Source organism: Aythya ferina (genome assembly GCF_964211825.1).
Source record: "Aythya ferina genome assembly, chromosome: 4".
In the NCBI taxonomy this organism is placed as follows: domain Eukaryota; kingdom Metazoa; phylum Chordata; class Aves; order Anseriformes; family Anatidae; genus Aythya; species Aythya ferina.
The window spans coordinates 19,252,751-19,396,929 of NC_140300.1; the positions used below are offsets into that span (position 1 = coordinate 19,252,751).

A 144,179-nucleotide genomic window follows, 5' to 3' on the forward strand; every position below is an offset into this window, starting at 1 on the left:
TTTGTACTTTCCTTATAAAGCACGTTATATTAAGATTCTGGCAGAGCTTTTTATTTAACTACATTCCTCATGTGGTGCTTCGTTTATTGTCTACACCCATTATCTTTTTTTTTTCTTCCTCCTTCCCTTTTTTGAACTTTTAACTTTTAAACTTTTGTATTTGATGACATTTGTGTTTTGTTTGCTTGTAAAAGCTTTCTTTGATTCCCTGAGCTTCACTGTGGCTTGGTGTTATTAGGATAAAAATTACTTTCACGCATGGGCCCTCAATTCTTTTTTACATCTGAGAATAATACCTGTCTGACAGGGACAACAATACAAAGGCAATTGTTCTCTCTCTTTTGTGACCATTAGGAGAAAGATACACATTTCTAATCTTACGTTTCATTTGGTGATAAACACGGAAAACTTGATATGCTGATTGCTATTGACATTTTTGATTGTTTCTCTTTGTATGAAGGGAAACTCCGTGGGCTAAATGAGGCATGTCTTCAAGCCCTTGCCAGGTGGCTGTCCCTGCTCCGAAGCTAGCTCTGCTGACTAAGTCACTCAGGTTATCTACTCCTGATCTTTTTACATGAAAATGAGCTCAAGTAGCTCTTGTCCCCAGCAATTGCTATTCAAATGATGCTGCCCCCAGACATTTGCATGGAATAGCTGTGGTTAGAAGAGGATGTACAGTCAAGCCTTACTGGGAATTACTCATGAACGAAACCTCTGGGCTCACATCCCACAAACCTTTCCTCCTGTTTGAACAGCAGTCCAATTTCCAGTCCAAGAAATCTTTCCTTCAGAAGTTTTATCATTAAAAAATGCATGAATCACAAAGAGTTTTGACAAATCAGCATTCCCTAAGAGTTGAAATGTCTCGAACACCTCCACCTCTAACCTCCTTTCCCATCTCCTTCGGGTTTTAGGCAATGTTTCAGAAAGGCAGTTGGGTGATCCACTACAGTTTCTCTTGAAATTCACAAAAGACTGAATATACAGCCAGTGAGACACTAGAGTATTACATTGTTCCACCGAGCTTCATGGAGAACATTGTTTTTTCCAATTTCACTTCCAAATTTCTGATTATTCTTATGCATAGTAAGAATACACATGTATTATTCGTTGAACACATGTCAGTGTTTACTGTGCTGGCTTTCTACAAAATATAAATAAATTGTAGAAAGTGTTTTGAATCAAATGTAAGAGAAACAAAATTAATTGAAAGGGCTTAAAGGTGGAGGCTGGTAGAGTGGCCACCTCCTTCTTCAGGGTCCCTGAGATCCGTCACGCTGGTTCTCCTGTGCAATGGTTTCTGTGTTGGGCAAGGCTCAAATTGCACCAGTGAACATGACTGAGTTCCCAGGAAAGGAGGGAGAAATTTCCTGTGAATTTTTCTGGTTTCTGTTTTTGTACTCAAAGGCTGTGGAGTGGTTCCCTGCTTCTCAGAGGCTTTCTTTGTCCTCGTCCTACCACTTCAAGTTTAGCTCCCATCCCGAGCTGGCCCTGTTTGCCCGTGCCTTTGGCTGTGTGCAGCAGTATCGGAGACTGAGCAGGTACTTCTCAGAGGCACGAGCTATGTGACTTGGCACCAGATGAAGGCTGTGCCAGCTGCAGTGCGTGACACACTAAATAAAATTTCTCTGCTGTCAGGCAGGAAAGTATTATTTACTGTAATGACCGAAAGCGTCCCCCATTTTGTTTCTCATGCATTTTTGGCACAGTGCTTCGTATGCAACTACATTTGGAAAATAAGAGTTTCCAGCAAGTTCACATATTCCTCCTGTAATCCTAGACACAGTGTGATCTTATGTGTTATTATTTGGCTTAAGAGCAGCTGAGGTGATGCAATGCTCTGTAAGGCAGTTCTTACTTCCAAGATCTACCTAATGAAAGAGAATACAAGAAAGGAATTTTAAAAAATGAATTTATTTTCAAAAGCCTAGACCTTGAAAAGCTTCCTTCACAAGTGTAAAACAGAAGGAATACTCTGTACAACACTTTCCTGTCTGTGGGAATGACAGGTGTGTGTTTTATCTTTAAATAGCAGTTAATCTAGTCTTTGCTTACACACCTAAGCACAGGGAGGATTATTCCATAGGTAAGTTGCTCAGATGGTTTCTTATTTTCTTTGTCACTGAAAGAAACTTGGCTACGTGGGTATCTGTGTCTCCTGTTGTTCGCAAGGCTAGCTGCATATCTGAGGAGGAAAACAGGAAAGAAAGAGTACGTGTACTCTTCAGAAAGGAAAATGCAGAGTAGCTACTGGGGTTGGAGACGTGGGAATATGTTGACCATATCCAAAATGGAAGCAAGAGCTGAGATGCACTGGGAAGCCTGGCTACTTGTGAACAGTCTGAAAAAATGGGCATGGGGAACTGGGTCAAATAACTCAGTCCAAGAGGGCGGTAACATGACTGGGAATAGCAAAAGTAGCACGTTTTCCTTGTAAGAAGGAACAAAATAGCGATCATAGCTGATACAGGTATCTCGTAGTACAAGGCCTCAGAATAATTTACAGGGTAAGAATTATTAACGTATAGAATGTGATAGAAAAGGAAGTCAAATGGAGGTAGGTTGTGCTGAACCACAACTTTTTTTGGACACAAAAAACAAAAGCCGTTTATCTTCTAGGCCTGCTGAATTCCTTATCTGGCTTCTTGTGAAATTTTGAGTATATTCCCAAAAGGAAAGAAAAATCTTTCAATCTGGAGGAAAAGTGGGACACAGATGAAGAGCTATCTGATTGACGTATGTCAGTCAGTACTGACAGGGTTCAGTGTGTCATACCAAAAAAATGAGGGCTATATGTAGTGGACTATAGCACTATGAATCAGTCTAACCATGAAAATGTAAAGTGCAGAAAGGGTGGGTAGCAAGAATATCAGCAGTAAACTATTTGCATTAGCTGGAGAAGTAAGTCTAGGTGGAGTATCTTATCAGGACAATAATTGCAATGTGCCGTCTTTGTGTAGCACCGGCAGAAGCATCTTCCAACCGCTAGCAACTCCCCTGTAGCTCTAACGCCACAGGTTAAATTAAAATTTAACTATGAATACCTAGCCAAGGCTAACATTCCTTCACTGAGGCTTGTTCCCATCTGACAGAGCTAATGCTGTGGCAAAAGTGGCCTTAGCATCCAGATTGTCCTAAAACAAGAGAAAAAAAAATAAAGAAAAAATGGAGCTGTATCTTGCAAACATTTCTAGCAATCCCTGTGATGCAAAGCCCACAAAAAAAAAAAAATAAATAAAAATAAAATAAAAATATGCGTTTTCTTATCTGTGAGTGGCTCTACTATATTACCAGGATCTATGGAACAGACAAAGCAGCAGCACGTCTGTACCTCAGCATCTCCAGATCTGAGAACTGTCTTTCCTTCTGGCAAGCTGTAAACTCTTTGGGGAGGATGAGCTCTGCACGTCTCTCCCTGACTGCTAGAGCTGCTGACCATCAGCTCTGTGTGTGTGGCAACAAATTGCAGCACAGCTGGACCTGCTGCTGGCCGTGGGTGAGGAGCAGCTTACACATTAACAGCTGCAACCTTCCTGGGAACACCCGAGCCATCGTCCTCCTTCCCTCCCTTGGTGCAGGCACGACCTTGCGAATAACTACTCAACTGTCAGATGCGCATTTATGGGGCTTAATGGCCTTATTGTGCCGTTCCCCAGCCCTGCCAGCTCTTCCTCATTGCCAAGATGTGAATCCCCTGGTTGTTCTCAGAGGGTGGTCCCAACTGTGGGTGCTTGCAGGAGGCAGTGTCTGTGGAGGGGACGGGAGGCACTGGTCACAAACCCTGTGCTGGGGCTTGTGTTGGTGATTTTAGGGCATCAGTTGAGGTCTGTCTGCTCCTGGCTGTAATGGGTTCAGCTCTGCCACCAGAAGCAGAGCACTGCGGGTGACTGTGGTCAGGCTGAGCTGGGATGGCGTGTCACAGGGTTGGGAGCAGGTGTTTGGTGAGGAGATGCATTGGTGGTGGTGTTCACAGTCCAGCTCAAAGCGGAGCATCAAAGCCAGGCCTGTGGCTATGGCAGGAAGGTTTCTACCCTTTTCTTAGATCTTGGTTAACCCCAAACTTTGTTTCCAATGGCAGTAGTGCAAGCTGGGGTGCAGCGGGCAGCCTTGACCTACCCCAAAATCAGAGGGAGCTGCTCCATGTTCGATGCTACCCAATGCTGTCACCTGGCCGAGAGGTGGCACATTTTGACCAGCTCAGTAGAAACTTTTTCAGCTTTCTCACATTGGCCACTTGAATGTTCCTGTGCTTACTGGCATGGACAGAGCTGTCACTAAGCCCCTTCTTTCAAGAGAGCACTTTCAAGCACCGGCGGTTCTCAGAAGTGGTTGTTTAAAAGACGTTTCCCTGGGCTCCCCTTCAAAAAATAATTTTAAACTCAGGACCATCCAAAATCTAGGAAGTTTAAGATAAAGATTGCAAAATAGGGAAGTGTTGGTATGTCACTTATAGTGTGACGTCTGCCACAGGTAGCATTAATTTGTCCTTCATCGGGAGTTTCTCTCAGCCAGTTGTATCTCTCTTAATCTCACATCTTCAGTGCGCTGTAGCAGATTAATTCCCTTTAATGTGAAATGCGCTCTACAGACATCAGATATTATTATATTAGTATCAGACACATTTAGCCTTATGTATTTTCTTTACAGAATACATCAGAGATGCTGGAAACTGTTCTGTATGCCTCCTCGACAGATCACGCTGGCTTTGCATTAAATACCATTTATGGGCTGCTTTAATCCTCAGAGTGCCAAATGCTAGCTGAATCTGTCTACATAGTGAATACTACACCTATTAGAAAGGGGTGGGATTAATGCAACAGGAAGCAATGCCTTTACAGAGGAAACATCAGTAAGTCGATAGAAGAAACACAGTAATGTGCTTGATTCCAAATAAATGGTTTGCACGAGCTATATCTTCTGCCCCGTTCTACCCCTTGTTGTTGTCGCTGTTAATCTGCATCATTTTCTACTGTGCAGGAGTGTTTCATTTTGCAGGTAAGTGCATGAGATGCATCATAGACGTGAAAGACCATCTGCAGCTGGTAACAACATTTACATGAGCTACTTCTGTGAGTAAAAGCGGAGAAAAGGGGACTGGGTCTAGTCTTGTACATTTGGCACATGCAGTCACATTATAAACTCCACTGGAAACCTCGACAGTTCTCTCTGTTCCCATTTTCCTGCATTTGTCTGAATGCTTGTACTTCCTACTTATTTTTTTTTTTTTTAAGAGAAATACCCCTGTGTTTCCCAAGATACCACATTCCCTACAGCCTTCATCTAGAAAGGGCAGCTGAATTTTTCCCAGTTCTCTGCATAGCTGTCAGGGTGTGCACCAAACACCTCTACAGGACCAGGGACTTTCCCCTTCTCTGCAGCACCTCTGGGGCTGCCTCCTGGCACAGCAAGCTCAGAGGCAGCTCCTTCCTACCACAGCAGCAGCACTGCTGGTCCCCGAGCACCTTGGACAGGCTCTGGTCGTGGTGCCCCACTGCCCTTACTGCAGCTAGGAGTCCCGGTCATGAGTCCTGACACTGTGCTTCAGGGAAAGGAATAACTGCAAACATACTGATTACATCCGGTAGGAGCTTCAGTATGTGGAAACATCATCCAATAATCACTCCAAAACGTCTGTTTTGAAATATCTCCAAATATTATAACACCTATATTTCATCCTCTTTTATTCAAGAACGTTTTTCAAATAAAGAAGCTCTACGGATGTTTTTAAACTCATACAATGATGAAATGAAAGGCTGATGTCGTATGTGGCATGTGTGGTGACTAACTTCAAGGTTAGAAGGAGAGAAGACATAAATCATATTTCTCATAACCACTAACAGTTTATGAGGCATTTGGAGACCAAGCTGATAAATAAATAGCAGGCCAATCCGATCAGAGCGTGGGGATCAAGGACAGCACATAACATATTTGTAAATGGGCTTTACATAATTTATGGAAATTAGCATAAAGTTACAGTTTTACAACTCTGTAAGTGTTGGGTTACCCATCATCTGTAACAGAGAAGCCTGTTTAAATCTTAATATATGCAAAATGACATTTGTTACCTTCAGGTTAAAAAAAAGAAGTCCTTCCAGAACAATTAGGAAGCAATTCTTGTCTTCTCACTGCAGTAATTTATGCTTGTTTCTCAAACACAGAAACACTTATTTTTCAAGTTAGGGAAGTCTCATTTTTGAGTTATTGTCACGTTATTGATACTGCAATGATTTTAAAGGAGGTGCGTTAGCTGAGTAATGGATTATTAAGGTTATGCTCATACTGAGTGATAGAGATACTTAGCAAGACTCAAATCATCAGTTCAGTTACATCATGTTATACCAGGAAATTTATGCTCATCAATAACCAGAAGACTAGGGCTTAAGTTTGGCTTCTGAAGAGACTACAGAGAGCAGCCAAACTCTATACCCAGAGGTTTACCAATTGGTCTGTTTTAGAGATATAAAATTGTGTTTTCCTATGCAGAGGAATTGCTCAATTTAATAGTTAACAACATCCGCCCTTTGCAGCGAGAAGGTTGCCTCTGGTTTTATACTACTTCTTTTGGCTTGAGTGACAAGCCAAAGTTTGCATTAGGAAAAAATGTTAATGATGGAGTCAGATATCCTTGACGTATCTCCGTGTATTTACCAGAAATGCTCAGATTCCTGTTTCATAAATTCAGCTTAACAACAGATCAGGGAATATTTTGTTTTGATTTCGTTTTTAACTTCCTTGGTTACTTCTTCCTGCCTCACTGCTCAAAGTCTCTCTCTGCCAGCATCGAGCCCAAAGTTCAGAGATTTATTCGATACCTTGAAGTTCTCCTTTGTGTGTCCCTGTGTTAATGGAAGCCTTCCTTTGGAAAATCAAACATTGCTCTCATTACTCCTATAATACCCCTTCAAAAAGCCAAAAATATTTTGTGTGAAAGGGTGAACTAGTCTATAAGGTGTCTTACAAATATATAGGCAAATGTATGTAAGTTCCTCTAAGTCAGTAAGAACTGCAATAAGTACCGTGTTTGTGGTAGATCTTTATTTGCAAAGGTTTACAAGAAGCTATACCACTAACAGACATAGATGGGCATCTTATCCCAGTGAGGTCACTCATTGCATGCATCTTAAAGATGGGCACCTGAAGTCTATGGAAAGTCTGTGGGGGAAGGGAAGGGAAGGGAAGGGAAGGGAAGGGAAGGGAAGGGAAGGGAAGGGAAGGGAAGGGAAGGGAAGGGAAGGGAAGGGAAGGGAAGGGAAGGGAAGGGAAGGGAAGGGAAGGGAAGGGAAGGGAAGGGAAGGGAAGGGAAGGGAAGGGAAGGGAAGGGAAGGGAAGGGAAGGGAAGGGAAGGGAAGGGAAGGGAAGGGAAGGGAAGGGAAGGGAAGGGAAGGGAAGGGCTGCCATTACATATCTCTGTATATAGTTTGTTGTGAAGGCTGAGGACCGACATCCAATTTAAACAACAAGGAGACAGGTTTGGTTCCTGTGTCATGCAGAGTATTGTCTTTACTAGACTAAAATCCTCCAAAACTACCTGCAGTTTTTATAGGCGATGGCAGGATTGGATTAAAATAGTGTATGGGGAATAGGTGCAATTGGGAGAAGTTGCTATGAGAGAAGGAAAACATTTTTCTGATGTGTGGCACAGAAAAGTCTTCTAATTACAAGATCCTACAACTATGCAGCAAAACTAGTTTGTTGAATGCAGTAAGAAAATTACTGTAGCGCTTACTCCTGAGAAATCCATCCTTGCACTGAGTTCTTTGAAAAACTTGACCTGAGGTCCATTAGTGATTATTACAACAGAAATATTAGCTGATAGTCACAAACTATTCATGTTCAGGAACTATATTTTAAGGAACGTTACTCAAATAGAGTATTTATTGGATACCAGAGAGTTTAATTTTACTGTTAATTATACAGGTTTCACTTAAAAATACATACAAAATTGGATACATTGGATAGTTAAGTTGTATGAAAAGTAAGTTTAAAGAAAAGAGATTCTCTTGCCTTACGGCAACAGGTCACCTTCAGTAACTCAACCAGAGCTGAGTTGTCTAAAAACCATCTCAGGGACAAACATTTTGAAAGGAGATACTGCCAAGGACTTTGCAATAAGTAAAAAAACATTGTCACTGATAAAAAATAATAAAAAAATAAATAAATCCATTTCTAAACTGGAATTTAAGGTGCTTAATACTGTATTTGAAATGTGCAATTCCAATACAGAATTAGTACCTTTTGAAAGAGTAGCATCTTTGTGGAAGAATATTTACTTTAACAAAAATCCTCATGCTAAGGTGCTCTCAAATCAACCTTTTAGGCAGAGGTCATTTAGGTAGAAGACAAATAAGCATGGCCATGGTAAGTGGCAAGCTGCCTGTGAGTGGCACGTGGAGGCCAGCCGGCCGGCCAGCAGAAGTGGACAGGCTGGGAATGTGAGATGAGTCTCCTCGGCAGTGTAAACACGCTGGGCTGGCTGCCTGGTAATTATGCTGGCTCATCCTGCTACCCGCAACACCACGTCCAGTGTCAGCCAAGGGTTAACAAATTGTGTAGGAAGAAAACAATGGATTTCAAAAAAAAGAAAAAAGAAAAGAGTCTTTGAACTGTCTTTGAATAATAAAGGAGCTAACAATACCTACTTTCCCGAAGCACTTTGAGATCTGTAAATTAAGGTTTACATAAGAGTGTAAATATTATTATTTATTTAAGAGCTCTCACATTTCCCTTCACTTCTTCTCTTCTTCCTCCTCCCCATTACTTGTTGGCTGGGAAGATGCTATTTGCATTCATTAATATGTGTCCAAAATGGGAGGCAACAGGAGGATGTGGGATACAAGATTGGCTGAGAGAGTGAGCAGGAGGGGGAAAGAGAGGGGGACGTGGGGTGGGGGTGAGAGTATAAAAAGGGTAAGGAAAGGTTAGCAGGAGGGGAATAATATTGGGTTTCTTTTGTGATTAAAAATTTCTTACCCTAAAGAACTCAGCAGATCTTTGTTCTGGAGTTTTTCTGTTTATTTTTTTTAATGTGCATTTCTCAATTTTTTAATTAAATTTTCAAGACAAACGGTAACAGTTCAGAACTGCTATGATATTTTTTAATGTATCTGGGTTTTAGTTTTCAAAGTGGTTGATACAATTAATATTTTAACATTCTGACTGAAATCAAATTCAAGCTTGTGCTGGTGCTGTTTTGCACAAGCCGTATTTCTGTCTGTATCATTTTGTCTGTTGTTGTGCTTCTCTGGAGAGGGTAGGATGTATTTAGGGTCTCCAACAAGAATAAAAACAATTGTTATTTCTGCCCTTGGTGGAAAAACAGCTATCATGGAGGATGTGAACAACAAACCCACTAGCCTGTCTCCCAAGGATGCGTTTGTACCGACTAAAATATTTGAAGCATGTTGTAATGAGAAGAAACTGGTTCTATAGTGAAGGGTCTGCTCAATTATTACAAAACCAGGTCCCTCTTTCCTTTCAGACTCATCACTTTGTCTAAAATTGTTGGCCATATTAGTCCTTCATAAAAACTGTCCTGTATTGAAACACTTCTTTTCCTTTTTTTGTATGAAGCCTCTTCTGTAGTTTTTCTCTTTGTGACTCCTTCACTTTGCATTTTATTTCTCCCTCCCATTCCTGGCACTGACTCTGTTGACTGCTACCTCTTTATGACTTTACTCATTACTCAGCTCCTGAAGTATGTTAACTACAATAACTCCATTAGTGCTTTTGCATATCATTAATGTGAGAGACAATGAACTGCACGGTATTGTAATGAAGAACCTTGTGATAGGATTCAGCTTCTTTATACATTCAATCAGGTGGTTTCTTATTGCTGTCAAAGCAGCCTTGTAAGTTCTTTACTATTTCTTACTACGGTAGAAACTTTGAGCAAAAATGAATGTCCTCAGGTTGCATTGCACCTATGGCCACCAGATGATTTCCCGGTAGGCACTGAAGTTTTAAAGACAAATTTACACTTCCTAATGGAATATGAATGAGGTAATCAACTAAAAAAAAAAAAAAAAAAAAAAGTTTGCATTCTTTTCGTAAATCAAGACATCCTTTGTAATGCCAGGAACAGAGCCTGTTACAAATATTGATTACTAGAAAATACCCAGCTGTACTTCAATGTGGAATTTAATAATCACAGTGAATATCTGACTGGGCTTTTTCATTAATAAACTGCATTGTTAAAATGTTTACATGTTGAATACTTTTCAGACAATAAAGAAAGCCAGAGCTTAAGCTCTTGCAAGTAGCTGCGCAATGCAAGAAGGTGCTCTTCAGCTGAGTAGGGGCAAGTCCTTACCCAAACAGATGTTCTGGCTGTACTTCACATCGAAATCAGCACTGATCTCTGTCTTCATTGGTCAGTGCTTTGTGGTTTTACGTATCTGCAAGAGGAAAGGCTAATTCAAACTAGCGCAGCTTTGTTCCTTGCTTCCGAACAGATTAAAATGGACAATGTTGTTTCCTAATGCCTGTTCTCTTCAGCAGAGCCACATAATGGTTTTCTAGTTTCCCAGCATCCTGAATACCCAGTGAATGTTTAGCAATGCGTTCTTTGGATCTGTAGAATACTGAAAATCAAATTCAACTGTAAGAGAAATGCTTTTTGTCCTGATCTCAGCTGAGAGCCTCGCCCATTCCTGCTGCCCTTTGGAAGAGCCAACTGAAAGAGACAGCCCAGTTGGGTGCATGTTACTGGTAGTGGAAACACCCCAGCTGCTCTGACACCTTTGCAGGACAGATGGCCATTTCTGCTACCTACCTTAACTTACGTGGATTTGAGCTGTGACTTAGGTGCACTTGGTTTGCTGTACCAGGGCTTGGTTCTTGAATCTGAACGGGGTTGACACCTTCCAGCAAGCCTCCCGTTTGTGTGAGCAGGCCACGAGGGAACCTGTAGCACAGATGCCTGTTATGCAGACGTGTTTCTCTCCTGTGTTACAGCTTCTTGCAACATATAACAGGGCCTGGACAGAGTTCAGCTCTCACGGGATTTGCACATGCCAGGAATTTTTTCTCTTTCTATGTTTGAGACATTTTCTGTGCAACCCAGAACTGTCTCATGTGGGCTTTAGGCTGATACATAGACTGATCCCAGGTACTGCGGAGTAATCCAGCACCTTTGTGACAGGAAATTCGCTTGCTTGTTTTATTTTATTATGTGTTCCCTATTCAGGAATATTTTCTGACATTATGTCAGTTGTTTCAAAGCAAACCCTAAAGGGGGGAGAAAGGAGCGTTGGGTTAGTCTTCCTCAGTAGCATCTTCTCTTGAATCTGTTCCTGAAGCACGTAAAGTTAGTGCACTGGGCTATAGCCTGGTGTCTTGGGAAGTTTCAGCCTCTTCTCTGATCCTGAACAAGGGAAAGGCTTCTGGGATAACTAAGACCCACCTTCATCCCTTGCAGCTGCTTATGGAGGCTGTTCCACAATGACTATAGAAAATCTGCCCCAGACTGCCAAACACAGCCTCTAGATTGCCTGCCTCTCCGTAAGTGGCTGTGTTCTTCTTTCCAAAAGTATTTTTGGGGGAACACAATGGGTCTGATCCCTGCCTAAAGCATGAGCGTGGTCAGTGCATTGGACTGTGCTTAGCAAATAGACTGAAGAGCGTCGGAATAAAAATGCTGTCGGAGACGTCACCATGCACCGGCCGAGCCCCAGCTGGGCACCTCGTCACTGCTCACCGTCAGAGCCGGGTTTCACAAACAGTGACTCAGGATTTAATAAACCACAACTCACAGAAACACAAAGTTTTCCCAGTTAAAAGCTTCGTCTGACTTCCGACATGCAGGGCATCACTTAGAACCGGATATTTTTGAAGGTGATGTTAAAGTACATTTCCATTAAGGAAAATGAGCCTGAGCAAATGGACCTTAGGGCTGTTTCCTATCCCTTCTTTCCTCTTTAGGCTGTTTTCAGGTCTCCTTGTCTCCATCATCACCCCTAGTCAGGGCCATGGTGGAGGTTGGCTTTACACCAGCAGGTCCATGGCAGGAGCTCGGTGGTTCTGCAGATGGAGCTGTGGAGGCTCCACAACCAGCACTCATTAAACATCTCTGACACTGATGCAGGTGGAGACCTAGTTCTGGCTCCCAGCACCACAGGCTGCATGTCTCTACCAGGTTGAAAGGTACAAGAAGCAAGAGTTTTATTTTTCTCACTGAGCTATAAGTCACTAGGTCGCAGGGAGATATGGCTGTGAACACGCAGATGAAGCAGATCTGCTGATCAAATTGCTGTTTTACAGCTTATTTTCCTGGTCGCCTGTTGAGACAGTAAAAATTCAAAAGGTGTCAAATGCAGCCCTTCAAGCTCCCCGTTAAAATTACCAGTAAAACAGGTAGTGATGCCAGTGACTTCTGTGCCTAATCTGTAATAGCTTACCATATTTATTGGATAACATACCCCTTTATCATAGTCTTCTTCCTTGATAGCATTCTGAATGCAATTATCAAAGGTGTCCTTACATCTTTAAATCTCATTTAGAAGGAGAGCCACAGCCAAAATGCTAATGAGTTCTCCTTAATTGTAAACACGGAGCACTGATAAGAAGGAAACTCCATCCTCTCTTCTCAAAGAAGTTCTTACGTGTTTCCTACTTACACCACGTTTTATCTGATTCTCCCTCGCTGCTGTCCTTAGGCAGATTAATAGGCGCCCGGACAGACAAATAACAGTACTACTGCTTCTTCGCACCCTCTTGACGGGCTTTCGAGATCGCAAAATATTGTTTGAAAATTATTATTGGGAAAAAAAGATTGCTGAATGATCAGGCAGGCTGCGATTTCTCAGGCTGGAATAAACCGTCCCGTAGCACTCACATGAACACATTAGCAACTCCTACTTAAATGCTGATGGGACGTTTTTTAGAATGTGATAAGTGTGAAATAGCCTGTGGTTTTATCACTCTCGGGTGCTGCCCACTCCTGCTAAAAAAAGGTTGATTGTGATCATTAAGTTGCAGGTAGGCAGTGCCTCCGGACTGTAAAATAGGAATGTTAGTGCGTAGTGATGAAAGCAAACTTTGCTCAACACCTGTCTATATATATTGCAGGTTGCAGTGGCTGCCCAGTTGATCTGTTCGCTCTGTTGCCTGGGAAGAAAGAAGTGGTAAGTAAAAACAGCTAAGACTAAGGGTGTTTTTTTTTTCTTCTTGTTCTTCTTTTTTTTTTTTTTTAAAAAAAAAAAAACTTAATTAGCTCGTAAATCAAAAGCTCTGCTCTTGCAGCTCGAGAAAAGGCAGCAGAGAGGTAGTGCAGGAAACTGGAGTGGCATGTGAAATGTCAGCCAGTTGTTAGCATTTTCAGCTTGTGTGCTTTCAGCTGAGTTTGTGTTTTGAGGAAAGGATTAAAAAATCATAGTTCTAAAAATGAACTCTGCTAGTTTTTGTTTGAAAGTAACTAGTTTCTTGTTAATGGAATATGGGAAAGGTAAAAAACAAAACACTGTCAGCAGCTGTCAAAAGTACAAAACCAGAAATAAATAACTGCCTATAGCATAAGGTGTTATTGTTTTAACACTTATTTGGATTGAAAAGCAGTGAGATTTTAAGTCACGGTGGTACTGGATACTGGAAAATATCTGGGATACGATTAATGAAACATTGGAAGGAAATACTGTCAGTCGTGTTAGCATAGACAGCCCATAAGGTCTGGGTGCTGCACAAGGCAGTGCCAGGCCGTTCTCGATGGAAACATTTTCTTATGCTAATTCAGTTTGATACACCGAGGTAGAAGGAATACATTAGTCTAATGTAGTTAGCTCAACTAATGTGACAGTAGGCAGAAATCAGCTGGTTTCCCAGTAACTTTTATTAGCAGCTCTTCCATTAGATCAGTAAGTCTTTTTTATGTCATTATTCTCTCTTCTCTCCATTCTTTACTGTGTGTTTTGTGTTCGGGATGGGGTAACTTGTTGCTGGAAACATGTTTTGCTTTTTATTCTTAAGAGAAAAAAAAAAAGGAATTATTATTTTTAAGTGCCTGCCATGCATTTCAAGCAGTTCATTGAGGTTTCTTGGTTCTGACTCTTAAGTGGCTGTGTCTGGTGCTTTGCTTGATTGTGAATGCAGAAGTTAATGTTTGGGATTTGTTTTCTCTCTGCACTAGCTTAGACATCAGTTTTCTTTGTTAGTTTTATCTACTTTTCAGCTTTGCCATGTGTTAGATTCAGAATTGTGATAAATAAGCCTCAGGGATTCATAGGAATAAATAGTGAGTACAATATTGTTGTTTTTCTAGCTTTCACACACCTATTTTTTAATTTGCCGCTACTTTAGTTGAAAGCTTACATCCTAGTTGAGTCTGCTAATGTATTCGGAGAAAAAGTCCCAGGGAAGTGCCAGAGCAAACACAAGACTTGCCCCGAGAAAGGCTGGACCCTTGCTGGCGTTTATTTAACTTGTTGCCTCTTCTGTTGGGGTTTTGTGGCTGCAGCGGACCAGGATCTTGGGCAAAAATGTCACTGATGTAAAGCAACTAGATTAATTTGTGCTGGCTAAGAGTCTTTCCCTTCCTGTCCTGACAGAATTTGCCTCTCTGTCTGAAATTTTGAGGAAAAGTTCTCTTGTTTCGTCCAGCTGTGCATAAGAAGGATTGCAATGTAGCTATGTATTTACTGCTATGAAGCACGTGTGGCAAATATTTGCTTTACTAATTCATACAGCTGGATCTTGGATCTGCTGGTAAATCTCCTTTCAGCATATGTAGCATGGTGGTTCGTGACAAGAAAGTGGCATGCATTTGCGGAAAATCTGGGAGAGGAGAGAGGGGAGAGGGGAAAGTCTGGCAGAAACCCAAACTTGACTTGGAGCTGCTTAAGCAACCTGGGGAAACCTTTTTGCCCAGAAATTTTACTTCGCCGTGGTTTTGCTGGGTCTGTTCCCATCAAGGTTAGATGTATTTAAGGCTTACAGCCTTGTAGTTCTTGCTGCAGGCACAAGCTGCCCTCTCGGTGAATGGTCACGGCTGGAGGGGTAGAAACAATACCATCCGGGCACGTGCAAATGGAACTTTATATTCTCCAGGTTAAGACCAGCAAAATAAACAGATTTACTACCTCTGTTGATTTAAGAGCAAAAAGCACTGACAGCCAGCCCCACAGCAGCGGAAGCGTTGTTACAGCTGGGTGAGTCACTGGGGAAGGCAATACGGGGTGGCTGTGTGACACCTAGCGTCGCTCCTGTCCTTCCCCAGGGACTTCAGCTCTGAGATGCGGCAGTTAGAGGGGAAATATGGGTCCAGCTTCATACCCCTCATATCTTATGCTGGCATTTGGGTTCCATTCATTCACGCTGGTCTCCCCCTGAGGAGCGGGAGGTTTCTGTTTCGCCAGGAGTCAGAAGGGACGTCACAGGCAGTTAGCATTTTCCGAAGGAAAGACTATACTGGCTGCGCCACAGTGCGGGAGGGTTTGCCGCAGGGCTCGCTGGAGCAGGCTGGATTACAGCTTGCACGGGCGTTAGTTTTCAGGCCTCTGCAATATGCATAGCGTACTGTGACCTGCCACCTTTGGGGGGGAACAGGCTCCTGTTTCAGCACAGGATGCTCAGGGTGCAGGCATCTGGCCAGGCTTCCCACCAGCTAGCGCAGCAGCAGGACATGTTGCAGAGGCACCAGGGCTGGCAGAGGGACCAGCAGCACCTCTCTCTTTGGGCACCTCATCCAGAAGCTGTGGCTGCTTCGACCTGGACTGGCGGGTCCAGGGGGACGTGGCTCCTTCTGGCAGGCTGTGCAGCCACTGGCCCGTCCTCTGCCTGCTCCCTGACATGTTTCCTTGCAGCTGTCGTCAGTGCTCAGGAGGAAACCACTATTAGTGCTTTCGTAGTCGTGTATATCTTGCGTAAAATGGTGCAGGTCTTTCACGCCGTGACTGACGTCAGCCTCTCCAAGGGCGCAGCTAACCCGAGGGGCTGGGGAGGGATGCGGGCAGCTCTGTCACCCTGCTCCCCCACAGCATCTGGGTTTCTTCTGCATGCTTCACTCAATATATCAATGTCTGTATTCAGGGCAAGAAAGAGCTCTCTGAAGGGAAAACTATATCCTCGTAGCAGCGATTAATTAACAGTAAGTAGCTGTGGCCAGGACACCGACAAGTGGAGTATCAGGTGGCTGTAAATTATCTTCTCAGCTGCTTCGTCTAACAAGATCTGGGATCTGGAGAAAGCTGACAGTTTTGGTAGCACTTCAAGGACCTACGTGGTTCTGATTTCACCTGTCCCTGATAGCAATCGCACAGAATTGGCTGTTCAAGGAATACCACTGCAAACCCAACTACACGGGGCAAATACTGTTAGGACGTTTGGTATTCAAGTCTACCTTGCCAAATGAGAGGTTGGCTAGGACTCATATGAATAATTTTATAAACATACTTATAAAAAAACTTCCGCCACAGAGGTGCTCAATTCTCATTCTAGGCTATTTAATCACATAAAGCAAAAACAATAATGACGTACCTGTGGGATCCCGAGCACCTCAGGAACACGAGTGTTGCTTATTAAGATGCCTTGCTGAATTCTTGAACGGGGAGTTTATTTAGGAGAACTAGAGGCTGGTTTTCTGCTGAAGTTTTAAAGCTCCAGTTCCTGTAGTGACTGCAGCAGTTCAACTTCCATACTGTGACCATGCAGGCTGAATCCTTCATTTCCACTCTGAGCTGAGCAGAAGAGCTGTAAAAGAACCGATGGCATCTCTCGGGCTGGTGCTGTTCACTATATTCCGTGCTTCTCTGTGTCAGGAATATGTCATCAATGCAACTTTGCACCTGAATTTCCAGTGCATTTTCACGACTTCTGTTTCACTTCAGGAGCATTTGTGCTGAGCAGATATATTTTTTTCAGAGCTCTTTAAATGCTGAACATGAATAAATGAAACTTGTTTAACAAGACTGAGGTGTTCTGGCATGGGTGGGGCTTGGAGGTTGTTCTGGCATGGATGAAAATATGAGAATTTGCTTCAAGCAGATGGAAAGCCTTGTTGAAACAAGCAAGAGTGATTTTCATCCATCTCTTCTGAGATCTTTCTTTGTGTGTCTTAGGACCTGCACTGGATCTCATGCCACTGATAACAACTGTGTGAAAGCATATTTTTTGCCTTTGAGATTGTAGAATGACTTTTCTTGCTTAGGTGGAAGGGGAGGAATCCCTAATCTGGGAAGTACCAGAAAACAATGCCCTGCTGTGTTGCAGTAAGACATCAGTGATTATCTCTGTGCCATTTCCTTCCCAGCCAAAGCTGAACTTGGGAGCAGGATGTGTGGCTGTTGACATGGGCAGGGACAAAACTTCAGCTACATAAATGATTATCATTAAACAAACGATTAATTATACTCCCTGAGAGTGGCTGCTAAACATGGTTGAGCCTTGTTTACGGGTGCACGATACCCGCTCTGACTCTGACCCTCGGAGGCTGGGTGCAGGTGCCTTGTTTATGAGGAGTGTTGCAGGCAGATTTGTTCATCCTTGTTCCAGCCATGTGGGTATGAGATGTGGCGGCCACTGGGCAGGCCACAGCCTTGCCTGTGGCATGGTCTGACACGTGTGGTAGACAGGGTTGAAGAGACAGACCCCGAGGTGAGGCTTTTCTGGGGAGTGTTCACCTCTCCCATCCCTTCCACTGAGTTTTGGGTCACAGAGGCTAAGCTAATGAACCACCTTACAAGCCTGGGAGGGAAGAATTATAATCATGTATTGTTAGAGCCCCCAGTCACCTTGCCCCTCTTTTATCTCTCTCCCCCTGGCTCCCAATACTGGCGAAGTGAGTAGCTTGTGTCTTCCAGGTTTTGGTTCAAGAAGTATCTGCCTTCTCTACTTGGGCCTGGGTTTGGTCTTCCACATGTACTTATTCCAGCAGGAATTGGCCATGTAATTTCCTATTTTTTGACTTATTATTGGATAACATTAGAATACGTGCTAAATGCCTGACCTCAAAAGGGGTCAGGAAGGAAAAAGTTCATGCAGAGTTTGTGTGAGATGGGAGAGCCTGCAGCTGCTGCTACCAGCTCCACTTCACTTCCAGTGTCAGCAGCAGGAGTTCCAAATACAGACCTGCAAATGGCCTCTGTCATTTAATAACGCTCATGTCTGGTCCTTCAGCAAGGGCCATTCTGGACCTTCTGAAGCTTGTGTCTTCCTTTGACTTGTCCAGAGTCACAGTCCTCCATCCTTCCATGGGAATGAACCAGCAGAGGCAACAAGAAGGTTGTTTTTAGCATACGTGTCCCAGACTAGGCTATGCCTTGAGGAAGAATGAATTTTCAGTTTGATAAAGGTAGTCAGTTAAAGCTAGAAGGTGGAAAAAAGGAAAGCAGTTATCTGACTTTTTGCTGAAAGGAGATAAAATGAATTAAAGAAATGCTTTAGGTTAGGAAAGCTGAGAAAAAGTGAACAAAAATATAAACATGATTGACTTTTTTATTATTTTTTTAAATTGCACAAATAAATCAACTGTGTGATTTCAAAGGTAAATGAGATATCTATTTCACAAATAAAATAATAATTCAGAAAAATTAGTAAAAAGCTGTGGTCAAGGACAAATTACTTCTATTCCATTTCTTCTCTTAAAATTAATCATATTCTCAAATGCCTTGTTGTAAATTGAGTATGTTGAGTTCACATACATTTTAATCAGCATTACTTTATCAGTCACAGATCATGGCTCCTTGGCCTGAGGTGGACAAGCCTGAAACCAATAACTATATCGGGGATTCTTCCAAACAAAACCAGAACGTGCCTGGAAAAGAAGGAGAAAATCACAAAGGTAACATGCGCTCTCACCTCTGAGTTAGAGATATATAAGTTTGACACTCCTTGGAGAAGAAGGAAAGTAATTAATTTTTTTATTTTATTTTATTTTATTTTTTAATGTTCTATTTCATCAGGCAACGTGACTTCACTTGGAAATAAAGGGGAAATCCAACCTGCATTTTCCACGATAGCCTTGATAGATGAGACAACGCCAGAAGAAGACCCATGGGCTCTGCCAGAGCTGCAGGACACGGGGGTCAAGTGGTCAGGTAGACGTTTCTCAGTAAATAAGCTACCTGCATTTATTTATTTTTTCCATTACTTTTGCTGTCTTTGTATCAGTTATGTTTTCTGAAATGGTATTTGCTGCAGAACAGAATTTAGGATTTGAACTGTTTTCAGATGTAGGCTTTCCATTTTGTCTCAGCTTCCATAGTGGTGAAATTGGGATAGTGTATTTAGGCAGCTTAGAAGGAATTGGAGAGCATGCTGCTTACTCTCCTTAAAACACAAGGGAATATATGGAAAACAACCCAAAAGCATCAGGATCTTATTTTCAGGGTCCTATTGATTCTTCTTTACTCAGTAGGATGAATATGTTAAACCAAGGATCAGTCCTGGTCTTCATAAGGCATTTATCTTATACCGAAGGCTTTTTTATTTTTTTTCCCTGGTAAAACTAACTAAATGAACTATCCATTTCTGCCGTTAAAATTTGGATTAAGAACACTCTTTTGGGTTTAATTATACACTGGGGCCATAACACCATATTTAACTCTGTAGTCTCTGCTTGCACATTAAACTGTTCTGGAGAAAACACCAGATAACATAAATAAGTTTTTTTTTTTTTTTTATGTATAATGTATTTATTTTGCAGAACTGGATAGAAAAGGAAAAATCATTCGTGTACTATATGGAATAGGAAAGTTTATCATCTTGCTTGGATTACTCTACTTATTCGTGTGCTCTCTGGATGTACTGAGCTCTGCTTTTCAACTGGTAGGAGGTAGGTATGAAAATGCATCTAAAATATCAGGAATAAGCTACAAATGAGGCATTAAATGTCATCCAAGTGAACAAAATGCAAGTTTTACTCTTCAAGAGCATAATGCACAGATTTATGTGTAGAGATACAGATTCAGAAGTAAGTATTTCTGCTTGAAAACTGATTTTCCTCTGCAATAAAAAGGGCCTTTGTTTCTCAGATTCCAAAGAGCTGTTGATGTAGGGATTATTGGGTCCAGTTTCTTAGGAGGTTCCTGTTACTTTAGTGATAGTTTACACAAATGCACCTGAGCATAAATCTGTCTCATGTGAAAGTCATTTCAACAAGGAGAAATATCAAAACTACCCTCTTGATCAAAGCATTCAGCACTGAAATGTCTCCCAAATCTTTCAAAGATGAAAACTATTGGAATATATTTTTATGTTCACCTCCCTACGAGTGTTGAAACCTGCTGATGGATTCAGAAGTTATCAAAGAAATACATGATTTTCTGCAGAATTATCTGGATTTTTGGCAATACAGAAAGCTACAGGAGCAGAATTACTCAAAATTATTAAATTAGCTTTCCTTGAGGCAGTAACCAAAAGCCATTAGGGCAGAAATAGCATTTAAATCTATGTATATGTGTTGATTTTTTCTTTACAGTCTTTCTTCTGATGGTGGTTTTATATAGTTCTCTGTGGAGTTCACTGTAGCTTGTTTAGTCACTGAAATGAGAAAATATAACATATTGCCTGATAACTGATAAACTGGGAGTTCAGAACTTGAATTTGGATCCCTGGGCTACATCACCTTGTACATTTTTTGGCTGGCAAGCATGGCTACCTATGTATCATATTAAATGGTTGAATGATCTTTAATTAAATGCTCTGCTAATTCCTATTGACTTCACCTTGTACTTCCCTCACTCTGAGAATATGTTCTTGCAGGTAAAGCAGCAGGGGACATTTTTAAAGATGATTCAGTGCTGTCTAATCCTGTTGCGGGACTGGTGATAGGAGTTCTGGTGACCGTTATGGTCCAGAGCTCCAGTACTTCTTCATCCATTGTGGTCAGCATGGTGTCCTCCACACGTAAGTCTGCTTACAGTATCTTCCTAAAGATCACCCACAAATCTCAGTGTGGGGTTGAACAAATGTTCCCACCTGTGCTGAAGTTGTAGAAGCATTGGGTGGAATAGCAGGAAAAGACTTTCACAACTGTTGCCCTGATATCAAATTATGAAAAAAAAAAAAGGGGGGGGGGGGGGAGAGAAAAAGTTAATACACTGCAGAAAATACTGTCCATAATAGCAAAGAAAATCACTGGAAGCCTTGGTATTGAATGCATTAGCTTTTAAAGTATCTGCATAGTTTTCTTTTGTTAGCCTGTTACTGAATTTGATTTGTTTCTAGCACCATTTCACAATTCTGCAGACAATACCTGAGACTCTTACTCTGGCCCTCTATCATGCAGTGAAAGGAGATAACCATGGGCTGCAGTGGGGGGTCACTAGACTGTCAGAGTACCACATTCCCAAGGGGCTTGATTAAAGCAAACGTCTGGATTAGAGTGTCTAATCCCAGTGACATCAAGGGAAGTCAGGTGTTAACATAGATTAATTTTCATTGGACCAAATAGCTCGCTGATGATTTTTTCATTCAATGCTTCATTTTCTACTTTCTAGTGCTGACTGTGCAATCAGCTATTCCTATCATTATGGGGGCAAACATTGGCACCTCAGTTACAAACACAATTGTGGCACTCATGCAAGCCGGGGACAGGAATGAATTTAGAAGGTATTGTACTTAAACAGTAGAACTGAAAAGCTGCTTTTCTTCCTTCTCACTAGGTTTTCTCCTATACTGCCTATCAGCACTACAGCCATTCTACCCTTCTATTGACCAGAATTTGAATGTCTAGTTAGGAAAATCGCAAGAAACTTCTAAAGCAAGGTTAATGACCTATAAATGCAATAGATTTTAATCATAAAGGGTTTTACCATTTATTTCAATGGAGGTTAAAAAAAAAAAAGTTAATTTTTTGCTTTGTCCTATGAAATTATGATGTGAATTATGTAATTTTCAGCTTCCTAAACTGTCAGCTTTGACATGATAGCAAGTTTTAAGCTGTTGTCACTCCTCGCACAACTGCCATGGCCAAAGTACAGTCCTGTTTAGATATATGGCTTCATATACATGCAGAAAAGCATATTGGGTTCCTTTAAATTTTTGTGGTTTTGTGAGACTCCACCATTTTAAATAGGATCTTACTCAATGATAAATTTTCAGACTACTCCAATGATGCCACCCACTTTTGGTTACTTCTTAATTTTAGGAGTTAATAAATTGACATTATGCTATTTCAATCTACTCTCATTAAGAAGGACTCCAGTGCTCCAGGCTTTTGAAGTCTACAACAAGCAACAGCTGGTAGCCATAGAAAAATGAAGTGTTTTGGCTGTAAAATAAATAGAGCAGCAACTTTTTTTTACCGTCACTTGGCATTATCACTAAGAGCTCACTTTATCACATAGAGCTCTCATTAAATGGAGATGGGCAGTAAACTTGGGAGGAATATAAGACTTTAGTATCTTATATTTATGGCATACCAAACATACAAAGTACACCTAACTGAAGCATATTTCTCAAAGATTTGCTGTTCGGAATCTTTGGCTGAGCTAGTTTCTGTCACTTAACTTGCAATGACAAAGTACCCTACTAGTTTCTGGTCAGGAAAATTTAAATAAATAATAACGGGAAAGAAGTTGATTTTTAATGTAGTCATTAACAACCACTTTAGTCTCTAAATACCGTCTGCATATGCTTGTTCTGTAGGGCACTCACAGGTGTACTTTTCACAAAATGGAAAGAAAAACTCTGGTGACAACCACCGATTAAGATATTCTCTCTGTGGTAGCACTCTCCATTTTGTTGGTCTACTTTGAATGCTCCACCTAATTTCCCCTCAAGCAGTTTGGAACCTAAATTAGCGGATTAGCATTTCAAGGAATATTTCTTCCATATTTTTCTTCCTCTACAATGCTTAATTTAAGGAGCCATATTTTAAAACAAATACAGGCAGATTGCATAGAATTAAGAGGAGCACAAGCACCTGCCAGGAACTTTGGAAAGAGTGCCCTTGAGGAAATAGCTGTGGCTCTTCAGGTTGTGGAGGAAAAGCTGGAAGGGAGCTGTACACCCATGGTTTGCAAGAACATGTGAGAGGGCTGCAAAGAGACGTCTTCTGCATGAGTCAGGGAGAACAGATCCTAGAAGCAAATCCTGGTTGAGAATTAAAAGTGTACCAAAACAGGGTGAGATACAAAAACAATGTAAGCTGTTAAGTACTCTTGGCAGCCTTGTGTTGAGGATTACTTTTGTATTGTCTAGTTTTTCTTGTTCTGGTCACCTTGCCTGACTCGGTCACTTGGACAATGGTGTGGAAAAAACTTAGAGCTCTGTAATAAAGCAATCATCTTCTGGGACCTTAGAAATGAAATAATTCCTGTTTGTAAATGGGCTTCATCCCCACCCTTATGATTTCATATTTAATTGAAGTTGTGCACATATTGTTTAATTAAAAGCAGCTCTATTTTTGAATTTCTTCTTGCAGGGCCTTTGCTGGGGCAACAATCCATGATTTCTTCAACTGGCTTGCTGTTTTTGCATTGTTGCCCATTGAAGTAATTTCTGGCTATCTTTACCATCTCACTAATGTTATAGTGGAGTCCTTTCATCTCGAAAGTGGTGAGGATGCCCCTGAGCTACTAAAAGTTATCACAGACCCTTTTACAAAGCTCATCATTGAGGTAAGCTCTTTTTCTCATTAACGAAGCTACTTACTTGGTACCACCACAGTTAAACGGAATGCTCTGAATATGGGAAAGGGACTCAATCACTTCTCTGTGTCCTTGGGATAAAGCTCATTAGCAGGTGGATTCACAAAGACCCAGCTCCATAATTCCCACTTCTGTTTCCCCTACATTTCATCTTCATGAGGATAGGCCTAGCTAGAGGGCTGGGAACGCAGGTGACATATGGGGTGGATGGGATGGCAGCCCGTTGCTTCAGTGTGGCAGCCTTGTTGTGTCAGTGTAGCTGTTTAAGCAGAATGGCTGAGATGATGGGGTGAGTGATTTGGGGAGAATACTCCAGTGTGAGTATTTGTGCATACGAAGTTGTACCTTTTCTGGGAGTAAAACCCATCCTCCCTGCTGGGCAGCAGCTCCAGTATTAGAGATGGTCATGTAGGCTTCATGTGGCTGAGCTCCCAAAAGGGAAGTTATTATCTGGGTAGAGCTGAACAGAAGTGTGTGGTGGAAGTCGGAGTAACACTGTTGTTTTCCTTTGTTTATTTTTAAGCTTGATAAATCTGTAATAAATGCAATTGCTACAAATGACGAATCAGCAAAAAACAAAAGCCTTGTAAAGATTTGGTGCGTAACTGAAACCAATGTGGTAAGTATTATGTTAAATTAGTTGTCAGGCTCCTCAGGAAATATTTATTGATCCATAGCTGGCACTGCTTATCATAGGATTGTGAAATTAGATTTTTAAATGAGTATTTATTGCTGCAGAAAAGGAATGCAGACAATTTAATGTAGCTTTTGTACTGCTGAAACCAAGCATGTCATACCAGCAGCAGTCTTGACTTGGTTGCTTTTGCAGGCCCTTGCTTATCAGAACTGGTGGTTTGGAGCCAAACCTACTCCTTTCACATACAAATGCCTTTAAACTTGGCACTCCTTCAGACTCATTGAAAGTGGAAAAAATCTGCAATGTATGCCCAAGAAAATCTCTTTTTGCCCACCTATCTGATCTAAGCAGCTTTATGTGCTAGGGTGGTCTGCTGGCAGTTGGTTACTTCAGTTTTCTCAGAAAACTGCCTTCAGACAAAGCTTCTCTGGGTCTAAAATTATCTTTTCTTCTCCTGAGACCACTGCAGCTTGAGGAACTTGTTGCCCAGATTGGCACCAAGGAGTACTTTGGTGGACTGTGGAGCTCTGTTTGGTTTGTGTTGTTCAGCTAAACTAACAACTAGAGCATTGAACAGCACCTGGACCTCTAACGAGAGTTATTCTACTTGTTAGTGGGTGTGTAAAACTGATTTCTGAAGTCCTGAGGCAGCAGATGCTAAAGCACACACAGAGTGGAGATTAAAATTAAGTTTTGAGAGGAGCCCCACTCCTACTGAATGATGTTCTGGATGGCCAGTGAAATGCTAGCCATGGCAGACAGGGCCAGGAGCAGGCTGTGGTAGCATGAAACTCCCCTCAGGTTACCTGCAGCAGTGCCGGCTGCTCCACCTGAGGTGTGGGAGGAGGCTGAGGTGGGCCTGCTGCTCCCAGTGCCCTCTCAGGTCTGAGTGTCAGCATCCTGCAATCCTTCCAGGCCCAGAAGGTGAGCAATGGCACAAAAAGTGCAGGCAGAATTGTGAATCTATTTCAGTGAGTCCTGAGATCAGTAATTATGGTTCTCAGCTACTGACGATCTGGTTGCTCTGACATAGAAGGTTTCATCTTTAAAAGTCATATTGACTGACCTGAGTAACAGCACAGCTGTTTATTTTAACAAAACAAAAAATTTTGCTATGTCATTTCTCTGGTGTCACTAATTATCCTCCAGCTTACAAACCTGCCTGTAGCTGTAGTTGATGAATTCTTGGTTGCAGCAAAAACCTAGAACTGTGTATGGGCTCTTAAAGAAGGCTGTAGGTGACTGAACCATCTGCTTTCTCTGGCAATCTTTAGACACTGCAGAATGTCACACTTTCACCTTCAGAAAACTGCACGTCTCCTGACCTTTGCTGGACTGAAGGAAACGTGACATGGACTATGAAAAATGTATCTGAAACAGACTATATCAGCAAATGTGAGTAGTGGAACTATTTCTCCTTCTGCAATATTTTTACAGAGGTGCCTATCTTCCTAATGGTTCCTACAGACCACTTCAGACTTACACCAAGAGGCACTTGCCTGTATGCATACACAAGGTACTACTACAGGTGCAGTCAAAACAGCCTCAGCTCTGTTGTACAGCTACATCATCATCATCACTGCATCTGGCTGTGGGTGGATACCTTTCCATGCTCCCTGATATCAGTAATTGGGGTCCTCAGTATCATGTCACCCTTGCTATTCAGGTGACTCGGTGCTACAGTTACTCTGCTGTGGTGGCTGCTTGGATGTCTCCATCCCTATGTGTGCTGCTCAGGACGTTCAGCAGCCATTCCCAGCACACAGCCGTCCCTGGGAAGAGCTGACTCACAGCCCAGCTGGGAGCACACCACAATTTCCTCACTCTGTTGTTGTTCTCCTTCCATGCATATAGTCACCCTGCTTCTGCCTGCCCTGCAGATTTGCTCACTGTGTATTTATGAAAGTGTACATACACGAGTTCCTCTCAGGCATGGCTTTTGTGCAGCCAGGGAGGCAGCATTTTCTTTCTTTTCATCACCGCCTAAAGCTGTGTGTGCTTTGGTCCCACGTTCTTAGGGCTATGCATGAAAACCAGAGCTGGCCTTGGGATCAGAAGCAAAAATGTGACTAGGCCAATTTGTTTTCCTTTTCTTTTTTTTTTTTCAGGCCGGCATCTCTTTGCAGAATCAGACCTGCCTGATCTTGCCATCGGTCTCATCCTTCTGGCTTTGTCCCTGCTTGTTCTGTGCTCCTGTTTGGTGATGATCGTTAAGCTATTAAACTCTGTACTTAAAGGACAAGTGGCAAGTGTTATCAAGAAGACAATCAACACTGGTAATTAACCTGCTTTTCCTGAAGATTGCTCTTAGAAATAGCAAGGACATTAGGCACATTTATCAAAATCTCCTGTTCTGTTATGCAGTTATTACAGAATAGGTTCAAGAAAGCAGTATTAAACCAGAGTTGTCACCCCCCAATATTTCTTCAGCTCAGCATGCTATTTTCTTCCTTTTAAAAGCTATTAGTTAACAGCTTGCTTGTGGACTGCAGGTTAACAACAGAGACCAAAGTTCAGGCTCTGTATCTTGATGTATAATCATTAGCTGTTAGAAATGTAATCTTCATATCCTCAAAAGATAGTGCTGAGATTGTGACTGCTGGCTTGGGCACAGGGCCTCCATGTTTCTTTTAAAGTAAGCTGAATAAATGTACGTAGAGATTAATGATCTAATTTCTTTTACTTGCCCTGCTCCATTCCTTAACCGTCTCCTCAGGGTGATAAGCAGCCCTGCATATTGGTACTTTCTGTCTTTCCCCGTGTTATTCAGGTGATTTTTCAGCCTGTTTTCATTGTGTGCAAACAGCTATTTTGTCTTGTTTTGTTCTGTTTGTTTTCCACTTGGCTGCTTTTTCTTCATTTTCCATTGAATCCAGGTCAGAACCTGTACTAGGGAAAAGCAGTCCTGGCATACACCTGATTGTGTTAGAAGAGAATGCCCACAGATATGGGGAAGACAATAAAGTGGTCCCCTTTCTGTCTTCTTCTGGGCAAAGAACATTGCCCAAATCAAAATAAACGAGTAGAAAGTGATCGGCTGCCAGTTACTGTTCATTTGTGATCTGCTTGGAATCCCTCTGTCTTCCTGACTGATGGAGTCCTGGCCCCTTCTCACTTACAAATCTGCAGACCATTGTGCTTAGTTTCTCTAATCAGCGTGATTAGCTTTTCTTTGCAAGAGTAACAAGTGAATTATTAGGAGATGATCAGCTTAAAACTAGTTAAAACAAACCTCCTTATTTTCTCAGGATACTCTTCAGAACTTTCTGAAGACCTGATTCATGTAGCAGGTGCCTGCTCGCCAAAACTGACACTTTAAACACCTAGAAAGTTTTGTGTTGAGCTCAGTGGAAAAATTTCTGGTACCTACTCATATTACAACATACATGTTACTCTGGGTCAGGACAAAGGTCTACCTAGCCTAGTATCCACAGTGTGTCCAGTGGTGGAAGGCTGGAGAGAGAGTACAAAGAACAGGGTAAATTCAAGTAATAGAACTCACACTGACCCCAAATCTTCTTGTTTTAGACAATATGCAAGCAGTATATTTACATTTGAAATGCTTAGTGTTGTTTTCTATATGACTGGAACATTTTGTTATTCTAAATATTTGTTATTCTAAAGACAATGTTTTGTTTTGTTTTTTTAGATTTCCCTTTTCCTTTTACTTGGCTAGCTGGATACCTGGCTATGCTTGCAGGGGCTGGCATGACCTTTGTTGTCCAAAGTAGTTCTGTTTTCACATCTGCAATTACACCTCTTGTTGGTAAGTTGTCAATATTGTAATTTCTATCTCCACTTTTTATCTTTTTTTTTTTTTTTTTCAACATTCTGCAATCATTCAATGCTGTTTCCTTTCTCCTAGGCATTGGTGTTATAAGCATCGAGCGTTCTTATCCCCTCACCTTAGGAGCTAACATTGGCACAACCACAACAGCTATACTTGCAGCTTTAGCAAGCCCAGGGAGTACATTAAAATATTCATTACAGGTCAGTATAAACCAATGCTTCCTTGGAATTCATTTAGAATTGCAAATTTTCTGAATAAAAATCTGACAAAATTAGTTCTGATGCAAATATATCATGGAAATTGGACTTGATTCTTTGAGTGCTACTAGTGACTGCTCATTAATTTCAACTATCAGAGCAAAAGGCTTCTATTAAGCATTCCTAGAATGTCTATATATAGTCAGATCTTGCTTTCATAAATTTAGCTTGGTCTGATTAATTCATTCAGAAAGCAGACAAGATTGGCCACCTGACTGCAGAGTATGGGATCTTAGCATCTTGGAATTCAGTGCTCACTTTGACAACTCTCTTGTCTATCCCCTATGAGGGTTACTAATTTCTGTTGAGTTCCCTGCTCAGGACCCAAACTCTGTTTATGCAGTGTACAGGGATTTCTGTCATCTAAGTAGAGGCTTTAAAACTCGTAAGATGTCAAGTTGTCAACCTGTGTGACATTGCAGTGAGCATCATGACAACTACATTCTCATTGCAAATCTAATATGGGCGGCTTTTATTGAATTTCTTTTTGCCTCAGACTACTTGAGATGTAGGCAGCCTGGCTTTGGGCTCCCACTTACCGCCCAGTAAAGAACATTCCAGTCAGAAGATAACATTTCAATGAACCCTCTACATCAAAGAGTGAAAAGATAATGAAGTTTCCTTTGTGAATAGGATGAATGCTTTTTACTAGCCACAATAAATTAAGAAAATTACAGAAGTTATTTTATTGTCCTCAGGCATGACAGAACAGATATAATCATGTGAAGATACTATCTCAACCAACCTCAGCTCTCGTGTTAACCTGCTATTTTTATAATGTACTCTAAAAATCAGAATCCAGTACTTTCATGTTTGCTTTAGTCTGATAACAGTTACAGAAGAAAAATAAGATAGTGGGAGCAGGGAATGTACTGTTTTGTTCCAGGTATGCTTACTCTGTCCAAGTGACTTCTGAAAGATTTAGCAAGTATATGTCTCTTCATGCTTTTTTTTTTTTTTTTTTTTTAAAGGATTTTGAAATATGTAAACCAAATGATCATAAAAGATTTAGAAAAAGTCACATTTCAGTGCCGTGTAAACTTTTTGCTAATTGTTTGGAAAATCCAGGCTCATCCAATTAGCAATTTCTCAATAACCTGTATGCAATATTTAATCTACTTTTCCCATCTCTTAGTTGAAAACTTAGGGATGCAGAACTCAGTAATGAATAGTTCTCACATGGTTCTCCTGCCTTACTAACAACAAAACTGTTTCCTGATTGTTGCTTGGTTTGCCAGCTTTATTTCTGGTAGACTCAACTTCTTGCAGTGGAAAGCTGTGTTTTAAAACTTCTCCATCTGCAGGGAGATAAGGAGGAGTCCCCTCTATGCTTGCCTTGTTTCCAAATGCCACGGCCTGTTTGTAGGGTTTGACCTTTACAATGCATGAGGTATTACCCAGTCCTTGCTTCATGCAGGAAAGGCCTGGCAGTGAAATAGCGTGAAAGACAAGACAAAAAACAAAGTGAGGAGCAGGAAAAGGGACACTATGGAGTCAGCACCACTGGAAGTTATTATTATGTAGGCAGGAGCATTTAGAGGCATTTATAGGAGCAAACTTCTCAAACTTTTTTTTTTTTTTTCTTTCAGATTGCCTTGTGCCACTTTTTCTTCAATGTCTCTGGGATAATTCTGTTTTACCCGCTGCCTTTCACCCGGCTCCCAATACGGATGTGCAAGAGTTTGGGGAACATAACAGCCAAGTACAGATGGTTTGCTATATTTTATCTTCTCGTCTGCTTCTTTCTTTTGCCTTTGTTTGTATTTGGTCTGTCACTGGCAGGCTGGCCAGTCCTTTTGGGTGTTTGCCTTCCCTTGTTTGCTCTGTGTATTGCTGTGATTGTAATTAACGTTATGCAGACAAAACGACCACATTCACTGCCTGAGAAGCTCCAAAACTGGGATTTCCTACCCATCTGGATGCACTCTCTAGAGCCCTGGGACAATATGATTATGTCTACACTTGCCTTCTGTGGGAAACACTGCTGCGGTTTCTGCAAGTGCTGCAAAGTCAATGCAGAACAGGAGGGTGCCAAAGACAATCAGCTAAAAACTATGGAGGTTTATGAAAACACCATTGCAATGGCTGATGAAGAAAGAGGTGTAAGAAGGGCACCAGCTGCAGCTTGTGTTGAAAAAACAGGCACAAACAACACAGCCTTATAGTAGTGGATCAACAGAGATACAGCATAGGATGGTTAGGCTCTTGAAAACCATCTTGGACAATGCACTGAGGACAGAGTGAACATTTTGTTAGGTTTCTGCAGCCAGTGATATATCACTCGTCAAGGAATGGAGTCAAACAAGCTTGACAGAGTCCCTAGAAAATCTATGATCATTTGAAAAGCTAAAGACAGATTTGCTTACAGAGGATCTACTGTGTTGTACATTCATCCAACGCTATCAGTAGCAAACAAAATAAATCCTGATGTACACCCATAAACAGAGGGATGAAAGGAATACGATCAATTCAAACTTAATTAAAAAACAACCAACCAACCAAGGCACCTGTAGAACAGCCTTTCTGGCCCACTGGCTTATTCAGCAGAAGTTACTTTGATACCCCAAATGCTATGGAAATTAAAAAAAAAAAAAAAAAAAAAAAAGAACCAACCAAAAAAAAGTATCCAAGCATTTTCATTGGCCTGATTGCAGTGGCTGCAGTGGTCAAAATGGAAAACAGTATTCCCAATATAGACTAAATCTATTGTCCATGTGTGGAGGAAAGTAAAATGCTGGGACATCCCTCAGAAGCTCTGGAAGTCCTGGTCTGGCATAAGGGTATGCATAGGCCCATTGTGAGCCCTCTGTCTCCTTTAACACTGGGGACGGGAGCTGTTGTCTTTTGTCATTTCAAGCTAAAGGCCAAAAAGTAATTGCTGATCCCTTTGCCTGCTGAAGGTTAAGCACTGGGTTTGGAGACACGGTGGCTATGAAAGAGCTTGATGGACTCAGGATGTGGTTGCGTGGCCATTCCTCTGTCTAGATAGTCCTCCCCAGTCCTGTTCACCATGTAACCCCACAAGCTCTTGTCCTGACAATTAGAGGAATGGTTCAGGAGGGAGGACAAGTGGCTGGTGTAGGGGTGGAGAGAGCCACTCAAGTCTGGGCTGATGCCAAGAGACCTGTGTGCAACTATGGCTCTGTCTGGCTGAGCCACAAAATGACCTTTAAGGGTAGCGGTGGAGCGACAAGAGTAGCTTTAGGGCTACAAAAGAGGGAACCCAGAGAGAAGATTATGGCTAGTGCGGGACATCTAGTAGCATTTAATGGTGAGAAAGGAGTGTTCACTCTGCACCATCCCTGTGTGCTCCCTGGAAACAATGTGAATTTTACTGGCAATTGAATGCAGCATATCCCAAACACAATCCATAGGTAGTGTAGTCATTGCCACGTGTAGTCAACCCATAGGTAGTGTAGCACTTGGTGTGAAGCTGCTTGTGCACAGATCTTACCATTACTGATGTTCTACTAAATGCTTATGAGACTGCTCTGAATCATGGACTGACAAAAGGCATCATTTCAGTGTCAGAAAAAGAACATTTCAAAGACGCATTGAGTACTTCTGCTGGCCTTCAATAGCTTAGATATGAGTGAGCACAGGATAATATCTGAGGTCCAACCACCAAAAGAAAAAAAATCATGTGGTTGGGTGTAGGCCAAGCAGTATAATTTAAAGCCACTTTATATGGCTGAGTTGAGATTACATTTGTAATGGAAATGCTGACAAGACCTTTAGTTTAGCGTAGCCATTCCGTGCTGCTAGAACACACTTACCTCTGAACAGTTTGTTTTATGCAAAGCTCTAAGATTAGTAGGCTGCATTCAGCTATCAGGTAAACACACATTTTAGAAGGGGATTTTTTTTAATTTCCTTTTTAAGCTGACATTTGAAATGGCAAATTAAGTTGCCTAAAACATGTTTGAAAATTACATTCATACTGAGATTCCAACTGTTGCTACAATTGTGAGTCAGTGACAAAATGCTTAGAATCAGAGTGAATTTCCAAAAGCATTTAATTTTGGTGTATTTCTGCTCTTTGTAGGCTTAGTAACAGAGAGCAGAGTTATACCTAACTATTTTTTGGAAAAGTATTTACCTTCTCCCTCATATAGTTCAAACAGATTTTTTTCAGCATCTCATTTTCAAAGTGGAATTGTGGTATCTTCGATAATTATTTTTCATTTTCTTCTCAGTTCATGATGCTTTCATGATCTGCGTTTCTTTAGATTCTAGTGTGCATTTCCCATGCTCTGTTTCTACAGAAAAAATATGAGAAAATTATCCATAATTCTTTCAAAGTTATCTTAAACATCCATTGAACACCCATTGAAACAGGGAACATTTTCATCTACTCTTACTCATTTCTTAACGTGCACCTTATTTTGCATCTTGAAGTAAAGCCATCAAGCACAGTGATAACTTTCAGCAAAGCATTAGAGGAAAAGCAGTTCTTGTAAAAGAATCAGTGTAAAAATTATGGTTGGACATATCAGTACTTTATGTTCCTCATTGTAACGTTTCCCATATGATATACCTAGTTCTCACTCTCTCCTTGCTGGTGAATTTCAGGCCATATTGTGCCTTTGTTTTAGGCAGATTCCAAACAAGGACTTTTGATTAACACTTGGCAGCACAACATGCCCTGGTATATTTGCCCCCCGCTCTTAACAAAAGATATTTACACTTTATTTATAATTATTTGAGTGTACAGAACTTTTCATAAGTTATACAGAAAGAGGCTCATGTGATTGTGTTATATATTACATATTTGATAACTATGCAATGTTTATCTATAAAAATGTAAAAAGGAACTACTGTATATTTTGTAATATAACTTTTAAAATTGTTTGTAACTGTGTATACTGCGTATTATGGAGGCTGTTGGCTCCTTCAATAGGTTACGTAAAGATGGTTTGTAATGCAGAGACAGATTTCTTAAAATAAGGATGGAAGACACCTACATACTTTCATCATATGGCTTAATGCACAAGGATATTGAACTCCACTTTTCTAAAAGATTTGAATTTTCTGTAATGAGGAATTTTGGAAATACATTGTTTCTAAAATACTTTTCTAAACTCTCAAACTTTATCACTTTTATTGTTTTTAGGACAGTATATGGATTTATACTTTGTCCTGAATACTCATCTTGTCTGTCCTCGTGCATCAAATGTAAAAATAAAGAGAAGTTTTAAAAAATGAAGATTTTTTTCATACTATCTGTTTACATATGTATTGCAGAACAACATAGTACAACATAAAGGAACTGAGGTTAGCCCCAGGCATTAAAGAAACCCATCAGAGGGCTGTGTTTCCAATAAAGGTTTTCATATGAAGAAAAAAAAATAATTGCTCAGTGCAATTGTGCAGGCCAAAATATCTTACAGCAGGGTTCTGCAGTCTGTCCTCAGTGAAGGTAAGCACAGGAGGCCAGAGCCTTGGCTTCTGTAACAACCAGATGCAAACAGCCTGTCTCACTGTGATAGGCTCAGACTCTCTCTTCCTTCTACAAGAAAGATGGCACACAGAGTGTTTCCAAAGTGCTTCCCATGCCATGAGTGATGTCTGGCTTATGACTAGGCAAAAATAGCCATCTTGCTCTTTTTTTTTTTTTTTTTTTTGATTGCATATGATCTTAAAATGAAAGGGATGGAGAGAAAGAAAAAGTAGCCCTTAAATGCCTGAAAGACTATTTTAAGAGGTCATTAGGTTTCCTAACTCTAAGCTCAGCAGAAGTGGAGGAAGCAGCCCCCAAAACAACTGCCATGTCAAACTGTACCATATTTTAGTGAAATGAAGATAACAGAAGTATTTCTTATAACATAAATATTTATGCAGTACAGTATAAACAGTCTTCTTCTAAAATGTAAGCAGTAATCACCCTAGGCCCGTGATTTAAAACTTAAGTCTTCTGACACTCATGCAGAAATACTGCAATTCCGTGTGCCATCAGCCTCCGTGACTCACTGTCCATCAGGAATCAAAGCACGTCCAGGAAACATGCACAGGTTGTGCCATCCATCTCCCAGTTTCCAAACAGACTGCAGAGCTACCTAGGGCAAAGTTCAGCGACGCCTATCCTTATTTAACAACAGATTTGTGCTGAAGTACTGCACTGGCCAGAAGACTTTAAAACATTCAAAATAATGCTTCAGCTAATTGCCAGGTTGCTCCTGATCCTGTGACTGGGATCAGTCGTCTTCCTCTCTGCTTATGACTTAGGCATGATGGTCACGGCTCCTTCTGGTGCTTCTGGTTTTGCTAACCCTCTGCCAAAGCTTCTCGTCCAGTTCCCCCAGATTCAAACTCTCTTGATACCACTGCACTTAACTACCACTATGATGGATTCCCATTAATCAGAAATGCAGGTTGAATTCGTCATTTCTTTCTTCAGCTTACCTTGAAGTGGTGGGCATCCCATCAGATCCCCAAAACAGCCCTGGCCATGCTGTTGGGAAAGGTTACTCACTAATTTACAGCAGACTGTTTGTGCATGCAACCTGGTGTGATACCACTGACAGTAGCTTGACAATAGCAAAGGATCTGATCCTGTCAGCCAAAGATTAAAAATGAATACTACCAAGCAAAAAGCCACTATTTCACAAGCTATTTCATGGAGGATATACTTGATACACATACATGGAAATGCCAGGCCATACTGCAACTGCACAATTTCCACAGGCTGTGCTTCCATGCCATGATTTATTTGCAGTCAGATTTTTCTTCCTCTAGCTAATGGCCATTCCTGGTGTTGGTACATGTCAAAGCATGACACTCTAAGTGTAAACCTGCTTGTGATATTTTTATAGTGAATATTCTGTAGATCTTAGTCCATTACAATTTTACTACAAAGGAAACCCATAGTTGGTATGAAAGAACAGTATTGGCATACTGAACATATACTGATTTTCACCGAACTGCCCCCAAACAGATCTCCCCCAACAACTGACATCTCCGTATTTCAACAAGAGAGGAACAGAGTGAAGGCTAGCATTAAAATGTCACAAACATTCCATCTTACTCAGCACCTGTTGAAATTTCCTAATTGCCATTTACACTTTTGGGGTGTATCAATCTTTTTACACTGTTCAACGTCTAAGGACACATTACCGTGACATAAACAATCAGGGTAATTACAGGAGAAGATGTTTTGCAACCAACAGCTCAGCTGATTGTTGTATTATTATTTTTTTTTTCACAGTACAAAAAGTATAAATTACAGGGCATGCAAACAACTTACAGACCAAGTGCTGCCCTTGGTTATGCAACGTGCAACCGTAATTGACATTAGGAAAGTTTGTGCACGTGTAAACTAGGGTAGCATTAAGCCCTATTTTAACTGACTAATGCAATGGCCTCAGGCACTGGATCTCAAATGATTACCAGCAGGGAGCCAGCTCTGCTGTTGCTGTATAATATAAACATACAATATCTGCTCTTGCTTGTTGCTCCCAGCTGTTACATCGCCTGAGAAGATGTTTTTAGATGTGCCTATCAATAAATGTCTGCTGATGGTCACAGTGCTCTTCACTGAGTGTGAACCTAGCAAGGCCAGCTCTCGCCAGATGTTCTCCTGCTGTGGTCTTTCTGAAGTGATTTCAGTGTCTCCGTCTCCAGCTGAGCCATCTGAGGTGCAGGACAGAGCTACGCAGCTCAGTCCATGGCACGGCAGTGTGGTGGTTGTCCTGCTCTCAGACATTTCCAAACTGCGTGGCCTGGCAAGGCAGCCTGGCCCCAGCTCAGGCTCAGGTCAGAGGTTCTCATGGAGGAAGATGAAAGAAAGTTATGAGGTCTGCGTTTGTCCTGCTTAGCCTGGTTGCCTTCTTGGGCCAGGCTGTGCGAATCCTTACCTCCCTCATTGGTGACATCTCTCTAAGAAATGGAAAAGGGGAAGGAAACAGGAAAAAAATAAGCATCTCACTGTGGCTCAGGTGGGATCCCATCTCTGCCTGCAGTCCTCTGTGCTCTTCTCCCCTCCCTTCAGGCATGACAATGGCGCTGAAACAAGGAAATCCCTAGGTGATGTTCACCCAGCTTGGGAAATATAGGGACAGGGAGTGGTATTTCAATTTTTTTCTACCTTTCTCCCCCATTGCAAGCCTGGGATGCTGGGGGCTGAGGAACCACAGAGCAGCAGTGGGGCTTGGGGTAACACAGCTCTGAAACACAGCTGACTTCTGGGGGCAGATGAGGTGAAATTAACGCTGGGGCTGGGTGACAGGTTGGACCAGGTGGTTGAATGACTGCGTGTGCATCACAGCAGGCAGAGATCACTTTGGATTCATCGTCAGCAATTTCAACATTAGTTTGAGGTGCAGGGAAAGGAACCCATTCTGCTTCTCTGGATTAAAACAAAACACGTAGTGAGCGCTTAGTGAGGCATCCTACGCCCAGGTTCATGGAGCTGGCAGTCCCCAGACACCTCATGGTCATGGATGTGATGGAGCCCATACCTCCTAATCAGGTAGGAGACTGACACCCATGCATTCACAATCTCAACAAAGCCCTCAATAAAGTGGGCCCATTGCATTCACTGAGGCCCACGAGGAGGGAAAACAACTGTAAGCATTCAGGGGTACCTCATCAACAGGGCTTCACCTTGAAGAAGATGAAGGAGACCTTTCTCCTTGTGTAGGGTGATAGCCTAGCCATTTCTCCTAGGGTACATACACACACACAGAGGGGTGTGGGTGTGCTGGCTGCCAGCACTGCATGTTGGTATAGCTGCACCCATTTTGTTGGGGTTGGCCTGGGAAGTAAAACTCAGTGCTGTGGGATTGAGTGGTGGCTAGGTAGCTACCCCGGGTGCCTGCAGGGTTTGTTTTCTGGATGGCAAACCTGATCGACAGCTTAGGGTCATGATGTGCTTCCCCACAGGAAGAAAGGGTACTGGTTATAGAAGTAGAAGAAAATATAAAGAGGGGGGAGTGGGTATCAGTAGCAATTGTTAAGCCTCAGGCTTCAGGTGGCTATTAGGCCAGACAGAGCACTTTGGGAAATAAATAACTGCTGAAATATGGTGAGAGGTGTGAGAGGAAGGCTGGCTATTGTACAACACCCAGGTCAGGTATAGTGAGGAACAAGGAGATGCAGTAGGAGCAAGCAGCCAGGGTTCACCTTGTACGGTGCGGGTGTCAGGCACTGAGTATACCCTGGTTCCTGGGCCTGGCCTGGCTGGATTCTCCTCTCTCTTGACATTTTTCTAAAAGCTGGTGTTATACCCAAATGCTTCATCAGTCATCATAAAAAGTAATTACTGGCAAAAGTGCTGCCTGCAAGACAGATTCCCACTTACCTCAGTTATACTGGAACAGATCCTGCTCCCATCTGTAGCAGTGCCATGGAGAAGAGTTAAGTGCACACAGCCTGAGGAAGGGATCTCTGTCAGTGACATGAAAATCACGCAGTACACAAGGAAGCTACTGTATTTTACAGTGGTGGTATTTGCTTTGCAGGAAAGAATTTCCTCTCCAGAGTCATCAATCAGCACAAGAGGAGAAGGTCAAAGCAGATTAAAGCTGAGGGTAGATTAATTTCAGTTCGGTTTGATTTGGTCCCAAAGAAATGTTAGACCAGTTTTGTGGAATGCCTTTTTCCTCACTAGAGAGTGAACACTTAGTGCTTTCACATCAAATTTAGCATTATTGCAAAACTTTAAGAAGATTACAAGTGAGACTGGGCAGTAAAATCCCTTTGGTGTATGTACAACAAGGCAGCCTACAGTTAATGGAAAGTGTCCCAGTGCTGCTGATGGGCCTCTCTTCTGAGCAGAAGGAAGGGATGTTTCAACACCATCTGTTAGTGTCCTGGCAATCCTCCCAGATGCAAATGCCAGAAGAATTTAAAATTGCTTCACCTTGACTGGGGGCATTGCCTCAGGAATGAGCACTGACGATGGTCTCTATGGGACAGAGTTTTCTAAGTGCACATATGCCTGAATGTATGTTCTCCAGGACAGGCATTTCTTGGGTCCGTGAATGACTGGTAGGATAACTGGTGCTGTGTAGGATATCATAAGTGCAATTGTTTTCTAAATATCCACTTATATTTCCAGACATGCAAAATAAACAAATGAAATTGGGGCTCTACAAGAAAGTTGGAGAGGGACTTTTTACAAGCACATGTGGTGATAGATAAGGGGCTTTTACCTTTAAGCTAAAAGAAGGTAGGTTTAGATGAGATATAAGGAAGAAATTCTTCACTGTTAAGGTGGTGAGACACTGGCACAGGTTGCCCAGAGAATCTGTGGATGTTAGGATGTTACACCCCTGGAGGTGCTCAAGGCCAAGCTGAATGGCTTTGGACAATCTGGTCTGGTTGGAGGTGTCCCTGCCCACGGCAGGGGTAGGAACTGGATGGTCTGTAAGATCCCTTCCCAACCAAACCATTCAATGTGGAAATGAAAAATAATAAATGAATGCTTAAAATGTTGTCTAACACATAAAGTGTTACAAATAAACATCACTCAAGATGGGCTGTTGTTTTTTTTTTTCTCCTTTTTTTTTTTTTCTCCTTTTCCTTTTTTTTTTTTTTTTTTTTTCCCCTTAAAAGCTTCAAGTAGCCTTTCAGCTTTATATTTTTAAACTCTATAGAGACGGATTATCTGAGCTAGCTCTATCAGCTCCTGGTGCACACCTGGCAATACTTTAAAGCAAAAGGGAGTGATTGAAAACAGCTGAAAAGTGACTGAATAAGAAGAAAAATCTCTGAATTAGAAGTCAGCTTCTGGCTTAAGGGTATGAATCAGAAACTGCTATCTATTTAAGCTTCAGAAGGCTGGCTTGTGGTAGGTAAGTTGGCTTTGGAGATATATAATCTGAGTCTGTGGCTGCTTAGTAATTTAATGAAGAAGTAAGAGTTTAGGGGTGGGGGTGGAGGTTTAAGCAACAGTCAATTTGTCTGAATCTATTTTACTAGCTCAGGAGTGAGCTGTGTCCTTGAACTAGAGGAGATTGTGTAGAAGGTGAGAATAATTCTGCTTGGGTGCATCAGTGGTGTTCTGAAAAAATTAACTGGTGAAGGTCTTTTTCTCAATATTTATTGCATGAACACTATGTATTTATTTCCCTTCCATGTTTGTGAGTTAATTCCTGTGAAGGTGTCCTGTACAATCCAAGTCTGAAATCCTTGATAGTTGAGTACTGGATGTGAGGATAAATTTTAGTTAAGACTTTGTTCTCTCCTGGAGTGGGGTAGTGAGGAAGTAAAGCAGTAGATATCTGCATGTACTTGTTGCTCATTGCTACTATAATGACGTAGGAGCTGTGGGTTGGATTTCTGTACTTTAAATGAAGAGGAAAAAGATTGTGAAGGAAGCTCATATGTTTTGTTGTGCAGATAAAGAGATGTTAATTGTGGCTAAACATTGCTAGCTATCACTACACAATGTGGACAACTTGTCTAAAAGAATGTTGCAGTAAATGAGGTGCTGGGAGTTTTGTCCGGAGACGGACAAGAAAACCCCTTTAGAAATCTGGCATGTGAAAGCACAGAGATGTGAACTGTGTGCAATGGCTGGGTGATGAGCAAGATGGGATGCAGTGGTCAGGAGAGGCAGTGGTAAGGGCATGGTGCTTAGGGGTATAGTTTAGTGGGTGATATTGGTGGTAGGGGGTGGTTGGACCAGATGATCTTGGAGGGCTTTTCCAACCTGAACAGTTCTATGATTCTAAGTGTCTGGGAGTAAAGATCTTGTCTCCAGATTATGCCACCTCTGTGTGGAGGTGACCTGTGGAGATATCATTGGGTAGGAGACAGGTTTAGTGCTGAGTTAGAGCTGTGGCTCAGAGAGTGTAACTGAGCTTCTGTTTGCTGTGTAGATCTTTGATTTTATTTTTTTCCAAGATCAGGTGGAGGACAGTGGAAAGGAGCAAGCTACTAGAAGAACAGCCCCTTGTAGCACCAGTCATAACAGAGCTGGAAGCCCTATAGCCCATATACTGCTGTGTGCATGGATTGTCTCCTCCAGGATGGTGTGAGATGGTTGTGCTGCTTCAGGGGCTTGCTCCTAGGCTGGGCTAGTATGGGGCTGGCTCAAAACCTCTAAGAAGAAAAACAAAAAATTGAATCTAGACTGCTGACACAGGAGCTATTGGTGTAATGGGTGGGTGGTGGATGCTTTTTTCCTATCCTTCTGGAAGGAGCATTAGGTGCCTACATCCCAGGTTGGGCACCACCAGTAAAAGGGATGGGGAGGCATCCTGTTGGGGCCATGCAGGAGTTGAGTGCTCTCAGTACAGTAGGTGATGTTGTCAGGACTGTCACCTGTCTGGCATCTCATAATTTGTAGAGGCAGGGCATATCTCTGTGAAGTGACAGATGTAGGCATGAACCTCCTTGGAATAAGAGGCTGTGGAATGATACTTCATCTGTAGTGTGTTCTCCACTCAAAAAGCTGTTTTTATAATAAAAAATGCTGTATACATTTTTCTATTTCTTTTTACAAAGACAGTAGCATAACCACACAGCTGTATCATTATATTAAGTATCCCCCTCCCTTTTTTATTTTTTTAAATAAAATAAGTGGTGTCAGTAGAATAGCAAGTTCACATGCATCCTAGGCACTGGAGCAGCTACACAAAATGTTGAGTTTTTACAGTACACAGAAGCTGTAATCAAAGTTAGTCAAAAAGATGTACCACAAATATCTTTGAGTTCCTCTGTTTCTTAGATGAGTCTTAAAGAATGCTGCAGAAAATTGGGGAGGAAAAAAAAGGTATTTCAAATACGTTCATGGGCTTATAATTGCAGACCAACAAAAATTAGGTGTCTAAATTCCAACTTATAAGGCAGGAAAAGGCTTAGACTGAGGATTTAATTATTCTTAACTGTTGAAACTGACTACCTATTATCTTCATTGAACTGTTAAAAATATATATGTTTTCTTTAAATAAAGTTGGGCATCCAAATTGCATATTTGGGATCTAACTCCTGACTACTCACACTTGCCAAGGACTCTGGGCTTTTCTCCCATAATGCCTGGATAGCAAAAAGATTCCCCTAAGGACTCATGTTTAGTCAAATCTAATGGATTATGTTTTCTGTTTCAAAACACATGTACAGTTATGTGATGTTTCTTTCTGTGGTGAGGGGAACTGCTTTGGACCATTCTACTTTATTTACAAAGTGACATAAAGTCCAGTCCTACAGCAGTAACCCTTTTGCTGGCTGAAACTGTCCTGCTGACTGTGCAAGATGTTAGACCTGGAAGTCAAAAGTCCAAAGGAACAATTTAATTTATTAGAATTAGGCACAAAACCCAAATCCTGAGGACATGTTCTTTAAAGTCTTACAGGATGCTGCAAGGATGATGTAATGTCCTTATTCTGATGGAGATAAAAATAAAGCTATATTGCAAGACAGATAATGTACCTCATTAATTTCATTTACCTGTACCAGCAAATGCTTATAAGCATGAACTAGCCCAAGTGATTGAGATATAGGCTGGTGCTGGTGACACAAGAGCTGTGGCAAGGCCACTTGTATGGAACATTCCCAGGGTAAGAGCTCCAGATCACAGTCCAGTCGTACCCTGGTCTGACTACAGACAAATGTGTGCTCAAACCCTGCGCTGCTCCCTGCAGCATTACCAGCCAACATCAGAGACCTGGCACGGCTTATTAGGTCCAGCAGGTCTAAGTACTACTGCTGGCTGAACCTTTGTCCAGAGCAGTGGGCTGAGAAGAGACAGTAAACCTCTACTTGATCTTTGCTGCTGAGATAACTTGCTGATAGTGCCTGGGATAGCCCATGCAAGCAACTACCCTGATGAATCATCTCTAAACTGCTTTGTCTTGACTGGTGCTATACGTGGACTTCTGCCATTGCAATGAAGTCACAGCATTTATCAGTGAACAGCAGTAAAAACCCAGAGAACTACTCTTCTCTTTCTGGATGGAGCAGTAATGGAGACTGTGGAAGACATTGAGGACTCTCAGGACTTCCCCCCTCCCTGCTTCAGTGAGCCTCAACTCAAATTACCAAATTCTGGCGGGATGGCTTTGTGTGTGGAGGGGATCAAGACTGAGATAAATGCTGAAGCTTTAGATTAATCATCAGTGAAGAAGCATTGATACTGTATATCATCTTCAAAAGACGTCTTACTCCTAGGACAGAGAAGTTCAGTTTGTAGTATTGTTAACAGTCACACAATCTTTTAAATGCTTCAAGAAAAGCCTTTTACTGGTTTCAGTGGAAGAACTGATTTTTGTCTTTACATATATGCAGTAGGGACCTTTGTTAAATTTGGCATCCCATCTTCAGCCCTCCAAACACTTCTGGAGTTATGTACAGCAGCCACACAAAGCAGCACGAGGCCTCCAAAGCTCTGCTTCCAGCCGTGTGTGTGTGTGTTGGGGTGGTGGTGGTGTAATCGAGTGCCTGGCAAATCTGTGACTTTTATTTTTATTATTTATAGGCAGAGTTATGAATATAAAAACTACTTTCCTTCAATGAGGGATTTTATTTTATGAATATACCACTGTTAAGCACTTAATGCATTGCAAGAGAATCTAGGTGATCATGGGGTAATGATACTGGGGTACAAGGTACAAATAGGCATGATGTAGGGGAGAGTTGTGATAATCATAAACTGAGCTTGAGATATATATATGTATGTGTGTATATATATATATTATTTCTTCCCCTAGCTAACTGGATTAGCACACAGGATAATAAAACTTACCTAGAAAGCTGTGTAGATAGCTTATTACTCAAAATGCTGTACAAGTTGTTTTCTGTCTCTGATATCAGCATCAATATCAGAGAGCCGCCGAGTCTGTCACAATGCTCTTCCTCGGTATCTGAGCACCAGGGGCCTCCTGCATACTTCTGGATATGTCAGGTATGAAAATGATGTTTTTATTTCCTTTGCTGATGGAAAAGCACAGAGGTTGTATTTGCTGTGCCTGGCAAAAGAGCTTGCCTTAGGAGAGCTGAGAAATGGGCTGCACAGCAGTGCTGCTGCCAGACCACCTCTGGGCCCTCTGAGGTGGTGTCTGCACTTGCCATGGGTATCTGCCTGGCTGCCACTTCTGCTGTGGGTTTCAGTCTCTCGAAGGACATGTACGTGCTTGTAATGTGTATCAGTGAGCAGTCCTGAATCTGTTAGTCTGAGATGGGTATCTGAAGAACTTGGCCAGAGTTCATTTAGGCCATGGAATATTTGGATTCATGTCTCTGTATTATTGAAGCTTTTCAGGTCCGTACATAAACTTCTAAATACTGACCTACTGGTGCTTATGGAGGTTGGTTGTGGTTTTAACATTCAATTTATTATTGTTTGGGACCAGACACAGTAAATATTAAAATAAATAAATAAATCTAGGGGAAAGACTTCTGATTAAATAAATATGACAAATTGTGGAGTATGTAGAAGCTTTAGGTTATTTTCACTAGAGCAGATGTCTCTGGGTATCCCATACTGGTATTGTTACCAACAAGGTTGATATGGTTAACTCTCTCTTCTAAGAGTAGTGTGCTGTGGTTGACTTGAAAATGAAACGGGAAGAGCTGCTCATGTTCAGCTGGAGCTGGCTTGGAGGAGCAATGCAAGTTAAGGAGCAGATGTGAGCCCCCAAACCTTGGCATGGACAGCATGTGGAGTTGGTGTGGGACAGGGATGGCAGGGACGGTATTCTTGCTACCAACCAACTCTGCAGAGCAGAAGGGGAAAACAGGGCTGTGAACTTCCTGGAACGAGGCAGAGTGTGAGTGGAAGCTCTGACTTATCATTATCAGCAAGCCAGCTGCAGTGCATTTTGGAAAGGCTGACTTGTTGTCTACAAACACCTCTCACATGAAAACAAGTCTTCAAGACAGCTCTGAACATGCTGGGACTGCTGGGAGGCACGAATTGATAAATGGGTTTGTGAATCACAGAAATCAGTTCTAACCTTACAGTAATAGGTACTTGGAGGGTGGGGGAGGAACAGGGCCTGGCAGCACACAGCAGAGGCCAGCAGGCAACCAGCAGTTCATCTGCCCAGTTAATCTGAGCAAGGCCTAAGGATGTGTGTGGTGAGGACTCTCACAGACATCTGTGCTGTCCAGCTCTGTGCTCCCCAGCTTAGCCTGTTCGAGTCTTGACAGTGTCGGGACACAGCTCGGGGGTTCCACGTACCAGGGCTGCCCCCAACACGCAGCTCATGACGCACCCATATTCTGAGAAGGAGTTTGACTATGGCCATGCTTTACCGCTTCCTCTCATGGACAGGCAGTGAGTGGAGCCTGGCCTTCACTAGCTTGGCAGTAGGAATTTAGCTGGAGATTGTGCAAGTTTAGAAGCAAATTAGAGACACTTGCTGTGTAAATCCGTGGCTCAAGGCCATGCCATAATGAACAGAAGGAAAAAGCCACATAGGTTTCTCAGTTTCTGCTCTGTCAAACTGCCTATAAAACAGTGCTAGGCCCTGCTAACCGGGTTGTGCTTTTTGCCGTTCACCAGGCAGAACTGATAGGAACAAACAGCAATGTTAGGAGCTATCTGGAAGGTTGGTGAGTGATCAAAGAGACGTCAACAGGGACAAACACAGGAGAAAACCAAGAATCAGGTGATGCGAACAGGGGACAGAGTCAAGGTCAGTGGGTATGTTAGAGGAGAGGAATGATCACTGACGACCAAGTTACAAAACAACCTGCCGCAACCAGCTTTCTTCTGAAGGGTTATTAAGACCTGAAAGGTAGGTGAGTATCTGATGGCATTTACCAAGCAACCCAAGTCCTGTAAGCCAAGGGGCACATAAGCACTGTGGCAATTTGTTTGGAATCTCACTGCTTGAGAATATCTAATCTGTAGCAAGCTCTTTGCAAACAGATGTTGTCTAATGCTTGGTTATGTATGCATAAACTGCATGGACTGCAGTTATGTAACTTATCTGTTCCTTCCCATTTGGGTTACTCATTACTCTTTTTTCTTTTTCTTTTTTTTTTTTTTTTCTTCTTCTGATTCTCACCTCCACGAACCCATATGCAACTGTTTATAAGAGAGATGTATTTAGGCATGGACTTGGACATTTTTTACTGTAAATAACAATTTGGCCTTCTGGCACAGGATTTAGTTCCTAGATAGCTTAGGAAAATTACTAGGAAAATTAGTTTCCTAAAAAATGGAAGCTGTGATGTGTTTCTAGCATGTCTATATGCCAGTGTCCGCTTTTTCTTTGTTTACTGTGTTATTTCAGTTATTCAGACATTGCTTCTATCACCTATGTCTTAGGAGAGATCAAGGGAAATTGCTCTGTGCCTGGAGTTGCCTCATCATTCCTTAGCTTCCTTGCACTTGGGTTTGTTCTTCAAAAATACCATCTTGTCTCTTTCACTTCTATTCTCTATGGCCCAGTCTTTTAATTCAGTTCATATGTTTATGGCAGGGAGAAAAGGATGTGGGGAGGAAATTCCTCAGCCAAAGCTTATTGAACCTGTTTCATATCTCTGTACTGCACTTCATCCAAGATAGGGGCCAACAGTCACCCGGTGCTAAAAGCCATAGTCCATTAGTCAAAAGGGACACATTATACAGAAAAGAATTGGGTATGAAAACAAATCTCATAACGGGTATTTCCCAAAGCTTTGAGCCTTCCTCATAGCTCAGATGGAAAAGCTATAGTTCCAGCAGGAGATGTACTTGCAATGCACACTCCAAGTACCAGGACTAATATATACGTGTGTGTGTGTGTGTGTATGCAGCTGTAAGCACATGCTTATTATGCCTGTATATTAGGGTGTAATGTTCATCGCTGTACAGACTGGGAAACAGCATCATGCAATGGTCACAGAATCACCCACGTAAGGATGCCTGCAGTCACTTCTGTCCTGCTACTACCTTGGTATGTAATTCAAACTTCAGTTTCTGCAAGTTTTGCATAACCAATTTGAAACACCTACTACATGATCCTTAGGCTGTTCCCCACTTAGAACTACTCAATGCTGACTTTATTTTTGAAGTTTACCTTCACGTACTCATGTTCCCTGTCTGTAACTGGTATTTAATTCTCAGTGGTATTTTTTTATTGTAGCATTTTGATACATTGTGCATAGGAACTTCTGGCCTTTGTCACTTGCAGTAACACATAAGTTTACTTAGTTGGTACAAACTGTACATTAACTTTATATAATTCAGCACTTACTCTGTAAATAAGGACTCTAGAATTATTTGATGTCTGTAACTTACTTGTTAAAGATAATTCTAAGCTTGAACCAAGACAAAAAAGGGAAAACATACATCACTTACACTACCTTAAGCACCACCTGTTTTGCAAACCGTTTATTTCTAGGCTGTGCTGTTGAGCTGGCTGGGCTTCTATAAAACATGTGAGCACGCAGAATTCCAGTTCTAGAGTCCTATCCTTCTGACTTTTTCTTTAAATATTTCTCTCTCCCATCCTGACCAACTCAGTACGTGCTCAAGAACTGTAAACTGCAGTGGTCTTGTTCTATCAAAATTTTGGTTTAAGTTGAAACAACTTCTTTTTGTGTTTTCTTGCAGATGTCATAGAATTATGTCACTGCTTTAACTAACCATCCTTTCCTTCTCCCTGGGAATTATATAATTCTCTAGGTTGTCAAAAAATAGCCTTCTGTGAAGGGTAATTTATTATTACTTAAGGCTTAAGTGGTACCACTTTATCGTAACGTATTTTCGTGTTAAATGTTCTTTGATAGGAATTGGCTGTAATGGTTACAATAAACAAAGACATGATTAATAACTGCTGGCGTCAAGAAATATAGGGTAGTTTTATCAATTGCCTTCTGAAATATAGATGTGAAATAACGCTTCTGGCAAGCCTCCTCAAGTCAGTTCACTAATAAAGCTGAAAGCATGAACAGACTTTGGAAAGGACAATGCGGTCAGGCCAATTGCTAATGCTTATTTATATATCGACACAACCTGGAATACAGGAACTCAACGACCTCTGTGATTTCAGCGGAGGGGTTCCAATCATACCACCGTTAATGAGCTTCCATGGGATTAATATTTTACTATGGCACTAAAAAAAAAATTTTTGTCCCTTAGGGACAGCTGCTTTTGTGACTATAGCGTATGTAATAAAATATTTTACGCACAGCTTACTACATGGTGTGGCTTGCCACGTGCGTGTTCAAACACTATTTTTGTGTGTGTGACCACTTTAACTAGATGTGACATTTGGTACGTAACTGCATGCCTATTTTGTGACAATTACTTGTTTTCAGAGGCTATACTTTTTGCAAGAGCTTTGGGATCACGATTTCACCCTATCCCAGTTTTATTACAAATGCACAATGTTTTCTTTTATTAGGTGACTAACGTGAAGTTGGGAGAATTCTTAAAATATCTGTATGCCTGTGTTAAAAAATTGGTATAATTGCAATGCTTGGCTTGAAGCTGGAACTCAGAATACTTTGGAATTTTTAGTTCTCTAGAGAAGAAATATATGCTGACGTGTAACTCTTTTATATAACTCAATCTCTTTTTGCATTTTTTTCCCATTTAACTCATTTCCTTCCTACTGAAAACTGCTACTTTTTGAATGCCGAAATAACCTCCAGGTCTGTTCTGTGAGAATGCTGTGTTCTTCGAAGAAAGTAGTGGTTGATTGCTCCATTTGAAGCAAAGAAAGCAGACACCTAGATCATGTTCCTCAAAATCTGCAATGGTAAGATACTATAAGAGACTCTCACCTGAAAGGTGCTTTAAAAAAAATCCTTCACATTTAGGCTGAATTAGAAAAATATTTTTATTTACAAGAGTAAATAATGTAGTGCAAGGAGAGTGGATTTAACCCTCAATAATAATGCATAGATTGATGCAGTTGATAAGACTGTGATCTAAATAATTTTGCATAACCTGCTTTAAAGGTCAGACCTCTCCTACAGCCACTTACCTCACAGCCTTAAATCACACAGACATTTGTACTCTATATTTATTATCCCATCTAATGTTTATCAAATAAATTGTCATTTAAACACATGTGTTGAAAAGGTATGGTCGAATATGAAAGAAATCCTTTTGAGTGCTACCTATGTAAGAAATTAAAACAAATTGTTCACTCCATGTCACCTGGTCACATTTAATTATTTTATTTATCTAATAAGGGCTCTTTCTCTAAGCAGTGGCTCTTGGATGGGGTGGGAGAAACTTTATTTGTATCCTCAGGAAAATGCTGACATTGAAACTGACATTTCAAGAGTCAGCCAATAGGACTACTATGTTATGATCATATTGCAAATCTTCCCATATTTTTGTTTCAAAAAAAAATGCTTTCTGCAAAAAAGAACTAGGATGGAATGCAAGATGTCAAGAAAGTAATTGCTATCACTGTATGTACCAAAGTCCTGGCTGGTGTTCCACGGAATTTGGAAATTGGAACTAGGCGGCTGAGTTTCACTTTTATACCATTTCCATGCTCCCAACTCAGAAAACTCTGGTAATTGCACCAGTAAGGTAAGCTCAAATGCATTAAAGGCCACCTAATAAGTTATTAGACATGTGAGTAAGGTATTTTCTTCATCAAAACCAGTGGGAATTTTGCTCATTTTTCAAGTAGGTAAAGAGTGTGCCTGTGTTCTTGTAATTCTTCAATATAATACACTATAATCATGTGTTGGGTATAGTGAGATAAGCTGTATTCTCTGTTTGGACTGGAGTGTTTAAGTTATTATGGGGTGTTTTGTTTTTTTTAAGTTACAGTAGAGAAGTTAGTCCAGTGGATTTTGGCTGCTGGGCTGCATTATTAATGCCATTAATAGGGTTGGTTGCCAGTTCTTACAGTTGTAGTTCATATCCCATCATCCTGGTAGGACACCAACCTTCAGAAAACTACACCTCAGCTGGTAACAAGAGGATTCTGAAGGTTTAACTCCTGCTCTGCTGAGTCATTTGATAAAGCAGATTCATCTTGCTGCGCTGGCTGTGTAGCATCTTCATTGCTGTTCCCTGAGGGCGAAGGCTCATCTGATGATGGTTCTGATCTTGTTCCAAGAGAATTACTAGCTACAGAAAAATGCCAAAATAAAATATTTAAAATCCTCAATGCACCTGAGACATCAATTTCCATATTTTTAAATATTATATGGATATAAAATTGCAATATAAATAAAATACTCATAGTTTAGGAAATATCAAAAGAAGAGTATCTGTAACTTTAACTTTGCCCTTCATACATACACATTAATTGATGTAACTTGAGAATGACATAGCTAGTAAGAAAAGAAAACAAGGTTTCAAAGTTATTTCCATAGTAAGCCTATGTCCTAAATGGTGTCTATTAACTAGGAAATTCGAATCTTTTTATATTTAATGTTTACAGATAGGATTATTTTTTAAATCCTTTTCCCTTTCAGTGTAGGAGACAACTTGGAAACTGACTTTTTTCTACGTTTTACAGAAGTATGTCAGAAAACAGTTTTTTCTTCTTCTAAAGAAAATAAACTTAGTGGAAGAAAATCTTTTCATAACAGGTAATGTTTATTTCACAACTTAATGATCAAGATCCTGTCTTGTGATTTAAAGGAAAATACTTGCCTGAAGCTGGCAATGCTTTTTAAATGATTCATTGTTTTTGCATGTGACTTTTTTTTCCCCCTTTCCTTAGCAATGCTGTTTTGTCTTTGACATCTTCAATGTGGTGTGAAAGAAAACGGAGTTTTAACAGACTGAAGCCTGACATTTAGTTTTCTGTCTCTTAATCACTAGTGTCTCATCAGAAAAGAGAACATACAGCTAACTCTTTAGTTCTGGACAGGAGGAATCTGCAGTTGCTGATTTTAAGTATTTACTGATTCTTTCACTGGTCTGAAGAGGCAGTGCCTGTTCCTAAGTTACTCCAGCATACTAGCTCTCTGAACCTCACTTTTACTTCCACCTTGTATCTGAATGAATTCAGTCATACATAACATGGCATGCAGTCTCATCACATATTAAAGTGACAATGTATGAAATCATACAGTCATATAATTAGTTTCCATATGGTCTCCTACAGTCAGTGCTTTTATAAAGAAGCAAGGGATTTATCAAGGGAAATTCTCCAGAAACTGACAGGCTTAAACCAGCCATCTGTGCCTCACTCACTTCATGCACTTCTTTTCATCAAAGAATGACTTGCATGACAAAGACCTTGCTCTCCATAGGGACTTCTACCAAATCTAGAATGGTTTTTTTTTTTTTTTTTTAAAGTTCTTACTGGAAAGAGTACAACATTGCTTCAATACCATTCAATACCATTTCTTCAGTTTTACTACGACAAATACTTACCAGATAGAGTCTGAAAATAGTGTACTGCAAACGCAATCAGAATTGATAAAAGAAAGGTTCCCATGAAGTATATCTGGCAGGAAGTTTAAAAATATGTTAGATCCGTGCAAAGGTGCAGTAGTGCTACAAATGAACTAGCACATGTACCAAAGGAACAATACATACCAGCGTAGACTGTAAAATAGCATTCCAGAAAACTCTCATGTAAAAATAAAGCAATGCTATTGAGCACGGACTAATTGATTCTTGGTTACTATGATTCCAGCACCTACAACCAAAAAAGATTAGAACAACTAATTAGTCGTACTTTGCAATTTTGTGGCACCTGTCATCTTGGAATCTCCAGTGTGTTTGCATTAGCACAGGAAAAACAAGCAGATACTATTATCACTATCACAGTAAAAACTCATAGAAATATCAGATTAACCTCATTAAGCACAGAATACTTTACCCTAGGAGCATATTTTTGTTTTCTGATGAGTCAACAACTAGCTACCCTACGAGCCCCTGGCTAGAATCCAGGCTACCCTTGTCAAGCAATCACAATACAACCTCATATCCAAGATACTTTGCTCTGACTCGTATGAGTCAACTGAAATCAACAGCAGTAGCACTTGTATCAAGATTAAGCCTACAAAATTCAGTTGTCTATGCAGCAGATTGGTGCCAAAAACCCCGTCAGAGACAATTAAGTACTATATAATGCACTCAGCACCCAAAGAGTGCTTTAGCTGACTAGCTGCTAGGTGTGTGTTGCGGGGTGAGCTGAGTTGCTTTCCATGAGGTAGGACTTCACCAACTAGGGGAGTTCAAAGAGTTAAATCACAAATACCATAAGCTTGAATTGATTTTTTTTTTGTAACCAAGCTGAGCAGGGGTGCATGATGTAGGATGATGGGAAGTTGCTGTGCCGCTGTCTACTCTGGATTTATTCTTACTGCAAAGCAGCTGGGTTCAGTGAAGGCAAAATTCAGGTTCAAGCTTACAATCCCAGGAAGCCCTATTTAGCTAAATGGTAATTTTATGTGGATTGGAGGTAATTTAGGGAGCAAGTTCAGACTAGCTGCAGTGAATAACAATTTTGGTGGATTGCTGATGAATCAACAAGTCGTCTCCACTCTTTTGTTGTGTTAACAACTCTCAGTGGCAAAACAGAAAAAACACCACTTATTCCTTGTTCACAGATATGTATTAACTATTAGGTTCTCCTTCCTTAAAAATCTGAAAGGCAGTTCCACGAATCCACCGAATATTCTGTAAACTTTCCATTCCCACTGTGCTTTTCTAACACGTTACTTCATCTAGGCAAGGAACCCTAAGTTCTCTTAGGTAAAGAGAGCTCTTAGGTAAACAAAACCAGAGTTCTGCAGCTGATTTCTGCACCCACAGTATTTGCGCTGCAGTTCAGACAGCAGATCCGTAACATTCTCACATGTAATATTCTGTGCCAGGACGCTCTGTGGCACAGATACACTGGAACATCTTTGCAGAAACAATAGGAAGGACTGCTATTATCCCAGTTACACACTTTTACATTCCATATTAAATTATGCTATAATTATCCTTAAAAATTGGTTTGGACAGCATACAAATTGTCAGTGCCTACCTAATGAATTACACAGAATAGGAAAAGGCCTCCTGGATCATTAAATCCAGTCCCTGCTGTTTCAGGTAACCACACACAATCAAGTCTCTCATAACAGTATATTTAGGCAGTTAAAGCATTTCAAGCATGTTGACCTTAACCTGCCTTAAATCATACCAGAGAACAAAGTTAATCATTACAGAAGATGCTGTTCTCAAAAGTAAATGCTACTCAGGGAAAAACAGAAGATGCTGATTAAGGTAAAAAAAAAAAAAAAAAAAAAAAAAAAAAAAGACTCACCTGTAATAAAGTTCCTGAAGAAGTGAAGCGTTACCAGAATGCAATGCCTGATCAATTTCCAAGTGATCCAGAATGTAGGAAGGTATGGAGTTGCCCTCTTCTATCAGAAGGGCCAAATTAAAGAAACCCTATTAATAAAAAAGCATATACATGTTTTAGTCATTTTTTCATAGGTGTATTTAAGGTATAATATAAGCATCAAGTATCTAAATTATTATAACTGTCTTCTATACATTAACTTAGCATACCATGATCTTCACTGAATAATGAGAGCCTTCCCTCCTAATCATGTACCCAGCTAAGCCCAGAAAGATGTGAAAGAATAACATTCATTTGTTGCGACAGTTTTCTGAGAAATTATTTAAAAGATCTGAGCTTTCTCACTTTTACTTGCTCACAAAAATCAAACCGTAATGTTTTATCTACCACAGAAATATAGACGGAAAGCAGGAATAAATACCTGTTCTGTTGCCATTTAACTCCCCTCTAACTCTACCTAGATCAACAGAAATCAGAACAGCGAAACTGAGAGCAGAAATTTGCTCCAAGAAATTTAAATCCTTAGTCTTAGACTTTTGCCTACTTGGGATAGCCTTAGGCATCAATATGTCTCTTCAGAGCCATGAAGATGAACACAGAGGAGATGTATTGCAGGATTCCCCATCAGTCTGGCTTGCATACTTTAAAATAACTGTTCATGTGTATCATCTTTCCTTTGCTAGTTCATCAGCCATGCTTTGTCCTAATATCCTCAAAACATATCAGAACTACACTACCTCTGATAAATTCACATACAAGATATTATCTGGACACGTTGTCAGAGGTACAGGGCAACCAGAAGATTGCATCTCAGATATTTCAGAAGGATGTGAAGGTAGAACAGGGCACTGAAATGCTGCATGTCTTTGGTAATGTAATGTGGTATATCTTTTCACTATAAAGCATTTTAAGTTGGGAGCTTCTGTTGGTGGAGTGACCAAAATTCAACCTAGTATACACTCAATATGTTCATTAAAATGGACTACTCTTCTGGTTTATTTCCTAAAAATAGCAATGGATAGAATTGGAAGAAAACTCAGGCAGTCTATTAACACTTCCCCTTGCAGTAACAAAAAATATGAAGGTCACAACAGAATCAAATCCGTCAAGGTATGGCAGCACTGAGTTAATCTCTTCACCTTAAGCTTTCAAGACACCTTAGCCGTAGGACTGTCCTTCTGTTCTAGGTCTACCTTCTGACTCCCTAGGTATCTTGAAATAATTTTAACTTATTCAGGCAAGTCTCTTCAGTGCACAGATGTAGCCAAACAGAATAACTGCTCTCAGGTGAATCTTCAGATTGTTCTAAACTCTGGTGTTTTATTAACACATTACAAGTGCAGACCTACCTGCGAATCTCCCTCTAACGCAGCTTGTGCGTACATCCGCACTGACAGCTCAAGGTCTTTAGACTGGTTCTGGTACCCGTAGTAGTAGAAATCTCCCATCTTCAAATAAGCTGTGGAAGAAACCAGTGGCACATCATTTAAAGCATTTGCAGAGAAAGAATCAAATAACCAGAAATATGGTGGAGAATTTAATAATATTTCTATTTAAAGCAGTGTATCTTTCTCTCTGATTGTCTCTATGACTGCTTCACATTTGAATGACTACTGAAAATATTTATTCTAGCTGAAATTTCTCATGATTGCTCTTTAATAAATTAATACAGTGAATGATTTTGCTACTTTTACAAAAACAGACTTAGAGACTTCACACTGTATTCCCTCTTCACTTGCTGATTCTGTCTTCAGGCAACCTGTAGCCTTATTATTCAGGTTAGCCTTACTAACTTGATAAGTCTTACAACATGCTGCTTAAGAGCTTGTCATGTGCCTATCTCTTTGGTAGTTGAACACACCCCAAAAGTTACAGAGGTCTGCTGCTGATAATGTCATTAGTTTCAGATCAAATCCGACCCAGGACAACTGTAAGGGTAGAGTTTTCCCGGTCTAGAAGGAAGCAATGCCCAGCAAATACTTTACAAATATCTTTCTCTCATCCTGCATAGTACTGAAATGCTGCAAAGGACTAGAGCATTGGCTCACTGCACTAACCTATACTAAAGAATTTATAAATTTCCATGCTAAGCTGTGCCAAAATGGTTTAGAAATACTTCTAAACCTTGCTTTGTGTGTCTTGCAGTTATCTGGAAGTCCACTGTAAAACTGGTGGCATTATAGCAGAGGTTTTCCAGGAAGCAAGTCAGTCCCAACAGCAAAGGCAGAAAGACTACATGGAGTGACTGCCACAGACGCAGAGTGGTAGGTCACGAACACTGCAGTGAATCATAATGAGGAGAGCTCTTGACTGTATCAGCCACGTCATTCCAGCCTCGTTTTAAGAACACTCCAGGAATAAGCACTGGCCTTGAAGTTATCCTGCACTGCACTGACCCTGTAAGCCCTGGGAATCTCTGCTGCTTGGGTTAGACTTTCTCAGCCCCAAGACCTAGAGTGGGGATTCAATCCTCTGCTACTGCAGAAAGAGGCCTCAGATAAAATTCCCTCCTTATGTTACCCATGTGAAAAAAGTAATAAAGTTCTTCCTTTGATAAAGTCAACAAGTCTTCTCTCTTTTCCTTCAATGGAATTACAGTCTCACTCCAGGAGTCTGAACTTCAGAAGCTTCTCTAATATAAGATTTCACCTGTCTATAAAGTCAAAACTGCACCTTGCTAAAGCATCAACAAACTCCTCACAAAAGCTAACAGGGTCTGTCAGCTCCTGTGGCTTTAGACTCTGTCAACGTGGTGTTTAGTTCCAATGCTGCTACATATTTAAATAGCTTGTATTATTTTTAGACTGCACTTTTTCATGTGCTTATTACAAAGCACTTAAACTTTCTTGTGAGACAATCAGATGAATGTATGGAAGTACTTAAAAAACTCTTTACAAGACACCAGAATGACTTACTCAACAAAGTCTCTGATGTACTAAAATTTAAGACCAGAGGAATTTATCTTATACATGAATAAACCTTCTCTTCCAGAAAGGGATACCTTTTGTTTTACAGAGACAGAGAATCCTTCAGTTCCCCCACGGTTATCTGTGCCTATGTTGATAAACTCTGTACCCTAATAGAAAACTCATAATAAATTAGATAAAGAATCCTTTAGCCTCCATTCGTTTCTCATGACTCAATTATGATATGGAAGTGTATTAGCTTTTGGATTTTCTCTTTGATAAACTGAACAGCATGAGCTCTTAAAGTCTACTGCTACTTTTTTTTTTTCTTAAATGTTGAGTCAATTGCTCAGGCTCTTAAAGGTCTGGCCTGCTCTAAGCTTAGCTTTTTTTTCTTCTTTTCACATTTTATCCCACAAAAGGAAAATTCTCTGAAAAATTGTGCTGAAATACAACACTTAAAACACTTACTTTCTAATATTCCTATCAAAACACTGAAAAAGAAGTCTGTAAGCATGGATTACTCTTCCCTTAACTCGCTTACTCACACAAAAGTTGCAACAGATGTAGTTTTTGAAATAAAATTAAAAAAAAATCAGAAAGAATTCCTTATACATACCAAATGAGGGTGCATTGATTTGAGACGCAGAGAAATTGTAGTATCTCCAAACACAATCAGTTGCTAGGTATTTCCTTGCTAGTTCCTGGAAAGAAAATGAATTCATCCATTTATAACACACAGGAGATATTAGGATAATGTTATTACTAATAGGTGTTCCTTTTAGGGTACTGAGATGTGAATACATTTACTTACTGGTCTTTCTTCACAGAGGTGTGCTAAATTTGACTGTGACACTTCAATCCCAGTTTCAGCTGCTAGAACATAATGTAGCAGAGCTTCATGCCTAATGTTTGATAAAACAGATTAGTGAAAAACCTAACAAAATCACAAGTGTTTCAGTTATAGTTAAAATTAATACCTAAACTGATAAAATCACCTAGGAGCAAAATTGGGTATGAGGCTTAAAAACAAGAGGCTGGTGAACTCATGCAACAGCTACATCTACTGTCAGCACTTGGTGTAACAAGCATTGCTGGATCTCAAGAATTGCTTTATCTCTTGCATTGAAACTAGACTGGCTCCAGTGTGCATTTACTCTTTTGAGATGAAAGATTGGTGATAAAGCTGTACTGACATTAAACCAAATTAACTTTTTGAATGTTTTGGAAAAAAACACATTCTTAAAAGATTCTTTTGCTGTGTGATTAAAAAAAATAAATCTAATATTAACATACTTGTATTCATATCTGTCAAAAATTCATCTGAGTATATCTTTGGTACACTTTATCTTTTGCCAATTTATTTATGTGACTTTGTTGTTCTGTCTTTTTAGACAGACTTTTAGACTTTTTGGAACAGAAATTTTCTCCCATACTTGAACACGTAAGAGAACAGTCTCAGTCCCTCTATGAACATTAGGCATTTCATTTACTGTAAAGCTAGTAATAAAAGATAATTTTGCATTTTCAATGCAGCATTTCAGTGTAGCAGTACAGCACGACAGCACTGCCCATGATTCCAGAGGACATCATCTCTTTCATATCTCTTTCATGTTCTCTGTCCCTCATCTACTCAATAGTGTGAAGACCACACTTTCAGAAAAAAAGAAGTTTCAAAATAAAAAGCCTTTTTCCTGCTACTTTATGTACTACTTTGTGCATCTTTTTCCTATTAGACTTCCTACTGAAATCTCTGAATTAGTCTCTGAAGATCAAACAACCTCGATTCTCATAGGTGTGTTTGACATGCAGCAGCTAACAGCAGTAACTGAGGAACAGGTATTATTTGGTCTGCTTGGCAGTGTAACAATGCACAACTGCGCAAGATACATGAACAAATATTCAGAGGCAAAGATTTATTTAAGAGTGTGTTCATGTTGAAAAGAGAGATGACCACCAGACCAGTGTTTTTAAGTGACTGCCCCATACACTTCCATTCTCTGGCACCTAAAGCGGGTGTCTAGCAGATTCTTCCTCCTACCTGCTGATACCAGACTTTTTGGTAACTTAATGCCCTACCTTTTGGGATCTGAGTGCCCTGTGAAGTGCATATGACTTTCTTGGGACCGTACTCAGGGTGAACTGGGTAAAGCCACAGGTTGTACATCAGAACCTGTACAGAAATGGTAACTTGAGATTTTTTCAGTGCTGGAAAGTGAGGTCAGTTCTCAGGAGAGCCTGTGATGGACCAAATATAAAAATAACTTCTGCCAGGAACAGGTTACTTCGAAACAGTCCACTGTTTCTTGAAGATCTTCTAGGTCCAAAGCATTAAGTGCTAGCAGGGGCAGCCTGCATGGCTAAAAAGGCTGTTGTCTTAATTGTGTGACAGTTTCTACAGTCTCATGCCTGCACGTACAGTATCTGGTGCTTATGCCTACAGGTCACTAGGACAGCTGAGTGCATGGTGAATTCACTTGTAAAGTGCCTTGCCTACTACTAGAGACTATGGCTAACTTGATGAACACTGACAAGGCATGTCTTATCTCAGCATTACGCATCACTACTCCTTGCACTGCATTGTTACTTCTCACTGCCTTGAGGCTTATGTTCCTGTTTGCTAGCTAAAAAGTCACATGAAAATTAAAATGTGAAGTAAAACATTATGGTTTCATTGTTTGGGTTTTCCCTCAGACTGTTTCTTATCAAGCCCAGAAAGGCCCCGGTGCAAAAGCAACTATTGCCTGCATCGTCCTGAGGCAGCATGCACTTACTCAATAATGTACTTTCAGAAACTCTCCTGAATTTCAAAATGGTGCGGGCCTTGCCAGAAGTACCTGGGAAAGGTACTTCCCACGCACATGGGAAAGGAAATTTTCTAATAAACCACAGAGTCTACTGTGCAAAACAAAAAATTATATAGAAGAGAGAAAATGTGTGTTTTTTTAGGGACAGAGTGGAAAAAAAAGAAGTGAAAGGCATTACTCTGGCTAATCCAGTGCCCATTACATACAGGAGTACTACCAGATGAAAAGCACAGATAGCAGAAGACAAAAAAAAAAATGACCGGCCCTGCTGTTTCCTGCACACAGTCTAGTGCAGAAACTCTGCCATACTACAATCCAAAGCGTATGCCGATTTCTAGATATCCCTTGAGGAGACTGTTACCTTTGAAAACAAGACTGGAAAAATCTCCAAGAACATAGTGAGCTTAACTAATAGGAGCATTTTATTTACACACGGGTTTAGTTTGTCTTAACATTTTATCTATACTCCTTGGGATGATCAATACCTTCCTTCACAACCTGCATACAGGGGCCCTCCCATTGTTTGCTCCACTAATTTATATACAACCACTTGTAATGTGAGTTTGTGGGCTCTAGATGCAACACTATTTCACTCCACAAACTCTCTCTCTTTTTCTCTTTTGATCCTGTCAAAATGGTTGAATTACACTTCAGGTCAACTCCTGCTTCCCTGTATGTCAATAAGTGTTTTGACACAGATTTCAGTGGTGCTACTAGTATTTTTTTTGATGCGATGGCCCAATGTTAATTGTTTTATCATGCTATCAAGTAATAAAAAAATGGAACATGAACTTGAAGAGAACAGAACAAACATACCATGAGAGTTCCAGATAAGCATTGAGTGCTTTTCTGATGACGTGACCTAAGTAACCGTTCTTCTCTGCAATATGTTTTGCCCAGCTGTAGAGAAAAGGACAAACAAAGAAATAAGAACAGCTGTGCTGCAGTAATGTTATCCCAACTCACATTGACGTGAAGGACACGAAGGATATGGGATCACCTTCTGACTTATTTCATAAAATAAACTGCGGGATTTCACAGTAATTGCTGCATCAATCATGCAGGTGTTGACTGAATGAGAACATAATTATCCGTTCATTTCCATGAACGTACCAGAGACGTCCTGTGCTTTTTCTTGGCCAAATTATTTGATTTTTTGAAAAACAAAATCAAAAAACCTTAGTGATATAAGTGCTATAATTTCTTATCAGTCTTTTTATACCACGTTGAAAGCTGGTCATCTCTCACTAAGGAAATATGTGCTGTTTTGTTACACACAGTGTTTTTTTTATTTTTTATTTCCCTTGGAACAACTCGGAGAGCCTACATACTTGTGCATCTAGAAGTTCACCAGAAATACTCAGCATCACTCAAAATCTACTGGGCATTTAAATAATACACATACTCATGGGGATCAAACTTTACTGCAAAAGAATTCTTTTTTCAGGGAGGTCAGTAAGATGAAGTAAAGGATATTTTGACTTAAAAGATATTTTTGACTTAATTGTGGACTTAAAAATCATCAATAATCAAAATAATCCCACCAGAAATATATTCTCCTTTAACAAATGATTTCATTTCTTACATTACAGCTTTTTCTGGATCTCTGGGGAAGTCTTCCATATTTCCTGTGATGTAGTACAGAGAACATCGTAAAGTCCCTTCTATATGTCCTCCTTGAGCAGCTTTATAGAAATAGTGCGCAGCTACTGTCTGCAAAGAAACAAGACAAAACTAGCAACTCCATATTATTAATGCTTATTGAGTTTTGCTTCCCAAGTCTTGTTTTATTAAATAAATTCAAAGCAGAAGTTGGCTAGTGCAGGCCAACCACTTTTAATTGCTTTTAGTGTACTTAAGTGAAATGAATTCCTTTCTTCAACTTTTAAGCGTTTAGGCCAGAAAAGATTTTAAAAACCTGAACTTTTGAACAATAAACAGAAAAGTGTCTAAACATACAACTGACACCTGGTAGTATACAAACTTTACGGAACTAAAATTAGGTACTAGTAGAGAAATTAATAAGGAACCCTGGAGAACAGACACAGGCTGGGACTTTTACAATGGCGAGACCTAAGTGAAGGCTGGGGAGCAATAGTAATGCTCAGGATGCCTTGCTGTGCACAACTGTGCTTCTCAAGTCTCTGAAACTTTTATAAAAGGTAACTCAGACTGAGCCGGCAGGGACAGAGCCATAAAAGCAGGAAGGCTGTGTGACTCTGTGTCTTACCCTTAGAAAGAGCAACCTGTAATGTAAACCAAAGCAACATACAGCCTGAAATAACTTATTTCAGGAATTTTTAAACTATCTGTATCTGTTTTCTGTGAGCGATCAATGACTTCAGAGTATCCTTCACTGCCATAACAAAGTACTTCCTTCCCATAGCTTTGATCAGTAATGAAACCTGGGCACTTTTAAGGGTACTCTTACAGCCAGACTGCTCTGAACAGTGTATTTCAGTCCCCAGGGAAGGAAAACATGTTTGTCAAAAGCACATGTTGGTGAGCACTGCTGCTGGCAGCAGAAATGCTCGCTGTCTGGAGTACATCCAGATCTCAGAACCCACAGGCCACGCTGAAGGCTTCGTTTAGCTCTGAGCACAAGGTCTGCTTGCATTTCTTACAGCCTGCCTCGCTATGTTTGTGCTGTTGGTTGAGAACTACCTACACACAGCATTTTTTGCAAAGATAATTAATGGAAATATAATCAAAGTAAACCTTTCTTGGTAGGGAAAATACATGGTACTTACTGACACACACAAAATTAAACGGGCTATATCACAGGAAGACACAGTGGCAAAACACTGCCATCTACCATGGTTATGCTAAATAGCTACATTTGTGAGTCTGGCTTAGAAGTCTTTTAATGCAGTGCCGAAGTTTGCAGAAGCAATGTGAATACAGCATAGGTGCTTACAAGTTCAGGGACAAGATTCTGTTGCTTTTTTCTATTGGGGAAAACATCCTTCCCCGTAAAGTACCAGGGAAGTCATCAGTGCTGAGAAACTAGTCTGCTTGACCCAGGAGTGGCAAAATTAGGAGCTAATTTTACCTGCAACTGCTTTGCTTCTAAACTTAAGGAGCACAAACACACACGAAGAAGCACAGCTGAGAAATTTGAGTAACATCACTTTCTCTCTCTCTGAGCAATCTGACTGAATTGCCCACTACCACTCTTCTCTGTGACAAAAAGCACCAAAAACTGTCTCAGAATAAACATAGCCATCTCAAGAATGAAGTCAAAATTTGTAAATTGGGCCCCAATGTAAAGAAAATAACACTACAGAATATTTACTCACTTGATTTCTACTGGGTACTCCAGGGTAAATCCCATCTAAATAAAGGACACCAAGGTTGTAAGATGCATCTGGATTCCCCAGTTCTTCAGCAAGTAACCAGTGTTTGGCTGCTTTTCTGTAGTCTCTTTTAAAGTTGTGGTAATACCATCCCAGTCCATTCACTGCTTGTGGCAAGCCCTTAGGGAAGAAGGAGAGCAGTCTCAGATCATGCATCAACTCTGCCTTGGGTCACATTGCAATTTCAACCTGCTGCCCAATTTTGGGTCTTGTCACGAGCTTGCCTGTCTGGACATCTGGCACATACATCCAGTCAAAATTCCCATTGGGATGGAGATATAAAAGATTTGCCTTTTTTCCCCTCCCACTTCTTTTCCTTATGGCCTCATGTTGACCACAAGAGATTATAAAGTCACTCCCTCAGAGCCTCCCACTGCTCATTAAGGAATGATTCCACCCTGAAACCCAGCTACTTTGTCTTCTTATTTTACAGAGCCTCAGCTATGTCTGCATTCAGACCCGTACTTGGTGACAGGAACAAACTGTGAAAGTTTTTCACTGATTTCCTCTACAAAGCCTAAACGAGAGAGGTATCCTTGTGTGCATCTGCAGTGGAGCTAAGGGAAGGCGATAAGAAAAAACAGGGAGATAACTGCACTTCCAGACAGGATTAGCAATCAAAAAAACCCGCTTCTTTTAAACTCGAACATTTCTGTAAGAATAAATAGGAAGCAATTAACACAGAATTTTCCAGTGCTCTCAAAACATGGCTACGTGGTTTATTTGACTAACCCCACATAGATCTTTTTAATACCGTGCAACACAATGAGTTGCATCGTTAACTCAGTAAGCACAGATTGTAAGGAGAAAATCTTCCTGGGACACAGTTTTTATTTTGGCTGCAGTGAGTCACTGTCTCCTTGTACAAACTCATGTCGTGGATCATACGGTGGCTGTAAGTTTGCCAGCAGTTCAAATTACTCAGCACCAACAGATAGGGTTGGACATGCTATTTTCTCTTATTTGAGAATGGATGTTTAATAGGAATCCTGCCAGAAACAGTGACATAAGGTAAAAGCTACCTAAAAAAAAGTCTCAGTGCACAAATCCAAGCTATTTGCTTGCTACTGTCTGCCAAAAGCTTCTACACTGCACAGTCTCTTTCTGTGACCTCTGTAGTAAGTACTGTATACTACTGGCACTTAGGAAGGCCCTCTGGAAAAGGATTTATTTTCCTTTCAAATTGGAACAGTGTTGCTTGCTTAGTCATTAAAATCCAAAAGCAGTTCAACTTTTCAATAATTATGGTGTTCTTTTTCTACAGAAAATGTACTTGGGAGAATAAAAACTTAAGTATCTGAGCCTAGCAAAGGTAAGCAAATTGTTGTCTCTAGGCTGTTCCCAGAAATTTGCTCTTCAGATCCCGAGTTAAGGGATATTTGTCATATTGTGAAAGCTATTCTGTTTATTCAAGTCTTTCCCAAACTGTCAGAAGAACAGGTAGTCTCTCGTGTTTCAAAGAGATGACAGACACAGTAGTTTCTTGGTGGTGGTCCATAATGAAGTCCCATGGACATTACCAGAAATTTAACTAGTTCTGGTTTTCTGGAACAAGGAAGGTAACCAAGATCTAGGTACTTCTTTTTACAAAGCAAGGTAAGAAACAGATCATAGCCTGCGTAACCTGACAGCACTAGATCAACAAAAGGAGCAAGGCTCCTCTTCTCCGTGGTGCCTGTCAATGTTTTCCCCAGCCATTAAAAAGTTAGAAGACTTTGGGACATCCTTATCTTCTCCTTGACATAGGAGAGATGTCCAGAGAGAGCAAGTATGGCCTTTTTTACATTCACCAGCATCCACCTACAGAGACTGGCATGTCAAAAACTCAAGCTTGGTGGGCGCTTTCATGAAAAAATATTTTTAGTATGGTCTAAAACAAAATGCTTCGGAACGCGAGACAAAAACATACTCCTGGATAAACTACTCACTCCCTAAGTCACTTAACCATCAGCAAGTTCAAAAAGACGTAAGGAAAGAAAACTCTTTTTCTTATGTAAGTTTGGCTGATTTTTGAGTGTTCTACTCCCTCAGTTAGGGAAAATAAGTCTTTCGACATTCATGGTGAAAGCAACTGGAAAACCAACTATTTTTTACACAGAATTATTATACGTATTTCATATAAAGCAGAGATCATTAGTATTAGCACCTCTCATAGTAGTTTTGTGACAAAATATAGTATTTTACCTTGGCTGCTGCTTTCTTCATCAATTCTAATGCAAGCTTTGTGTTCTTCTTCACACCTTGGCCCTAGGAAATGGATATATGAAATAATCATTGTTTACAAATGCAGAATACAGGCTAATGAAAATTCACATCATTTAAAATGCATTTTAACATTGATACTGTTATTTACTAGATGCCATTCAGCTTCAAAAAGCTACAATTTAAAATGCAGCTTTGTGCCCATCCTTCATTCACAGCTTTACAAAACCTTAATGATCCAGTCTAGGAAAAATTATTTCACCATATGATCCACATGATTTTTATGGGTAAATAATATCACACACATTTAATTTTAAGCGGCCAAGGAAAAATTAATAGTATCATGGATTGTTCACAATTTGGTAATGTATAAGAGCTCTCAGCTTGCCTGAAAAAGGATGTCAGAGTGCCTCCAGAGGAAATACACAGATGTTATGCTGATGATGTCCATATAAATAAATTCCAGACACAGGTCAAATAGACTACGGATGCTCAAAATTAACACAAACAAAACTTAAGCAAACATTTTGCAGAGAACAGCCTTCCAATGTCAAAGGAATGAGATGAACATCTAGCAGATCTGTACTAGTATCTCTAGTTTTTCATATTGTAGACTGTCTTATGGACAACACAGTTTAGCTGATACCGCTTATTTGACTCAGCTGGGGTTGGACCTGAGTTTAGCACCTATTGTCTATTGCTTCTAGTAGGGAAAAAATAACTTCATCGGGGACAATTAACACCTGCTCAAACAAAATCCCGACTTAGAGATCTAATAAAGGGCATTCTAAGACATTATAAGAAAGGATCAAACTTTCACCTACAACTCTACATCCAGGCCTTTCCCTGCTACTTGTTCAGATATTTTGAGCTAACAAGCTGCTAGGAATAATTAGGGTCTAGAATTTAGGTGGTGTTTTGATCCTAAATCTGGTCTAGGAACAAACTGACTAAACTCATTTTCACTTGTTCTTTTTAATAGTTTTTTGACATAGCTGGTAAAAATCAACACCAGCTCTATTGAATGGTTTTCAGAGTAAATCCAAAATCACCCACGTACACTCTCACAACGCATCACTGTGGATAATTCAGAAACATGGATGTTTCTAAGGAATGATTTTTGAAGTGAACACATGAAACATGACTTACCTTAAACAACACAATGGCATAATCGTATATTAACACTGGATCTTCTGTTTCTGTTGCACCCTTTGCATACCATTCTATTGCTGCTTCAGGATTTTTTGCCACTCCTTGCTGGCCCCAAAACAGCATCTGAGCCAGTCGTTGCTAAAAGAAAACAAGGTAAACACCAACATCATAAATATTAGTACTGAGATTGGAATTTCCAGTGGAACCAACTTTTTCAGGCTTAGATGGACTTTAAACATGTGAAGAAACTAGTTATGTGTCCTTAATAGTTTGGAAGCAACTAGAATCAGGAATATTCATGGGATTTCCCAACGACGGAATGTACTGATAACAAACCTCCTTTTATAGCTTTAAAACCTCCTTTTAATGGCTTTTATAGACCATGAAAGTCTGGCTTGATGTAAGTGCCAAGGTATGTGATAAAGGCAGTGGTAAATGCATGCAAATGATCCAGTACTACAACACTGCTGCTGATCTGACTGCATCACGTCAAATACAAATCCAGGGAAAATGATCAGACAAGGAGTTTGCTAAGTCTCAGTAACTCTTGCCTTTTACCTTCCTTTGTTGTTATAGCTGTTTACATGGTCACTAGACATTACCTGACAAAAACAAGGGATATAGTTCAAGCTTATAAATAACAAGTAATTCCAGGTTTATAGAGAAAAAGTCTGCTTCACTCTTCTCTGCATCTTTCACAGGTAGTCTACAAATGCACATACATACGTGTGTATAAAATCAAGAAGGAAGAAAAGTATTACTTTATACCTGTGCAGCTGCATTTCCTCTCGTTGCTTCATGCTTTAACCACATAAAGACATCACCATTTTCTTTTGTTTGAGCTTTTAGCAGTTCATCATCCATCAGCCTTATAGTCTCAACAAATGCCTGAAGAGTAGGTGAACAGAATAAAAAATATTACAAAGGATTTCATACACCTGCCCTCCAATGAAAAAGGTGCCTGTTTCCTATTTCTCCTTAAAAATTCAGTGGTCAATTCTGAGTTTTAAAATTCTCACCACCTCTTTGCTGGCCAGAATGTTAAGGGACACCCTTACATCAGTTACAGTACAAAATCGTAAGTTCACTCTACTTTGGAAGAGTCTGGAGAAATATCAACAGCAGAAGAAAGTCTCAGTTTTAAAAGCACAAAGTGATTTTGTTGACTGAATTTAAAACAAAAGGAATATAATTTTCTTTTTCTTTTTTGTTTTCTTTTTTATTTTTTTAAGGCTTTTTAGTTTGTACAGAAATCTCTCCCAAAACAAAACAAAACAAAAAAATGGCTGGCAGACAGCTTAATGAAGACATGCCCTACAATGCAGTGTTTGTACCTAGGTGATTCTCTGCTTGTTCTTCAGCAAAGTCTATTGTTTATATAATAACCAGTAATCATTCTTTCAGAATTCTAGTACTGGCCTACCTTGAATAGTCTTTACAGATAAAGCTGTGCTATCTGCTGCTCAGCACCTAGTTCTGAGGTCATTTTGCCATAACTTTATCTCTTCCCATAGGTATTTAACAGCCAAATCTTTTACATTTGATTATAGAAAAGGTAGAAGTACTGAGAGGATAATTCATATTTCGCTTGAACTTCCTGATGGTTGGCTGCTGAAACAGCAGACCAGATGTTTAATAATGATGGCCAGTAATATTAATGATTAAAGATCTGAGTGAGGTATTAATGCCCAGAAGCAAGACTTACACTTTACTGAAAGATATACATGTGGACAATTCTGGGGATTTTTGATTAATTTTGATGTGTTTTCCCCCTTCCCATGAAATGAAGTAATGATACATGTAATTTGGGGGATTTTATAACAATCAGATGTGTTAATAATTGTAAATGAAGACTAGAATATTCTGTTCACATAATTAATATTAACATATGAAAAGTAATTTGCAATGAAAATAAATCCAGATACACTTAGAATTCTTTTACCTGTTCCCCTTTTATAGTGTGCTGATCCAAGGATGTCTTTATTGCAATATTACTGTAATAAGCATACGACAGCTCCAAATCAATTGGATAGTTATTAATGCCTTGGTAATGTTTATAGCCAAGATTCATCACAGCAAGTCTTTCGTTCCCCTGAGCACCAACCAAACTATACAGCAGTCCCTGGCAAAAATCAACAAAAAAACCACGCATGAATTCACTGCATATCTCATACATTTAGCATCTTTGCGATTTACAGGGAACAGAGAGTTCATAATGGTAGCTGATATACTAGCTATATAATGTAAACACAGTAACAGAATCAAGCATGATTCCAAAGTAGCTGAAATTTCCCTTATATGCAAAGAAAGCTTTGAAAGAGAAGTTAGATTCTCTAATTCCTTTTAAAATATCGCCTTTACACTGCAACTGCTAAGTGTGTGGTGATTTTTAATGCCACTTTAATATAGCGTTAATTATATGCTGATACTTTTTATACTTGTCAGTGACTTATTTCTATTGTTACTGACATCAACTAGAGTTTTAGCACTGAATTCAGTGAAAACAGATGAAGGCTAACAAACAGCATGTAAAAACTTTACCCTAAGAATCTGACAGGACGAGGAGGTTGGGACTTGCAGCTTACAAGATTTTAGCACAAAGCTCCCTCGAGCTACACATTATTTGGTGCTAGAAGTGGTCTAGGTACTGCACATTTGCCAACGTTATTTTCAACAGCACTACAATTTTTCTCCTGCGCTGCAATAAAAACAGCAGTGCCCCATCTGCACTGGGTATTAAATTATTTCCTACGCTATATGAAGCAGATCCAATAAAGCAACTTGTTAGCCTCCATAATTAGTAATAGGTACACTTTATAATTAGGGTATTAAAAAACGGTTCCTGTCTCAGGTTTCTTGGGTTTGTGAAACACAAGTCAACTTGGTCTCTTAGGATTTCTTTTGATTAGGGTCCAGTAACTACATTAGGCAGATCTGTTATTCTTTACAAGCATTTTACCTTACACTATTATATCATCGTTAAATATCTTTTGGCATTTTCAGTACAGCCCTCTTCCAGTGACAGATACACTTTTCATTTGACCTTGCAATGGACTCCAGAAACATTTCAGTTACTTGTAACCTGCCCAAGAAGTATGGAGTTCACAGTGCGGTTGCTCAGCTGAAGCACAGTCATTTTTTTTCCCCCAAAATATTAAGGTATTTCCCTACTCTACCCAATTTTAGACACCTACAAGTAACCTAGATGGTTTCAGAAGCTGCCACTTTTTTTTTTTTTTTTTTTAACTACTGAACGTAAATTCTTAAAACCAAAGATTTAACTACTAAGACTTTGGATTGCAGTTACCAGGTCTCCACCACAGAAACATTAACTATCTAAACCTTTCTACTGTGGTTACCTTTAATAATTTGATCATATACTCAGTGCCACATTTTTGTACAGAGTACCATGGGACTTCTTTTCTGACTCTGCTATGCAACCTTTTCACTTCAGGAGATTTGCCTGAAGATAGATTTTTTTCATACCCATCTACAAAGGATGACTTGAGTGTTACTCCCTCATCCTATGTCCTCAGCAACTGGGAAAAGAAGCATGTTCTATGCCATTCACCTTACCACCACTTTCAGGTCTTATTAAATCATTCATTTCCCTGCTATAAGGACTTCATTAAGACTTCACTTCCATTGGGTTATTTAGGAGTAACTGTATTAGAGAATGATTTCAGCTGCAGCCTGAAAAGGGATCTGGAGGCCATCTCACTTTTTTTTTTTTTTTTTTTTTTTTTTTAAATTTCTACTGATCCTAAATCTATCCCAGTTTTAACTTGCCCTTAAAGGTAATCAATTGCACAGACATAATGAAAAGTATTAAATATACTACCTTTGTACGATCCACAGGCACGCCAAGCCCTGTTTCAAATATAACTGCAAGGAAATAGGAAGCCTTATGGCATCCACAGCAACTGGAATCCACCAACAAAGGGACAGAGGAGCCCATCTTGCTTAGGCCATCAGCACTGGATAAATCTTTTGCAACCTTCTCAAATATCCTCTGGCCAACTTCTAGAACTGCATCACTTTCATCTTCTAACACAAAAACACAACATAGGACAAAGTTAAAATCAGGAGTTAAAATCAGGAATGGATTTCCCTTCTTTGATTTAATACAACAGAGTCAGATTCTGCTGTTTCTCATGCTGAAAGGTATTTTCAATACAGACAACAAGAATTCCTAGGTATTGTTGAATAGGAAAGGTGAATAAAAATCCCATATCAAAGTAACTAACCACTGAAAACATCTCTCTACTTCCATCTACATAATAAGCCATCCTTTGCAGTACAATACAGAAACCTTTACAAAGTTAGACGATGCGAAAACAAAAATCCATGAAACATGAACTGAAGTCAAAGCATACCGACTTAAATGACATATATTGTGGAGTTATTTCAGAGCAATAACATATGATTACCATCTGGAGCACTGAAATCCATCTCTTGCAACATTTTGAACAAGGTGTGGTACTTTTCCCTGAGTTCTTTTCCCCACATGAAGGCATCACATCTGGACTTTTCTCCGTATTTGCGAAGCTGCTCTAAGTAATAGTTTTCAGAGTAACCTTGAGAAAACAACATATTTAAGTAAGACATGAAAGCTGACTTGGCTGTTCTGTAAACAAGCCTCCAGTAGAACAAAGATGTTTCAAGGGTACATTAAAAATTCATGGGCAAGATGGACACTTCTATAGCACAAAGCAGTATTGAAAACTGATACAGCTAGCATAAGCTGCTTAAAAATACATAAGATTTATTCTATTCTCTTCCATAATATTGCCACAATGCACGCAATCAAATTCTAATTGGAAACACAAGTTCCTGTTCATCACACATTTAGACTATGATACTCTTCTTTGATTAAAGTGCTTTGGTATAAGCCTGTCAATTGCTTTATATTAGCTGACTGTGGAAGAGACACTGTCACAAAAAAGCACACATTTTGGGGAAAGGGCTTAAAATACCAAGATGACTTTAGAGTAATTTGGTAATGAAACCAAAGACAGGTAATTGAACAGCTTCCATTTAAACTTGGAAACATTTCTTTGTCCCTTTGTGTACCTGTCTTATTCAAGAAGAAAAATGACAAACATGATTTAAGTTTGGACTCTACTGCACAAAAGCTTCTGCAGGAACAAAACCAGTTTTAGCTACCAGTAACAAGGCTAAACTCTTAAAATTGCCCTTTTCTTTTTATTCGTATGACCAAATTTAAATTTACTTTTGATGATTGTTAGCCACAATGTGGTAAAAGGAAAGAAAACAGGTTTCCAAAGATGACATCTTTAAATTAATTTCTCATGGATACTTACAATTTCTTTGTGCTAGCTGGCCTTGCCTTACAATATGTTTGTACTCATAAACTACTTCTTGAATGTCCATACATCTCTCATAGTAATGTTCAATTTGTTCCACTGTTTCTTTGTCATAAAGACAGTTAGAAATCTAGAAAAAGGCAAATGATGAATAAATGTCATCTACAGCATCTGTTGTTTGTTGCCTATACCTTAGAAGTGTTCTAGGAAATAATAACAAAAGGAAAGATTGTTTACTACTATCAGCTTATCTGGCACATCATGTTAATGTGCCAAGAAACCTGATGCTGGTCACAAAAGACTACGGCTTCAAACAGTCAGCATAACCCAACAGATGAACTTTAAAAAAAAAAAATAATAAAATCGATGAAGACTGTGTGCTTACCACCAGCTTTAACAAAATCATAAATTAATCAAATGCGTTCAATATTGTATCGCTGAAAACTCTGGAAAACTGAGCAATACTTCAAGTAAGTCTTTATTTAAATACAGATTTGGTAACATTGCTTTATATACTTGGTTCTAAAAGTCTTATCTTTTAATATTTGAAGAGGTAACTAACATTCCTAGACTAGAACACGAACAGATTGTTGTATATTGGTTATACATTTCCAAGTTCTCTTATGCGTCATAGCAAGTTAATCATTTAGTAAGAGCTTCAGTTCAAAAAAAAAAAAAAAAAAAAAAAGTCCTGTGTTTGTGTGCCTAGAATGCTCTTACGATCCCAAATAAATTTCCCTTTGTAAAGTACTGCTGGCTGGCTGCTAATATTTAAACATTCCCAGGTAATGCTGCTGTTTACCTGTTCTGTGTCCAAGACATTGAGCCGATAGTATTTCACGGGTCCAAAGAATGCTTCGATACCATTGACGTATCCACTGCCTCCAACAACAAAATATCCAGCAGTGTCGTCATAGTAGAAGTCTTCCCTGAAACTTGAAAACATGAAAGAGAAATAAGCTGGCTATCAAGAGGTATTATGAAAGAAAGAAAGAAAGAAAAAAATAAACTTAGAATTTCAGTAACCAACAGCCTTAAATTTATTGCCAGTATCTTTTTCTTTTTCCATCTAAAGAAATTTACTCTAAAAATCCACGCTGTTATTTACTGTGAGGATTTCTGGAATAGATTTAACAAACAACTTGTCTATAAAAACCGTAAAGCAGCAGAATGTTTTATTTTGCTGATCTGTAGGACTCTTCTGGAGTTTTATGCGTCATTAAATAACCTCAAAGATTTCAATTCCATCCCTCCCCTGCACTTCTCTAAAACTGGCCTATCAAAATTTAAGTTATTTGTCTCCAAGAGTTACTGTCTTTGAATTTACAGTCTTTGGTTTGTAAACCACAACAGAGGAAGTTCAACTACGAAGCCTTCAATGCAATTTATTTTTATGCAGTTTCCATACTAAAAATCCTGCTATCTGCCTAAGCAAAGCGGATACACTGGTGAAATCCTAGCTGCTTCATGCAATAGCAAAACTTCCTTTGACTTCACTAAGGCCAAGACTTCATTTGAAAGCTGATCCCAATACCACTGATCTTCCCAATCAGTTTTTAGTGGGAGGCTCTGTGATTCTGGGATCAGACTCCAGGACCAGACCATGCAGCACGAGTTCATGGCATTAACCAAATTATACAGATCAGATCATTCTCAGTGTCAGCACAGTAACACATGCTAATTTTGAGAGTACAGACAGTAAAAAACACAAATTTTCAAAATCTGGAATCTCAGTTACAGACTTGTGTTGTCATCCTACCATTTTCCATACCTGAACGTACACACACACACTCTCAGCAAAACAGAAAATGTTGCTTACATAAAAGACTGATGATGTTGTCTTCTCAAATTCTTCCCAACACTGCTTACTTCTATCTAAAAGAACACAAAGTATTAGTTGTAGTAGACTAAATATTACACAATATTAAGCCACTTTAACTCGTAGTTCACAAGATTACAGCTGCAGCATGTTGGATCTCCTCTGTGCTACAGAGGATGGTGTCACGTAGCTGATTTATGTCAGGGAAGCGTAGTGGAAACATGGACAGTTGTCTGTGCTGGCCGATCATGAGAAACAAAAATAGCAGAGATGTTGCCTATGACAGCTATTTCATTCCTGTGTTCAGTTATAAGACATTTATACTTTGCTGAAGCTTTTACTCTTCCAAACTGTTAAAGTTTGTTTGCCTTTTATGTAACGAAGAGAAATCTGATCATCTCAAGTAGCTGTAGCCTACAGGTAAAGAATGGTCAAAAAGTTAACATAACAGGCCATGATTTAAAAAAAAGTCTGGGTTCAACTCCCACAGGAGACTTTCAGTGCCAGAATTTCTAGGATGACTGAAAAAAGGATGACAAGATGAGGTTTTCGTAGACATTGCTATTTTAAAATAAGTTGTCTAAGGACTCACAAAACAACCTTGCAAAATTTTATCAAGTGCCTAGCTATCCTTATGGATTCATCCACATCTTTCAATGCTCTTAAAATCCCACCTAATTTCTCAATGCTTCAATCTCCCAGCATTCCCTAATTTTTATTTTTATATATATTTTTATATTTATTTATTTATAAGATCACATTGGTCTAAGCATATCTCATCAATGGAAGTGAAATAAGTAATTGAATAAGGAGATTCTTGTGCACGTTTGCAGGGTCGTAGCACTTAAAAAATTGCTACAGGAATACCTGTCAATAAGATGTAACTGAACCACGGTTTTATCTGTCCCAAGACTGGCTCTAAGTACTGAAATGTTTTTAAGTTTGGTTCTACTTCCTCTGCCTGCCACAAGAGTGCTCATTAAACTCTTTGCAGCTCTCTTATTTTGTCCAGAAGCGGAAATTAATTAACCACAGGTTTTATCTCATGCCTGAATATACTCACTCTGCTCTCTCATGCAAGAATGCTTTTCCTTAATCTAATTGTACAGGCAATCCTCAAGTTCCCAACAAGGCAAGACTAATATAACCTTTTATCAATATTGACAGTAACTTCTGCATTTGTGCCTCCAAAATTCATACGCTCTTCCACTTCCCATGAGTTTAAATTAGTAACTACAAATTAAACAAGCAGAAGACAGTTCGGAGCACACAAACCCCTTCCTTCACTTCTCCTCTTAACAATATATTTAAAAGCATGTTAATACACATCTCTACCTCATTTTCTTGCAAGCCCATCAGTCACCTCACCATTTACATACTTAAAAAGGTGGGGTACAAAAGGAATAGCAGTAGTTTAGACTGGACATAGCTCTCCCTGCACAGCATTGTTTCAGCTTTATCAGTCACTTACCTCATAACTTAAATCTGCCTCAGCTTTTCTGGCAATTTATTAGTAATTATTTTTACAATTGAGAATTTAATCTATTCAACCATTTTCAAGGAGAAAGAAGCTGAGAAAAACAGACTGATAAGGTTTTTGATTATTTTCACACCCTAATATCTTAATAGCGGGAAGTACAGACAAGGACTTGGGAGTGGAGACTGAATGGTTTTCAGAGCTGCTTTTGGAAGGTTCTTATGAAAAACAATTGTGATTTGTCAAAATGTAAATTATGTATTTTATCTACTACAGAGGGATACTGCAATATTTTTTGTGTTTTTTAATGGCAGTCAATCCTATGCTGCTCTGTTAAATATACAAAATTTGGAAACTACACATGCTTTCTTTTAGCTATGCTGACAATAACATCTAGACAAGAGGCATGCTACTGTACAAAGAAGCCAGACACTTAAATTTTCATATCAGAATAATAAAAATGCATAAGTCTCCGAGTCCAAAGGCCCTGGGGGCTATTCACACCATGTAACTTATCTAGATAAAGTATCTAACCCAGGAGTTCTGGTTCCCCATACAGTCAATAAAGTTGCCAGACAGCAACTGTGCACCAGGATACCCACTGAATACACAGTAATTCTAGGCACTTATCTTAAGCATCTAAGATGATTTCCTGAAGTCAGATAGTCTGTACATCTGTGGCCAATTTCTAGGGTAAGATTTTTCATTCTTTTGCTATGTGAGCATGTGCAGATTACAATATTCCTCCCAGACTTACCTGAGAGGTTTGTTAAGGGATCTGTCAGAGGCATAAACAAATTAGACAAATCTCAGTCTTGATCTGGTAATTCAGTAGCACACGTACCTGTCCACCCTTAAAAGAGAGATCCAGTCGAAACCACTGCTTCAGAGGCAGGCTGAAGCTAGTTTTCACTGCAAGGTCATCTCCTCTAATGAGGTGCATCTGTATATGCACGCAACCTGACAACGCAACAAAGGAGGAAAAAGACAATAAACACCATAGAAATATTAATAATGGATTTTCTCATGTATTATTCACAGTGATTCTGTCCACCAGCAGACATCTGTCATTAACAGACATCTGGGGACTCACCATGCAGCACATCAACTCTAACAGAATCACAGGGAAATGTGTTCTATATCTCAGTTATGCATCTCGGTTGCTAATTCACAGGCTGTCACGTGAAACTGTTGAATCAAAACCAGCTTATCGAAGGGATAAAGACATTAAACCTATCTGTTGATCTCAAAAAACTAGACGTGATCACAGCAAGCAGGGTAACAGGGCACATGAGCATCTTACTCAGTGCTCATATGTTAGCACACGAAAGCATGATGACAAAGTACAGCAAGACACTAAGCCCTATTAGTTGGACCTGCAGAAGCTGGGCTCACAGCCTGAACCTGTAAAAACAGAACAGGCTATTCTGATATCCTAGTCTAACACTGAAAAAAGCAGGCCCCAGAACCTCTCCAAGCAAGTCTCAGACCAAGTTAGTCACTCCCAGGGGAGCTGTTGTTTTTGTTTGTTCTTCTAAGAAACACATCCAGTTTATAAGGGAAATACAATGGATAATGGAGAACACACCACGGTGTTATGCCAACTGTTCTAATGGTTAATTATCTAGATTGGTAACAAGATACAGAAAATAGAAACTGCAAAAATAGTAGAGAGGAAGAGATTAGCAGTGAAACTTGCAAAGAAGGGAAAAAATACATCTTATGAGAAAGCCAGGTGTGTACTTCTAGAACTCTGCAATCTTTTTCCCCTCTGAGCTTGCCAGCCAGTCCCCATCTGCTGAATTTTGTTCGGTTTCAGAGACTGAAGAGCCTTCTTCTGGCAGGAATGTTCTTCGACTGAAAGTATTGCTAGACTAAGTGTTACCTCAACCTTTATTTTCGGATTGGGGAAATAGACTATGCTCTTGAACATCACAACATATGCATGAAATTGAATTATTTGAACTTCTGAGGCTATTCAAAATTTTTAAGAAATCTCATGTAGTAGGCATATAAGAATTGGGAGCAATATTACAATAACACTTCAATTTCAACACTTCAGTTTTCAAACATGACTCTTCAGACATTATAGTCAAAGAGTATTTCATGAGATCAGTTTCACAAAATAGGTCTTATAATATATTTATAACTGTTGTTCCTAGGCACAAATCTATAAAGGTTTTATTAGACCCCTTCTGAAGGCCATTAATAAAATCCCTTACCTTCCTCACTTAGAAATACAGCAGGAGTACCATACATTTCTTTTGGATCAATAAAATACAGGATACCACACAAGTCCTTTTCACAGTGATGCAGTAAATACAGCCAGATTGAAACGGTGAACCTGCATGAGCAAAAATAAACAAAAAAATCCACTCCTGATGAGAAATCTCCCTGCGTAATTTGAAAAATATGCATTTCACTTCAGTTTAGCCAACTGTATTCACACATGTAATCTTCAGAATAGAACCCATCCTGTGCACTAAAAACCCTCAGAGCATCTCTACGTAAGATTGTTGCATCTATGATCTCCTTATAACCGAGCACTTCTGTGGTACTGACATGAGAGGAGAGTTAAGGGAGTGTTATCTGAATCAATTCCAGAACGGTGAATCAGAGCTACTGCCAGATCCCACATCAACAGGGAACTGAAAAAGCAGCTGAGACAACTTGGAGCCACCCTCCTGCTTGCAGACTACAGTACAAAATCCCCAAATGCTCATTCTTGTGATCTCGATTGTAGAAGCCAGTAAAAACTAAGCTCTGTCTACTAAGCTATACTAACCAACAGCTGTGAAAATATGCTTGGGAGGAGCAGGTGAAAATGAAGTGAACGTCTGGGTAGTACAAATAGGCATGAATACTTGTCACAGAGCTGAATCAAAGGACAAATAAAGGTGGAGCATGATCAAACTATGGAGCAGTGCAAAATAAAATAAATAAAAAAAGGAAGACCCAACAATGTTATCTACTGAGCAATTTCTGAACAGAGCTGGAATGGTTTCACTGGCTCTGATGGCATTACAAAGCAGATTTGCTAAGGCACTAAAAGCAGAATTTGTACCACTGGATCTGATTTTAAGGAGTCTGTGCCAGACTAAAACTGCCTCTGTGCTACTGACAGGAACTTGGCCACTTATTTCCGTAACAGCAAAGTCAGCTCAATGCAGAGTGCCTTTGGCAATAATAGCTTCAATGTACAGCCCAGCAAAGCATTACAATGCTTTCTGACAAAGTTCTCAATGACTTCTGGAAGGAGGTATTGTAATTGAGACACAATGCAAATATTTGTTGGGTCAGCTTGCCTTGCATCCCTTGAGCAAAGTTTCTAGGCACACAGTACCTTCTACCTTAACCAAGGTAGGTCTGAAAGTGTAACAGCTGCTCTCATGTTAAAACAAAACAAAACAAAACACAGATAAAATTGACCCTAACATAGACTACACCTTAAATAGCTAGTAACATAATATCCTCCACAGCTGGCACACGGGTGAGGTAGAAGGGTTTGCCAGCCATGCCTGCCCATAAATATCTCATTATGTGCTCTACAGGCAGATGCTGTACTCCCAGCAATACCGCCTGGGCTTGAACATTGCTCTTTCCCTCTTTCATCTCTGGCAATACAGCAAACTTAAATGCTGGACCCTCCATTTACTCCTGGACTGCCAGTCTGAGTACATAACCTATCTGGCCAGATTTCCTGGGATGCAGGTGGGGGCAATGCTGACTCATTTCACCTCCGCCATTGCCGCAGTGCCACGCAGGACGAGCAGTCCCCCACGGTCCCAGCCTGTCCCTGCTGCAGGCTGTGCACTGGAAGCTGCCTCAAAGGACTGTTGCCTACCTCCAGTCCTCTTTCTTTACACTGAAGCTCAACAACCCTGTTAAACAATAAAGGCAAATCTATTCTGGAAAGCTGCTTTAATTAACTAAATCCTTGACTGAAATCAAATGAGTAACTTCAGTTTGATCCATCTGCTCCTGTTTGCCTCTTGGAGCAGGGGGAACCACCACTCACATACAAGCAGCTGAAGGAAAAATCTCTTCCACTTCTTAACAGAGCTACCCAAGGCTGTCACACAACCACAGCACACAGGCAATGCTTTCTGTTAACACTGGAGAGATAATCTCCAGTCAATAAATATTTGGAACTGTGTGGAGCCACTAAGAAGCTGCATGAATTCACGCTGTTTTCTCAACCAGAGCTTCAGTACCAGAAGCAGAGTGCAGCTGCACTGTTGAGCAAAGGGCAGCAGGCTATGTAAACCAGGCTGTCACCCATCCTAAAGAGGCCAGGAGCTAAAAACTGCTCTGTCCTAATGACTTCAGACTTACAGGATGATGGCTAATAATTGCGTGGAACCTGGACTTGTCGACAAGTCTTCAGCACTCCCTGATTACAGGCCTAACACAAAGCTGCAGGCAAATTCAAGTTCCTGCAACCATTTCCCATTTCTGTGATATGGGAAATGTTACCCCAGTTGCTGGGGTAACAGCATCTGGTGGAAGGGAGATTATGGATGTACACGCGTGCACGTGCATGCCAGCGCAAACACTTTTTTGCCTGAAGTTGCAAAATATGACTGAAGAGTTGTGACAGTTTGGGGAAGAGGAAGAAGAGCAGAGAAGGATGATCCTACCAGTGCGATTTCTCTGTAACTGCATGGTGTGCAGAGCTAAGTGGTTTTACCCCATCCGACTAGGACAGTTTAGGCAGGGATGGTGGAAATAAACAGTGTTAAGCTCAAACTTGATGATTCATCAAGGCAGGGGACTCTAATCACTAAGGGCTTGTCTTCTGCAAAATAACTAGTGTGAATTTATATGGAAAAAAGCTGTTTTCACTGCCTGCCCTTGCAAGAAACCACTGCAATTAGTCTGCAAATGGTGTTTGAAATGCAGATCTTTTTGTAATGCAGAAAACCTCAGGCTAGGTAGTCATGAGGCAGCTGTCTGATCATGACAGCAGTATCAGCTAACCTACCCTCCCCTTACTGTACATAACCAGCTCAGTTTCACCTACCACTGGTATCTCTTACAGTACGTCTCAGCACAGGGCTGTGTTAGTATGTCTCTAAGGTTCAGGTTAATTCCCTCCAAAAATAAAAGAACAGAAGGAATCACTAACTAGTTTCCTTTTGAGCTTTTTCTCAAAATAGCAGGCATCATTCCTTTACTTTGTGAATACAGCCCAAGAATTTCAGTACATCCTACAGCCTTCGATGACGAATTGTGGCCCGCTCCAGTTACTTGCCTATACTTACATCGGATAGTCGATCTGATGTTGCCTGACTGTTTCAAGTTCTCTGTTTTCAAATTGTTCAAATCTCTTCACAATCCCCGTCTTCTCCCCACTGGAAGCATATATGAAGTTGAGAATCTGAACGCCATCTGCAAAATACAGTCTTTCTTAATCTGCCAGAAAACAACCATTGATAACTGAGCAATTATTTAGCTCGCACTTGTATAGTCAAATATTTGAGTTATACAACAGATTAAAAATTAACACAGACCTTCAAGAAGTCTTTAAGCACAAGTTAATTCACCGTTCTTAAATGCATTACAGTCTTGAAATGACTAATCCACAGAAAAGTGAAACAGAGTCTATTCCCAGCAGCTGTTAGAAGCAGGGAAGACAGGTATTTACATCTAAATACTTAACTTTGAAGCATAAGTTGCAAGGAGAAAATTTATGTCACTCATCTAAATCTCATTCTATCTTTGGTTATGTCTATGTGAGATTACTCCACAGCTCCTGGGCTTGCTCTCCATTTTCAGGTCTCCACATTTTACTGTTCTTAACTGATATACGTAATCCTACAATAAATCTAACTGATAATGCTGCCCCGATAAGAAACTGGGAAAAGATGTTCAAAGCTTATTCAAGGCATATCAAGAGGTTTCCTAAAAATCAAGTAATTTGTTACAAGCTTCTTTAAAAAAATTAATGAAATGTTATTTCCTCCTTTTTCTTGTTATTCTAAGTGTTCTTACCTATAAAGCAATTAGATAAACCGTAAAAGGTTTCACGCTGTTGTCAGAGTTCACATGCTTGGTCTCTAACAAGTATTTTAGAAAGCCCCTGAAGGCACCAACTCCCTTGCTTCCCTGTTCTTTTCAGTGTATTTACATGCCAACGTGGCAAAACCAAACGATACAAATACTTTTACAAGATTTTCTAGAATAGAACCCTTTAGAAGTGAGTAACCTTTCTGGTTAACAAAATAACAACAAAAACTTAAAATTGTAAAGCTAGAGACAAGTGGACAGGAAAAAAATAATCAAGAAAACTCCAAGAAAATTCAGAAAGCAGAGTTGTGGGTTTCAGAATTTATAAAATAGGCAGGACAAAATAAAGACTTTGTATTTAGATCCATAAATACTAAAACTACAAACATAGCCCCAAATAAAGTACTTCTCTTGCTAGCTAGCCAGCAGGATGTACCTGATATAAATTTTTTTTGTAACTCCTAAAGGTTAGTATTTTGTTATGTTAGCAAATTGTAAATGATACAATTCTTCTTTAGCAGATGGTTATTTTTCCTTGTGATTTGTGTGAATCTATACCTGAATAGAAATCAGAATTCAACCAAAATGGTCAAATACAACATATTTAGTTTTTTAACACTAGCATAAATGTAGAAAAAATAGCATTGCTGAAGAATAAATTTATTAAAAACATATTTTAAATTTTAAAACTATTAATTTTAATAAAAAACAGTTCATGATGGCTTCGGCAAAAAAAAAAAAAAAAAGGAAAAAAATACTGTAATGTTTATTTCACTGCAAAGTCTTAAAAAAATCTGTTTCCAAGCATATGGCACTCATCTTAAGCAGAAAACATGAGATGACCCACATGAGTGTTATGTATGTAAGAACTGCAGGACTGACGCTGAAATAATGCAATATGGGACTGAACAACTCTCTTTGAAGGAATGGTGTCCACTGACCTCAGTGCATTTTAAGTAAGTATTTTGTGAATATATTTAGAAAATAAAAGGCAGTGCTGCAAGAGATCTCCAGGCTGGCTGTGGTTAAACAAGCTGACTGTGAGAGACAAGATGACTTTGGTCATTTGAAGCTCCAACCCTGTAGTTACTAAGCTTACATAGTCAATGTGGGCCAAGTAAATCTGTCCACATAAAGAGTGCATACCTGTAATAAATGTTAACAGCTTACAAAGATGTTATCTGGGTCCTGTTAGTCCCCTCAGAAGAGATTTAAAAAAAAAAAAAAAAAAAAGTGACATTACACGTACCGCTTTCGTGAGGGCACTGGGGTATCTTGTTTGCCTGGAGCATCCACAGATAGTCAGCACCCCACTGAAGACAGACTTTGTGGTCTTTGTATGGGCGTTCAAAAGGCGGAACTGCTTCTAAGAAAGTGTAATTTTTGGCTACTGCCTCCTGGTAGCTTTCATTCTGCTCAACATCATAGCTGCTAACTGGTTTGTGACTAATCCATGCATATAATATCACACTGTGCACCATTATTGAGTTTCTGATGATAAAATCATCCCTGTAAACCATGATGCTTGGGAACTTCAAATGCACTTGTCGAGTTTGACTAATGTAAAGGTTCTTCTCATCCTTCCACCTCCTTCTGTATACTGGTACACCAGTCCTGAACTCTGAAGAAGCTACCGCTTCCAAGCTGACGATGCAAGGCTTAGAACATAAATACTGAACTAAAACCTCAGAATTGTTAAGAACTTTCTTTTCCAAAATGTTTAAATGAATGAAGTCCGCATAATCCACGTTTCGTTCAAATTGTGGCGTAACAGCTGTTGTCCGTAACGTCTCCTTTCCAAAGGATGGCATAAAATTCTGGAAGGAAAAACAAACAGTGAAACCACCCTGTTAACCAGAGAACCTACGTGTACAAGATTACCAATACACTGTCAACATTAATAGGACACTGAAGAAGCAGGAGGTTTATACAGAGTACTCAGACTCCAAAATACCAGGATTCCTTCACACAGCATGTAGGTATGAATTACTAAGGAGATACCATCAAGGTTTTAACAGTAATAACTCACCTAGGTTGACTTCTCAAAGCCACATATGCTTCCCAACAAAATGTACTTATAGGGTGTATCCTTCTGCAAGTGCAATCCGGTCTACTAAGATACTGACTTTCACGTCATGCTATTTACACAAGTTCCCATGATCAAGACTAAAGAATATATACAGAAGTGTGCTGGCATTTATTCATCCTATCGCTGCTGGCTGGCACTGCTGCAGCCTGGTATTCCCCTCTTTCTATAAAGTTAACTAGTTGCGTTACCTCCCGTGCGGGTATCCAAAGAGCAGGAATAACAACTAGAGCAGCTCTCCGTGGTTTCCTGAGAATGAATCCATGTTCTTAAAGCATTTAAGAACATCCATCAGAAACATTCCTATCCACAAAATGGGTTTACAAATCTGGGCAGCGAGACCAGCAGACAGTTTTTGCTCCCTCTAGCTATGCCCATTATATACTTTGTGAGTTCTTGGACACCCACCAGGATTATCCTCCCAGCTGAAGTTCTCGTCTCCAAAGCTTCAATCTGCTTTTTTTCTTTCTGCTCAGCAGTCAGTGACTGGATTGATGTGCTGCCAGGATACCAAGGACTACTCTCTCGGAGGGCCAGCCACTGTCACTGCACTGCTGCCAGATTCCCTGATCTGTCTAAAACATTCCCAATCGCTACTTTGGACTGCCAGGCAAGTGGGTAGTTAGGATTACTCAAAATAAGAGGCTCTTTTTTTTAGAGACTTTTAACTTTGCTAAGCTTAAATAGATTGAATTGAAATGCATCTTGGATATCTACCTCGGACTGATGGCTTTTTTACTGCAATTCTCAAAATATTTAAAAGCTTCAACCATGTGGCATGTACATTTCTAGTTATTAGAAGCATGTGCTGTGAACCTGGAGGACAAGACCTTGCCCATGCTCCAAGCTGGGGATCAGTAAAAATCCCTTATGATAAATCATTTTGCTTTTTACTTCTTACAAATGCATTGACGCTCCTTTAAAGCTACTCTGAAAAAAAAAATCATTTGCAAAACGTGTGAAGCCGTAAACACTAGGAAAAGCTACAACTAAGTTTACCTGTACTGCCTCCTTCTTCCTACAGATAATTTTAGATTTCATTGTATGACCAAATGTTCTCTTTTTCCCCTTTGTTCAAAGCAGAAGTTGGAAGACATAGCTGAGTGAAGGAACTTGTGGATGAGAAAGGTGGCTATCACTGCTAGCAACTGGATAACTCTAGATAACAAGATTTATTTACTTTTATAGGTCTTTTTGAACTTGTCGCTCAAATTACTTCCCACAAGAACAACTGACTGTTCCTTATCTTCTCGTGTCTGACAAGAGACACAGGAAGCCAAATGTGCAGTAATGCTGAGCATTCATAAATACATGTAAGCCCCCAAATGTATATTTTGACCAAATAAAATGCCATAAAAACGAAAAACTCTCCATGATGTCAGGATCTAGGCTTTTTACAGTAGGTAGTCTCTTCAGAGTAACAGCCTCTCCCTCTGTCTTATCTCCCATCCTATAAAATCCTATAAAACCAAGTTAGCATTTCAGTCACTAGTGGCAAAGCGCACTGAAATATTCATTTGACCCTAACAAATCTATCTGCAGGCCCATGTTTAGATGATGTGTTTTATGATGGACCTACTGAAAGGAATAAAAAAGGAGTAGCAGAAAGGGGCTGGTGTCCGTTGGAAGTTACTACCACATCCTGCAATAAAACACCTGCACAAATACACATTAAAAAGCTGATTAGAGAACCTTGATTTTGACTCCAATACCTTTCAGGCAAAGCTACTATTATGATATGCTTCTTATATAAGCCTTTTATGGCTATAGATATCGCTAAAGAACGGACACAACGGCAAACACAAATCATGCCAAACCTCTTCTACTTGATGGATGCCATCAATATCTATCAAATATTTTTTGATCTTGCAATAAACAGTATGTGAAAACAGTTTAATCTGTATGATTTATTATGATCTTCCTTATGGCACGGTCCCCTGATTATAAATGTCATGCCGTTTAGTTATCAGAAAACATTGAAATCTACCAGGTAGACACTACAAATCATCGTGTTACCACTGCATACACTTATTTAAAGCTAAAAATCATCCAGGCAGCTCTCAGTTTTCCCAGGGGTTCCTCCAACACAGAGATACGGGAGTTGGCTCCCAGCAAAGACAGCTTGGGTCTGGCAGGGTTCATTAGCAAAGACGCAGCAGGATGTGAAATGTGGCCATCCGGCTTCCAACGAAAGGCTGACTCTGGCAGAAATTACGCTGGTGTTTTGTTCCCCCCCCCCCCCCCGTGGTGAGGATATCCCAAGGCAGTAAGCACTGCAACTCAAAGCCAGCTCCTTGTAGTACAGACTGCTCCTGGAGCACCTAAGCATGACGAAGCGTGACCACTGATGCATAAGGTCAGCTTCAGCTGCGCTGCCCTCAGTGCCCGCTCTGCAAAATGGCTTGCACAGGCTTACTAAAGAACCTTTCCTTTGTATTCTGTGGTGCCTCACGTATTGAGACACAAGCTGCAAAAAAGCACGAAGCACAGTCGGGTGTGCTGTTGCACCACACCTAATAAATCCTCCAGGATGCCCATCCAGCAAGGAGCACAGTGCAAAGACCTCCGGAGTGATCCCACAACGATGCAGCTGTGCCAGACCACGGACAGCAAACTTTTCTGGACAGTGGCTGAGTGTGTTCCCACCTGGTTACCCCTGTACACTGCTCTCCAATGTGCTGGCAGCACGCCTATTAAATAAGTCTGTCTGTGAGGAACCCTAAACATCACTTCCCTCAGCATTACCTCAGACAACACAGGGTTAATTGCACGTAATCTCTGGCTACAGAGAGCTAGGATGAAAGGATTACACAATGAGTGCGATTATGAGATTTAAAAGTAAAATTTTCCCAGTGTAGTAAACAGGCCAGCTATGGTGGATTAAAAATGGTATCATGAGACAGGCAGGGCTCAGTAAGACAGGCACAGAGGCTTCATTGTGTGGGGCAACTTGATCGTAAAAGCTGTCCAAGTTTTCTTCTTGGATCTTTTTCTTAAACCTGCTGAACCTGAGGGAGTGATCTAGCCCACGCCACCACACCAGTGCTGGAGTAAAATCACTGTGGGAGAAAATCACTACAATTAGTAGGGAAGTGAGCATTTTCAGTGGTGAAATACTACAGAAACGGTGCCTTCACTGGCTGGAGTACGATCTCAGCGGGCAAGAGCTCACCCCTGCAGAAATTCCACAGTCCTTTGGGATCACACCGGGTCGCACCACGCCTGAAGGTAACCCCAGTCCCTCACCTGCGCACACCCGCCACGTCGCGCTGCTTTGGGATGTCTGAAGAGCAGCCCCGCCACAACAGGGTGCCGACCTGCTCCTATGGACCCCCAACCTGTACGCACACGAAGGCTTGGGACAGGAGTTTGCATTTCGCAGCGGCAAAGAGGGGAAAGGAGCTCAGCTCAGCTCAGCAGACACCTTTACAACCCGATTTGCTTCCAGCAGCTGATGCGCCCCGAGGCAGACCGCAGAGGCACCCCCTCTCCCAACCCTCAGGGGTCCAGTTTAACGCGGTTCAAGCTAAAAAGGTCCAGTTTAAAGGGCTTCACCACACACAGCCCCGAGCCCCCCGAGCCCCCCAAGCCCCCCGGGGCCGGTCCCTCAGCCCCGCCACCATTTCACGGCCGCCCGGGGCAGGCGCTCCGCCACTCACCGTGAGGAGGAGGAGGAGGAGGAGGAGCGGGGGGACGCGGCGGGGCAGCCCGGCGGGCTCCATGCTGCCGCGGCGCCTCAGCAGCAGCTGCAGGAGGAGGACGAGGAGGCGCCCATCGGCGTGGCGGCGCTGCCCGCTGCCCGGCCGGCAGGGCTGCGGCGGATCCGGCTTCCCGGAGGAGGAGGAGCCGCCGGCCGGGCTGGGCAGCGGCTCGCCCCGAGCAGCAGCAGCAGCCGCCGCCCTCGCGTCCCCTCCGGCCAGCGGGGAGCCCGCCGTGCCCCGTCCCCCCGTGCCGCACCGGGAGGCGAGGAGCACGGCGGCGGGCGGCCGCCATCAGCCCCGGAACCGGCAGCGGCGGAGCCTCGGTGCAGGAGGAGGAGGAGGAGGAGGAGGAGGAAGAGGAGGGGGCCGCCGCCATCATGGCGGGGCTGAGCCGCACGCTGGGCATCTTCGGCGGCTTCGTGGCCGTGGTGGGGGCTGCCCTGTACCCCATCTACTTCAGGCCGCTGCTGCTGCCGGATGAGTACAGTGAGTGCCGGGGGGCCGCAGGGAGCCGGGGGGAGCTGTGTCCCCATGTCCCCGTGTCCCCACAGGTCGCACGGCGCTGCCACGCGGGGCTCCTGCCGTCTGCCCGGCGAGGCAGCTGGAGGGGGGTTCTAGGAAAAACGACAAAAAATAGGGCGGCAAACTCATTGATCTTCTCCGAGGGACTTTGGCCTCGCGTTGGGAGTGAAGTGAAATGTAGCTGGAAAGCAGCGGGGATTATTTAGGGAGGCGATGTCGGTGAAGGCGGACACTGACCCCAAGGACAGGTGTTCTCCCCTGTGTTCCCATTTAAAAACCCTACTGTTTTTCGCTTACCTTACTCCTTTTTACACGTGGTGTGGTCTCCAAAATTATGATGTGTGATCCTTCCTTGAGGAAGGGAGAGAGCCAGTGGATAATTTCCTCACCTGTGCTTGTGAGTTACATGAGCAAATGTTCCCTGTCAGGAATTTTTTAAACTCTCCATTTAGCACATAAAATGGGCAGTGTACAGTTAGTAAGTACTTACACTTGCTATTTAGAGCCTGATTTTATACTTTATTTATCACATTCTGCTCAAGCTCTCCTTTGGCTGCACCCGTAGTAACTTCCCTTCCACCTCAGGATATTCCCTGTGCTTTTCTTGATGCTCACCAGTTGCATGAGAGCAGCACAAACATTCACCAAACACTTAGAGGAGATCATGGGATTTCATGGTTGTGGTACTGGTGGGAAAATACCTGTGTTAGTGTTTGGGCTGCAGAGGATTTAATTTTCTGAGTACAATCTAGTAAGCTGTATAGCAACAAAACTTCTAGAAGCCTAACACAGCCCCCAATTAACTTGAGCTGTGGGTGAATACTCGTTATCTCTGTGTATTGAGAAGCTGGGTCTGCAGTTGGTCATCTGGGTTTGCATCCCATAGTAATCCTGCAAGAGGCAAGAATGGATTGTAGTTCTCGAGTGCCATTCAACTTTGTAAACATAAAATGCCATAATTTCCTTCTTCCATCTTGTTTTTTTTTTTTTTTTGTGTGTCACCTGAATTCTGCACAAGTGAGGCACAGTATGCTCAGGAGCAAGTCTTTTCCGCGTGATACTCACACATCTTCAGAGGCAATTCCTAGCGGTTTAACAAATAAAGTGGAAGATATTTGGGAAAACAGCAGGCAATCAAATTGCTAATTTGTACCATAAATTGTTCACACAGGGGTTTCTGACTTAATTTCATATAGAAGTGCTATCATTTTATAGCTTTTTAGTACCTCAGCTTGTAGCTTCGATGCTCCTGATATTTTCATGTCTGGGACTAGTTTTAAAATAGACTGTTTCCTCATAATAAACACATAATTTAGTGGCAGCATTGAAACCTTGAGATCTTTCCACCTCTTCCATTTAGATTAATTAACGCAGCTGGTTGACAGAATCTATTTGGGTTGATGCCAGATGGGAATAAGGCATTTTCACAGTAGAATCCATGGTTTTGCTGAATTGTGAGAGTCTGCTCCTGTACCATCCTGTGAGGTGGTTGTCCTACCACTGAGACTGGCTTTTTCTCATTTTTCTTTCTTTGTTTTACCCATTTTCCAAGTTGCTCTCAGGCCCCATCCTAGTCTTCCAATTGGCCATTCTGTGTCTGGTTTCCGTGTTTCTCATCTGTTACAGGCTGTGTCAGTTTCTTTGCCTTACCAGCCATCAGCTCTTTCCGTTCACCCCAAGTGTGTTTCAGACAGACGTCTCAAATTGATTCCAATTTTGATCTCTGCCTCTCCTCTCATTTTAGCATCCATCTCATACTCTTTGGCTGTCCTTCTCCATGTCTAGGAGTAAGTCTGATTCCTTGCCCTAACCGGTTCTGTTTTCTCTGAGTTTTACACCCTATTGTTTGAAAATGGATTGTATGCTAAAGAGTATGGAACAGCAATTCTTATTCTCAGTGGAAAGAACTGAGTGCCTGTGCCCTTGCAACTAGGATCAGTGATACTCCTGCTAGTGTTTCGTAGCCTTAGTCATGTATCTAGACAGCCTGATCACATGCAGTGCTTGTGCATTCTCAGTGTGATAGGATGTGGAAAAATTCTAGTTTTAAGGTAGGCATAGTTCAGAGTTTCCCCTGAGACAGTGCACACAACAATTTTTTTAGAGGCTTAAAAAGTTCAGTGGGATTGACAAAAGGCTAATAATCCAGACAAGCTTTGACTTCCTGCTTCAAAGCACTGCAGTGGCAAAACCCTTGACTGGAGAGGGGGAAAAAAGGGAGGGAAATAGGGAAAATGATACAGTTTTACCTGTTTCTCTTTCTGGAAGTGTTTAGATTTAAAAAAGAAACAAACAAAAACCCTGAGACAGGCCCACTTTGGAAAATATCCCTCTAATGCTCAGTTTCATGAAGTTTGCCAGCAGTAATTTTATAGATGCTGCTGTGAAAACTGTTTGTGATGAAACAAAAGATTTTCCAGGACCTGAAGATGGGGATCACTGATTCTGGAAGTAATAAATCTTTTGAGGAGTTTCACGTTGAGCATGTGAGGGGTAGCTCCTAAAAGTACCAGTCATTGCTTAAGTTATGGCATGACAACAGGTATTGCAGCATTTTTTTAAAAAGTAGTCATTACTTCAAGATGACTATCTTACAGTTTGTTTGCAGTCTCTCAGAACAGACTAGCTGTTAGTTTCTCTGCTACATGTGAAGGCTCCATTTGTGTTGCATGCACAGATAATTCACCAGAATTTTACTGTGTAGGATTCAGAATGAAAGTAATTTTCAGTGTTGTTTTATTAGGAACAGGCAAGGTGTGTGGTATTTTCTTTTTATAAGTAGTGTTCTTTCTGTTTTGTCTTCCAGAGAAAGAACAGTCAATAAACCGAGCTGGTATTGTTCAAGAGGATATTCAGCCTCCAGGTATGCTCGATTCACGTGTCTCCATTGATTGCTTTAAAGGTCTTCCTGAAGTAAGACCCGAATATTTCTATAGATTTAAACAATACAGTGAAGATTACATTGAAAGAACACACATATAACAAACTTACCATTGAAGTGTTTTCTCAGGCTTACAAATTATGGATTTATTAGACCCGTTTTCAGTTGATCTAACTGGCCAAGTAAAGTTTTAGTTACTCAGTAATCTTCAGTCTTTCTTAAACAGTTTCCACACCAGAAAACCAGCTCAGAGTAAAGGAACTGTGAATGATGTGGGCTCTCACTGTAGAAAATACCCTATTGTACCCTTGTTTTGTTGAGTACTGCCTTACAACTCAGCTTAACCACAATCTATGAGGAATTTATCAGTACCTTCCAGCCTCATGGGAGGAGGGTTAAGGTAGAAATCCACAACACAAATGGAGGTTTTGAATGCAACGGTAATAGCTTTTTGATACCTGCTATTCCCCCGTGCTTTTCTACCTCTTGTTGGTAGAAAAGCATGGGGGAACAAACCTGTAGTATGTCAGACCATCCCTGATAGTTTGTTGTCTCTTAGGTAACAGAGTTGGCAATTCACTGTGCAAGGTTGGCATTTCTTGTTTAAAGATACCAGAATGCTTGTCTTGATGAAACAGTTTGTATTTGAATATGTTAAAGGGTAACTTATTCCTATTTTTAGAAAAGCCTGACAGCAGCAGCAGGGGAAAATCCAATAGGATTAATGCCATGTCCTAACTACGCACATCAGTTAATTCGTCAGTGCAGGACTTGCTTTCCAAGAAGGTGGTGAAATGTTGAAGAAGAGCAGGAATTCATTATGAAATAGGAGTCTGTTAAATCTGCCTTTTTATTAAATAGTAAAGAAGATTGGACTGTCTCATTTATCCACGATGCAGGTACTTGATGACTAATCATCCTCAGTATAACTTTTTAATTCAAATTTAGCTGCCAATAAGAATTTATGAAACCCACTAGTTGAAAGCAAAATCCAGCCAAGGTACCGTTCTAGTGTTTTTTTTTTCCAACAATATTGGAACACCTTACACGTGGGTGTAATAGATTTTCCATTATCTGAAGCTTAGGGTCAAGATGAAGTTGACTTTCTAAATATTTTTGCAGTCTTAAGCAGGGTTGAGAGCTCAGTGCAGAAAACGTTAGATTCTTTCAATTTTTGTCCACAAGGCTGGAATAGAAGACAAGTTTGTTTTTTTCTGCAACACTACTTATGAACTGCTGGTCATTTTTGTATTTGGTTCATAGGGTTAAAAGTGTGGTCTGATCCCTTTGGAAGAAAGTAATGTGGCTGGCTGGGTGCATTGCAAGGCAGAACTGAAGATGGACTCTTCAGCTGTTTCTTCTTACACTGAAGTGTGCCTGTGGGTGTCGCTGGAGAAGAATTCTGAATATGCTGTGTGGGCGCATGAGGAGCAACAAATGCTACTGGCTGGAATGCCAAGAGGAAAAAAAAAATGCTGGTTTTGACAAAAGGTGCTTTGGTAACAATGCACAGATTGTTAGAGCACTGAAGGATTAAGTTTAGAAGTGAAATATTTATTTCCTTGAGAAAAGGGAAGAAGAATTATTTTTGTGGTTAATCTGTAAACACTTCTAGAAAAAATTATGAATAGGCTAAATCATGCAGACCACTGCAGTTTCCTCCCTAGTTTGAGAATTACTTTTTGTGGTTTTATGAAAACATGACAGAAATTTATACCGAGAGAGACCACTGCAGATTTGTGCTCTCTTATGCAAAATATAACATGGTGAGTGTGAATTTGTACATTAAAATTTCTTCTTTTCAAACCAACGTGTATTTTTATTTCATTTATTTTGCGAGTAGTGCCAGCCATTCTCTCATTTCTCCTCCTGAATAGGAGGGGGGGAAAAATAGGATCGGGAAACTCATGGGTCTAGATAAAACCAGAGAAAATTAATGTAATTTATTGCCATCGTATTTGGATATGGTGATCATCTGATTTGGATAGTGAGAAGTGAACAACAACAACAAAAATCACATTCCAACATTCCCCTCTCCCCTCCTTTTTCCAGGGTTAATTTCATTCTTTACTCATCTGCCCCAGCCCCCTAGCAGCACATGGGGAGTGCGGTTATAGTGAGTTTGTAGCAGTTCCTATGGTGCTTCCTGCTCCTCACACTTCTCTACTCCAACGTGGTCTCTCCACAGGCTGCAGCTCCTCTCAGGAGAACCTGTTCCAGTGTGGGTTCTTCAGGAGCTGCAGTTCCTTAAGGAAATAATCCAGGTGCTGTGATGTGGGATCTTCCATGGGTTGCAGTGTGGATATCTGCTCTGCAGTGGTCCTCTCCACAGACTACTCCAGTGCCTGAAGTGCCTCATTGCCCTCATTCTTTTCTGATGTTGGTATTCATGTTAGTATTTCTCACTTCTTTTTTCTTACTCTGCTAGTCTGTCTTTTTACCTTAAATACATTTTCATAAAGGTGCCAACCACTTGGCTGCTGGGCTGCGCTTTTAGAAAGCACTTTTATGGTAGGCATACTGATCATCAGAACAGCCTAGTAAAGAATTGCCCCTGCTAAAGATCTTTACCCTAACTGGATGCTTCTCTTAACAATAGGTTCTGAATAAATGATGTTTCCAGATTTCAGAAGAAAGAAGCACTCTATAACCTACAGTTTTTATGGTTTGTATCCTAACAAATATTGTTGTTAAGTATAGGTGTAGCACATAGGTTTATCTTGAATATGCTGTCTTCTTTCCTTGGATTATTCTTAGTATCTGATTGTGGGACAAACATTTTGACCACTGCAAAATCATGTACATTATGTAGAATGTATTTGCAATGAGTGTTATTTATAAAGTTGAGGTGTTAATTTGCTGTTTTTACAGATATCATTTGGCTTTATTAACGACAGAAAAAATACTTGACTTTTATGATGTTCTCTTCCAAAACACCATTCTGTTACTTGCTATTCCTTTTCTACCTTTTGTTGTAATTCCCTTCCCATTCAAACGTGTACTTCCTCTCCTGACATATTTTTTTAAGAATCTCCTATTATCCCAGTAAGCGTTAGATTTTTTTATTTAATTCTACTTTTTATTTTTTAGCTTGCTTGCTGGGAAAATGTGAGCACACTTGATTCTTGTGAGTTCTCAGGTGCTCTCACAGGGTAGATCATGGCTGAAGCCAGAGTTCATCCAACCGCAGGGTTGTTGACACAAGTTTCCCCACGTGGCATAGCACAACTCTGTCACAAAGCTAATTCAGTCTTTGCTAGGAAAAGAAGAATCAAACTGAAGAGCAAAGAGGTTTCTATCACTTAAACATTTCTCCAATGAGAGCATGAAAATGAGGGAGCCTTGCTTTCTTGAGCAAAACTAAATGGTGATGAACCATTTTAGAAGAAACATACAGTTGTTTCATCTAAAATACCTTTCCAATGGAAATGAAGCATTGCTTAAATACAAACAATCTGTAACTGCCTAGTTAGAAAACAAGGAGTTCTAGCAGAAACTGGAAATTGTTCAATATTGTTCAATAATGCTGCTTAGTGACACACAGCATGCATCATGGTAATGCGGAACAGTTATTAAACTGCTCCTTCAGGATAAATGATGTGATAGAGGGTATTAAATTATTTAATTTGGAGTTAGGAGATAAGACAATCTCTGCTACTCTTCTGTGTTGTGAATTTGAATAATTTGCTGAGTCTGGATCTTTCCTAGACAGATATTAGATAGTTTCAGAACAGTGGCTGTGTGCTACCAGGTTCTGAGCCTTTTGCCTTCATTTCACGTAAATGTTGCAAAACACTTGAGTACGTGAACTCAATTATTTAGAATTTTTAAAATCCAACATGTCTGTTGGTCATGATCTCTAGTTCGTTCTGGGGCCAAAATGAGATGACAACACATGCAAATAAGCTTGGTAAGATTTGTATTTTTTTTATATTGGGTTTGCATATTTGTTGCATACTACCAAAGTGCATTGAAACTCTCAAAATGTTATATGTTTTAATGATTGTAACTCTTCATTTGCTGTATTCAACCTGATAAAATGGGTGATTTGCCATGTCTTTAAAGTGTTAGAATACCGAATGCCTTTTTCAAAATATTTTTTATTTTATCTGGATAAAACTAATTACTCTTCTTGCAAACCAATACAAAACAAAACTGTTAAGCCAACAAGGAACATACGGCAATAATTCTCAGTTTACACTGAAATTTTATACTATTGCTCTGGCAGTTGCCAGTTGCCTGGAGACTTACTTGCCCGAGACTCCTGTGGGAAGTCCTGATCCTGCAGTTGGCTTTCTGGGCGTGGTGACAATGCTTTGCCCTGCTCCTGGCCACTGTACACAACCCTTCCCATCTCCTAACTGCTCAGCTGCAGGTGAAGTTGGATAGATAGCAAGTTGTGCTCCCTAAAAGTGTTTCCTTATCTTGCTCTGAAGTTAGGAGATTTTACTACTTTTGTAGCCTGCAGCAACTACTGGTTTTCAGCACAAGCACGCAAAGCTGTTAGATGTTTATAATAATTCATTATTTTATAAAATCGCTAGCACTTGGGAAATCTGTGTCTAATCTGCCCTTCAGAGAGGAATCCATTTTATGGTTTTAGTCTACCTATTCTGATTGTTGGGATAGAAGGTTTGAGACAAAACATTTGATAAAAAAAAAAAAAAAAAAGTTTTCTAGGAATGTCTTTTTTAAAGTTATTTATTCTGTAATATGAATACTTATTTATTCTAGTTGAAATATGAACATCAAATATAACTGCAGTCTTTGGTGGACTTGGATTAAATTTTGAAACACCACTTTGACTTCCTAACAAAAGCAACTGGTTATACTAAATTTGGACCTGCTGCAGTAAGCTGATAAATTTTGAAATTGTTAAAACTTGTGCTATGAAGAATAAGTTTGGCATTTTGGTCTAAATGCAACATGGCTCTGAAACACTGTAGATGCAAAAAAACCTTCAAATGCAAACACGACAGGAGGAGGAAATATGGCAAAGGATACTGGCAAGAAAGAGAAATAGGAATTTTAAATATTTGCTGAAGACTACACTTGATTTATTGAAGTAGTTCTCACTGGTAAGGTGAGAAGGGATTTTTTTTTCTTTTATACTTAAACACATTTAATAGCATCAACTGATCTGCAGAGTTTACTGTATATGTGCTCGCCCACTAGGAAAAATAAGAAACCTGTCCAGAAAAAAAAAGCATTTTTATGATTTGCAGTTTTCCACACCAAAATAAATCTACTTTACTTTCTTGCAGTCTAGCAATAATTAACTACTCATTTTCTCAGAAATGTGTACACTCCTACTGACCTTCTTCATGTTAACATGCAGACACAGCAGTAAATGAAAAGCTGCATTGACTTTTTCTGTGGTGCCACACGGCCCAGATAGAATATTTGCTAGTGGAAGGAAATTATTTTCCAGCTTCTGAGAAAGTGCTGCGAAACATCGTTTTTATGTGGACAATGCATGGCTAGAGGGCAAAAAACAAAGTGCAGGGTACAGCATATTAAAGCTTTCTTTTTCGCATATTAGCTTGGCCAGAAAAAATGGTACAGTGTTTAAGACAGTGTCTTGGAAATTAGGAGTGTGGTGGTCAATTCCCTGTTCCACCACATTTTTTTTTTTTTCTGCCAGCAGGTAAGTAACACAGCCTGTCAGCTTCAGTTCTGTCTGTAAAATAAGAGGAATAGTATTCCTCTTCCTTGCAAGGCAGGATGAAGATAAATACAGGGGTTGTTTGTTTTGATATTATGGAAGCTCACCTGTTTTTCACAATATTGACAGTTTGTTACAAGATCTCCAAATCTGAGTATAAACTTCTATGTGCAAGTTGAAGTGCTACCCATTATGTATGTTACTGCAGTTACACAAAAAGCACAACACTGGTCAGGTTTTGCTAGTGGCCCAGGTGTCTGCTTAAGCAATTTTCAAGTTTTTTGACTTGTTACTTCCCTTGTCTTCTGAACCAGTGGGTCCTACCTTCTCATCTCACTAAAAGTCTTTCAGAGGGTTGCAAATACTGAGCAGGGAAAGTCAAGTGGCAATTAAGGGAGGTGAGGAAGAACTGGAAATGCTGCAGGAGAACAATGGTCTGTAGCCCTGGAGGAACACCTTGGAGGTAGGGTGGTGGGCATGAAGAGGAGCCAGGGTTTACTGGTCAGCTGAATGGACAGGAGCATGAGGGATATAGGACATAAATTCATGGGAAGGCAGCCTTCATCAGCTCTCCTGCTCACAAAGTGGGATACCCCTTTCTCTCCTCTATGTTTATACCCCACCAGATCAGAGGCAAACATTTCTAAAGAAAGTTCCTAGGTAGACAGTGAAGTTATCATTAGAGGAGAGCACCTAAGGAGATTTAATATAACTATCCTTCACTGTAGCCTACCTTGAGAAGTCAGAAATCATAGAATAATTCAGGTTGGAAGGGGCCTCATGTTGAAAAATGTATTTTAGGCCCCAGTTCACAGGGAAAGGTGCCTCATCACTGTCAACTTTATCCTGTAATTCACTACAGTGAATATCAGCAATACCAATCAGGGTAGAGGAGAAAGATACTCCCATTGCTTCAGCAGAAATTCCTGTAGGAGGAGTCCTTCTTCTCAGCCACCCATTCACTCCCAGAACTGGGTGGCTCAGGCACAGTTTAGGAATGTATTTATTCCTTCACCCTGGAAGAAGAGAAACCACTGTGGATAATCAACCAGTTCCTTGGTTGATTATCTGTGACTTTTGGTGTGCCAGTGATTATAGCAGGCCAGCTCTAGATCCAGATCTCCTCCCCACCTACAGATAAGAGGAAGGTTCATACAAGAGCTCTAACTTGTGCCATTACTGACTGAGCAGCACCACTAGGAGTCTTCTGAAACCTGGAAAGGAGGTAATCTCAGTAACAGAATCTTCATTATCTGCTTGTAGCTTCCTCTGAAATAAGCTCTCCATTCCCTTGGTCCTTCCTATAGTCATCCTGTGAGTGGCTAGCACAGAGTTTCTCATGGTTCTGTCAAAAATCCCATTATAAAATCCTCACATTAAGAACTTGGTTCTTGTTACTTTCCCCTGCATTTTCTGTGTGTTTTTAATATGGGTTATGTGATTATGTGGTCTCTGCTACCTACTGCCTGCCTACCAATCTGCCTATGGATCAAAGCAATGATGCCAGCAGTACCAGTAGCTGAAAGAGCCTCTTGGGAGCTGGAGAGGCATTCCCATACATTTAGTCTGGCAATCCTACTAACCTGCCACAGACTTCCTCCTAGTTTTCAGCTGACAAGCTTTTGGTTTGTAGCAAAAACTCTTGTTATTGTTCCCCATTGCACTAGTGCAGTTAATTTTGGTCCCATAGCTATCATTCCAGCTATTTTCAAGTCTTTTGTACTGACATTGCCTCCCAAGTCATTTAATCAGAACATTTCATTAGTGTACTGCTACTTTTTTGTGCCAAACAATTAAATTTGTCCCAGGATAGTTCTTTGAGGAATGCAACTATTAAAATCCCTCCAGGCCAATGACTTCCCTTTTGTCATTTCCGCTTTAGTTCCATACCTGGCTTGCGAGTCTTTTAACTACTAATTGCTTCCCACGTGACATTATTTAAATGCTTTACTAAAGTCCAGATGGAATAAATCCCCTGAATTTCAGACATGTTAACAAGCTGGTTACCTGATTAAGTAGCAAGATTGATATTCTGACATGCTCTGCTATTGACATTTTTATTGTATCCCCATTTTTCAGTATGAGTTTGCCATGATCCTTGCCATGAGAGTTTGCCATGATCCTTCTGTGTTTTTTTTCTGGCAATAATGACAGCTAGGCAGAAGTTTTCCAAAAGAAGTCACAGAAGTACCCAGACACCATCATACTCTTTTTGTCTGCATGCACCATAATGCATATGAAATGAAAGACTGGCACTGTCAGAACTAAACACTGTGGGAGAGTTCTGCCTTTCCAGCCTAAGGAGAGATATTTGCTGGTATTGGTTATTTTCAAAAGCTCAAAATTTTACATCTTTCCTGTCTCTCTGCCATTGATTATTGGTTCCTAAGAACTAGGCCTGACTAATAGAAAGTTGCTGTAAATTTTGTTCAAGAACACAAGGCTAGTTTTATTTAGTCACAAAAACTTTCTCTCATCAAACTCTCAGAAGAGGAAGGGCAGTTAGCAAATCTTATTGACAAAGTGTGATTATTTCAGTTGTCATCTCTGCATTCATTAGCAAGATTATTCAGGGTGATGCAAATTAATTTACATCTGGTTCTGTTTTCCACAGGTCAATGGGTGCGTATTGCTTAGTAAGGCTCTTGACAAGGCAGGCATGACATCCAGATAATGACTGCCTTGAAGAAAATAGGAACTTTCTCTTGGCTTCAATCCTTTGGATTCACAGGAAAGGTACAGATTAAGGCAAAAATGTAATATTTCAGTTGTGCCAATGGTTTTAATGGAAAGACACTGATATGACACTATGATGCATTTGTGAACTGTCACATCCTTTGGGACCTACCTGGAATATGATGTGTGTGGTATACTCTATTGGATCCTAGAAATTCTGAAGATGCCTCACTCCATCCAATTTTATGCAATATTTACAGCAAGTCACTACACCCCACCCTTTTCCAGGAGTCTTCTCACGGTAATGTATTCTATCTAAAGTTCTGTTCAGCTCTAAGTCTTAGAAGAGCAGAAAGTATTTCATTCCTTTTATTTTCTGCCTTCCAAGGAAAAATAAGTTTGCATACTACTCTCTGTTGAGACAAACACAAAATCTTCAAGACCAGGTTCAATTTCCAGACTCTAATCATGATATAGGGTGATTTCTAATCTTCTAGACCATTTTTCCTAAGTTGACAGGCAGACAACTCCAATTCTAGAGTGGCCTTGCTGTGTGTTCTGCCAGTAGTGCACAACTGTTTAGTCACAAACACAGTTTCATTCTGAAGAAGCATTCCATAGGATTTAGGATTAACTTGCTTAGGCAGCTGTCTCTTGTGGGATATAAAGCAGGTATATATATATGTACAGAAGGTATAAGGCTCTTTCCCACTTAATTCTTTCAGGATTAGGCAATTTTGTCCCCTCTGCAAGTTTTGAGATAACTCAAGAGAAACTAATGTATAATTATTGTAGAGGGACTATTCTTTACTCATGGTCTATATCTGTCTATATCCTGGAATAGACCCTGAACTGGATTTTCATGTCTCAACTACCTGAAAATATCTTCTGACAGTTTCAATAAAATGTTCTGAGTGCATAGTCTTCTTTGTGTATTAAACACCTTATGAAATGTTACCTTTATTGCATACAAGCACTATGGTAATATTTATGTCTTCTTTGCTGATACTACCTGAATGGAAATAGAAATTGTACCCTTCAGTCTCATGCGTTACTTAATGTGTTGACTTTTATTGACTATTATTCATGTTATCATTAACTCTAAAATATGGCAGGGGAAACCCCTTAAAACTACCTGCATGTTTTAAGTATAGATGCTTTATGGTCAGCTTATATTTATAAGTATTTCTGAGGTAAATGCTTGCTCTTAGGTTAAAAGTCTTCCTTGTAATTCTAATGGATATACCATTTTGGATATACCATTTTGTATCACCACCGAAAACAACACACTCTTTATAAAGTAATGAAGGAGGAGACATAACCAATTAAATCTGAAGAGTCTGGCTATTAGTAAATATATTTAGTTGCTCCACAGATGTGCTGGGTGGAATTTTTTTGCAGAAGAGTTACGTGTAGGAAAGGACAGAAGACATTCCTTTGGCAGGAACATCCCTGCACCAAGCGAGATGAATGAGCAATGCCACAAGTCTGCTGTGAGTGCTGTTCAGTGTCTTTCTACTTTTTCTCATGCCATTGATCACAAGAATCATCAAGAATTTTTATCAGGATGATGTTATCTCTAGCTGAATGCCTCAATCCAAGATCTGAGGTAAAAGCAGTCTTTCAGTTCACTCAGTTTTAATTGTTCCTTCATAAATGCGCCATCTCAAAAACAGTGATATCACAAAATCAAAGAATCATAGAATATGATTCTGATCCCGAGTTAGAAGGGACCCACAAAGATAACTGAGTCCAACTACTGGACTCCACAGAGCACCACCCAAAAATCAGACCACGTGTCTGAGAGCGTTGTCCAAATGCTTCTTGAACTTTGGCAGGCTCCACCCTCTGGGTGAAGAACCTTTTCCTGACACCCAGCCTGACCCTCCCCTGTCCCAGCTCCATGCCACTGCCTCGGGTCCTGTCACTGTCCCCAGAGAGCAGAGCTCAGCGTCTGCCCCTCCGCTCCCCTCATGAGGGAGCTGCAGGCCGCCATGAGGCCTTCCCTTGGCCTGCTCTGCTCTGGGCTGGACAAACCAAGGGACCTCAGCTGTTCCTCATACACCTTGCCCTCTAGGCCCTTCACCATCTTTGTAGCCCTACTTTGGACACTCTCCAATGGTTTTATGTCCTTCTTATACTGTGGTGACCCAAACTGCATGCAGTGCTCGAGTTGAGGCTGCACCAGCACAGAGCAGAGTGGGACAATCCCTTCCCTCTACCAGCTAGCAATGCTATGCCTGATGCACCCCAGGGTACTGCTGGCCCTTCTGGCTGCCAGGGCACGCTGCTGGCTCATAGTCAACTTGACATTGACCAGAACCCCCAGATTCCATTCTGTGGGGCTGCTCTCCAGTCTCTCATACCCAAGTCAGTACATATATCCAGGACTGCCCTGTCCCAGCTGCAGAATCCAGCACTTGCTCTTGTTGAACTTCATTTGATTGGTGATTGCCCAGCCCTCTAGACTGTCAAGATCTCTCTGCAAGGCCTCACTACCGTTAGGAGAGTCAACAGCTCCTCCAAATTTAGTATCATCTGCAAACTTGCTTAGTATATATTTGAGTCCTGCATCCAGATCATTTATAAAAACATTGAACAGAACTGGCCCCAGAATGGAGCCCAGGGATACCCCACTAGTGACTGATTGCCAGCCTGATGTAACCCCATTTACTATAACCCTTTGAGCCTGACATAATCCAGTTGTTCACCTGTTATATTGTGTGTTTCTCTAGCTGCATGCTGGTCATTTTGACCAGAAGGATACTGTGACAAGAAGTATTGGTGATTTTGCTGAAATCCAGAAAGACTATATCTACTGGCTTCCCTTGGTCAACTAGATGGGAACCTTATCACAAAAAGAAATTAAGTCAGTTAAACAGGACTTTCCCTTCATGAACCCATGTTGGCTGTGACCAACACAGACTAAACACAGACTAAATGCTGCAGTGGGTGAGTGGAGGTGATGGAGGACAATCCCTTGCAGTGCTAACTTCAGAGTCAGATCAAGTTGCAATGGATGTTTGTGGCAGGGTTAAGTGCCGTCCTACAGCTACTTGCTCAAGCTTTGGTAAGTCAGTACAAAACATCATCACCTCTGGGAGCGTGGTAAATCAGTACCTGTTTGTCTGAAATGTATGCAGAAGTATCATTGTGGGTTTTGAGCAAAGCTTATTAGGGACTATAGTATTGATTGTCTCCAGACCTAGCACTCATGCCCTGTACAGAAAATACATATATCCTTGCAGTGCTTAAAGAGTTCAGCAATAACACTTTTCTGTGTATTAGGTGGCATAATCCATGAATGCCAGATTAAATTTCTGTACTCTCTTGAGGGCATCAACACTGGTCAATGACTGGGTAAATCAATATCTTTCCAGGAGGCTCCGTGCAGCCTGCCGAATATTTACAGGTCATTGTGAAGCAGAGGGTCATCGTGATGTCTTTATCTGAATGTGGGTGGGTGTGATGAACACATACCTTTATGTGTCCACCATGTGAAGAAAAGCTAGAGAACTGTGTTTGCCATTCCCACCAAAGATGGGGAAAGCAGAATAACCAGCAGTTACTGCCCAGTGACACTGTGGATAGAATGAGCTTTTGAAGAGGTTTTTGCACTGCCAGAAGAGGTGAGGAGCTGCTTCTGGGTGCGCTGGCCAGCCATGATCCCTTTTGAAGTATCTTTGGTAGAAGTGCTTTGGCAGCTGCAAGCAGCCATGTAGTGGGGCATGCATGATAATCACACCTCTCTCCACCCAGCAAAGGAAGAGCCACAGTCATATTTGTGCAAATTCCAGCAAACAGCAACAAAATATCCAGGACTGCTCACCCTGTTCAGGACAAGAACAGAGCCATCCCTCCGACACACCTCATACAACCATCTATTGATCTGCAGCCTAGGCAGTATTCGCGTTTCTCTAAAGGAGAGATACTAACATTTGGAAGCCCTCTGTGCAAACTCTTTCCAAACACTCATCTCGTTTCCCTTGGGCTGGAAGTCATTTTAGATCTGCCAGCTGGGACTCAGCCCCTGGGCTGATTCCAGCACCTGATCCTAGGTTTATGTCAGAGTGAGCTGGCTGCTCCCGTGGGATATTACGGCATGCCCTGACGCAGGGGTGCTTGGAAAGGTGCTGCCGGACCTCTGGAAGGAGACGGACAGTGGCAGTGTCAAAGCTAAGTGGTGGCAGAGCAGTGATATCCAGCTCCTTCAGATGTTTAGTTCCTGGTGAGTGGTATGTTTAAGAATATTCTTAAGGTTGTGGTGGTAGCAAGAGGTGCTGGGCTAGTTGCTTTTCCTGTTTCTTCTGTTGTGAAATTTAGAATATCTGTGACTAAATATATTATCGTCCCTGCACCCAGAAGAAGCTCCCCAAGCAGAGACGGATCAACTGGATAACTGTCCAGTCCTAAGTGTCTGAATGTAGAATGAAAATTTTGTTTAGTGTTTTCTTTGCTGTTTATTTCCCAGTAAAAATCTGTCAGGAGGGACTAGAGAGTTAAGGAAGTTCGACTCTTGTCTATGGAAGCTGCTTTCAACACGATGCTAATCCATGGCTAGTAAAACTGAACTGGTGTCCTTTTAGCATCTTTCTTCAGCTGGGTAGCTTCTTTCACAACTATCTTCTGTGTCTCCTTTTGAGCAGCTCCCCCAGCACAGCAGCACTGAAGTTTTTTGCTCTGGGGGTAGCTGCTTGGGGAACACAGCGCAGCACATCCTTATAGGAGTGAGGAAGCTTGAGCTTGAGGAAGCTTGAGTGAATGGATTTACTACTGACACAAGTCCAGGCACTGCCGGCTTGTTCTGGCCCCTCTTCTGTCACTCAGGATTTTATAGACTGAAGAATTGAAATACTGGAAGTCATTTCTAATCTCACTGTGGGGAAAGTTGTGCTACTGGTTCCACCCAGCTGAGGAATTCCTGAAGAAGCCAGGTGTGCTTAGATAGAGGACTCACAAGGTGCCTGTCCTTGAAGATGGCAGCTTATACCACAAGTGGTCCTGGGCACTGCCTGTAGTTCAAATCTTTCACTGTGTACCTGGCAGATAGTGCTCAGCACCTCTCTTCAGTGGACTTTCCTTGTAGACACGTCAGGACTCAGACAGTTCTGATCCAGTTACTTGGTAAGTGAGGTGCTAGCTATTATATGCTTAATCTGAGAAATGTCTTGTCTCTTTTTGTGACCTTTCTAGGGTTATCATCTAGAAATGCTGGATTCAAGTGTACACTGCAGTTGTGAGGCTCTGCAAACATTTGCTCTAAGACCCAGACCCCATAGTCCATTGATTTTCATGTGATAGAGTCTTGGACTCTAGAGATTTCAGAGACATTTGACTGTACATTTAAAACAAATAATTCAGACCAAAATATACTCCTGAGAGGCAGCTAAGCAAATCTTTCCGTGATGGTCTTCAGAATAGAGCATGTGCTTGATGAGCTCTTATGTACAACGCAACACTAGGTATACCAGGAAGGATAGATTTACAGTCCATACATCCTTTCCCTGCCTGCTATATTTGGAATTAGTCATAATTATTTCTCAGGTTTATCACCCAAGATGAATAAACCTCAGTGGAGATGTTCCTTCTCCTTTGCGCTCCCTCTCCTGCTGTGGTCAGTTTATTTTCATCAGTTTGCTGGGTAACTGGAGTCATAGCTCCTTAAGATAGGTGGTCACACTTGTGCTTTGCCACCTGTGTTTCCTGAAGATGATACTGGGCTCTGCTTATTGAGAGTGATGGTTCATTATCTTCTGTTGTGGACGTGACAATAACCCCCCTGTGAACTTTCATGCCTGGGCCTAGACAGGCATGCTGATAGTTTAGCCCTGTCTCTGCTTAGACTTTTCAAAATGCAGCAGTCCTTTGGGCAGGAGAGATGTGTACATGTGGGAAGCGTAAATACTTGCACGTTGACTAACTTGAGCAAGCTGTCATAGGTTTGCTCGTGTCATGTCGAGAAAGCATGTCTGTGTGTAGGATCTCGTGGTGATTCGGCTTGCAGGTATATTGGATTACCTTAAAGACTCTTTTTGGTAGGCTTGCAGTTGGCTGCAGCTTCTCTCTAGGCACATCTGATTGGATCTGCAACCAGCATGGGAGGTCATTGAGCAGAGGGATGTTAAAATACGAGTGCAGGTGCTGACCTGAAAGAAGATCAAAGAGAACGAGGCATGTGCTCAGAGTCATCTGACAGGTCTTCCTACCTCAGGAAGGACAGCAGGCCTCTCCAAGTCAACCCAAACCTGATATTTTTGCTCTAGAATCCAGCCTGTCCCCTACAGGAACAGACCTGCTTCAATGGGATGGATGCACTGAATGCAGCGATGGAAAATATAAGGTCAGCAGGCCTCTGGGGAATATTACTTGCTATTTAGTAAATACTTTTTAAAAATTCCCTAAAAAACAGTGTTAACTTTGTGGTGACATTACTGAGATGTAATACATATGGCTGCGTGTGATGGGTGTTCTGCAGGCTGCTGTTTTACAGTATTATGTGATCTTAGCCTAGTTAAGAACAAAGCAAGACATAATTAATTAATTTCTCATGGCAAACAAGTCGGTGTTACCGAGTAGGTTGTCCTATTATTTTCTTTGAAAATAATGCATTTTACTCTTTGGGCTTAAAGAAGTCATTACCCTGTTCCTGCCATGATAAGCAGTCAGCCTGAGACTACAGGTGGGTAAAGCACTTAGGTGTTTTTTCAGATCCTACTGTCAGTGGCATTTAAGCATCTCTTTAAAATTAGAAATGAGAACTTGAGAATTAGGCTGAATTGGGGCCTTGGTAGTGATGCACGTAATTGTAGCATGAAGCCAGCCTTCCCAGTGACCAGTAGATGGGGCAAGCGAGCCTCTTTACAATTGTGACCAAGATTTTTCTGAATGCAAAGTTAAAATGTAGCCCTCGTTGGCTCTTAGTTCAAAAGTCTAGTTTGAACTCTCTTCACCTTTGTACTGTAAGGGTAAATTACGTACTTTGACGCAACTGGATTATTTTCTTTACAAACATGTGTCGTAAACAATTGTTCTCTTCCTTGAAATTCTGAGATTTAAAATGATGTTCCTTTTCGCACAGGGATGGAAACAAATCTTTTGAAGGTTTTGTTGTGAGAAGATATGGGAATGAGCGTTCCCTCCCCAAAACTAGCCAATAGTTAGATGTTTACAACGCTCACGGGGATGCAAAGGATCCAAGTTTTAGTCCCTGGTAGTCTTCCACGTGCCCATAGAGTGTATCCATAACAAGATCACCTTACCTGCCTACTTAGGTCACCTGCTCCAGTTGTCTCCCCCAAAAGCTGTTGTCACTTTTATAAATTTATCCATGCACCAGATTTGTGCAGCCTACCCAGGTGACCACAGCTGCTGGTCGCAGACTATCTTTCTGCCCATGCTTCTGGATCCCACTCATTCTCCATGTGATGTACTTATCCAAAGAGAAGCTGACCCCCAAAATAAGTCAGTCCCCAAATACTGCCTGTCGTAATGATTGAAAGATTTGTCTTAAACATGAGGGAACGTAGAGTCCTTATTTTTTATCTATAGTTTGTGCATGTTCTTCTACACATTAGCTCCCTAACTGCGCTCTGCTCTGTCCTTCATGCTCAGCTTGGCGGTGTGAGTTCAGGAGATGTATTCTTGCAGTCAGTGTGATGCAGCTGCAAGAGCCATTTGCTGCCTTGCACTGAGCCAAAAACTCCAGTGACATTGGCCTTGTGAGAGGTAGGAGGCTCGCCAGGTGCAGAGCCCAGTGACGACAGGGAGCTCCTGCTTGTCTCATAGGCAAGATATTGTTCAATTAGTTGGGCATATCTTGCCCTTGTGGAAGCAGCTCCCACTGTTCAGCCTTGAAAAAAAATAATAGTTATACTGTATTTATCTTGTTTTATTTTAGAGTAGGGCAAGCTTTCTGAGGTATTTGGGTGGAGGGGCAAAGAAACCTGTATCTATATTAAACTGGATAAGCCAGGCAAATACAACATGTTAATATAAAACAGAACATCTTGGCTATCTTTAAAACAAAATAATAATAATAAAAGAAAATCTCTTACTCCTCATATTTTCAAACTCTGAAGCAGGGGTAATAGATGTAAGCCTGCCTTCATCTGCCTATATGTAGGGAAAACTTCAGCTGCTGGGCTTTTACCGACTAGTTTAGCACAGGGGTCTACATGCCACCATCTGTCATTATCCATTTGTGATACCTAAAACTTTTCTCTGGGTGGGAGAGAGCGCTGAGGAATCCCTGGCTGGATCAGTGTGACTTTGTGCTCTTGCCTGAAGCTGCTATCGAGATGGTAATAGTGGGTATGGAGGGGGACAAGGCTGGAGCTGACACAGGCTGAGAGCAGCTCCTTTGCAGGCAGGAGTGAAACCAGGCTCTACAGAGATCTAAGCTGGTAAGACTTTGGCTCATCTTCTCCTACAGTGTACAGAATCTGGGCATTTTTCCAACCTAATCTATGTTTTTGAAGAACCATCTATATTACCTTTTCCTCATATGACTTAAAGGGTGCTCCAGCTTCTTCTTTCTCGGCCGCGTGATGCCCTCAGACTTCAGCCCTAGCACTGCCTCCTTCATGGTGAGCAGCCTGACTCAGACCAGGATCCTCACAATCACGTTCCTACAGCCTGCCACAGTCCTCCTTTCTTTACTTTCCAGTCAGTGGTGGTGATCATACAGGAAAATTTCCTCAGACTTCTGCCATATCTACCTTTGCCTTTGAATGTTTTATTGGATCGCTAAGTTTTGGATGAAATTGCTCTGCGTGTTTTTGGCTAGCACATGCATTGTGTTCATTGTGTGCATCTTGACCACCCGCTTTCCTCTGATTTCACCACTGTCTGCATGGTCTTCTAATTATTTTTCTTTTTGTCCTTCCCTGTTCCTGGAGAAGTGCTCTCCAGTAAGCTGAGCAGTGTTACTATCACTGAACCCCTCCTTTCACATTCCACTCTTCATCTTCCCTCAAGAGCCCCTACTTTTGCTCTCCATTTTCTTCTTTGCTGATGTAAAGAACTGTTTTATAAGAAACACGCTGCTCCCATGGTAGGTATAAAAGCTTGTCTCGGACTGCATGAGCTCCTCAGGAACTCGGGCTGTGACACAAACGCAGCACGAGGCAGCTGGGAACACCTACAGCATGCGATGGTTTACAGTAAGCCAACTGTTCAGTGACATGCTGGCCTCTGAGGAAAGCTATGCGTGCTGTTAGCCAGAGGTATCTCAGGAGGATTGAGAGTCTGTCTGCGATTTGGCTCCTCACAGACAGCAGATGTTCCATCAGAAGGTGAAGCATGCAGTAAATGACCGTATTTACTTGAGGCAAATCAAGACAAGGCAGCAGGCCAGCCAAGCATGTTTACTGCTGCAGGAATGCTTTTGTGCTGATGCAGCATCTTTCACCACAGATCTCAGAACGTTTTGAAAAGCGTTAACAAATGCAAGCTAACTCCAGTGTTTGCAGGCCTGTCTGAGCCAGATGATTGCTACCTGCTTTGGTTACTGCCAGCCAGAGAGCCCACACCGATTTTGGGACTGCTGTGGTTACGTGACCGAGTACTTCCTTAGCTGTGTAGATGGTGTCTGCAGCTGGAGCTGAGCTCATGCTGATGCAGCTATGTTGTTAAGGGGACCTGAGCAAGCTACTGTGCAGCCAGCTCAGGTGAGAGGGTATGAAATGCTGTCACTTCAGCACAGAGGCGCAGTTGTCCAGTTTTTAAGAGGAAAAATAACCTAAGACCTGGACTGAAGGCAAAAGACAAGTCACAAAGATGCATCTCTCTTTTCTTCTGCTTCTTCAGAGGGGGAGGAAATCAGAAAAAGTGAAATACTGAGTTGATTATTGCAATTAAAAGTTGGTTTGTGCCAGGTTGTGCCATATCTATGTCCTGACTGAATATTCAGCAAATGTCTAATGCATAGAAATGTCCAGTGATCCAAAAGGGAGAGAAGTAGTGTCTTCATATGTTTGCAGCTTTAGGCTTAATCCCATATTTTCCTCATGGACCAACAAATATCACTTTGGATGCTTATTCGGAGAACCAGAGGTCACCTGTGAGTCTTCAGTGTCACACAGAAGAGGACCGTCTCTTTAGCCAGCAGCAGAGTGTTAATTCAGGGATTTCAGGTTGTTTTTCTAGTGAAGAATGTGCTGCCAAATAAATGTCACCTGGCTCTGGGTAGGTGCCAGGGGGTGGCAGTGAGGTAGGAGCCAGCAGGACTGCACTTCCTTGAACAGTTTCCAGCAGAGCCCTGCGGACTAACGGCCCTGGGGTGACTCGGGGATGGCTCTTCCTCTCCATGTACTGCCAGATATTTCTGGTAGACGGCTCCTCTGCGGTGATCCAGTGCTCCTCGAGTAAATCCTTCCCACCACATGCAAAAGGTGCAATCTCTGAAAAAAATCATGGGGTAGACAAACAGCTCATGTCTTTCCAACTTGCCTACTTTTTACTGATGACCTCACATTGTTCCCTTCTCCTTCTTTGCCCAGTTCACTATTGGTGGTTTTCTGTGGCCCAAATGACCTTGCTAGAACCAAAGCTAAACAAAAGGGCCTCCCTGCTTTCTGCTCGGAGTTCCTTAACTACGAAATCCTTTCAGTCGTGTATTTTTTCCCTCTGTTCCACACTCTCTGCTCTCTGGCTGCCCACTGTGACAGCCGTATCTGTTTGATTTGAGGGAAGCCTTGCATGTGCTGTGACTGGCTCCTTCTGCTAATAATTTGTTCTCTGGAGCCTGTTGCCACAAAGTATAAATAAATTTCACTGTTTAGTACTTTCCTGTTTTGTTGCTCAGCTGCTGGCAGTGAGTTGACACACCCTGGTTTGTTTTTCAAATTTGTCTTCTTTTTTTTCCCCCTCTGTATAAGAGACAAAATCACAAGATTACATTAACAAAGATGCATTATTGGTGCGTACATTTTTTGGTTGTCTTGTGTTGCACTCAAAGTTCTGCATAAAATGGGAATTAAAATGCAGCTGCCATCCTGGAACAAGATGCAGCCTGGTCCCGAGATAGGGAATAGCCTTTATCCTGCTTCAGAAAGTCTAATGGTACATGCGGGATAGATACTCTCCCTGTATGAAAATTGCTTCTCAGCCACCCTGCCATGTAAACTCAATCTTATCATAAACAGTCTTAATTTAGCCCATTCTGTGTGCATGCTAGATTTACCAGGCTACGTAACACACCAGACCTGGCTGTGCAGGGGTGCGTGTAGGCACTGGAAGTTCTCTCTTCGTGGCAGCGTGCATGCCACTGCAACCTCGAGCTCAGAGAAGGGTAAATATTTAGAGTGGCTGAGCCTAAACTGGGCTCTGTGCTGTTTTAACTAGATTGCTCCTGCCTAATTTAAAGCTGGCTTAGGCATTTCTCCGCCACACCAGAATCACTGCTGAGTGCACGTCCCCCTAATTGGGTATGATGAAAGCCACAGTCATGTTTTTCATGGTTCCAAGCCTGGTGCTTAGAGAACTTGAGGTTGTTTTTACTGTGTGGATGTGACTGCATGTGCGTTTTAATGTAGGGAAAAACAGACCACGATCGACTAATGAAGTCAGTAGGGTGGTTACACTTAACTACTTTCTTGGAAATCTCCATCATCCCCATCTTCCTTGGGATGAATAAAAGGGATCTATCACTCTAGGCAAAAGTCCTTCCCGTGTGTTTTTGATTCTTTTTCTAGAGTAAATAAGCTTTAAATAATGTAATGCATCAAATGTTTTTTGCTTTCTCTTCCACTGATTCCTTCTAAGCAAAGAAGGGCATCTCCGTGCACCTTGTTAAAAAAGATAAAGAGAAACTAGCCCTGTGCCATTTGCATTTTACAAACCAGGTCTTGAAAATAAAAAAAAATGGCTTGGAGGAGGGGAAATTTTTCACCTCAACATTGCAAATGATGTGAAACCAGAATGTCCTCCCACCACAGCATATGTTTGTGGTGGGTGGGCGGGGGAGATGCAGGGAAGAGGTGATGGTATAAAAATACCTTGTAAAAACAAGTGTTTGGCTGAGCGAGAGAGTTTGTCACTTCAGCCAGACTAGAGGGGGGAAACCAGACAGACAGGGGGCGGATGGGGAGCGGGGGGAAGAATTTATGTCACTTCGGCAAGGTAAATAACTTGACAAAGTGTCTCAGAAATAGCAGTCAAATAATTAGCACAAGAAGATCAGATATTGAACAACTAGGTGGCCTAGAAAGTTAAGAGGAGAAAGTAAGAGCTGTTTAAATAGAGCAATGAAGATCGCAAGAAGGAGTTAAATGTGTGGCAAACCCCAAGCAGAAGCACGCAGGTAGAAACCCCTAGGTAAAGCACACGGACTTGTCAGTAGACTTTCTTCCTGAATTTTCATGAACGGAGCAATACGGTGTTCTCAGTTATCCTTAAAATAATTCAGAAGTTCCAGTCCGAGTACAGCCCAGGGGCTCTGCGTGGTAGCACTGCTGCTAAATGCAGCTCTGTCACACTTTGCTAGTAGCATGGGCTTCCCTGCACGGGACACCTTCCTGGCATGCCAGATCCAACATTTAGCACACAGTGCCACATGAATGAGAGCAAACACCAGTGTGGCCACCCATGTTGCCAGCAAGGGTGGAAAATGGCAATTTGCCCTATAATGCTTGGGGGGGAGCTTACGTGCTGCTGTGGGGGACTGGCACCTCCCCATCTGCAAGCCAGGCTCTGTGCTGGGGACCGTGGGAGGGAAGTGCAGCACTGTCCTTTTGCATTTCGGGTTGGCAGTGCCAGCTGTTGACGTTGGGAGGGCAGTCTCCTTCCTCTGTGTGGTATTTATAGTTTTTATTAGATCTTAATTGACTTGCTTCAGCACCCACCCAGCCACCCAGCCCAAGAGTACGTGAGTGTGTGTGGGAGAGACAGAAGAGGTGGGGAGGGAGCAGGCTGGTGAGGTGCCCTTTGTCCAGCAATCTGTTATCCAACATGTATTTTATGGATGGCTTCAGGTGCCGTTTTCCTTTCTACTTTTCCTCATCCCCGTTGCTTTAATCTGAATTTAAATTTGAAAGAGGTTTTAATGGATCTCGCCACGAAGAGAAGCTGCTTTGCTACACCAGAAGGAAGTCAACCTCCCGCTTTCCCACTTCTTTCGCTAGGAATTATGTCATTCTCCCACACTGGTGATGACTTTTGTTGGTTGTCATTGTCCCTCCCCCACAAGGTGGGACCTGCAGAGTAATTCAGCTGGGAGGGGGCAGGCAAGGGGCTGCACCTCCCGAGAGGCCTTACAGCCACCCATCCCCTGTGCTGGCGGGTTGTGAGGGTGGCAAATGCTATGGAAGTTGGTTCATCCCCAGTTTGCAATCTAGGACGGAAGAAGATTTGGCTCTGCACTCCACCTCTGACCTGAAGCATGTTGCTGAGGTCTGTTGCACAGGGTGGGACTTTCCACTGGTAGGTGTTCATACAAATTGGGCTATATCTGGCTATCTTCGTATGTTGCTGCGCAGTCATTTCATACTTGCATTCCACAGAACAGCGATGGGTGTTTTCCCCCTTCACAAATTTTCAAAGAAAATACACTAACAAAACATTGTTAGAGAAATTTTGCACGCTCCAGTCGGCAAACTGAAACCTAGAATACCTTCTGAGACCCTCTCCGAGCAGCTGCGCTGCTGCTTTGTCCGCCAGGGCTGGCTCAGGGTAGCTGTGGGGATTAGCGGTCTGAGTTCCCTGACTTCCATGCATGTAATATTAGTGAAATATTTTGGTGGAAATCTAGCTTTTACATTTCAGATTTGTTTCATTGCACCAGTTGGTGGATCGAAACTGCCATCACAGCAGCTGTCTGAATATCACGTAACGCAACACGCCTTGATGCCTTGTCATATTTCAGCGTTTGCTCACAGCATGAACAGTCCCAAGCATTGTGTTGGTATTTTTGTATTTTTTTTTTATGAAGGTCCAGAGTTAGTGAAATAGAGAGGACCCTTTTTTCCTCCACTTTCTCACAAACCCACAAGTTCTCATGCCTTTTCACTATGCCTTCCACCGATTTTATGATTTACCCTTTACTGTGCAAGAGCTTAGGGGCACTTGCACCACATTAAGAAACGCAATACAGGAGGCCTAGGTAGATGCTTCTGTGTTAATGTCTTACTGAATGCAATGAGTAGGTAATGCCATAACGCTTGAAGAGTGGATGTTTTAGTAGTGAAAGATAAGATATATACAGTTAGCCAAGAACTTCCTTTGCTGGAAGATGTTTTAACTAAAACCTAAAACTTCTCATGGAAATTCCGTACTTGTGATGAAACCTTGGGAGTTTCTTATACATACATGTAACTGCTGATAAAAAAGAGAGAGAGGCTTTCGTTGCAGAGTATTTAAAAACCTGGTAGTTAGGGTGATATCTGAAATGTATGAGGCCAAGGTCTAAGTGTCTTACCTGTTGGGCTTTTGAGTACTTTTTCTCTGGTTTCTTTGTGTGATGACTCTCAAGGTCTTCCTTTAATTCTTATATTCTTCTTTTTTTTTTTTTTTTTTTTTTTTTTGACCTGAGATTGAAAGTTCATGCCTTTGCAACTTTGCAAAATGGAAGTCTTGTTATCTGTTCAGCTAGAGTATTGAAAGTTGTAGGTATGTTGTGAACGTGAGGCAAAGAAGAAAACGTGTTGTTTCACTCGCTCCATGTGAGAGGAAAGGCCGGGCTTGATTTAAAAGTCAAATATAAAGATACTTTTGCTAACTTTGGCTTACAACAGATCAAGATTTAACACATTCTCATTTCTCCTTGGGGGCTTTAAAGGATTCAGCCCAACTTGATCAAAACCTACTATCCTCTTCGACAGACGACCCCAGGCCTTTGTGAGCGTGATGTCTGCCTCACGGCGACTGCCTGTTCTCCACGGCCAGCAAGTGGCAATCGCATTTTAAAGGAAGGATGTCAGAATGTCAGAGAGCAGCTTGGTTTTCTCACTAGTCATCATTATTTGTTTCTGTCCTGGCCAAACCACCAGCAGCAGGTTAGGGATGACACAAATGAGCAACAAATCACGGGGTGGAGGACAGAGCATGTGACAATGCCCTGGCCGTGGTGCAAACATTTGAGCTACGTTTCGAAAGCCTGGGCTTGTGTTCCGCAGGGTTCACGAGTGAAGAATACAAGTCTTTGAGGATAACAAACAACAAGCTCTGTCTCATTAGTGTCTACCCTTCAGAGAAGAGGCTGGAGCGGATCCCATCAAGCTGCGATTTGGTTCAGTGCACCAGGGAAGGTTCCTAGAAGCATTCCCCCAGCTTCTTCACACTGTGCACTGAGGGGAAAAAAACAACATTTGGCAATTTGTTGTCAATATTTGTATAACTCCTGATGCCACTAAAACTGCATATGCAGGCTTTAAACTAACAAAAACAAAGCCATGGCCAAGCTGGAAAGCTGGATTTGTTTCCATGCACAATTAGGTTTATTTGTTTAGGTCTCATTTTATTTGCTTTCAGATGACTCAGATAGGAGTATTGCAATCCTTTCAAAGTGAAGTAGTGTTCTGTGTATTTTGGGCATTGGGCTTAGCCAAATGTGGAAAGAATTGGCTGCTCAATAGTATTTTCCTATCCAGAGGTTTTTCAAACTTTTGAGAGGAACTGAAGGAATGTCCCTTCCATGCCAGGCTTTTTTTTTCTCCCCCTTCGCAGCGTCTCTCCACATCATTGTTAAAGAGCACAGGAATTTTAAAACACTCCTCCGTTGTGCAACTGTTAGCAACTGCCCTTATTAATTGCTTTACCATTGTGCTGCATGCTTAAATTCTCACTGGTGTCATCCATAACGTGCTGCTGTGAGTGCCTTTTAACCCGTTCCAATACGAACAGACGCACGGTGCACGGCTCAGAATCTCCCAGCCTGCTAGACCAGCTCTGGGCTTGCTGAAAATGATTTCCTGCATACACGAAGGGATATTTACATTTTGGCAGGTGGCCGAGTTTTCTGCTGGGAGTCAGTCACTCAGGGCAGATTATTTTCCAGTGGACATACTTGCACGCTATTGGTGTTAGGAGAATTGTGTCAAGTCTCGGTACCGTGGTGTGGTGTGTAATTTTTATTTAATTTACGCCCCCCACCCATCCCTGTAACAAACGAAGGTAAAAATGCAGGGCTTTTTTGCCTCTTCACCACTGTGTTTTGGGGGGAGGATTTTTGCCTTTTTTTAATTATTATTATTTTGCTTCTGGAAATGCCTCCTCTGGTGATGTTTCAGAAAATGTAGACAATACAAATAAATCTGCATTTATTCCTATTTATATGAAACAAAAAGGTTAAAGGATTTCCTGCACTCACCAGAAGTATGCATCTGATTTATGGCTTTCCTTAATGCTCTTCCCACTCACACTCGTAAAAGAAATATACTAACACCAGCTGATAGACAATCTATTTTAAAGTTTGCCCTGATAAAACCAAACTGGAACTTTATTCAGCGTTAAATGTCAATTCTAAAAATCGGAATGTTTTTCTAATCAAGAACAATAAACGTGGAAAGTGTCTCAGTGGAACAGAGCCGCAGCACAGCACGCTGCTGGCCCGGTGCTGCACACTTCAGGGGCAGATGGAGCCGGCACGTCGTGTAGTCCTCCCTCTGCAGCGGCCTGCTCCGTGAGGCTGTTCTGACCCCAGGAGGGATGGGACAACGCTGAGGAAATGTGACTTGCTCTTTTGCTTTGCTTTTAAGAGGATAGGAACCCCAAAACTTCACTATGACAGATTACCAAATTGAGGAGGGTTGTAAATTTTCAAATATGGTAAAGAAGAGAGAAATAACATAAATTTCCAAGCCTGTCTTAAATACTAGAAGAGATAATAAGGTGGGCAAATAGATTGGAAGGTGCCTAGACATCCACTCCAGGCCTATGATCCTTTGCTTTCCTTCCCCTAGATGTGGAGAACTGAGACTGTCAAAATGGATGAAACCCACGTAGTGACCTTACTTAACACGGTGTCACTTTATAACACCTTCAGGGCGTTTCGACTCTGTGCCTGCAAAGTCCTCAGCTTTCACTCTCACAAGTAGGCTGCAGCTCTCCTGCCCTCTCTCTGCATGCACTGTTTTACAGCAAGTAAAGACAAGCCTAATCCAAAACTGAATGAGACTACGGGCTCCACTGGGGGCTGAGAGAGGAGTCTGGGTCAGGACCTGTCAGAGCTCATACTCTATGAGTATGAATATATATATACAGCATAAAATATATAAATATGTAGTATTAAATACCTAATTTGGTTATCAAGCTGTGTTGTTGATCCAGGACACTGGCTTCTGTTGACTAGCAAACAAAATTAGATTTTATACATTGAAAACGTGGAACCATTCTAGATGCATATACTTCAAGTATGTAGGAAATTATAAAGACAGTGCACTTACATTCTAGCTCCCCGTTCACATAAGAGACCTCTTACATTAAGCTGATTTTATTATGGATGGGCTCCCTTAGTTGCCATGTACAGCTAAGTAGTAAGACAGAGGGGTATTTTTTTGTGTCTTATGTGCTCCTTTTGCTTTTTTATTCATACCACAGTGTGAGCTACAACTGGGCAGGTGATGATTTCAGTCTAAGATGGTTATACCCCTTCCTTCCTGCAGATGTGTAGCTTTGTGTAGGCAGATACTCATCGATGCCTGGCAAGTAATTCAGGTATTGAGACTTGTGGGCTTACCGCCACTTCCTGATGTGCATTACAGGTGAGTCTACAAGGTGAAGGAGGCCTAGCAGGAGGTCTGCTAGGCAAAAGAAGAAAACTAGGAGAAAAGGGCTTTAAGGTTGAAAAGCATCATAACCCTGAAGTTACAAGGCATAACATGGAAGGAAGGCAGACTGCACCCTTTTCCCCGTTGCTGAGTGACCTGCAAAAGTTTAGCATGAGCTAAATCTTTCATCAATGCCAAGTTCAGATAAGATGGTGCACACATTAGTCTTCTGTTATCCTGTCCCTCTGTTCATCTTTTCCCTAAGACAGACTAAGATAACTTTATCCAATTGCACGCTCCTGTTCTACTTTAGGGCAAAGTGAAATAACTCACCTTGAGACACGTCTAAAGATGGGTGGTGTGGGTTGGAGGGGTTTAAGTAAATCTCATAGTCCAGATGACAAACACACACTTTTTATCTGTTGTGAAGTATTGTATCTTAGCTGAGGGTGGGGAAAAGGTGGCTACCAGCCACGGAGGAGTAATTTAGGTCACTTGAACAGTGAATGTATCCTAATCAGTAATGACAGTGTCAAATGCTGGGAAACGAAAGGGGAAGAGAGGTGGGGGAAGATGAACTGCCAGTGATGTTCTGAAGACTTCTGAGCTTGGTAGCCAGGATGTCTCTGAGGGTTCAGAGGATACCTTGCCCTGGTATCCTTTTACACTGGATTTTTTTCCATAATCTGAGGCTTGTTGCACATGATATGATTCAGTCTCATAAAGCAGAGAGTAAACTTCAGCCTGTTTTGACCTACAGGTGCTACTGTCAGAAAAAAAAAACAACAACAAAACACGTTTTTCCCCGACCAATACAGATCAAACTGTCATCCAAAAATCACTTATTTTGATAACTCATTTGATTGCTTCTTTGTGATGTTTCATTTCCCACAGATAGTCTTTATTACCTTAATCTGTTCATTTTAAACAGGACCTTTGATCCAGCTATGATTAACAACCGTATTATGGTGATATGTTTACTTCCTCATTGCTGGATTTCATTATGCTAGAGTTGCCATCTTTGAACTTTATACTCTTCAACAAAGTAAAATGTGTCAGACATCTTCATTCCAGCAAATTTTTGTATGTGGGTTTTCTTATTATTATTCACTTCCTTATACCTACGTGTATAGCTATGTGGTTGCTCACCAGCAGATACGAGATCCCTCTGCTTGTGTGCTTGTGCTCTGAGCTGTGACCGTAGTTAGCAGGGTGCAGAGCCCAACTAATAAACCTGCAGCTGTGGCTTAACACTTCTCTAACGTGGGCACACAGCTTCCAGTCAGCCCTCAGTGCCGAAACATCTGTCTGCAACATAGCTTGTAAATAAACCCCGCATGAGTCAATGTAGTGGCTTCCTAGAGGACTCTTGGTGTGCAATTAAGTAGCACATGGAAGAAGCCTGTTTAAGAAGCCTGGAAGAAGCCTGGTTATGCCATGGATGGTGCAAGTTTCGGTTAGAAGTCCAGTAGAGATGGTCATAAATGATGTATGACCTCAGTAAGTCATATATGCAGGTAAAGTGGAAAAGGTTGTGTTAGAAATATTGAAAAACAAAGCACAGATGAAGGTAAACTTGCAGATTGTGAGACCATTGGATTACAACTTGAGACAGACCTTCAGATATAGATGAGGATGAAATGGCACAGTGCTGGAGAGGAAATCCTGTCCTGACCCTTCCTAGCTGATGTGCACAGCAGAACTGCTGGGGAATGCTCTGACTCATGTATTTGCCCTTTCTTCTGTCCATGACTCTGTATCAGAAATGCAGAGGTGGAGGCTGAAACAATGTGAAAGTGAGTGGCACCCATTGTTTTGTGTTATCTGCCACCCATGCAGAGAAAAGCCAATGCACTGAAGAGCAGCATAGGTTTGTGGTACAAAACATGCTGCTCTGAGGGGGCGAATCTGCAGAATATAAAGCTCTATGCCAAGCCACACTTGGCTGAGCTCTCGCTTCCAGGTGAAAGGGGGAAATCCCTGTGCTCATATGTCAAGACAAAAATCCATCCTTTTTGCCCTGCTTTTATTTACCCCTTTCTAACTCTATGACTAAGTTTTTTTCTCTCTATTCTGTCTCCTGCTTCCTCACACTTAGTTTTTTGCTCCCAAACATCCCACTGAGAAGCCATGCAGTGTCTCCAACCTCTGCCAGAACTTGCAATACTCACTGGGAGTGGATGCTGTGGGTGGAGATGGGATAGTGGAGAAAACAGCAGTCCTAAGCTAGCCCAAATTTCTGTCTCTCAGGCCCGCCTGCTCTACAAGCAGCCATCTGTAAACACCATCTAACCCCGTTCCTGACTTAAATGCCTGTGCATTTGCAAAGGGCCCCATTTTCCAGGGGAGCACATCTGACTTCTGTGTTGCTCTTGGGAGTCAGATGTGTGCTTACAGTCACACAGCATGGCAAGGAGACAGCCATACTGAGAGGTGTTATTCCCGAATTAGCCTTTTACTCTTGGATCTCCAGTGGGGTGATGCCTGCTGATCTTGTGCTGGTTCGTGTGCAGCAGCCCATGGCCTCTGGGATGGCCATTTCTGACAAACCAGCTGCTCTGAAATCACTCTTGCCATCCAACCCATTTCTAGCTGAAAGCAAAAGCTCAGCTGGCTGCAATGAAATGTGCCGCTTGCATAGTAATTGCTGCACATAAGGTCATTCACATAAATAAATGAAAGCCACGCTGGTAGCTGTCGACGCTTTAGAGCAGCTCCAAGAGCTGTTCTGCTCAGCTAAAGTGGTGCCAGGATGCTTTTGTTGTCTGACAGCCTGCTGGCAAGGGCCGCCCTTTTGGGGACTTTCGATTGTGGTACTGCTTAATACTGAGGGGATGCGGCGGGGGCTGGCAGGCCCCTGGGGCTGGGATGTGGGGGATCCTCATGGGGCAGCAGGGCATCCCACTGCCCCAGCCAGGAGCAGGGAAGGCCGGGGGGCAATGGGGACAGCCCCCTGGGGATGGGGACAGGCCAAGGCCAAGCTGGGGCATCAGCCCATGGGTAGGCCCAACTCAGCAGGGCCCATGGCCAGGCAACGTTGTGGGGAGAAAAAACCCAGCCCTGCTGAGGTGCTACTGGGGCAGGAGCTGATGTCCCCACAGGTTCTGGGCCATGGACAGGGTGGGGACATCCAGGGAGGGTGTCAGGGACAGTTGGGGCTGGCAGGACCCTGAGGGCTCCACCAGCAGTAGCACACGTGGGCTGCAGACATCCAGATGAACACACCTGCTTGCTCCATGCTGGTCCTGTTCCAAGCAGAGAACTTCCCTGAGTGCCTTCTCCAGTTCATAAACCTGAAACCTAATCAAATACCAAATTTTAATGCTTCTGCCAGAAGAAGGTGACTGCTACAGTCTGGCTTTTTTTTTTTTTTTTTTCTTTCCTGGATAGCTGGAGATGCTTTACAAATGCTGATGTCTCCTGAGTGTAGCCAGACAAAATCATCATCTGGCCAGACAGTAAACAAAACCATTTGTTAAAGGTGAGCACACAACCTAAGCATCAGCTTGGTCTTTTGACCATAAACAAAGTATACGTGCCTATTTGAATGAAATTCTCTCTGCAAACTGGAGTAAGTTTAAAAATCAGCAGAGTACTTTTAAATGGAAAAATCTGTTTCTCAGGAGCATGTAAGGCAGAACCACTGGAAGTGGCTCTTAAAAAGATTGCACGTGATGGTGGCCAGACTAGCTGCAGGACTCGGTGATGGTCACCCCCTGTTCCTGCAGCTGGGTGGTGGCTGTAACACTGCTAGGTGAAATCAAGGAGAATTGCAAGCACTCAGTATCTGATAAGTCAGTCCCTGACTGGCATAACTCACTCCACAGAGAGGTTGACTTCTGTAAATGGGTAAAAGGATCCCAAAGTGAAGGTTAGTTTCTGACAGATAAGTAGGAATTGAAGGTTACCTGTTCCTTAACAGCCATTAATGCAATGATGATGTGATGGGGAAAACTTTGGTCTGACTTTTTTGCCATGCCCATAGCAATATTCTTTCTTTGTGCAGCGTTTTCCACCCAAGCAAGAATGCTGCTGTACAAAAAATTATACAGTTGATGAATTATTTTGTTTTAGCTTTCCAGTCAGAAAAGTGAAAGGATATGCATTTGTCATACTTAAATGATGTCACTTTGGGAAAGGAATAATGTTTTTGGACTACAAGATAATTAACGTCTGCTGACCCTGAGGGTTTGATTAAACTATCAAATACCAAGTGACATCCTTGCCACGTGACACTTCTTTGGAAACCATAAGCACCAGAACAGCATTTCAGTGTATACTTTGGCTAACGTGGAGCCACCGCTCCTCCCCAGGGTTGAATTTGTCATGAGTCCTTGGCGGTGAGGAATCTTTGGTCTCTTGAAAAAGGTTCCTTCCTTTTTTTGGAGAGAAATAAGAAGACACAAGCAAGGGATTAATAAATTTTAGGTAGAATTCCTGAAGCAAGGAACTTAAATGGATATGAAAAAATGGTAGTGCTGAAACCTTTCACAATCATCACAAAGAGAGAAACTATTATTTTTTCTGTAGGTGTTTAAAATGCATAAACTAATGCTGCCACCAATGAAGTTCATTACGTTGAAGGAAAGGCACTGGTAAAGAACAAGGAATACCCATCAGAGACCAAAGGCTTAGGAGATAAGAAAGAAAGACAAAAAGAAGGGAAAAAAAGGGGAAAGGAGATACAGGTGATGAAAGAGGTGACACAAATGTGGGAGAAAAGCAGACAAGGTAATTATTAGAAAATTAATTGGGAGATTATTCCAACACACTGGAAATCTGTCAGTCCCACATGTGAGTGTGACCTACTCTGTCAGATAACACTACTTCAGCTTCCACTACTTCACTTCAAAAAGGTCAAATCTGTCCTCATCCTCATTTGTCTTCTGCCACTGTGTCCAAGTTCTTGCAAGTGCTGTGGTTATCAATAAAAACTCGGGCACGCCAGCTTTGACAGGCCAGTGAATACAGCAGGTGAAAATATAGAAAGCTGTTTAAGTATCAGAATGTTGTTGCTGCAATTTCATCATGGGGCTTAAATTGGAATGAATTTTCATTTAAAAATAAAGGGGGAATGCTTATTTTTATATTCAAACTTTTCCCCTCCTGTAAGAGAGAGTACCACAAAATTGTATAATGTCCAGCTTTCTCTAGATACAAAGATGAGCTTTTTTTCCTGCTCTGTAACTGCATGGCTATTAAAGACACCACAGTCATGATGCTTTGTTGCTCCCTAAGTGTCCCAATTGGAAGGAAGTTTGTGGAGTAAATGAAACAATAGCCATGAAAATAGTAAAGGAAGGAACATCCCCTAAACTCTACTGAACTTGTTACATTCCACAGAAGGGCGAAGAGAGGGAGAAAAACATAAAAAAAAAAAAAAAAAAAAAAATCAAATTGAAATATTTTGCTGGATTTTGTTTTAAAACTTTCTGTGAAAAGATTCAATCTTTTTTTTTTTTTTTCAATCCTCAAACTTGTTTTAGATGAAGTTCAGTTTTTTGGATCCAGGACTTGTTCTGGCAGTAATGTTTGGTTGGTGATAGAAAACTTCTGGCTTGGATTCCTCAGACTGCTCCATTCACCTGTGTTAGCTGAAATGCCAGAGAAATAATTCGGGCATGCAGGGCAGTTTCCCTAGAAGAAGTGTTTAAAATGTTGCCCCATCATTCAGAAACCAAAGATCATAATTTATTTCCTTCTTTTTCACATACCGCACCATAATTTGTCTCCAATTTCAGTGGCCTTGAATGAAAATCATTTTGCTGGCATGATGTGGAAAACAGAAAATATGAAATAAAAGGTGTTCAGTCAAAAGCCAGTTAACTGACTGAGTTTATTACAGGATTGTCCCTAATAAGCTCAACCTTCATTTAAATGTTTTATTAAATAATTATATAATTTGACATCTCTTGGTTTGTTTGTTCTAAAGATTTGTGTGTTTCTTAGTTTGCTAGCCTAGAGCAGGGGATTGGAAAGTACCAAGCAACCTATCATGCTTTGAGGAAGGAAGTGATTTTTTTTTTTCTGGAGTAAATTTCTATGCTTGATAGAAGATCTCTATATATTATTTCCCCAAGTGAACTTACTTGTGTTGAAAAAGAAACATATAAACTCTTATGGCTTGGGCTAGAGAAATGAACTCACACTGTTAGCACAAAGAACAGCAGTGAACAAGAGCCATCTTTCTTCAGCTCTCCCTGTATTTTATGCCCCTGCGCCAGTCACTTTGCCACCATACTGCATATTTCTCTAGAAACCTTTCATAGTTCTTGGAACAGCTCCCCGATGCAGCAATTTACGGCAGCTCCTGGATGACTTCAGGAAAGAGAATAAAGTTCAAAGTTCCACCATTTTCTGGAGGTAAGAGGAGTATAATAATACTTCCTGAGATTTTATTTTTTTTTCACTAAACAAAAGCTAAAACACAAGACCAGTGTTGACAGAAGAAGTTCCTCTTAAAGCTCCTGCAAGAAGGCTGTGATTGACAGAAGTTTGTTTTTGCCTGGAGTGGAGACTCAGCAGCATTAGGAGGAAGTGATGACACTGCTTTGGTGGCAGTGATGCGCTGTGACATTCAAAGAACAAGGAGACACTTGTGGCACTTGTGGGAAGAGAAAACAAAAGCTCTTATGAAGAAGCATGGCTTTTTACTTTCTCTTATGACTGATGCCAGATAGGGCTGAATTGTTATGGGGATTTGAAGGAGGAACTTGGATGTAAGACATCAAAGAGAGCAGGGAGGTGTTTATGTACTGGCATGGTAAGCTAGCCCTATTATTGCTGAGCCAGAACGAGTTATCAGGGCACTTCATAAGGAAAAGAGAGCGATCATTTGTTTTTTGGAGACTGATTGCTGTTCACCACTAAGGAGCAAAGGGGATGGCTATTTCCACCTTTGGGTATCTCGTCACAAGGAGAAACGTGTTGACACACAAAGCTTTGCAGAAGTCTCTGTGATCATCTCCAGGCAGCATGTCTGAGATCAATGAATCATTTAAAACTATTATAATTCTTCAAGTGTGAAGGGATTTTATGGAGTACTGATATTTCACTTTTGTACTTTCCCTATAAAATGTCTGCTTACCTTAGTAAAACTAAGTGTAAGATGTTGTCAATATATTTAAGAGCTCTGAACTTCACCGAGTCAACCAGTTACTTGTTCTACACATACGGCAGATCCGAGGTGTATATATGTGTTTGCTTTTGCACTGTTGAAAACATTCCCAGACTTCACAAACAGAAAGAATCACCTGGTCAATAATAGTCTCAGTGGAGAGCAGACAGTGGGACCTGATGCTGCACAGCCTAGTTGCTATTAACTGTTACTGCTGGCAACGGTGTTTGTGGGATTTATAGGTGAATGGCCTACCCATAACTTTGGGAATTCATTCTTCTCATGCTTTATTAATAAACTGTCTTGCTTTTGCTGAAAGAATTTATAGCAGCATGGATTGTTATTGTTGGTACACTGAAGAGCATGCAGACATTTGAAAAGGACCTGCATCTTTTGCATCTTTTATTAAGTGCCAGAGAAGAGCTGGGGTAGAAGTAAGGCTACAGAGCATACCACATGTGGCTTTTTTTTATTTATTATTATTTTTTGAGGCTTCTTGTGCCCTTTGCCGGAACATTTCCTGCTCAACACTTGAAAGGAAATATTCAGGTCTAAATGGATCTTGTCTCTGAGCAGACTTGGCAATTCCTTTGCTAAATGTTAAGCCATTTTTAGAATATAAAAATAAAGGGGTAGATAGCAGAGTGCTATTAAAACACTATTTGTTTCTTTCCATATACCTTTAAATGTGTGAACCCGAGGATAGAGATATTCACAAAATTCATAGCTTATTTCATTCTGATTGGAAAGGCAAATTACTGAGTCAGTGTTCTCCTGATTTTTTCCTTAGCTGTTGATTATTACTTGATCGTGTTGCTTTTGGAAGCTTTTATTCTTTATTTTACTCTCACAATCTGGAAGTAGCTCTTAGTTTCCAATCTGGTTTCAGACTGCCTTGTTTCTGCTAACTGGTACCTTGCTTTGATTTGTTCCTCAGACTGATGTGTTATGTCGAAGTTCCCCTTGCGTGGCATCTCACCACTGCCCTGGTGTGCCCATATTGTTGGATCAACCACCACACTGGAATATAAGAAATGGTAGAATTGTATTAAGGAAGGACTGAAGGACCTATTCTTTGCTTGTTGAAATACTAAATAATATGCTCCAGAAAGCATTTCAGCTGCTTTTTTAAAGATCTGGGGTTCTAGTCAGCCTTGTTCTTCCAGGACTAGGATCATAAGATATCATAAGACCAGATTTTCTGGGTGATTCGAAGTGGTTCATGTCGGTACTTCATTTCTAATCAGTTCGGTTTAGTCTGTCTTACTTTATTGGTGTGTTGCAACAAAGTATGCTGAGTGTTCATCACAGAGCAACCAGAGACCTGGGACGGGGGGTCAGGAAGAACAGATGTGGCTTTATAGATGCAGGTTAGAAGTTCATTCAAGTGGGAGGGGAAGTAGCTATGTCTGTCTCAATGGGACGCAGCAAAATAGGAACAGGGAAGCGAGTTATACATGTCTGCAGAATGCCTTGCAACTATAGGATGCCGCTTTATCTGAAGAGTGGCTTTTCTGCTCTTCTGAATTTCCAGAAGGCAAAGAAAGCATTAATCTGAAACATGAAACCAGGCCCAAGGTCCTAAGCCACACTAAAATAGCAGCGTTGTTTCATTTTCCAGCTGAGTAATTACTCCTCGGAGCCAGCGAGAAGGAGGGGCTTGGAATGCCACTTGGAAATGACTTCCCCCACACACCTCCACAATTTTTTAAAGAGTTTCCACGCAATGAAGTCAGTGTTTAATTCCAAGGAGCACACAAATGGGGATTAGCGTACAGGATGCAAGAGGAGCATCTCTCCAGAATTGCTGGGGGACTGTTTTGAAGAAAATAGAAGGGAAAGGGGAGATGCCAGTTTAGATTTCACATTGTCAGAAATATGGGCACACATACAAGGTCCACTCCAGCTGTTCTGTATTACCAGAATGGCACAAAAATGTCCCATTCAGTCTGGCCCAGATACACAATCTGATAGTCTTGCATTTTTATTCTTAAAATGGTCCATCTTAAAGAGGACAGGGTACTATCCAATACTAGGAGACTTTAAATTTCATGCTATCCACCACAAAACAGAGCAGTATTTAGGACTCTCAGGTTAGTAACCTACATTCATAAACTTGTGCTTCAAATTCTGTTCTGAACCATCTTCTTCCCACAAGAGTTAAAAAAAATAGCCTTCCCTTTCCTTCAACTTTTCCATTTTTTATCTTCCTCTTTTGGTTCCTGTCATTCTGGCTGCCTAGATTTGTGTTTTTCTTCCTTCCTCCTCAATATTGAGCTTACCTACTATTTATTGTTACAGAGTTTATTACTATTACCTCTTTATGGGATTGGTACCACTGTCCATCACTACGCTGTGCAAACGCTTTCTCAAAAACTGCCCTAAATGCCTATTATATTTCATGTTGTTTCTGGTACATTGCCCATACTCATTCACACAGTGTGGGTAGAGTTCTTTGCAGGGCAGGAAGATATTTGGGGTTTATTGGAGACAAGGGCCGTGATGTGGTGGAAGGCTTTGCTGCATTGGGATTGTGTTGTCCCAGAGGATAAAGCAGCTGCAGAGGCTTGTTGATCAGAATTCATTTTCATTTCTACAGTTTAGTCCATTGAATGCTTGAGAAATTAGGAGCAGATTTTCAAACCAGCTTCCAAAGCTTCTGGAAGGCCATATTCATACAGAAGTCTGAGTCAATGGGAAGAGGACAGAGGAAGTCTGTTATAACCTAAAGGTTGTTTAGCTGTAGAAAATGGGGCTGCCTAAGATGGGATCTGACCAAGGGGTGGGTTGATTGTCACTAAGGAGTGAAGAACAAGCTTTCCAGCAGAGCAGAGGAGGGAAGTGATACTCTCTGGCCATCCACACCTAGCAGGCCATCAGTCAATGCCCTGATGTGCAACATGACAGTGATAGCTCAACTCTGAAGGTTTCTGCTATATTTTCAGGCAGGTAAAACCTTTTCCCAATTCTGATGAACACTGACTCAGTCTTGCCGAAGTTCAGTTTGAACCTTGCTTTATCTAAGCAAGACTTCCTGTAAGTGTTCTGCCTTTTCAATAATAGTAATAGCGCTGTAGCTGTTCACACCAAGCGTCTCTTGCAGTGTTATCAGCAACACCTCTGCCACCCTGGAGTATCCACCAGTGAACCTGAGTAGATATTAGAGAAGATGAAGGATTTATGTGACCCTCCAGGTGAAGGCTTGGACAGAAGATGCAGCCATATATCATCCTGCGTTCTGCTTCAAAGATGATATTGCAGGTACCACAGTGCAGGGTCACCTCTTTCTGTATGCAGCATTTCATGGCTTATTACATCCCTGCATATGGCTGTATGTGGAAGGATCAGGGTTTTCTGTGTGTTAGTGGTAGGCTGAGTGGTGATAAGACAGTCTCTATTACATGTCCTGATGCGAACCCTGACTGCGAGGCCTCCAGAAAGCTGGCAGCTGTATGCTGTTGGCACTTTCTGGTTACTGCTTTTTTTTAATAGTTTTGCCCAGGAATGAAATGGTGATTGCAGAGATCTTCAGGGGATAGTGTTTCCTTCCTTAGGAGTGGAAAAGCTGCTTATTTTCCAAGGAGCTTGGTAGGTGAATCTCTCTAACTGAAGTATTGGTTATTTCCACCTTTGGCAGGCAAACTTGTTCTTCACCATTACCAATACTGAAAGCCATAAAACTGTTTTGTAATTTATGGCTCTATTTTTTCCCCACTTTTTGTGAGCTTTGCCATACATATATGGGATGGAATCATCCAGAAGTGACAAAACAGGTAGTAATATCTGTTGAAAGGTGGAACCTCTTTTCTTGTGCACTTGATGTCACCAGTACCATATAGTGATGATTCTTCACAGATTCTGGGGTAATTTCTGTCTGCTTGATTTATTGGTCTAGAGCCATCTCTGACCCATGATGGACTTCCTATCAGAGTGGGCAGTTTGGCATTCACATGTTGCTGACAACTTCCATCAGGTAGTCGGGCTGCTGGTTAAGGCACTAATGAATGAGTATTTCTGTTCTTATAAGGTGAGCAAACATTCCAGAGAGGACTCTCTTTTTAGAAGTAGACCTGTTTGGTGAGAAAGCTTCGAAGCACTGAGACAGCAGTGGTGAAAGGAGGAACTTGGGCTTGATAATGTCCTGATCAAACCAGAAAAGTGGTATGTTGATTTCAATCCATCGGCCACCCCTAAGCATTCTACCCTCTGCATAAGATCTGTAGGGCACGTACCTTGGTCAGTGCCTTCTCTGTTTGACCACTTTCAGTGCAAATCTTACAGGTATTTTTTTTTCCTATGGGACTCCTGTTGTTAGAAGGTTCTGGTGCCAAGTGGCTATGTACATGCAATCCTGCCATCCTCTGTTTTCTAGTTGTTCATTCTGTGATTTGTTCTCACAGAGAGAGTTCTGTTGACTCAAGAAACACAAGAAATTGTGTCCTAGACAAGGCTGGCTAGTCCTTACTCAACACTCAACCTGCCAACATATCTAAGACAACTGTTAGTGTAATAATAATGAATTCATCCTTGCGCTTCATATGCTACAACTTAGCTTTAGGGTGAGGCGGGGCAGGGTGTGTGTGTGCTTTTTGTGTGTTTGTATATGTTTTTTTTTTTGTTGTTTTTGTTTTTTGGTGTGTGTGTGTTTTGCTTTTTTTATGAGAGCTGTGACTCTAGCTCCAGAATGTCTGAAACTCACTTCTGTTTCTTGTCATTCATAATCAATTCCAGTTTTATCAAATATTTTACAGACTTGTAGCTACACATTTTCTCTTGCATCAGCCAATGGGACTAAAAGATAAATATGCATAATAGGGCCAGAACATCAAGACACATGTGACACTTTGTTATGCCTGAGAATATTGCAATTTACAGCATCTGAAAGTCCTTGTTCTTTTCTCTTATTGTATCCTCAGCTACTGTTCTATTCAAGTTTAGCCAAAACCATGTTGTTCTTGTTATAGTTCCCACTAACAAAGTACATAGCTTTTCATTTTCTTTCTTGTCCTCATTAATGATAATACAAAATTACAAAGCAAATACAATGAAGAACCTTTAGCCGACTGTCAAGTTCCACAGAAGAATATATGCTTCACGAGCCCCACGTAGACAGCTTATCTAACACTCAACCAGTTCTTTTATGACCCGTTTTAATCTGCTTGATAAGGTAGTAATGAGAGGCATTTCCCAAATGATGTGAGAAAAATAATGTTTCATGCACCAAGAATCTCCAAGCACTTGTTACTCAATACCCACAGGTAGATGAGTGTGGCCATGCATCTGCCCCTAAAATATGTGTATCTCAGAAAGGAGTCAAATGGTATTCTGGGTCAGCGAAGGGTTGTGAAGACTCCATAGGTGGTCTTTTTTGAATCTTCCAAAAGAAATTCAAGACAAAGTAATTCTTAAGTGTACATCCTCTCTTCCTTTTCCTTCTTCCACCATCTCCTTGTGTGTGTAAGCACGGAATGCTGATAGCACAGCTGCCAGAGACGTTACTGAAGGAATGCCCAGTCCAAACTAGTTTGCTTACCTCCAATGTAGGCTTGTAGGTGTGGGAAAAAAATATGAAAGGAAAATGCCTTCCTGGCTATTCCACTTGACTTTCATTGTGTTTTGGAATGTTTACGTATGGGCATTTTAAATACATAATTATTGTGAGCAATGGAGTCAGAGAGTTGTTCCTGCTTACAGCATAAATCTCTTTGTCACTACTGTGCATATTATCTTCTAAAACTTGACTTAATCTGTGGCTTGGATTTGTGGGAGCTGCTTTTTTTGGCTTTGTTATGTAACTATGCTTACAACTGTGCCAAATCGCCTGCTTGCTTCAATAGGATGATAATTTGTGAGAGCAGGAGGGAGGAGAGAGAAAGGCTGAAGTGCCACGTCTGCTTGGCTTTGCAAATATGGCACCTTATACCCACAAAGCATTTGCAAATGTAAAGGTATCGGTGTAGGTGGAGGTTTTATAGAACACTTCAGAAATTATTTCGTTTCAAAGACTCAGAAATCTTGTGGGATTAAAATCTTCATCAGCATACTGATGTTTAATAAGTTACCAGCTGTCAGCTGAGATGTGGTAAATCCAGTGTGAATGCTTTTAGCCCACGGAAAATGTCAGGCAATTTGACATAGTTTTGCCTGCAGGGAAAGATGGTTAAACTAAGCCATACTACCACGTGCTTGGCCAAATTAAAAGTGTACAGCCAGGTATTTCCTGGGCCTCGGATTATTTATGACAGTTTGACCTATGACTGTGAGTCCTTCTGCACCTTCATGTGCATCCAAATGATCCTCAGAAACTGAAATCTTGAGGGATGTCTAAATATAGCCAATTTTTAATTTAATTCAACTGCTTTGGCACCAGAAAACCTTTTAGAATTTGCTCTGGCCAGGATGCATGGAAAGATTGTTTCTCTATGTAACATTGATTATTTTATGGATTTCCAGGCTGTGCTCACTTTGATATAGCAAACACACAGGAGGTACTCCCTTCCTCACCCCCCCAGTCTTTCCAGTGATCTTCTGGAGAAAGGTTTTAGAGAATAACTCAAGAAAGAGGATCCATGTGCTTGCTTTTTGCTACCTACCATTGACTTCTCTCAAAAACTTGCAGGGGGGATTCCTGAGTTACAAGTGTACAACTCATCCTACACAGTGCATTACTAAGTACAGTAGTGTCTTGCAGAAAGTAAGGTTTGAATATCACTCCTGTGGCTTGAATATATTATAGTGTGAGTTGAACAGGAATTACCATTTAATCACGTATCAACTAACACTTCCCTTTGAAAATTCAACTTCTACTTGATTGCTGTATTTTTAAGGCTAGAAGGGACATTGTGATCACCTATGCTTGTCCTTCCACATGACAGTTTGCAAAATTTTGCACTTCTCAGTTGAAACAAACCTAGGACCCAAGCAAACTCAACACTAAAAGTTTCTAAAAGACTATTTTTAAGAGGAGTCAGTAGGAAACCTCAGGCTGCAACACACTCTAACTTTAGAGGAAAGTAAATTTGATTTAGATCTGAACTTTGTGCCCTGGCCTTGACTCAATTGTTTCCAAGTAAAATTAGTATCTGGCAAAAATGCCCCAAACCCCTTGCTTATTGGGTAATATAGTTCATTAGTCATTTAAAGAAGTGTAAAAAGATATACTTGGGAGGCTGCGTTGCTTTGGAAGGATGCAGAGCACCTCAAAGACACAACAGCCCCTGCCACGGTAAGAAGCGGAGCAGTATTATTTTGAAAAAGCAACTGATTACAAAAAGTTCTGATGAAAACCAAGATACAAATAATCCTGACCTAGTCGATCTTTGCTCAGGCAATGACCCACTTGGAAAAAAAAAAAAAAAGTTTGGATTTAACTTCTATTTTTTATTTAATGACTAAGTGTAGACACTAAAGAAGGGAATTGCCTGTTTTTACTAGCTGATTCCCTTTCCTTCCTCCTTGGCTCATGTGTCTCTCTGGTGAGTAATGGGGAGGTTGCTTCTCTGGAACACAAGGGGAAAGTTTCAGTAAATTGCAAAAGCATGTTTGTTACTTGGAAGTCTTTTGGCACATTTTTGAGTAAAGTTCATGGAAACCTTAAAACTATTCTGTAGAGAGACTTAGAGGCTACATTATCAAAAAATAAGCACCTACGCACAGGGACCTGCTTAGGGAGAGTTCATTGCAAGACCAAGACTCTAAGCTGTTGTGCAGTCAAACAGGTGTGCATAAAATACACGGCTGCATCTGCAGATGAGGCAGTTCCCTAACATGGAAACACACAGCTCTTGAATTTGCATGGATGTCTCTATAATTTATAAGGGCGAATTAAGTACCCAGTTTTATCTGGGAATTAAATTCTTTCCTTTCTTCTTTCCCTGACCCTTATGCTTCCCTTGTGCATGAGCTGTAAGTTCTCCCTGCAGAGCAATTTAACACTTCCAAAAGGCTTTGCTCTCAGAGACAGCACAATGTGAAGCAAGATTAGGAACACAGTCATGTTGGAGACTGGTATGTTCATACAGAACTCTGATCTCAATAGGACTTCTAGATCCTGCCACCAACAACTTGTATTTTATTTTCTTATTTCATTATAAACATTAGAACTTAGGGATTTGTAGGGAAAACAAACAAATCTGCAAGATGGCAAAGGGGATTTTGAAAGGGAGCACAGGAGAAGATGGATGTTCTCTGGCAGGGTTTGAGATCTAGAAGAATATGCTCACACTAGTCTTTTGGCTGCCTGGATGACATCTGCAGCTGCTCATGTGCTGTTTTATATGTCTGCTTGCTGACTTTAGTAGTCATATTAAAAAAAAAAAAAGAAGGATTTTTCATTCCTTAAAATAATCTTTAAAAATGCCCTTCTGAAAGGTGCTAAATAGGCATGCTGAGACACCTGAGATATACATAGTTAAGAAAGCTTTTTTGTGTTTCACTACTGTCTTTCCAACTCAGTCTGAAGAAAATAAATCTAATAGGAAAAGGAAGCTTCGTTTTCCATAGTCCTTTCGGTCTTGGCTTCCCCAACAAGGAAGTCATATTAACATCTTCTCTGATGATGGTGTATGTGATGCAAATGGACCTGTGCTGAGAATGGAACTGGAACAGCACCTTAATTTCATACAACTCATAAAAATAGACATGGGTTATCACTGGCAAAGTTTTAACTGGAAAAGTAGTTCATATGTCAGTACCATTTTCCCAAACTCCTCATAGTTCTTTGAACTTGCTCATTTTTACCTGTCCTGTACACATCTTAGAGAAGTTTGCAGTGTATCCAACCAGCATGTGTCTGCAAATTTACAGTTGACTTAGAAATATCTTGCAAGTATGGCTGTTGTCAGCAGTTTGCTCTACCTGCCTTTGTCCTTTCCTTGCACACTCACATAACCTGCAACATTCTGGGAAGATTTGGAGGTGTGATTTAAATGTCCTTGTTGGGAGTGAATAGGAACAAAAACCACAATCCAGCAAAACAATAAATTACATTAGCAAATGAGAGCCAGAGTGAGAGCTGACATAAGCAATCTATCTGCCTAACATGTGAAACATCAATTTGCTAGAAGTGCCCCATACGTGCTGACTATAACTGCCTAACCCTAAAAACATTCATACACATGATTTTAAACAACGATTCATAAGAGTAACAACTCTGACACTGGGTGTTGCCTGAGAATTAATGACCGTCCACGATTAATGGCCCTCAACTGCGTTTGAGCCATCAGCTCCTCCCAGCTAGTCATTAATCCCTACAAGCAGTTCACAAACTCCTGTTATCCATTTGGTATCGGACAAGCTGAAAATACATTGTCTTCAAACAGTGAAAAGCTTGCAGTAATATAAACATTCAGTAACTCTACTTGCTGCAGGCTTGTGCTGGGGAAATCTTGACGCTGAGTTTGGTCCTACATTATGTCTTTTACATACCTTTTGATTCCCACAATTAATCACTGCACAGCACCATAGGGAAGGAGGCCTTCCATATGCTGCAGTAATGAGAAGCCTCTAAGAAATGTGACTAATAGAGGAAATGTGCAGCTTAAGCTGTGAATTAATAATTTATGTGAATTGCAAGCAGGACTTTGCATATGGTGCATGTATGATTACAGCTGAAGCTGTACATGCAAATAAAAGGCTCTGCAAAGAGTTGCACAGCTTGGGATCCAAATCCATTCAAGACCAGGTAATAACTCTTATGACATGGAAAATGAAGGGCTTGCTCTTGCACAATATATAGTTAATCTGGGGCTGTGACTTTGGTTTTAGAGTGTTATTCTGATCTGAAGAGAGACACCTGCAAAAAATTGCATTCTGATTTCATGAAATCTTCTTCCCAGCTCTGTACTCAGAATCGTACTTGATAAGACAACCTAATCATACCTTGGAGACACAGATCCTGAGCTGAAAGACAGTAATAATGTAGGGTGTGGCAAGACTGGCAATGAAGGTGGGAGTGGGATGGAAGGAGTCAGACAAACACTTCCTTGCTTTAGGACAAGAATGAGTTAAAAGACAGGATTTCCATGTAATGGAAAATATTGTCACTTCACAAATTGCTCTCCTTCAGAATGAAAACAGTCTGAAACTTCCCATGGAATGGAAATTCTGTTGAAATATTCTGTAAAAAATGTGTCACGGTACAAACAGAAGAGCTTCCAATCCATAAAATAAGAGTTTCTGCCTTCACTAGCACACAGCTGTCTATATATAAAATAAAATATGAGAATCAGATAATATAATATAGGAGGCATTGTAAGTCATTACACATCCTGTGAGACAGTACTGCAACACAACTGCATGAGATGTCAGTACTTTTAAAATGAGATGTCAATATTTTTTTAAATTCCCCCAAATAAATGTCTTTTCACAACAGATTTCATTTTAAGATGCTCGTAGGCTGTCTGTTTTTGGTTTCAGGACAAGTTGAAATCTTGTCAAAATCAAGTTATTTTGGCTTTATTTATTTATCTTGTTTAAAGTAAAAAAAAGAAAAACAACAACAATAAAAACTTTAAAAATCTCTTTAAGACCAGTGCTTTGAAAAGATAAATCCATGTCAGTCTAGCTTGGAGTTGCAGTGCTAGTACCTCATCTGCAGCAGGGCACCCATGCTACTGAGCAGAGTGCTGTGTGTCTGTTTTGAATTGGCTCCCGTCGTGGTGTCCATCATGGTGGTGTCTGCAAGTCTGAGAATGTAAAGCTACTTGCTCTGCGGCCAACCTCTAACTACTAATAAGGGTTAGAGAGAAAGTTTCCTTGGAGGCAGTTCATCCCCTAATTGCTTGCACAGATTTTCTAAGGCTTTTCTCAGATGAAGCTGGCATTAAGTTCTCTCAAAAACAAAGGTTTAGACTACAAGGACAGCAGCAGCTCCTCTGCTTCCACAGCAGTGTCTGTCGATGCCCTGGGGGCACACATTCACGAGCTGGGGGGCACTGGCCAGGGACAGAGCTGTCTGTGGAGGTGTGCTTTAGGAGGGGCTGGCTGCTGGCGAAGGCAAAGCAGAGCATTAGCAGCAGCAGCAGCAAATGTGTGGAGGCAGCAGAAAGGCTCTGCAGCCTGCCCAGGCTGTCGGAGGTCCTGCACCTGGGCTTGCCACCATGCTCCTGGGCCTCGGTGGGCCTGAGGGCAGGACAGGTGGGCTTGGGGCCTCTCCCAAGGGCAGGGTGGGGAGCGAGGGCTCTTCCCTCACTCTCCGTCCTTCCTCTGCCCTTTGCCCTCCCTTCCTATGGCAGAAATAGCCTGACCTCTCCTCCCCAGGGAGGAAAATGCAGTTTTGCCTGCTCTGCTGAGAATCCGTGTCCCTTCCTACGCAGTAATCCGTAATGCCCCTTCCTAAATAATGAGGCTCTGGGAACATGAGTTTCTGAACAGAGGTAGATACGGGCCTAGTACCTGTGAGAGGGAAAATTATTTCAGTGTGAGATTTAACAGCAACCACACCTGTCTGGATTTGGGGAATGGACTGGATATGGCCCAGTATATTGGTTGGCCTGGAGAATGGGCAATGGGCTCTTGTGTTCCAGAGGCCAACTACACCAACAAGGCACAAGCAGAGCAGATCTTTGGGACAGCTAAACAAAAGCCCTGGGCGTGCTAGGTGGCAAGCCTGCTTTAGACTTGTTTCTAATCTTTTACCACACCTATGGTCTGGGGATTTTTTCTTTCTGTGTCACCGGGCTGTTTAGAGTTGGACCTTCTGATCTCGTAGATTCTAGATAAGAAACAATCAAACAAACGAGGCTCCTAACTTTACTCTGGGTTTTGCTACTGTCTTTCATCCCAGAGGGTCAAGGCTTTTCACAAACATTACAAAGAAGTCCTGCAAAGTTGTCATTGCCTGTTTCACAAATGAAGAAACTGAAGGACATGAACATTTGAAGACAAGCCCAAGATAGCAGAGTGGGCATAAGTGTGAGAATACAGAAATTTAGCTCTGGGGTTAGAGTCCTAACCAATGGGCCATAGCGAAATGCTGTAACCACTTCAAGCTGTGATATTAATTAATTGATGTTTGCATATCAGAAATGTTACCATCGTGATACACACTGGAACTAGTATTAGTATTGTAATAGTAACAGTAGCATTATACTTAATTAATAAAAAGGCAGAGCTGTTGAAGTCTGAATGGCAGCCTTTGTACACATTTTGGTAATAGGGTGGTGGCAGTGGTTCAGAGTTGGCAATGTCAGGCCAAGAAAGTGACAAGGAGCTTTCACAAAGATGAGCGCCTGAACTGGCAATGAGAGTACATAAGATAAACAAGAAGAAATCCCTTCGCAGTGAGGGAATGTAATGATTCCCATAAGATCTTTTTAAATACTCACTGAGAGCATAGTTAAATGAAGTATCTGGCAGCAACAATCAGCACGAAGTCATCCACTGTTTATTAACAACAGTGCTAATTAATCTAAAGTCAGATGAATCTAAACAACAACAACAAAAAAAAAAAAACTTGCAATCAATCTTCTGAAGTATTTTGGAGCATCTGGTAGGCTCTCGCTCCTGCAGTATTATCAGTCAGTCTGATCACCAGGCCACAAGTAGTTGTGAGCTCCCCAGCAAGACCAATGTTCTCTATAACAACACATCGATGCTTACAAGGTGACATGTTCGACATGTGATCAATAAATCAAGGCAAATGTGGAACAGGTGCAAAAAGGGTGAAATGGGCTCTTTAAGTCACTGTGTATGGGAAGGAGAGTGGAGGAGGTGTTGGTGGACTGGGATCGCGGCATGAGCCGGGGGCACGACGCCATCCTGACGTAGGCTGTCCATATGACTGAGTCAGAAGTAACTAGAAGCACTAGTGCTGGAAGCTATTTTATTCAGGTTCAACTGGCCTATGCATGGCTCTGCAATAAGGAAGCTGTCTCCATGGCTGGAGAATTTCAGCCTGCAGACTGATTCCCAGTAGAGAAAGGCAGCTCTTAGCTAGGTATTGTAAAAGTGGTGGGGTGGAAAAACTTGGACCTGAAACTACCCAACACTTATGTAGTGTCCATACACATTCCTGGCAGGCCAGTTTTAACCTTCAGTTTTATAAACCTTAAGTGAATGAGATTTTACATTTTTCCCGGGAGCTTATCACAGTCTCTCACATCTCTAACTGAAACCTCTGCTTAGTAGCTTAGAGCCAAATGTACAAATACGGAGGAGCCACTTTGGAGATCTGAGATTTGAAGGTGCAGCAGGCACACAGCACAGGATGCCCACACAGGCGGGCAAATCTGGGACCTTCCTCTGCTGCTGCATGAAATGCTGGTGCTTCGTATGAAAACAAAGTCAATTTGCCAAATTAGTTTCCTAAAATCTTTGAAAGTTCAGAAAAACTGACTTTATCACAGTGAAGTTCACTCAGCCCTGAAATAAGCTCGCTTTGCCTATACAAAAGATCTGAGTGTGTGGAGCTGGAAGGCAAGAGACAGTGTTGTATGTTATACAAAGTTATGACAGATTCTTAGACAAGACTGGTATTGGCCAATGCTTCTTTCTTGGAAAGTAAGAAATAAATACAGTCCTTCATCAACTTGGCCCATTGCAAGAAGAGATTTATTGTAAAATCTCTACTGGCAGGAGTCCAGCAAAGGGCCATGAAGATGATCAAGGGACTGGAACATATGTGGAAAAGCTGAGAGTGCTGGGGCTGTTTAGCATGGAGAAGAGAGGGTGCAGAGGAGATCTTCCCAATGCATATAAGTAGCTGAAGGGAGGGTGCAAAGAAGATGGAGCCAGGCTCTTTTCAGTGGTGTGCAGTATCAGGACAAGAGGCAATGAGTACATGTACACAGACACAGGAGGTTCCTCTGAACATCAGCAAACATTTTCTCACTGTGAGAGTGACTGCGCATGGATTGCCCAGAGAGGCTGTGGAGTTTCTCTCTTTGGAGATTTTCAAAAGCCACCTGGATGTGGTCCTGGATGATGTGTTCTGGGTGAGAGGGGATTGGACCAGATAGCCTCCAGAGGTTCCCTCCCAGTCTCAATTCTTCTGTGATTCTCTGAAAATATTTTTTGTTTGTTTGATGTGCTGTCTTATAGTTGTTTATTCAGGCCTTCATTTACCTTAGTAATTGATCGTGCATACGATAAAAACCTCAAATCCCATTGTCATACAACGACACATGCCTTTATATCGCCCTTCAGTTTAAATCAAAACAAAAACAGTGGTCCAAAGGTATTTCAGTAAGCACACTAAGAAGGCTGTTCCAGCAGGGGACATGGGTAGGCAATGTGCTTCTATTGTAAGGAGCAGTACACAAAATGTTACTACAGCTCTGTGACAAGCAGATGCTTGTCCAGATGGAGGGGAAAAGGAGAAAAAAAAATAAAAAAGAAAGAAGCTATGCAAGCAGAAAAGACATCTCTCGTGTGGTTATTCAGAACTGAATCAGTCTCTGCTACATGTGGGACTGTAGCCCTGGGGAAACTGTAGAGAGGGGCTAGCGTGAAGTGACATAAGGACTTCTTGGCCTGTTTTGAGATGGATCACTTTGAGGATCTCCTTTGTTTTCATTCTGTCATTTTACTGTCACCTAAAGCATTTTGTCAAGTCCAAAGAGTAGCCGTGATTGTTGTAGTTCCATGTCTACTTCCCCTCCCTTTAAATAACTGGTTAGAAGGAGACCTTTAGCAAAGTTACTGCTTCTAGTTGCGTGGCTTTCTCTGTTGCTTCTTTGGCACTGAAAAATCTCTCAGCCTGCCTAAGTGAAATACTTTTATCATGTAGAAAGTGGAAACTCATTTTACCAGAATACTGTTATTCCTGACAGTGACATGTCTAGACCCATGATGCATAAGCCTACACATTTCTTTTTACTATGAACGAGAATGAGTCTTTTCCCTTTTTTTTCTGTATTTTCATTTTCTACAGAATCTACATTTTCTGTCACTGTACATCACTAGAGATGTTACTTCATCAGTTAGACAATAATCTACATAGAGTATTGGATTTGGAAGCTCCTTCTTACTTAGAACAGAGAGGAGCATGAAAATTAAGGACACTGGTGTCACTGATGTATTTTTCCTTCTGTATGCATGCTTCTTTTAAATACGTTGTATAGAAAGCTTACTGCCCTGAAAACCAACAAAAATGGTCCAGAGTCTATTTTTTCAGTGCTATTTTAAACATGTGGTTATGGCTGTCAGAGACAGTTTCACCATGCACACCCTTCTCCTTTTCCCAGCTTCCTCAAACTGTTCCTCAGTGCTTGAGCAGATTCACTCCACGTGGAGCAATTGTGCAATCTTGCATCATCCTTCAATCTTCGCCTCCATATTTCTCTTACCCTCCATGAAGAGTTGCTCCAATATATTCAAGACCCAACCAGAGACTTGTTTTATAATCATATGCCCTTCAGTAGGCATTGCTATGATCTATTTGCATGTTTTCTACGTATCAAATTAACTCCAGTTTCATTTCTAACGTATGAATTTCACATTGGAAAAATGTTCAACAATGCTTTTACCACTGGCAAAAATTGTTGCAGGAAACAAAATTTTGTTGTATTCTTTCATCCCATGATTTATAATTAAGCATAAAATAAAAACTAAAAAAAATCCCATTGAAGTGTTGACATAGGTCTGCAGAATTGTAGGCTGAAGTTAGGAATAAATTACGGGTATGAATACAGAGACCTTTCACTGTTAATTTTAATTCATACTAACATTTGTCTACGTGCCATTTTATATTGTTTGTGTCACAACTGTACCTGCTCATTAATACATTTGTTTTAATACACATTCCTGTGGCACAAGGAAATAACTCTATTTAATGGATGAGGAGTTGAGAAACAGAGATTAAGCAATTTATACAAAGTCACACAGGAAACGTGTGGCTAAACCTACATCTCCTAAATGCCAGTGCGGTGGTGCAATTACAGCAGTAGCTCTCTGCCAGAAAAATTAGTTGTGCTAAAGTCCTATATTTGATATTGTAAAAAAAAACTCAAGATGATTATTAATTTTAAACATTCAGAATGATGGAATGCATAGCCCTATATCTAGTAATTATTAATCCAAGTTTATTTAAGTACTTCCAGTCACATTACTACAAATTGCTGCTGCTCAGAGTGCAGGGCTTTGGAGCAAGGTCTACAACTGTTGACATACCATTATGGCAAGAAGTGAACAAATACTACTTATTTTACTTTTCCCCTACTATATGTAATAAAGATATTTCCCTCCTACTAAAGTAAAGTGCAATCCTATAGGAAACTGCTTAATTAAGAAGTTTAATAAGACAGCCTCTCCTAACTCTAGTCACCAGCTATGGTTAATGTATGCTTTGCAGCTACCCACTTACATGCAGAGTTGAGATTACCTTACCCACAATATCTCCTATTTCTGTAACACTGTTGAATGTTTCAGAAATATGCTGGTAGAACATAGAAGATGACTGCTGTTAAAAGTTTATTTTTATTCCTTATTTATTCTTTAGGGACAGAATGTGTTGATAAATTTAGCTGTGAATATGTATAGCTGCTCACACAACTTCTCAGATGTAGTGTTTTTCTTTAATACTATGTAAAAGTGTTCATGTAATAAGGACACAGGCTTCTGTGCAATTCTTGTGGGTCCCTTGACTCATGTCCTCTCTGTGGCAACTGGAAGACCATGAGGCACAAGTGCACTGAGTTCACCACATGGCAGTCTCTCTTATGGTTCCTCCAAAACTTCTTGTTCAAGTATTGGTTTCAGCTGTTCCCTTGCTATTTTGCTTATTTGCCCTACCCAAGACCCAGGAGATTGTAGGAGACCCCCCCATCAGTTTCCCCTCTCACAGGCTCAGGAGGAGATACCTGATGGGGATCCCAGGAACAGGAGCCCAGGCTCACTCTCTCATCTGTCATGTCTTTCAGCAGATGCTGCACAGCATCTACCAGCTCCTTGGACCCTTAGAAGGGTTTTCTTTGTGGTGTCTCCTTCCATATTCAAATAGTGTTCTTCATTTCTAACCTGTGACCATGAACTTTATTTTTTTTCTCTCATTTGTAGCCCCCCATCACCCTTTTCTCCCCAGTTTCTGTTTCTTTTGCTCACACACTTTGCCAGGAGACTGTGGGAGAAGGGTGTTCAGCTTTCTTAGAGGCTGGCTAAGGCTCATAACTTCTGGAGGAAAATCCACTAGGAAGAGTGACCAACTCCAGGCGCTCTGGGAAGAGTATTAGAACAGGGCATGCGACCAGCAGTATTTCCCAGATTGCTTTCATGTCTGCCCACTGATGTGTAGCCTTTCTGAGATAGGTTTGGTCCATGTTCCCCTTTGAATTGGATGAATTTACTTTATACTACTTTCAGGTAAAGACCATTTTGAAGATATTTAGTGGGATATGGATTTGGGTATGGGTAATATTTGCAAACCTGATTCTGGACAAAAGCATCAGAAAATCTCCTGGAGGGAACCTTTCTAATAGGAAACGATCACAACAATTTTTCAGAAGTTCTGGCTGTGTTAATAATCACTCAGCTGATATTCTGCATAGTCGGGTGATGGTCCACAAAAATTAGGTTTGAGGTACTTGCACAAACATCCTGGATTAGCTTTCATGCCCAAGGTGAATATTCATACACTTTTTAAAACTTCATTAGTCACTCCAAATAATTTCACATCTAGGAAAAAACACTGAGGAACTCAGCAGTGAGGCATGCAGCATGAGTGACAGTAAGTGGACAGTTTCTTCCTCTGATTCATTAGCTATTTGCTTACAGGATTCTTACTGTGGATACCTGAATATATAGGAAAAAGGGATCAGTGAAAAAAAAAAAAAAAAAAGAATAAGTGCATAGAAACTTGGGAGGCTTCAAAAGTAAGGCTACAAGCGAAGAGACCTTGTAAGAGAGGTAGTCTGGAAGTATGTGGAACAAATACCAAATGAGCAAGTAATAGTCAGTGCCTGAAGGTTTAACAGCATAATTGCATGGATGTCCAGTGCACTGGACAAGGATGGGGAAAGAGTTTTGGTCCCAGAGCAACTTTTTCATGCTGTGTCGTTGCTCAGAGGCAGTGCTGGGGGAGTCCCTGAGCCTTCCAAGCTCTGACAGAGAGCTGACTAATAAAGTGTTTGCTACACTAGCACAAGGGAAACGAAACTAGAACTTGCAAACTATAAGATTTGCATTGGAAGCTTTGGTAATAAGAAAAAAAGTGAACAATATCTCCCCGCCGCAACCTATATACTTAAGGAGGTTCTAGAAAAACATGTTGGTAAGATATGATTCAACACTGGGTAATCTGTGAGGGTGTTCCTATCAGTTGTTGATAATTAGCATCAGAAATATGTTCTTATCAGCTATCCAGAAATCCCATCTTCTCTTCCTCCTCATTTGGGTGTGTGTTCATGAGGTTTGACTAACCTTGGTAAATAATGCAAGGTAAAATCATAGTGCTTGATTTCATGACAAGAGGAGGGGAAAAGTTGTGGTTTAGCTTAGTCAGTTTGAAATAAAGTATTACCACAGCTGAAACAGTTTTCAGATGAGGTAAGTAGCCAAGCAAAGGCTGATTAGCTCTGTGTGGAGCAAAGTTCTTTCGTCTCCGATCAGCCTACCTCTGCTTGTACAGCAATGTTCGTCTTTCTGTTGTCATGTTGGCAGTCCAGAGTTTTTCTTCTGAGCAGCCCCATGATATCTTTTGCCTGCAAGATTTCTCCTAAGTACCTAATTTCTTATGATGCTTGGGTACTTCCTTCATTTCTTAGACATCTCTGTTGACTCAAAGAGAAGAGAGGTTGAAGCTTGAGTTGCCTTGATGAGAGAGGACCTGACTCTGGAGTAAAACACTTCAGCTGGATTCTGTTAGTGGCCTTGTATATACAGATGCTGAAAGAGGAGTGAATTTCTGCTAACATCACAGGGTATATACAGATGCTGAAAGAGGAGTGAATTTCTGCTAACATCACAGGGTAGATTTCAGAGCTTCTTCTCCAGTGCAAGTCACTATATTAATGGCAGGGGGCTGGAGACCTGGGCGCTGTCTCTCCAAAAAGTTCTTCTCTTGATAGTCACCTAAGGCGTAAGATAGATAGAAAACAATCCTGTAGAAATGATCCTGTAGACTAAGTATGAATACTATTAGTACTATTAAAGTGGTTGGATCCATATGAAATCCCTGACTTTTCCACTAAAAATGGAAATTAGGTCAAAGCACAACCCTAGCGATTACTGAAGGACTTACAGTCTGTCTTCTCAGAGTGGCTGGGTCAAACAGATTTTATATTTCATAACAGCAGCAGGACAGGACCTAATCTGGATCTGACCCATAACATTTTTAAATGTTTGCTCTAGAAGTACTGCAAGCAAGGCTGATTAACAGGGCCTATTAGTGGATGAATGTACAAAATGATAAGTGAAGCTGAATTGTATTTACATTTTCCGCTCTAAAAAGTGAGAAAGAAAAAAAAAATAGGGTGGTGGTTGTGGAAAACAATTCAGTATTTATAGAAATTAGCCTTGTGAACAAAAGATGCAGCTATTATTTCAATTGCGGGGGTACATTATTATATTCCTCATTTCCAAATTACTTAGCTTATTCAAACAAATATTTCCAAAATATATCAATTAGATTTGCTCAGTGCATCAATCAGCAGCATTCGAGATGTGCTGACTTCAGTTTTTGTGGTGTCTTCTTTGCAGTATTTTTGCTCTTATAAAAATTGTTTCTGTGGTCCTTTCAGATTTCCAAAGTCGGCTGCATCCAAATTTTTTCTAGCAGTGGACATTTTGGGTAGTTAGGGATAACTATTTCCAAAACCACATTTAATTTATTTATTACCTCATCCCAGAACTTATTTTACCCTAGGGCACAACCAAAACATATGTAACTAATTATCTGGAGAATGTCCACAGCTCCAGTAAGTATGATCCTTTCCCCCCCCCCCCCTTTTTTTTTTTTAATTCTGCTATTTTTCATTCTTTTTGGTGTCCGTTATGTCCTACAGAAAAAATTCTGTTGGATGAATTCAGCTTTGAGTTCATTTATGTTTCAGAATATTCTGTTTCATCTTCTGCTGTTCAGATAATAACCTAGATCTTGAACCACAAACTTTCTGTCAAGCAACTCAGGGATATGAAAAAAAAAAAAAGTCACAAAATGAAGACACCAAGAAGACACCAAGGCCCAGACTTAGACCGTTTAAATTCCATTTGAGTCTCCATGCCTGGTGATTCCTCTTGGCTACAGGCAGCTAAAGGTGCAGGGCCAGCTGGGAGGAAACATTAGGCAAGAAGAAAAAAGTGGAATTTAGCCAATATAAATCACATCTTGGGTCTCTGATTTTGATTAAAAAACAAACCACAAAACCTCTGAATTCTCCAGGAAAGAAAGCTGTCTTGTGAGCCTGAAGTTTGTTTAAATGCAACTATTTTCACTGTCCTCCTTCCAAAAGAGGGAAAGAATAAATACAAAATACTTATTGAACTTCAGTGAAATCACAGGAGGAAAAAAGCCAGACCGTTCTGATCAGAAATCGTTTTGTTTGAATTTGTGATATTCGGGCAATGAAGTGAGTCCTGATTCTAGGACTGTGGTAAGAAATTTATTTATTTTTAAATAACATAATAAATTTTTCAGAGATATTCAAGCAGATGGATGCTAACTTTCTCAGATACACAGATTTTCTGTTCTTCATTGCTCTAGAACAGACTCCTCTACCTTGCTCATGGGAGTCAGGAGGGTTGCACATTTAAAGTATGCTGGCCCCACTTCAATGCAGAATAAAGAACCAAACCTGTTCAGTCTAAAAATTAGAAGCAGCTTAATTCTCATGAAGAGGAGTTCCAGATATGCTAATTTATCTTATCAAGGAAGGCTGGTAAATTAGCCTGAAGCGGCCCTCACCAGCCTAAAACTCAGATGTGCATACTGTAGAGAAAGTACTAAGCACTTACAGGTCTCATTTACATTCGTGAAGACCCGGGAGCTCAACACATTTCATATTCAGGCTCTTGACTAAAGGTAAAATTCTAGCATCAGAGAAATCAATGGCAAAGCTCTCCTGAACTTCAGTAGGGCAAGATTAGGCCTGATTAGGCTAATAAAGGACAGGACAAATATTTCTTCAACACAGGAGCAGTTTCACTCCAGCATTCAGCGTACCTGACAACGGAATATGATTCTACACCTGAAACCTATAAACCTATGTAGATCCTGGTAGCATTGCCACATGGGAGCAAGTTCTCATTGGAAGTGTTTGTTTTTAATGAGGGAATTTAATATCTGCCACTCTACATTTATAAACTCCCCTCATAATTTTTCCATGAGTATGAAAAGGAATAATTTACATTCCTGTTTTTATTTCTTATTTTATTTTATTTTATTTTGATTAGTCAAATGGCAACATGATGTTTGGTTCCATAAAAGATTTGTGAGTCAGTATGCCCCCAGAAATATTAATCTCCCAGGCACACATTAAAAGCAGGTTTAGTGGAAGACATAGAATAAGGATCTGCTCCAGATTTTTAGCCAACTTTCAGGCTCTGTTTCCTATGCTTTGTTACTGTGTTTGTTGGACTTTTTGGGGACAACTGTCTTTGGGAATGTGAACTACACTTGAGAAATTTTATACAGAAACTTAGCCCGCATGCTTTTCCTCTGTGTGTGCGTGTCATTTGTTTTACTTGTTGTCCACTGAAGCTAATGAGCCTATCCACAAGAGTAAACATAAGATAATAAAAATTTCCCCGTTCAGACCCTATTCACTTCTCAAGATGTGTGACCAAATGTCGGACATTCCATTCAGAAGTCCAGATGAGCTCATCTAAGATAACTCACTGTGTTTCCATCTGTTTCAGATTTGAAGAAAACTATTTGGTTGGAAGAAGAAAAATACATTTTGTATCATTTTAATGCTGAACAGATTTAGTGACATACTTGCTTATTTAATCTACAGTATTGGAGAGTCTAATGAACTGAGTAAGATACATATCTTGGCTCCAGTTCTGTTCTAAGATACACCAGAGAAGCTCCATTTGACTTAAATGGAATAGCATCTTTGTTAGAGTGCAAAATGTATTCTGGTGAAAAAAGTGTACAAGAATGGTATGAGCATAAACATCTCAAACCATTGGAAATTACTTAACAGTTCATCTGCGTTTACATCTTGTGTGTGTGTTTTTTTAGAGGAACAATACTATTTTAGTCAATAAAATAGTCTGTTTTTCTCAAGCGAGGAGTTGAAGCCTGTAACTCCCACTCACAATAGCTGGAGAAATAATAGGTACGCGAATCTTCTCAGCTCCGATTGGGAGAGTGGAATCCAGCGTTGTGCTGCAGATCACACACTGCCGTTGTGTGTGCCAGACAGGTTACCTTTGACATAACACAGCCCGGGCCTGTGGGATGCCAAGCACCTC

At 41.0% G+C, this 144,179-nt stretch overlaps 3 protein-coding genes and 3 long non-coding RNA genes across 8 annotated transcripts; 5 read left to right on the forward strand and 1 right to left on the reverse strand.

Annotated features, from left to right (window-relative positions):
* Positions 1–12,626: 12,626 nt before the first annotated feature.
* On the forward strand, positions 12,627–33,472 carry SLC34A2 (solute carrier family 34 member 2). Of its 2 annotated transcripts, XM_084517116.1 has the most exons (14): positions 12,627–12,978; positions 13,069–13,124; positions 18,655–18,769; positions 18,891–19,025; positions 19,634–19,762; positions 20,692–20,835; positions 21,429–21,540; positions 23,357–23,552; positions 24,106–24,201; positions 25,494–25,614; positions 26,328–26,495; positions 27,869–27,985; positions 28,085–28,209; positions 29,856–33,472. In XM_084517116.1, exons 3-14 carry the CDS (start codon positions 18,664–18,666, stop codon positions 30,429–30,431), a joined length of 2,025 nt encoding a protein of 674 aa, XP_084373242.1. In that variant the 5' UTR covers positions 12,627–12,978; positions 13,069–13,124; positions 18,655–18,663; the 3' UTR covers positions 30,432–33,472. The 2 variants fall into 2 exon arrangements, with proteins under 2 accessions (XP_084373242.1, XP_084373241.1); XM_084517115.1 differs by lacking the exon at positions 12,627–12,978 and having other exon boundaries at positions 13,060–13,124.
* A 5,535-nt stretch (positions 33,473–39,007) lies between these two features.
* LOC311435782 lies at positions 39,008–46,051 on the forward strand. The gene is made up of 3 exons (XR_014692402.1): positions 39,008–39,055; positions 43,021–43,111; positions 45,989–46,051. It is a non-coding gene; the product is annotated as an uncharacterized lncRNA (long non-coding RNA).
* LOC311435780 lies at positions 39,058–42,550 on the forward strand. The gene is made up of 2 exons (XR_014692400.1): positions 39,058–39,232; positions 41,556–42,550. It is a non-coding gene; the product is annotated as an uncharacterized lncRNA (long non-coding RNA).
* A 1,915-nt stretch (positions 46,052–47,966) lies between the features above and the next one.
* SEL1L3 (SEL1L family member 3) lies at positions 47,967–85,428 on the reverse strand. Of its 2 annotated transcripts, none has more exons than XM_084517171.1 (24): positions 85,225–85,428; positions 80,729–81,296; positions 78,735–78,861; positions 75,693–75,814; positions 74,315–74,430; positions 71,994–72,049; positions 70,977–71,109; positions 70,172–70,304; positions 69,278–69,424; positions 68,689–68,891; positions 66,790–66,969; positions 65,616–65,735; positions 64,845–64,985; positions 63,678–63,740; positions 61,437–61,613; positions 59,723–59,850; positions 58,954–59,037; positions 56,145–56,235; positions 55,950–56,034; positions 53,774–53,883; positions 52,386–52,513; positions 50,666–50,768; positions 50,501–50,573; positions 47,967–49,240 (listed from the first exon to the last, which is right to left on the reverse strand). In XM_084517171.1, exons 1-24 carry the CDS (start codon positions 85,285–85,287, stop codon positions 49,074–49,076), a joined length of 3,318 nt encoding a protein of 1,105 aa, XP_084373297.1. In that variant the 5' UTR covers positions 85,288–85,428; the 3' UTR covers positions 47,967–49,073. The 2 variants fall into 2 exon arrangements, with proteins under 2 accessions (XP_084373297.1, XP_084373296.1); XM_084517170.1 differs by having other exon boundaries at positions 68,689–68,894.
* Positions 49,247–54,987, forward strand: LOC311435781. Its single transcript, XR_014692401.1, has 2 exons — positions 49,247–49,707; positions 54,570–54,987. It is a non-coding gene; the product is annotated as an uncharacterized lncRNA (long non-coding RNA).
* SMIM20 (small integral membrane protein 20) lies at positions 85,427–90,479 on the forward strand. The gene is made up of 3 exons (XM_084517172.1): positions 85,427–85,752; positions 88,595–88,651; positions 89,933–90,479. Exons 1-3 carry the CDS (start codon positions 85,644–85,646, stop codon positions 89,968–89,970), a joined length of 204 nt encoding a protein of 67 aa, XP_084373298.1. The 5' UTR covers positions 85,427–85,643; the 3' UTR covers positions 89,971–90,479.
* Positions 90,480–144,179: the final 53,700 nt, after the last annotated feature.

Coding starts and splice junctions, on each gene's coding strand:
- SLC34A2 (XM_084517116.1), top strand. CDS start 18,664: ATGGCTCCTTGGCCTGAGGTGGACAAGCCTGAAACCAATAACTATATC. Junction 21,541..23,356: donor GACAGGAATGAATTTAGAAG/GTATTGTACTTA, acceptor TTCTTCTTGCAG/GGCCTTTGCTGGGGCAACAA. Junction 26,496..27,868: donor CAAGAAGACAATCAACACTG/GTAATTAACCTG, acceptor TTGTTTTTTTAG/ATTTCCCTTTTCCTTTTACT.
- SEL1L3 (XM_084517170.1), bottom strand. CDS start 85,287: ATGGAGCCCGCCGGGCTGCCCCGCCGCGTCCCCCCGCTCCTCCTCCTC. Junction 72,050..74,314: donor TCTCTTTTAAGGGTGGACAG/GTACGTGTGCTA, acceptor GTGTTCTTTTAG/ATAGAAGTAAGCAGTGTTGG. Junction 59,038..59,722: donor GATCCAGAAAAAGCTGTAAT/GTAAGAAATGAA, acceptor TTTTCTCTACAG/CTGGGCAAAACATATTGCAG.
- SMIM20 (XM_084517172.1), top strand. CDS start 85,644: ATGGCGGGGCTGAGCCGCACGCTGGGCATCTTCGGCGGCTTCGTGGCC. Junction 85,753..88,594: donor GCTGCTGCCGGATGAGTACA/GTGAGTGCCGGG, acceptor TTTGTCTTCCAG/AGAAAGAACAGTCAATAAAC. Junction 88,652..89,932: donor AGAGGATATTCAGCCTCCAG/GTATGCTCGATT, acceptor TTTGGTTCATAG/GGTTAAAAGTGTGGTCTGAT.